Source organism: Microcebus murinus, chromosome 7 (assembly GCF_040939455.1).
Source record: "Microcebus murinus isolate Inina chromosome 7, M.murinus_Inina_mat1.0, whole genome shotgun sequence".
NCBI classification, from domain to species: Eukaryota; Metazoa; Chordata; class Mammalia; order Primates; family Cheirogaleidae; genus Microcebus; species Microcebus murinus.
In genome coordinates this window covers 102,435,446-102,579,624 of record NC_134110.1, presented here as the reverse complement: position 1 = coordinate 102,579,624, position 144,179 = coordinate 102,435,446, and the positions used below count along the sequence as shown (strand labels likewise).

Below are 144,179 nucleotides of genomic sequence, written 5' to 3'. Positions count from 1 at the left end.
TGAGACTATTTCCAGAAAAGAAGAGAATTTTTCATTTGTGTGAGGACAAATCTAGTTTTTTTTTGGAACAGAGTCTCAACTCTGTCACCTGGCTAGAGTGTAGTGGTGTCAGCCTAGCTCACAGCAACCTCAAACTTCTTGGGCTCAAGCAATCCTCTTGCCTCAGCCTCCTGAGTAGCTGGGGCTACAGGCATGCACCACCATGCCTGGCTAATATATATATACATATATATGTCCCGGCCCGTGGGACCTTCTGTTACTCGCGGGGGTCAAGGGGGACCTTGCCTGAAAGAGATGGGCGAGAGAAAGGAACGAGACCAAGCAAAGGGTTGTCAAGGTCTACTTTACTTAGATTCTTTGTAGGTTTTATAAGCATACAGAAACAAGGAAGTAGAAACAGAAAAATAGAGTGGGGTGACCATGAGTCTTGGGTTGGGCTAATCAGCCCCAATCAGCGTCTTATGGGTATCAAAGCTGTTTGTGACTGATTACCCAACCCTAACCTGGCAGGTGGTCGGGAACGATTGCAGTTAGCACTCCCTGGAGCATTTCACAGTCAGCACGTCATGGAACGCATTCTTTTCTTTTCGGAGCTATGAGGGTGGGGTGCTGTTTTTGTCCTAGGAATTTTCCAGGGCGAAGCCCGTGCATAGGACAAGTCATAGGGGTGTTGAGGGTCTTTGGGGGTCCTTGCCTCCAACATATATATATATATATATATACATATATATATATATATATATATTAGTTGTCTAGCTAATTTCTTTCTACTTTTTTAGTAGAGAAGGGGTCTCGTTCCTGAGCTCCAACGATCCACCTACCTTAGCCTCCCAGAGTGCTAGGATTACAGGCATGAGCCACCTAGCCACCTAGCCTGGCCAAATCCACTGTTTTTAATATTAATAGTATTTAATCCTATGACTGTTCTTGTTTTTTAATATTGTCCACAATTCTGATCCTCAGTTCATCTGGATATTATTTAGAGGTATTGATGGGACAATGAGCTAAGATGGTTTTTTTGTTGTTGTTGTTTCTTTTTCATTTTTTTTAGAAGCAATGCAGTTGTCTCCATTGCCTAAATATATAAGGTGGGTTTGATTTGGCTAAATTGGCTGCTGTCCTCTGGTGCTTTATGAAAGGGACTCAGTGGACTAGGGATCCCCTCTTCTGCCAGTGTTGCAGTCTTAAGTGATGGCTTTAGCCCCAGGGCAAGGGTGGCTGCCGGTGCTCCAGCAGAGAGGGTGGGGGTGGGGGTGGGGATGAGGGTGGGGGTGGGGGGGAGGGTAAGTCGGGGCTGGCTGCACTAAATGGGCTTCCTAGGAGCTACCAGGCAGACGGGAGGAGGGGCTGGTTTTAAAAATACAAAATATGGGGGGAAGGGCAATATATGTAATCTTAACATTTGTACCCCCATAATATGCTGAAATAAAAAAAGAGACTAGAAAAGAAATCCAAAATAAATCATCCTATGATTATCCTTCTACCATAAACAAATATGAAACTGCCCTACTCTTTTTCATGTGCATACCTCCTTAGGCTACATTATTTTATTTGAATTTCAAAAAAGTGAAAATCATTTATTCTAAACAGTGAATCTTTTCTAGGGATGTTGCAGCAAGGCACTCTTTTAAAGTGATCTTCCCCATTTTCTTTCTTGAATTCCTCTTTTTACCATATTTATACTTCGAGCACACAAGGACAAAGGAGTCTGTTGTCTGAAATTGCATTAGAATAGATGTAGGTTAGACACGAAACATCTCTCTAAAATAAAACAAACTTCCTTTGGGCACCTTTGCCAGCCACACCGTTCCTGCCTTTCTGGACCTTACAGTCTACCGTGACAGACACAGAGGCAGGCGGCTACATGCGAGGTGCACGTGCGAAGGCCACAGAGAGGAGAGAGGTGCAAGGCAGCTCCGGATTTATTAACTCCCTTAGAGAAGAGATCCGGTATGATGCTCAAACTGTTTGGAGGCTAAAGGGGAGGTAGTAGCCACTTTGGAACGAGAAGTGTCAGATTGAACCGGGGCGGAGGGTTGGGACCACGTCCTCTCGAGTGTCCGTCCCTCCGCTGTTCTGGGACCCCAGGCTGGCGCCAGACCACCCGCCGACGCGCGGGCCAGAGCCGGAGGCCGCAGTGTCCTAATCGAGGAGCGGCAGCCCGGGAGCGGGAGGGAGCCTCGGACCGCCTCGCAGGCAGCTTGCCTGGGCTGCTCAGGGCACTTTGGTGGCGACAGCGGTGCGACCGGCCGAGCAGTAGGTAAGTCCGGGGCGGGTGTAGACACCCCACTCCTGTGCTGGGTCGGGTCGAGGAGTCAGGAATCGCCGGCGTGGGGAGCCCATGGGCGCGGGGCCTGGAGCGCGGCAGGACTGGGGACCCCGGCGGGCGGGGCGACAGAGGAGAGGACCCGGCCCCGCAGGACTGGGGACCCCGGCGGGCGGGGCGACAGAGGAGAGGACCCGGCCCCGCAGGACTAGGGACCCCGGAGGGCGGGGCGACAGAGGCGAGGACCCGGCCCCGCAGGACTAGGGACCCCGGGGGGCGGGGCGACAGAGGAGAGGACCTGGCCCCGCAGGACTAGGGACCCCGGGGGGCGGGGCGACAGAGGCGAGGACCCGGCCCCGCAGGACTAGGGACCCCGGGGGGCGGGGCGACAGAGGAGAGGACCCGGCCCCGCAGGACTAGGGACCCCGGGGGGCGGGGCGACAGAGGCGAGGACCCGGCCCCGCAGGACTAGGGACCCCGGGGGGCGGGGCGACAGAGGAGAGGACCTGGCCCCGCAGGACTAGGGACCCCGGGGGGCGGGGCGACAGAGGAGAGGACCCGGCCCCGCAGGACTAGGGACCCCGGGGGGCGGGGCGACAGAGGCGAGGACCCGGCCCCGCAGGACTAGGGACCCCGGGGGGCGGGGCGACAGAGGAGAGGACCTGGCCCCGCAGGACTAGGGACCCCGGGGGGCGGGGCGACAGAGGCGAGGACCGGGCCCCGCAGGACTGGGGACCCCGGCGGGCGGGGCGACAGAGGAGAGGACCCGGCCCCGCAGGACTAGGGACCCCGGAGGGCGGGGCGACAGAGGCGAGGACCCGGCCCCGCAGGACTAGGGACCCCGGGGGGCGGGGCGACAGAGGCGAGGACCCGGCCCCGCAGGACTGGGGACCCCGGCGGGCAGGGTGACAGAGGAGAGGACCTGGCCCCGCAGGACTGGGGACCCCGGCGGGCGGGGCGACAGAGGCGAGGACCCGGCCCCGCGGGCGACAGGGGCGGGGACCCGGCCCCGGGGTGGCGGAGCGGGGAGCAGCCGTGGGACTGGGGGCCCGGGCGGGCGGAGCGACAGAGGCGGGGACCCGGCCCCGGGGGCGGCGGAGCGGGGAGCAGCCGCGGGACTGGGGGCCCGGGCGGGCGGGGAGCGCCGGCTGCGCTTCCCCTCAAAGCTCACGCTTCCGTCAACGACCTAGAAGTCACCTTTTACTGATTTCAGGAGGACGGTGCCGTCGCCCTCACGCAGACTCGGAGCAGCGGACCGGCGGGCCGGAGGAAGACCCCGTCCTGGTTGCACGGAGAGCGCTGCCGGGGAGGGGGGGGGAGCGAGCTTTTATGTCTAGATTGAAAAAGATGGCGAACTTGGGTCAATCCTTGAAATTCTAGGAAAGAAATAAGTGATCAAAATAATTTGGAGCTGAAACCCCGAACAACACAAATTAGAAGTGTCAAGAGAAACAAAAGGGACTCGAGCTTGGTAAGACTTCACTTGGGGGAAGCATGGATAGAAATAAATACAGCCATAGACACTTACGAAAGAATGAAGGATATGTATGGGTCTCAATGCGTTAGAGACAGACACCTGAAAGATTTTTTAAGTGTACAGCTAGCCTTACAGCTCTTGTCACAGCCCGTGACAGGAGGAGAACTGTCATTCTACAGCAGGCTCAGCACACCTACTGTTACAGCTCTCTTCCTGTCTTCCAACCTTCTGCCCCCTTCCTTGGTCTCCTCCTGCTTTTATACGCTTGGTAGGGCTCAAAAAGCATCCAATCAACATCAAGCTTTAACATCCAATCAAAAACAGAGGGATTCAAAAATTACCCAATCAGGGTCATGCAAGCAGCATGGGGGAAACAGGCAGGGGCAGGTGGGGGGGCCTTCCGACACCTGGGGCCCTGGCGACTCTCTGCCTCGCCTGGCCCCAGCAGTGTGCCCTTCCACTGGCCCGCACACGGCTGGCACGCAGAGATGCGGAGTGAAGGGGAGGCGGCAAGTGGCTGCATCCCAGTGCCCGACATTTTTTTCCGTGTCAAGTGTATAACTTCTACATAAATAGAAATAATAAAGAAGGGTAAAATTCTGCCAATATCAGTCAGGAGAATTAAATTCTAAAATAACAATATTTAAGGTAAATGTTTGGCCGGGCGCGGTGGCTCACGCCTGTAATCCTAGCACTCTGGGAGGCCACGGCGGGCAGATTGCTCCAGGTCAGGAGTTCGAAACCAGCCTGAGCAAGAGTGAGACCCCATCTCTACTATAAACAGAAAGAAATTAATTGGCCAACTAATATATATAGAAAAAATTAGCCGGGCATGGTGGCGCATGCCTGTAATCCCAGCTACTCGGGAGGCTGAGGCAGCAGGACTGCTTGAGCCCAGGAGTCTGAGGTTGCTGTGAGCTAGGCTGATACCACAGCACTCTAGCTGGGCAAGAGTGAGAGTCTGTCTCAAAAAATAAATAAATAAATAAATAAAAATAAAGTAAATGTTTTATAAAAATCATCAATATATTTTCTACAAGAGACACTTAAAACAAAAGGCAAGAAAAGATAAAAATGAAGAAATGAAAAAAGCTGTGTCAGGCAAATATAAATTGAAAGAAAGCAAAAGCAGCAATTAAAGGTAAGACAAAATATTTTTAAAGCTACAAGCATTACAAAAAAAAGTGGAATGTTGTATAGAGGTTAAAGTGAAAATATATCAAGAAGATATAATAATTATGAACATAGATCCACCAGACAATATAGTCTAAAAATACACAGAGCAACAGAATTGTAAGAATATATAAATCAACCATTGTAGTTATATTAAAAATTTAATGAGGTAACACACACACATAAAGTCTATGAATGTACCCAGGTAACCCTACTCTGATGAAAATATAGACTACATATAGCACCCAAGAAATTCCTGTCATGCCCCTTTCTACAAAATTGACATCTATCATCATAGTTCTTTTGTCTATTTTTGAGCTTCACATAAATGGAATTATTCTATATGTAATCTTTTACATCTATCATCTTTAACACATTATAATGTCTGTGATATTACCTTCATGTTGTTGTGTGTAACCATAATTTATTTATTTACTTATTTGTTTAGAGATGGGGTCTCACTATGTTGCCCAGGCTGGTCTTGAACGCCTGGGTTCAAAAGATCTTCTGCCTCAGTCTCCTAAGTAGCTGGGACTGCAGGTGCATCCCACTATACACAGCAATTAGCTCATTCTTCTAAACTGTTACATAATATTCCACTGTGAATACACCACAATTTACTTACCCATTCTTTTATTGAAAAGCATTTGGGTTGCTTGCAGTTTTTATCTACAAACATTATTTTACATGTTCATATCTTTCGGTGAACATATGTACTCATGACTCTTGACCTAACAGTGAGACTACCATGTCAGAGTGTAGGTTATGTTTAATTTCAAAATATATCATCACATTTTTCAAATTACTTCCCATCTGTAGCATATGAGAGTTCCAGTTTCCTCACATCTTTGCCAATGCTTATTATTGTTAGTCTTGAATTGTATGCATTTTATTGGGTGTGCAATGGTACCACTGTTTGGTTGTGATTTGTATTTCTTTAATGACTAACAATGCTGAGCACTTTATATATATATACAAAAATATTTATCATACATATATATTTTTTTGAGATGGGATCCTGCTATATTACCCAGGCTAGTCTAAAATTCCTTAACTCAAACTATCCTACCACCTCAGCCTTCCAGGTAGCTGGGATTACAAGCACATGCCACCATGCCTAGCTGAGCATTTTTTTTGAGACAGAGTCTCACTCTGTTACCCAGGCTAGAGTGAGTGCCAAGGCGGCAGCCTAGCTCACAGCAACCTCAAACTCCTGGGCTCAAGCGATCCTCCTGCCTCAGCCTTCCGAGTAGCTGGGACTACAGGCATGCACCTCCATGCCCGGCTAATTTTTTCTATATATATTAGTTGGCCAATTACTTTCTTTCTATTTATAGTAGAGACGGGGTCTCACTCTTGCTCAGGCTGGCTTCAAACTCCTGACCTCGAGCAATCCGCCCACCTCAGCCTCCCAGAGTGCTAGGCCCGGCCCTAGCTGAGCACTTTTTTAAAAAGTCATTAAAAATTGGTTATTTGGCTATCCTCTTTTAGGAAGAACCCATTCAACATCCAGTTTTGCCCATTTAAATAATTGGCTTGTCTTTTTCTTATTGATTTGTAAGAGTTCTTTATATATCCTGGACACTAATCTTTTGTTGAATCTACGTATTGCAAATATCTTCTCTGAGCCTGGGACCTGCCTTTTCACTCTTAGTGGGGTGTTTTTTTCTTGAGACAGAGTCTCACTGTTGCCCAGGCTAGAGTGCTGTGGTGTCAGCCTAGCTTATAGCAACCTCAAACTCCTGGGCTCAAATGATCCTCCTGCCTCAGCCTCCCAAGTAGCTGGGACTACAGGCATGTGCCACCATGGCCGGCTACATTTTTCTATATATTTTTGGTTGTCCAGCTAATTTCTATTTTTTTAGTAGAGATGGGAGTCTCACTGTTGCTCAGGCTGGTCTCAAACTCCTGAGCTCAATGGATCCACTAGCCTCGGCCTCCCAGAGTGCTAGGATTACAGGTGTGAGCCACCGCGCCCAGCCTCTTAGTGGGGTCTTTTAATGAACAGCAATTCTTAGTTTTCATCCAATGTATCAGTTTTTTCTATTATGTTTTTATTGTCCTGTTTAAGAATTTTTGTCTTCCCTAGGGAAAAGGAGATATTTTTCTATGTTTTCTTCCAAAAGTTTTATTGTTTTACTTTTTACACTTAGTTTTGTGATCCATTTCAAATACATTTTTACATGTTTCAAATAAAATTTGTGGATAGAATGCAGTCAAAGCCAAGTTTTATTTATTTTCCATTCAGTAGCTTTTATTAAGACCTTCCTAACCCTACTGAATTGCACTGGTGTCTTCACAGTAAACCAGGTGGCTGTATGTGCGGGTCTATTTCTGTACTCTGTTTTCTGCTTGACTTTGTGATCACAAACCAGGACTGTATTTGAAATGCTGGAGATAGTAATTTCCCAAAATGCTATTTTTAGACTGTGACATGAATGGTTTTGGCTTGATAGAGTTCTTTTGATTCTTTTCCCTGACTTACTTTCCATTCCTCAATAAGGACAAAGGCAACAGTGAGTGGCAGGACATGGACTGGCAGTGGCAACCCCAGACATTTTTTCCATAAATTTTATTATATCTATTTTTCAATTCAATGATGTAAACAGTTTAATAATATAAAATTTAGTATGTTCTTTAATCTATACCCAGAAAGGGAAATGAAATTACACAAGTACTAAGAAAGGTTTATTTTGCATTATTCACAATTCATTTTCTGTATTCCTAACAGTATATATGAACACCTACTAGAAATATTCTATAAATGTTTTGAGACAGAAATAACATATACTGCTACAATCTGAGATTTTAACTTTTCCTTTTCCTCTTTTCTTATTAGTAAAGAAAAATACTACATCACTTTATCTTTAATGTTAACTGTTCATTTAGTTATTATAGTTATTCATGCAATCTTTTTATGTGCAATATACAATATTTTAAATTATCTTTTAATTAGGAAAGTACATTTTTAGTTCTTGCTTGTGAATGAAAACATTAGCTAGAAGAATATTTATATACACTTTGGATGTGATATTTTAATGAACTGATTCTGTATATTCATAAACTGATAACTAAAAAAGATATCCTGATTTAAGTATTAATCAGTTTCCCTGGTACATCTCATAACTAGTATACCTAATCCTATCCTCTATAAGTACTTGGTCACTGAACACTTATGAACAACCCCTTATAAAGTTAATAAAAGGCCCTAAGTTGGGAACTGTGCCAGTGGCCTGAACTCTGCAAAGGTATAGTCATAGTTAAAATATGTATGTCTCCAGCTGTTGTTTCCTAGCTTGCTTTCCTATTATTTCTTGCTATTCAGGAGTCAGATAGCTGATGGTCATAAAGGTTCTTAGCTTTCTTCATTGCGCCCATAGATAACATTACCCTCGTGAAACCTAAGGCTACTTTTTGATATATCTTCCAAGGCCTGCATTCCAGTGGACCAGCTGACCCACTCAGACCAGTAGCTGATGCTGAGCAACCAACTCAACTGGTCTTGTGACACCCACCCAGGAACTGACTCAGCACAGAAAAACAATTCCTATACCCCTATGGTTCCACCCTGAACCCAGCCAATCAGGAGAGCCAATCCCCTAGTCCTTTGCCTGCCAAACTATCTTTAAGAATCCTTTCTCTCAAATTCTCAGGGAGATGCATTTGAGAAATTCCTCCTGTCTCCTGTGATACTAAACATCAGTGTATCAGCTGTCTCAGTGTATTGGCTTCTTCTTGAGCAGGGGGCAGTGAACTTGGGTGGGCTATAACATTTAATGCCTTCTGAAAATTTCTAAAGTCTATCTCAGAATGCACCTGGCTCCCACGGAGACAACTACAATAAGCAATATGTACAGCTTTAATTGTGAAATTATGGATTTCTCTTGTCTCTTCTCCCTAGATTCACTCTTGCTTCCTTGCAATGTAGACGAGGTCTTCTAAGGTCCCATCTAACAAACATTGATAAATGGCAGCTGATATTATAAAATGACAGCTATTTCAATCATTTAGCTGAGGAAGATCCTGTTAATAGAATAAACTTAGAATAATGAGTTGTTCAACAGAAAATTTGAGCCAATTATCGCTGTAGAAAATCTACAGTTTGTATCCATAATACATGCAAAGTAAAGACCAGAAAAGAACCACATTTTTTCCTGAGCTACTCCTTTGAAGACTGTAGTTTGTGAAGATGACCAAATAGAGCTAAAGGATAAAATGTGGAAGAAGTGATAATAGCTGATCATTTTCCTGGTTTGATTATTTTTGGAGTAGGGGTAGGGGCCAAGGAAAACTTCTCCTTTGCCCTCTGAAGGTTTGCTTAAAAATCAACTCACAAAAGGCAGATTAATGGGAGAAAAAGCATGCAAAATTTATTAATGTGCACAGACCGGAGACCCAGAGTGATTCCCCCACCCCCCAGTGAGGTTCAGAGCTTGTATACCACCTTGAGGTTACAGAAAGCATGGGGACTTGGATCTTGGCAAAACAGATTATGGGATGGGAGAAGAGGAGGCCTGGCTAGCAAAGGTGGTCTTTGTTATGTACATGAGCCTGACAGGTCGCAGCCCTCAGAGAAAATAGTAAATGTTTTTTTCAGACAGTTAAACGTGTCAGACTGTCAGTTTTTCTTTCCTAGATCCAGAAGAGGAAAGGCCTGTGGCTGCATGAATGATTTTTTACAGATATAAATTTTCACCACAAAAGACAGCTTTGCAGGGCTATTTCTGTTTGTGGGCTGACAGTCATCTCAAAATAAGTCAAAAAATATATTCTGGGGTAAAATATTTTGATTTCCTTCACATATAAACTGACTTAAGAAACATTTAGGGGGCACTTTTTTAACAGTCCAAAGAGGGCTCATTTAAATTTCAAGATGGTTAATGAACTTCTCTCATTTGGAAAGGAAACAATAAATTTGCACCTACATTTTAATGCTCTTACTGTTGTGAACTAAAATAAAATCTTAAGGCTCTCATCTACTGGCTGACTGAATGGACCCCCTCGTGGCCAAAGGAATATCCTAAAACTAAATTGCCTGCCAGGAGGAGGGAGGTCAGACATGCCTCATCATGCCCCCTTCCTTCTTGGCGACTTCCTTTGTAACCCATTAACAGGCCTAAGGCTGTGCAACACAAACCTGCAGGTCCCCAGTTTACACAACAAATATAAGTCTGGTGGCTTATCTCTGATTAAAAAACCTCTTTAACTTAAAACATTCCAAGCCTTTAGACAAAGCTTCATGTCTTTAACAAATTACAAATCAAAGAATCTTTAAACACACCTGTAACCTATAAGCGCCGCTCCCAAACCAATGTACATCTTCCATGTATTTATTTGTTAGGGACCGAGCTTCCACAGCCCCACCCGACAGAAAAGCAGAGACATCGAGGATGCAATCACGCAAGAGGAGGTTTATTTTCTGGCTAGCCAGGGTCCAAGCCCCAGAGCACCAACGCAGTGGTCACTCTCGCAGGCAAGGACCCCGACCGGAACAACGGCATGCCTTTTATCCCCACGGTGCACAAGCTGCGCACAAGCCGACTTCGCATGGATCATGCGTTGACCTTTAAAATGATTGGTTGCCCACTATCGCCTTTTGAAATAATTGGCGGGTTGGTTGCCCTCTATTGCCTGATGGGCCAGTCGCCCGTGCTTCAATGACCTCATCCCATAATTCCCCCTACAGCGGCGTAGCAAGCAAGCAATGACCAGAAGCAAAGGTTTGCGGTTAGCTCACTGCCCCACCCAAGTAAATTCCCGACAATTGCAAAAACTCCTCTGCCCTTCCTCTGTCCTACAAATTCCTCTGCCCTACATATTTACAACTTTACCTGTAACCCTTGTTTTCCTGAAATGTATAAAAAACAAACTGTAATCCAATCACAGTGAGTCTACTTGCTCAAGGTTTCTTGGGTATGGCTCTAGGTCATGGTTCTCAAATTTGGCTTAGAATAAATCTCTTTATTTTACAGAGTTTGGTTTCTTTTCCGTTGACAGTTCTCTAAAACTTTTTAATTCCTATGGGGGGAAATAGCTCTATATTTCATATATGTCATATTTTCCTTGAAAGTTATATTTAACTTCAGTAAAAAGCAAAATTGAATTTTGAAAATAAAAAGATTGTCTCTCATGAATGATTTAAATTAAAACAATGATGAAAATATTTAAAAGTATAAAATATTTGCTAAAATTATTTTGAAACAAAATATGGCTATTAAATAATCTTTAAATGCTGCTATATACTACGCTTAATTTTGGAATGGAAAGTAAAATATTTGTAAATGAGTGTTCATTTTTGAAAGATGAATACAATCTTTTTCTCAAGGAAAAACAGAGGGAAGAGAGCAGAGATGTATGTCTCTTTGTATCTTTAAATACATGAATGTTGGCCCGGCGCGGTGGCTCACACCTGTAATCCTAGCACTCTGGGAGGCCCAGGCGGGTGGATTGCTCCAGGTCAGGAGTTCGAAACCAGCCTGAGCAAGAGTGAGACCCCGTCTCTACTATTAAATAGAAAGAAACTAATTGGCTAACTAATATATATAGAAAAAATCAGCCGGGCATGGTGGTGCATGCCTGTAGTCCAAGCTACTGGGGAGGCTGAGGCAGGAAGATCGCTTGAGCCCAGGAGCCTGAGGTTGCTGTGAGCTAGGTTGACACCATGGCACTTACTCTAGCCTGGGCAACAAAACGAGACTCTGTCTCAAAATAAATAAATAAATACATGAGTGTCATCTGCCACATATGTCTGAGTGTGCTATGATTCAACTTTCGTGGGATATGGGCATGGGTTGAGATAGGGTGCCTTTTTTAAAAAAGAAACTAACAACAGTATTGATATAGAAGCCTAGGGAGACCACTCCGCAACTTCTAGTGTTTTGAAAGCCTGTAGAAGCTTTCTGATACCTTTTCTGGGGAGTGTAAATATTTGTATAGCTCTTTTCAATATGCAAAACATTTTCACTTTCTCTCATTGTGATCATCACAATCAACTAGGAGGTTTACTTCTTACAGATAAGGAAATTGAGGCTAAAAAAGCTACAAAGGTTAACTAGTAATTTCCTTTGGGATCAGTATTTGAACAGTTATAAACTAAAACCGGTTTGCCCCTCGTCAGAATGTTACATTGTATCATACCAATGATTCTAGGCAGCAGGAACTGTACAAAACATTGGAATTTTCCAGAGGAAACAAATTCTGAAAATGCTTAAAGACTTACTGAGAGGGAGGAGGAACTCCTCTTAGTGGCCTGCCAGCCTCCTCCAGCATGGAAATAAAGGAAAATCTTGAGTTGCTTCAGGGCAAGTTTTGGGCACCTAACTACGCTAGACCCTCCCAGCAAGCCCTAGTCACAAGTGTTTTGGTTCCCTATAGAAACTAAAAGATGGCATCTTAGTCATACCTTCTTGTTTTTCAGAAACTCCAACTGGATGGCAAATGCAGATAAAGGGGAACTGAGGAATTGAACTCTTGATTGTTCCAACAGGTGTGAACAACTCTTGGCCGAAGGCAAACATTTCCCCAGCGGGCTCGAAGAGGCATATCTGCCACCAAACTCTGAGCGCCCCTTCTTTGTTTTCTTTTAGTTTTATACCTTTTTGGGCGTTACAGTTAGCCAATGGCAAACTTTCACAAAAGTCACCTCATTTACATAGTAGTCAGCCAATCAGAAGTATGTCCCAAAAGTTACTTCATTTACATGGTAGTCAACCAATCAGAAGTATGATCCAAAATGACCTCATCAGCTGTGAGTATTAGTAGCTGCTCAATTTAGGAGCGGGATAAACGAAACTGGCGGGTTTTGGTGGACCGCCCTGACAGATAGCTGTTCTTCCTTCTAAATTTCACCTGAGGGGCCTGAAGAGAGTCGCAGCCATCTTAACATTTCTTTAGGCTAATTTAAGAATCTCTGAATCCAGCTATGACCTGCAGGCCCCTCTGCTTCAGGATAGTCTGCCTTTTTAGGCTAGGCCAATATATAACCTCTATAAAGGATAATGAAAATCTCAGGACCCCTCCCAGACCCCTTATGCAAAAGGAGTCAAGCCTGGAGGCTGAGTCATGCAACACCCCCTTCCAAATGCATAGCCACTACTAACCTTATGTGTTAGCCAGATCCCCAAGGAAAGGTAAAAGTCCTCAGGCATTTACAAGGATTGCCCCCCACAGATCATTCATGAGGAAATTTTTCCTTGGGCTCATCAAAACAAAGACATGCAAGTTGTAACTTTGGATCTGTAGGCAAAGTCTAGCTTCTAAAACTAAAGTCCGTTCAATTCCACACTGATAATGTTGATTACAAGTTTATCTTCTCAGGTGCATAACTGAGACAAGGTCAGTCATTCCTCTATCCACCCATGGTACAGCAAGTGTTACAGCGGCTGGTCAAGAGGACAAACCCAGCAGCACAGGAAGAGTCGGAGAAATCAACGAATCAGTTTATTCTGTTCGCTGCAGGCTCAGAGGAGCCTCACCACCAAGTTCGGAGCCCCCTTTACCCAATTTTTCCCACTTTTATTAAGTTGGGGTGGTCTGAGGGGTGGGGTACCAGGTGTAGGTTAGTTGATGTGTCAGGTAATAGGTTAGTATCATGTTGATGCACCAGGCAATAGGTTTAGTGCTGTGCTGATGCCGGGCAACAGACTAGTTGATGGGCCAGGAAATGGGTTAGTGTTATGCTGATGCGGGTCTTCTGTGAGGGGTGGGGTCTCTGGTGCCTAATGGGGGTTTCCCTTATCACCCAGAGACATCTGCATGATAGATTCTTCTGTCACCCTTTTTCTCTTCAAACATTCACCTTACTTACAATGTAAATTTCCTGGGTTTCACAGGAATGCAACCATTTGCCTCACTAACCATTTGCTTGTGTTTTTCCCTGGCCCATTTTCACACTTTGGCTTACTAAACCTCCATTGATTGGGATATTCGCCTCAGTTACTTACTTTGGGTTGCTACCTCCATGTATTGATTTTCAATTTTGCCTGCCTGAAATGCATCCCTACCTTTAAAAATCTGGCTTGTAAGCCACTGGGGAGTTTGGGTCTTAAGTATTAGCTGACCTTTCTCCTTGCATGGTGCCAGACAATAAAAATGCCTCTTTCTCCTTTTGCAACTCTTGGCCTCAGTGTCTGGCTTTGCTGTACTGGACCAGTGGATCCCAACTTGGTTTGGTAACATTTTATTAAATAAATAATGAAGGCTACTTTCAACCCAAGTATTTTTGAGGTTTGACTATGAACAGTGATGGTGTGGGGCTACTGCTAAACTTGGGTGAGGTGGAGTGTTGAAATCCTAACATAAGCAGAAGGTAGACTGCAAGGAGTGGACACAGGCAGCCTCAATGCGGCGGTCACAGGTGTATTTTCTAAGTACTGGGCTTCAGTATTGTCGTGGCCTCCTGGTTAAGCATTCCTTGGTTCATGGTGTTTGATCAGATTCAGAGCTTTTCTTTGAAGCAAAGGTGTATTTCTTTCAAGTACAAAGGCGAGATTTACACAGAATGACAAAGGTCAGCCTTGCAAACTTTTAGTTTCTTGAATGTTAGCTCCAAAAATGTGGACAGTTCATACTATCACAAGAGGCCCACTGCAGAAAAGTCAACATATTACTTGTCTATAAACCATTTATCCTTTCAAGGTATGGGTGGTTGTCTCTTGTTAATGTGTGGAACTTGCTCCAGGAAGGATTCATGGCAATCACCAGTTAACATCCAACTTTGTTACTACAATAATCTTGAAAAATGATCTCCTGAAAAGAGCTTATGAGAACATATCACGCAAAGTAATTTCAATGAATAGACACTGTACAATTATAGTCAACTTCCATTTTGCAATTGTGAGCATTTTGCTTTTGCCCTTCTAACCAAAATAAAACTTTTGGATTTCATTATTATGCGAGAACACAGATCATTTTGATGACAGGCATTATTTAATGGAAACTTTCGGAACCTCATTCTAATCATAAATTTTTAGTGACATGCTCTGTAACTAAAAGAATTAGAAATAATATTGTAGTCAGGCAATAGGCAGATATTTCAGTATGTCAAAAGTGTTGGAATTTTCAAGATTTATGTAAATAATTTGGGCAATTTCCAATTCCAGGCTGTTTTATTCTAACAAACACACACTACGAAGAATACACATGGAATCAAGCACCCCCTACTGCCTGAGTTAAATTAGAAAAGTTTAAAAAAAAAAATCCATTATCTGGAGAAACAGTCCAGGAGGGTGTGTGGCTGGAACTCTAAAACAATGAGCTGCCCAAGCACGACAACGACAACGTGGACTTGCCTGGAGTCTCAGGGAGACACGACTACAATACAATTATAATCTCAGACAAGCTAACACCTGAACAATCGAAAAACACAGTATGAACTGAATAGCAGTGAGAAGGGACCTAGACAAGGGAGCTGGGGGAAGGACGTGCCATGTGTGGGCAGCACTGAGAAGGCATGTCCCCATTGTAGGCGACCACAGCTGGACCACTACGGCCAATTTCCAGCTCTTCTGGCAACTTTTTGATCATTCTGCTGACAAAAACAAAGAATTCATTTATTAGCATACTTCTCTTGGCAACTATTACCACAAATGAGTATCTTTCTGGTTCCTAACAGTATCATACCCCTTCTGATAGAGCCTGCACTCAAGCAAAAACATGTAAAAACTTGTACTATTGATAAATTTTTTTGTTTGAGAGAGGGTCTCTCATTCCGTCACCCATGCTGGAATACAGTGGCATGATTACAGCTCATTTTAACCTCCAATTCCTAGGCTCAAATGATCCTCCTGCCTCAGCCTCCCAAGTAGCTAGGACTATATGCCTGTGCCATCACATCCAGTTTTTGTTTTTTTTTTTAAGATAGGGTCTTCCTATGTTGCCCAGGCTGGTCTCAAAGTCCTGGCCTCAAGCAATCCCCCCTGCCTTGGCCTCTTAAAGTGCTGGGATTACTGGAGTGAGCCACCATGCTTGGCCCATAATTTTTCTTTTGCTATTTTAGAAAACAGTTTGATTTTTTTTTTTTTACATCTCCCCTCTGCCTCCCTAGAAAAGTTTGAAGACATTCAAAAGATATAGCAGCACTGCTATACTTATAAAAGGAAAGAGATGAGTATTTGAATGACCACACACACACACACACACCTGTATACATACTTATATACACCCACACACAGGACAACCTGTTTTTTTTTTTTTTTTTTTTTGAGACAGAGTCTCGCTTTGTTGCCCAGGCTAGAGTGAGTGCCATGGCGTCAGCCTAGCTCACAGCAACCTCAAACTCCTGGGCTCGAGCCATCCTTCTGCCTCAGCCTCCCGGGTAGCTGGGACTACAGGCATGCGCCACCATGCCCAGCTAATTTTTTTTTATATATATATCAGTTGGCCAATTAATTTCTTTCTATTTATAGTAGAGACGGGGTCTCGCTCTTGCTCAGGCTGGTTTTGAACTCCTGACCTTGAGCAATCCGCCCGCCTCGGCCTCCCAAGAGCTAGGATTACAGGCGTGAGCCACAGCGCCCGGCCTAGGACAACCTGTTTTAAAGGTAGTATGTTGACATCTCCAGAAGTCATACTTCTCAAACAGGCTGAGATGTAGAGATGAGCCTGTTATATATGATTAAGACCAAAATTGCTGAGAGAGGGCAAGCATAGTCTATGTTTGTGAGACAGGCTCTACACATTTGGAGAAGTTTAAAAATTCATTCTTTAAGAAGCTAGGCAATTCATGTTAGAAGCCTGGGCTGGTTAAGGAGACATCCACTAGTAGAACAGAATTCCAAAGAGATTACAAGTGACACCTACATTATTCACTGAGTAATATTACTACTACAACAACTGGAAGAATTGATTGGTGGCATTTGAAAGTAGTCTAAGAAAGGGGTATTACAACAACCATTTGGAATTAGATTGTCAGAAGCATCTTTGCTATTAGGTTCCACAAAACTGGAGAGATCATTTTGAAGCCAAATATAACATTTGTAAAAATAGCTCTTGAGAGACACTGAGTGTTGCAAATTCCTGAACTGTCAACATTAAACTTTAGTGATAGTTTAGTACAGTTGGAGGGAGTCTTGTCTCTAGAAGGCCTAGCACCCTGCTGGAAAGGAAGAGGGTGACTGACACCTGTTTAAAATGGTTCAAGGGCATAGAACTTTAAAAGGGCATGGACACTGGGTGGAAGCAGCCCCTAGGTGCATTCTTGCATGACATGTGCACGATTATTACTTCGATTAGAGTACATGAAGAACGAATCTTGCATTCTGTTATCTTGAGGCTTGCTACTTGTTTCTACTAACATTAGAACTGGTATTGCTACTGAGCTTTATTCATTTTAAGGTAGGAATCAAACAGGTGGAACTCATCTAATGGTCTCCAAGACTGAGACACCTAAAAGTATGTAAACCAAATAGCTTACAGCTGACTGTTCATTCGCACTGCCACTATATTAAGAATTGTTTGAAAGAATTTCCATCTTTCCCGTAAGAATTGTAAATTATACAAAGTATTCTTAAAAATTGACCAAAGACAGCTTATGTCCTAAAGAGTATGACTAACATCAGAGCTATTATCAATTAGTGTACGTTAAGTTTTAACTGCTTCCCAGTTTTCACTAGTAAGTAAAATAGGAAAACTTATGAAAATTAAATTTTAAAGTAAACATTACCAAGTTTGGTTGCCTTTAGGCACCATTAAAAGGTACATGTTTAAAAAATAATCTCCAAATATATCTAAATCTTGAAAGGCATAGCTATTTTAGACTTAACTTTAAAAAGAAAAGTGGTGGTTTTAAAAAGATCACATTCTTTTTTCTTTTCTTTTCGGCTTTTCCCACACTTTGAATCTGGGTTGGCTCTGTGACTGACTTTGAGAATGTGGTAGAAGTAACACGGCTTTCAAGCCTCTCACTTTAGCCATCACTCCTTTTGGAATGCTGCCGCCACTGTTTAAGACACCCAGGGCACTTTGGTAGAGCCTACCAAGGGAACCAAAGCACCCCAAACTGAGCCCAGACACGTGAGAGAGAGCATTACAGACCATCCATAGTTGAGTGGATAGATGAATGCTGTCTCATGGGCAAATGGCTCTCATTTTAAGCCACTAAGTGTTGGACTGATCAGTTACACAATATACACCTGACACAGAAATTGGTACAAAAACTTAATAATATGTGATACTGCCTAACCAAGCATGGAAGAACAGTGAACAAACTGTTAACAGAAGCTGGAAAAGTGAAGAAACTATTAGTTGAATGCTGAAAAGATGGGGATTCGTGTCTTGTAACAGCAAAACAATTGGCAAAACTAATCAACTTCTGATTCTAAGGTGGTTTCCACTGGCTTATTTAAGCTGTGTATAATGAAGTATGGGAAGAGAGAGATGAAACAGAGAAGAGGCCAGGCGTGGTGGCTCACGATGCCTGTAATCCTAGCACTCTGGGAGGCCGAGGTAGGTTGATCGTTCAAGGTCAGGAGTTCGAAACCAGACTGAGCAAGAGTGAGACTCTGTCTCTACTAAAAATAGAAATTAATTGGCCAACTAAAAACATATAGAACAAATAAGCTGGGCATGGTGGTACATGCCTGTAGTCCCAGCTACTTGGGAGGCTGAGGCAGGAGGATCACTTGAGTCCAAGAGTTTGAGGTTGCTATGAGCTAGGCTGATGCCACGGCACTCTAGCCCTGGCAAAAGAGTGAGACTCTGACTCAAAAAATAAAATAAAATAAAATAAAATGAAATAGAGAAGAAATTGTTTAGTCTGCAAGAATTTAGCAAAAATACAGAAGACTGAGGAGCTGCTGGGTTGGAACCAATCCCTCTCCAGCAAGCTGAAAGATTCTCAAAGTAAGAAACAGTTTCAGGGTCATTATCAAATGAAGGCTGACTGTCATGCCTTTTGTTTAGACTTCAAGTTTAAGTCAGTGCCTAATATAGATCCTTTTAGCTCAACAATGTGGCTCCAAAGAATCTTGAGTGTTTTCACTCTGGCAGTCCAGGGAGAAGTCTATGTGAACTATGATTTTGCTTTTAAAGGGCATGTAGAGAATTTCAATTAGTTTTGTATGGAACCCAGTTTTTAAGGGAGTTGTACTTTGTTGAACAAGTATGCACGAGAACGTTTCAAAATGAAAAAGACCTCTAGGGCCCATCTTTTGCATGAATCTACTTCAGAGCTCATGAGGCAAATGCTAGTCTTAATTTCTAGCAAATGCATACCTTCTAGTCCCTTTTTCTTCTCTTGGGTTCATGCCTTAAAGTAACAACATTCACAAAACTCCTATACCACTGGAAGAGATTAAGCCATACACTCAGATCTTTTTCCCTAATGGGAAGATCATCGTATTAGAAGTCATGAGTGATCAGTTTGACTCCCAGCTAAGATCCTAATCCTGAGAAACTGGCCAAATCACTAAACTCTCAGAGTCTTATCTTTAAAAGGATTAGGCCAATAATGATGTCACAGAAAATGGGGATTAGGACTCTCAGAGAATTTGTCCCTCTACTTAAGTGCCCCATATAAAAGTCCTGAACAAAATACTAGCAGATTGAGTTCAGCAGTGTATTAAAAGGGTTATACACCATGACCAAGCAGGATCTATTCCCAGAATGTAAGAATGGTTCAACATATGAAAATCAATTCATAGAATACATTACAATAAAAATGAACAAAAAATCCCAGAAAATCATCTCAGTTGAGGCAGGAAAAGCATTTGACATAATTCAACACCTTTTCACGATAAAAAAAACATTCAAGAAACTAGGAATAGAAGAAAATTTCTTCAACATAAAGGCCATATGTGAAAAACCCACAGCTAAAATCATAATGCATGGTGAAAGACTGAAAACTTTTTCTGTAAGATCAGGAAAAGCCAAAGATGTTCATTTTCACCACATCCCTTTGACATAGTATCGAAGTTCTAGCCAAAGCAATTAGGTAAGAAAAAGAAATAAAAGGCATCAAACTGGAAAGGAAAAACTACAACTACAATTATCTGTTTGCAGATGACCAGAAAATCACAAAGAACACACATGCACATGTACACACACAGAGTAGAGCAAAGAATCTCAGCAAAAGTTTTCAGAGTACAAGATCAATATACAAAATCAGTTGTGTTTCTAAACACCAGCAATGAACAATCCAATAAGAAAACAATTCTATTTATAATAGCATCCAAAATAACAAAATACTTAGGAATAAATTTGACTAAGATGAAGGACTTAAAAATTGAAAACTATGAATTTTGCTGAAAAAATTAGACATAAATGGAAAAAATATCCTGTGTTTATGGATTGGTATGCTTAATTTTAAGAGGGCAACATTCTCCTAAAGTGATCTACAGAATCAACATAATCTCTATCAAAATCTCAATGGCTTTTTCCAAAATAGAAAAAAATGATCTTAAAATTCATATTGAATGTGATGAAACCCCTACCGCCAAAACAATTTTGGAAAAAAACAATATTGGAGAACTCATACTTCCAGATTTCAAAACTTACTACATGCATCTGTGACTGCTTAAAAAAAAAAAAAAGCTCCCCCCCTTTAAAACTTATTAAAAAGCTACACTAATCAAAACACTGGTTGTACTGTCATTCATTTGTTATATAAGAATAGTCTCTTCAAATGGTGCTGGAATTGCTGGATATTCCACATGCAAAAGGATGAAGTTGGATCCTTATGTCACACCACATAAAAAAAATTCACTCAAAATGGATCAACAACCTGAATATGAGAGAATACTATAAAACTCTGAGAAGAAAACACATGGGCAAATCTTCATGACCTTGGATTTGGCAATTGACTCTTAAGATACAAACAATATGAGCAAAAAAGAAAAAAAAAAAATAGGACACGTGGGCTTCATTGAAATAAACTTCTGTACATCAAAGCAGATGGTCAAGAAAATACAATCTAAAAATTAGAGAAAATATTTGTAAATCATGTGAGTTTGGAATGAAGAAAATATAAAGAACTTTCACCAAAAAAAAAAAAAAACCCTAAAAATGGGCAACAAGCTTTAATAAATATTTCTCCAATCAAGACACTGAAATCACCCACAAGCACATGAAACACCCACTAGGATGGATATAATTTTTAAAAAGGTGGAGGGGATATATTTTAAGTGTTAGGAGACATATAAAGAAATTTGAACCCTCATACATTGCTGGTGAGAGTCTAAAATGGTTCAATCACTGTTGAAAACAGGAACCCAAACAGACATAGGTACATACATGTTCACAGCAGCACTACTAACTATAGCCAAAGGTGGAAAAACTAAAATGCCTACCAACAGGTGAATGAATAAACAAATTAGGCATATTTAATAAATAAAATGGAATATTATCTAGCTATAAGGATGATATACTGACATTATTCACTTTTAAACGGTTACCTTTATGTGAATTTCACTTTAATATTAAAAATGAAACAAAAAAAGTAATAGTCTGGATAACTGCCAATACTTCATAGAAGTTTGTAATTCTATATTAATTCTTACCTATTTTCTGGATGTAGGGTGGAAGTATAGAGCTCACAATCACCTATTTAATGCCCTACTCTTGAATGTAAGGGGACAAGCAAGGATCATTAGACATTTGAGGATCACTTCCATCATGAAATAAAAAGATCAAAGTTAATTAATGAGGGGGGGAATAGGCCTTGGGAAACAATACAGGGGAGAGAAGAAAATGTTAGGGAAACATTAATTTGTATCTTTAGAAATTTGAAAAACAGTGGATCCACAGGATTCATGAAAAGGTGATTACTATTGAAAGTTAAAGCCACAATTGCCAATATAAAAATTAAATGGAATAGTTTAGAAAAAATCCTAAAATATTAATTAGATGGAAAATAGGAGATAATACATTAAGAAATTTTTAAAAAATCCCCTTAGTGCTGCAGGACATGCAAGTCTAGGTTAAAAGGGTTCACTGACTGCCTAGTAGTAAGAATGGTTGGAGTTGGGAATTCCAAGACATTATATCACACATTTTATAATACCAGGGCTAAAAACACCTCCTAAAAATTTCTGGAGGGTATGGGAGGTGTGTAGGACACAATACATAAACAAACACAGATGAAATGATCACATTTCTAAACAATAACCTGGATGATAGAAGACAATGAAAACAATGTCAGCAAAAAACTATTTCCAGCTAAACCATCCATCAAGTGTGAGGCTATTAATTTGCAGGGATTCAGAAAATTTCTCTAATTTTTTCCTAAGTTATCTGACCATAAACTTCAGTAAGAGAGAGAAGAAAGACCACGAAACAGTGGCTTTTTAACAAAAATGTCAAGTCCTAAAATATGAAAAGTATGCTTAGAGAGCAATCAGATGTTTGAAGCATAACTAATGGCTTCAAAGTGGAGGTCTCTGAGAAATGTGACTTAATATAGAGAGGCTGGGCGCGGTGGCTCACGCCTGTAATCCTAACACTCTGGGAGGCCGAGGCGGGAGGATCACTCAATGGGAGGAGTTCTACACCAGCCTGAGAAGAGCAACACCCCGTTTCTACTAAAAATAGAAAGAAATTAATTTGCCAACTACAAATATATAGGAAAAATGAGCTGGGCATGGTGGCGTACACCTGTAGTTCCAGCTACTCGGGAGGCTGAGGCAGGAGGATCACTTGAGCCCAGGAGTTTGAGGTTGCTGTGAGCTAGGCTGATGCCACGACAACTCTAGCCCAGGCAACAGAGTGAGACTCTAACTTCAAAAAAATAAAATAAAATATCAAGAAACATCTGAAAATATTAAAGCTATAATTATAAGATAATAGCACAAGAAAAAAAACCCCAAGATCTTCAAACAAAAATTCATGGGCTTTATAAGAAATGTAATCATAGTTCAGGACGCGTGGCTCAGGAGAAAATAATGAATTGTTATAATGCAAGTCCTAATGAGCACATTCGAAAGTAATACATTATGTAGAAAAGAGGGAAGTGGGGAATAAGTTTATGAAAGAAATAAATCTTCCTATCACATGAGAAAGTAATTAAAAATACAAATTGATTTATCAAGAATTATTAGTATAGTCATATAATTTAGCCATCTAAAAATGGCTAATAAAGTAGCTGCTTCTAGGTGGCAAAATTAGGAAATAGGACAGGGATCTTGAAGTATATTATTATTTTGAAACAATGTGCATGTCTTGCACCTTCATAATTTTTAAATCAATAAAAATGACAGTCTATATGATTTTTTGCTTATTTTGTTCTTAGTATATCGTTATCTTTTCCAAAACATATCTATATAACTCATGTGTATTTAAAGTTTATTTGCAGGATGGACACAGTGGCTTGTACCTATAATCTCAGCACTTTGGGAGGCCAGCCAGGCCAGAATTTCAAAACAAGCCCTAACAACATAGTAAAACCCTGCCTCTACCAAAAAAGAAAAAATCAGCTGGGCATGGTGGCATGTGCATACAGTCCTTGCTTTTCAGGAGGCTTAAGTGGGAGGATTACTTGAGCCCTCTCGAGTCTGAGGCTGCACTGATCTATGATCCTGCCACTGGATTCCATCTAGCCTGGGCAAAAGAGGGAGACCCTGTCTCTCCAAATAAAAGTTTACTTGCAGTAAAATGTGACTTAAATATTCATTCGTGTAATTAAAAAAAGCTGTATTTCTATTAGAGTCTGAATTGTGCCTTTAAAGTCAAATCCAGAACTGCAAGTCATTCTGATGCCAAAGCTCATGGTATATTATCTTTGATTATCCAAAGCAAAGAACTCATTTGATGAGTTTACATCTCCAAGTTTCATTTTTCTGCTTTTTAACTAAGAAAATTATTTGATTTTTTTGTTTTATAAACTTACATGTGACTCAGTACTGACAGCAGTATAAAAATAGGATATAAACAAAGCTACAAGCAACAACATACAAAAACAAAGCTACAAGCAACATTAATGAGATGATGGATATGATGTCAGGTATCAGAGCTCACTATAATTACAGAGCACAATGACCAAATAATAAATTTGAAGGGTACCAATGAAGTCAAAATGGGCTACCTGGCAAATTCATTTAGACCCAAGCAAGTCTGCTTAACAAAACAACTCTCTATATAAAGTAACTTATTGCTTTGGTACTCTTTGCATAAAGATGTCATGGAAGGACTGAATAGAAACATGTGAAATCATTTGTTCATTTATTCATTAATGTTGTCAAATTCAGTTTTCTATACACTATGATGTTTATTCCATTTTTTATACTATTAGATATACATATTTAAAAAAATATTTAACTTATTTTTATGAAGAAATTAAATATCTTCTGAAAAAGAATCATTTTATTATTGTTCTCTAGCAACAAATCTGAAACAAGTCTCATCCAACTTAACTAACTCATTTAAATACTTTTACTCTATGGCAACTTCTCTAAAGTTCTAGTTCACACAATTCTATTCTACATAACACTGTTTTACCCTGTTACATAGCATATAGTTAAAGAACATTTTTGTAATAAACATGTTTTTCTCTTTGATATGGTACAGAACAATTTTTTCACACTTCTCAGCAACCACTCAAATATATTAAAAATGTATCCTTCTTTAAAAGGCACACACATTTACAGGTTGTAATCTTTATTGTTTTAAAATTGTATAGGTCTTTTACAATACAATATTTTGTTACTTAAATGACCTCTAAATGGTTAATGTACAATGAATATCTTTTTTTCTGAAACTCAACCATGAATTATGATTTTATCAATATGATCATTCTAAAGAGTCATAAAGATGGTGGGAAGATTTGAGTGCTGTATTAGAAACAGTCAATGGCACAGACTCTTCCCTTTAGAACCCAGATGACCAAGCCATTGAAAGTGCTTTTGAAGACTGCTGATTATTTATGGCTGATGTTAAAATCAGCCAATCAAATTACAGTTCCTTTTTTTAAAATATCAAAGGGCATTTAAAAAAATAAATGAAACAATTTGCTCTAGTAATCTACTGAGGCAAACTCAAAATTATGATTATCTGCATGCAATAACACTCCTCTTTAAATAGTTTTGAAGAATTTATACATTTTTATAAAGAATGTGTTAAAGAGTGCAAGTATTCTGATATTGGTTTCACAAAAGGACAAATGCTGGTAATAATAACTAACATTTAACATCTAAGTTCAAGCTAATGTATATTTAACAGGCAATTAATATGGCTAATCATAGGCCACAATACACAAGGTATGCCCTTTGAGAAAACGAACTAGTTTGGTCCACATTTCTAAAGTTGTCTGGGTAAAAAAAACCAAAACCAAAACCATTTCAATTCGGCCAAGGGTTCTAATGAATTTATTATCCCTAAAATGTAGCCAGTTAAAAAATTAATGAAGTACACCAATGAAGTACATTGTCACACTGACTTGTGCATAAAAAGATGGCCTGCTGTTTTTGGAGTGATGAATGAGCAGTATAAGATCAATCAGAAAAATGTCATAAAACATTAATTTCTTGAGAAGTTATACTTTCTTATTCCATGACACGGCTTTCACTCTGTAAAACTTTGTCCCCAAAGGAACTTTAAATCTGTTTTGTGCCTAAGAGGAAAGAAAAAAGGGAATCATTTGAATGATTAAACCAAAATCACATAGATACCCTCCTACCATACTACTCATTGCTAGAATATCTGGGGTAGGGAGAGTTGGTGTGGTTTCGAAAGTCTTTATCAAACTACACAGGATCCAATCCTCACCACATGATAACACAGAGCAACTAATATTGATGGAAGACAAATTCGGTAGCCACTGCTAAAGAACATAATACAAAGCAGCCATAAGTATCAAGAAACCTCAATAATATACAGTTCAAGTTCTATTAGTATTTTGTATCCTGAGGCCCCAAATTATAGTAAGGAAGAATGCTCAGTAGATTTTATTGAATCTATAGCAATGACACTATTGATATTACAATCGTGTCCATTTTTAAGCCAAACATGTCATGCTATCTTTCTTCAATCAGTAGTATACAAAAAAGAAGAAAACATCAACTGTAACTACAAATAGAATTCACTTTTTGTCATCCGTCATGCAGGGTTCATTTTTTACACATAAATTACCCTGGTAACTTCACAGTTATAGAAGAGAAACTGGGTAGTACTTTTTCTATATAGGTTGATGGACTGCTGGCAAACTTCCCCTACTATTTAAAGACAACATAAATACTTAGAAGGCCAAAGACAAATATTTCTATATAAAGCACTATAAAAATCTTTCATAATTCATAGGCTCATATCACATGGTGTAGGTTTTACCTTTTTGGCTTGACAATATTCCTTTTCCATCACTTTTCCAAGTACCCAGGGTCTTCTAGTTGCACCTGAAGCTAATGAATCAAGCAGTTAATTTCTTTTTGAAAGTAAGGTTATAATTATTAATTATATTACAGTAATATAACATTATATTAATATCAATCATAACTGTCAGAATTAAAACAGACTAATGAAGTGCTCATGAGTGAAAGAATATGTAAAACTTTTAAAAACTGATTATCACTGAATTTCAACATATAAAATAACACTGAATTCATGTTACTTTCAACCAGTAATATGTAGGTGGCTTTTACTACTCATTAACTAAATATACATGGTATGTCAAATCAAAGAGCTAGCACAGTTCAGGAAATACTAATAATCTTAAGTACAAATCATGAACAAATAAATCTAGGAATTCTAGGCTAACTCAACAGTGCCATCTACTGAAAGAACTAACAAAGATGACCAATTTTATTTTTGAAAGCAGACAAAATGTATTTGTAGGGTTAAAAGCAAAGCAATGATTTTTGAGGGGCAGTGCTTTCAACATAAATCTTCAAGGGCAGCAACTGCACTTTCCCACATCTGTATGCCACAATGCCTGGCATGGCAGAGTTAAGAATCAAAGAAAGTCTAGGTCTAGAAGGGCAGTACTTGTGTGAAGGGAAGATGGAAAAGTAGGAGAAGATATGTGAGATGAGAAGGCCAGTCCTCCTAGAGCCAAAGTGTGACAGGCTAAAGGGGTAAATATTCATTTTCTTTTTAAATTCATCAGAAGAGAAGCTGCCATATTGACGTTGATTTCAAAAGTATTCACCCAGGCCAGGCGTGGTGGCTCATGCCTGTAATCCCAGCACTTTGAGAGGCCAAGGCGGAAGGATCGCTTGAAGCTGGGAATTCAAGACCAGGGTGTGCAACAAAGTGAGACTCTGTGTCTACAAAATTAAAAAAAAAAAAAAAAAAAATTCCGGGCATGGTGGCACACATCTTCAGTTCCAGCCAATTGGGAGGCTGATGTGGGAGGATTGCTCGAACAAATCACTGTAAGTCGGGGACCCTCTGTATCCTCTGAATCCTGAGATTCCCAACAGAAGACATACCTGATTTTATTCCATAAAAGTAATTTGGGAAGATATACATGAAAGATATCCTGAATAAATCATCAGAAATGAACCTTAAGGATACTGTCATATGACAGAAAGGAAAACCCAAAGAAAATGTCAAGTTCATTATTTTCAAGGTAAAAAAAAAATACTGAGTAAAAATAGCAAATTGTAAGGTTATTTTATTTTTCATGGTTATAGGATTGTATTATAGACATTAAATAGCCCACCAGAAACAGCCATGATGAAGTTGTCATGGGACACTGGCCTAGGTCAAGAATAGGTATTTCACTCTGTTCACAAATCATTCCATTAGGAATATCAATCTGAATAGAAATACTTTTATTTTTTCTTTTTAAATAATTCTACTTATGGTAAGTATACCACAATATCTATTTTGTTTTGAGTTCTTTAAAGATCAAATAGATAGACATTGTTACTTAGTATATATTAAGAAAGCTTACTGCCTTAACAACAACAAAAAAAAGTGTTGACCAGTATAATGAAAAATAAGATAGGAACACAGGATGACAAATAGGATAGAAAAAATATTTAATAATTTAAGAAAACTAATTTTTTGGCCAAAAAATGGTAATGCCTTTATAAACAAGTGTGTATTAAGTTTGAACAAGCTTCACATGAGATTTTTAATAGTATAATTTTGTAATTGCTAGGGTATGAGATGTCTGAAAAATCACATATTCTGATCAATTGATTCATTTTATAAGCTACTCTAATTTTGAAATGTCAACAGAACCCATGAAAATAATCTGGATAATGCAAATTTTATAAAAAAACAGATTAAGCAGGGCTCCCCCTTAGTGACTTAATTCTGATATAATTAGCAGGGAAAAAACATCTTTAATATACTTCCTCCACTCCAATTTTAATATTTTAGTTATAGAATGACACTTACCACCCTCACCTGGTTTGAGATCCAGGGCAGGCAAAGATTCTGAATGCAGAAAATATAAAGTAGGACTAACAGTAAATAAGACATAATTGTCGTGGCGTTCATCTAGGATGATGAGCACCAAATCTCCCACCTGAAAACTGAACAAAGAAATGTAATTTTACTGACCCAGAGAAAGTTACTATCATTCACCCTATTCTGAAAACTTAAGTATTTATTCTACAATGCTCAGCTACATATTAAAATATTAATGCAATATTAAATTTCACATTTACATGATACCCTTTTTGTACTTTGCCTAGCTCCTAATGAAACTGCTGGTCATACAAAAATGTGCAAAAGATAATGCCACCGTCAAAAACCTGAAGTTTCCTTAATAAAGCTTCTCCATTATCTAATGCTGACAAAAATAAATTTAAAAAATTGCTTGGATGAGGGGCAGAAAAACTACTCATTATAATTTATCCAGTCACAGGAAGACTTTTTCCTAATCTTTCATTTGACACCACAAAGCACAAATTCAGACAGTGTCAAAGAAAGAACTAGATCCTGTTGCTCCAGCTTCCAAGTGTAGTGCTCTTTGATTTAAAAGAAAAAGCAATTGAACTAGGTCCATAAGCCAGGTACTTAATTAGGTCTAAACAAGTCAATGGATGTCACTGGCTTAGGGTATAGGCCTGAAAGGAGGGAACAAGGAAAGAAAGAAGTAGGTGCAACTGCCCACATGTCTACGTTGTGTTTGTCTTTTTAAAGCCTTCTTAGAACTATTGTTCAAACATCAATAAGCCTTGAAAATTAGTCTCAGATTTCTTAGCTGTCAAGATCATTTAATTTACCAGGTTCTACACCTAATCATCAAAATCAGCTGGGGAGGCTTTTAAAGTACAACAGCCTTTTATGCATTAACTGATTATCCTACAAACGCTTACTTGCCTACCTAATAACAATGTGGCAGGCACTGTTTTGGCTCCAAGACCAAAAGCTAATACTGTAAAAGGGGGGGATGGGGCCTCTCTGAGGCAGTTTTTTTAACACTCATCTCTCTTTAATCTTCTAAAGGCCATAAATGAACTCCCCACTGATGTGACATACAGCTGGTAAAGACAGATACCACTCAGCCCTTTCAAATCACTGAGAGAAGATCAAATTTTAATGAGATGTGAAAGGTCAGAACCACAGATACCTGACAACCAAAAATTTGGTCAACAAATTTAGAAATAACATTAAAGGTCTTTAATTTCCAGAATCCTGTTAGGTATGAAAAACTGAAGACTATTCATGAGTTACTAACAATGCTTTTCTTTATAACTCCAGATCTCCTTTCAAATAACCCAAACCAAAGAAAAATTACTATGGAATAATCTGGTCTAGGAAAATTGACTATTAAACTATTCAACTGGTAAGTTTCATAGTGCATTATTTATTTGTAACATCCAATAAAATGAAATCTGAAAAATAAAAATGAAGAAATATTGCAACTTAAAAACAAATCAAGACTCTCCAATATAAAATGAAAAAGGCGAAGGAGATAAATGGTATTTAAAAGAGGAGGCAAACTGAAAATTAACTAGAGTAAAAGAGGCTTCAAGGACATTTATGTGAATTGTAAAGCTATAGTAGGAATGTTTTGAAATGCAATCCTAATACTTCCAAGATAACAATTTAGAAAAACCTTGTCCTCCAATAAAAACCTTTTACTACACTGCATATAAAACACTCAGCTCAGTAAACCGAGCCCTGAAGGATTACTGCCACTGAAATACACTATTAACAATACAATTCAGCAAATTTTTTTCACAGAAAAAAAGAAAAACCCAAATTAAAATACTTACTCTCTAATAGCTATCTTTTCAGAATGCCTTGAAGATACCGAAGACATGCTCTGAGACATCTTAAAAAAAAAACAAAAGAACAGTTTATGAACCTTTTACAATGTGAGCACCACATACATCTTACTAGGTACTTAACTGCAAAAATTTCTTTCAGTGTTACACTCACTCAAGCCTGTACCCTAGTTTTAAAAGGTCCAAACTAATATAGTATTTGTTCATTATTATAAATCCTTTACTTCAATAATTAATGTCATTAGACAGATTTACCTATATTTTAACTCATGTTATTTTATCAAATTTAGTTGGATTAAAAACTGATTTTAGAATCACATTTTATTGATATTACATATGTAATCTTAAAAATAAAATATCAGAGAGAAAAATTTGTCAAGAAGAATTTGAAATTTGGAAATTTTAGAGAAGAGTTTGAAAATTCTAGCACAATCTTTTTAAAATTTTTCCTTCTGGAACAACAAAATGAACCAAAAAAGACTCTTAAAAAAATTTTAGTCTAATATCTAAATAGAAAAAACAAAAAATATTACTCTGGATGAAATGGGGTCGTAAGAGCGTAACCTTCTGAGAGTTGAGAAGAAATCCCTCCTTTTTCATCTTCAAGGTAACTCCTGAGATGCCTCAGTTTACAAAACCCACTATTCTGATCACTAAACAAAGAAAGAAGTGATAGCCACCCACTTCCTCTCCTGATGCCAAGCACAATGGAATGGTACTTGCTCACTGATTTGCTGTTGCCCTTGCTAAGCTGGGACTGCTCCACTCTTCAAACAGGCTTCAATCTATGTTTCACAGCATCTCATAATACCTGGGGCCTGGGTTCCAAGGTTTGGGGCCTAAAAGAGTAGTAAGAATATCTATCCTTCCCAAGCAAAGTGAGCTCAATGCGTCAAACCAAGGACAAAGGTGGATTTCTTTTTGTTTTGTTTATTAGATCTAATTTTGATGCTCTGAATTTCCTCCATTTCCATCTGAACACTACCTGGGTACAATTGTGTTTAAGACAGGTGTTTACAAGAGAAGGAAAACAACAACAAATAATGACTAGAAAAAGGCCTAAAACTGTATAATAATTTATTAAAATCATCCAAATGAACTATATCTTGCAAGTGAAGATAAGACTGACCATCCACTTTAAGATATTTAATTTTATTTAGATTTATTAAAAGCTTAAGTTTTTCATATTTTTATTATAAATGAGGATTTAGACTGGAAGAAAATTTATGTGAATATAGTTGTAAATCTATGTGAAAGTGTGATTTATATTTAGACACTCCTCTGGATCTAAGTGTGGTGTTCTCTGGGTATGAAATGCAAAATTCATTTATTCATAAACGTTTGCCAGGCATCTATAGTATGTAAGTTACTATTGTACATGTTAGGAACATAGCAGTCACCAAAAAGATTAAAATCTCTGCCAAACAGAGTTTATATTCTATTGGGGACAATACATAAAACACATGTTGAGTGATGTCTGGGATAAGCAATTCTTCTGCTATGTCTTTCTCAAAAATTAACAATTAATTGAAAGTTTAATCATTACCCAATATGCAATTTTTGCTATTCAAGTTAAGGTATAAGAAAAAGCAGATGTTTCACTAAAAGATATTCTATTTTTAAAACACTCAATTCTCAAAAGTTTCTCAAGAGTACTGAACATAAGCCTTAATCTGTTTGTATTTCCTTGTAAACTATAATTATTGCAATTTGAAAATTGACATAATTGCTATTAAAACATAGATGATTGGCTGTAAAATGGGCTGCTTAAGTAATGTGTTAAATTCACAGGTTAGAGTAAAGCAAAGGTAATTTCAAAAACTACAGAGGGTCTCTTGCCTTTTAGACACCTTCACTTAAAGACAGAATTCACAACAGGATATAATGTACAAAATTATGCACACTTGTGATACATGTTAATCTGCAAAAGGCTTATGAGGTCTAGCTCTAATTATTAATGTGCTGACTGAATTAAGAATCATAACTGAGATTACAAAGACATGTAGGCCAGGTGCGGGTGCTCATGCCTGTAATTCTAGCGCTCTGGGAGGCCAGGGCGGGCAAATTGCTCGAGCTCGGGAGTTCAAAACCAGCCTGAGCAAGAGCGAGATCCGTCTCTACTAAAAATAGAAAGAAATTAATTGGCCAAATAATATATATAGAAAAAATTGGCCGGGCATGGTAGTGCCTGTAGTCCCAGCTACTCAGGAGGCTGAGGCAAGAGGATCGCTTGAGCCCAGGAGTTTGAGGTTGCTGTGAGCTAGGCTGACACCATGGCACTCACTCTAGCCTGGGCAACAAAGCGAGACTCTGTCTCAAAAAAAAAAAAAAAAAACGAAAACAAGGACATGTAATCATGGAACCCTAAGAAGTTAATAGTTTTATTAATAAGCAGAAAGTACTCCATTGATTTTGTTGATTTTTTTAAAAAAAGTATCTTAGTATGGTAATTCATTTGGTCATACCTATAGCCCTTTTTTTTGTGTGTGAAACAGGTCCTGTTTTGTTGCCCTAGGCTGGAATGCAGTGGCATGATCATAGCTCACTGCTGCCTGGTACTCTGGGCCTCAAACAACCCATCTACCTCTGCCTCTTGAGTAGCCAGGACTACAGGCTCACACCACTACATCTGGCAAATTTTTTTCATTTTTTGTAGGGATGGGGTCTTGTTATATTGTTCAGGCTAGTCTCAAACTCTCAGCTTCAAGCAATCCTTGACCTCCCAAAGGTGCTAACATTAGAAGTGTGAACCACCACACCTGGCCAGATCTACAGACTTAAGTCTGACAAAGATATACTTACTTTCTTGCTAAGAAAAAAAGCCTGACTCTACAGTCACAGGTGAAAACTCTGATCTCACTTCAGCACTCTGAGAATCAACAGTATACGATGACCAACATAGGTCAACAAAACTACTATAAATAAATCAAAGCATGCATCTTTCTGACACTCCATCTTCACAATGAAATATAAGGCAAATAATTTTAAAATAGTAAGATGAATTTATAAAGAAAAAAACCTTACCAGTCTTTGATTTAACCGTTTATTTTCTTCTTCTTTCAACTGCAATGTCTGCAAGTGGAAAAAAAGAGACCTGCAATTTATCCTTATACCTATACATCTAAACATAATGATTGTTAGAAAGGTCTCATTATCAAAGTATTGTACAGTTTTGGTAGTATGAAAGGTTAATGGGGATATTATTTTCTGTGAATCTATTCCAGCTTTTTCAATTATTTACTGGTTTAAATAAGAACCAGAACATATATTTACCTAAGCCTAGGGATGTTAAACTTTAATATGCATTAGAAACACCTGTGGATTTGTAAATGTGCAGTAAATATTAGAGACCTACCCTCAAACACTTTGTTAGTAGGTCTCACCTAAGAGAAGAAATCTGATTTATAACATATATCTCAGGTTACTGTGAGGTACGCAATCACATAACCCTTTAATAACAAAAGAACATATGCTATATTTGAACTAAGCTGTACAATGGTGATCCTGGATTTTTATCAATTAAGCTTTTAAGAGTAGAAGACATTTGTTGAAAATCTTAAAGGCCTAAAAAAGAAAAACTCATCTGTGAATGATGATTTGCCAAATGTGTATAAAACCTTAGAGTACAACTAGAGCAAAGACCCTATTGCCAATTTTTTCTTGTTCATTTCAATTAATCTTTATTAAAAATTTAACTCTTTTCTTCATTATTCTATTTGTGACTATTTATAAAAAATATTTAATACTGTGTTTTTGAAACAAATATATAAATTTCATATTTGTTTTATTTTGCTAAATTCTGAACTGTTATTAAAAAGCCATTATTTTATGAATTTATTTTATTAAAACTACCAACCTTTTCCTCTGATACAGACTTGATTCATTGGGAAGTTATGACAAATGAGAGGCCTGAAATACCACTGTTACTAGGGTCACAAAAAGACAGGACTTCTCAAAATATTAACCATAAAAATAAGTTAATCATGAAAGAAGGTTTAACTTATAAACAAGTAGAGACAGTCTTCTAAATGGTTTTGAGAATAAAGTTTATTTAACTGTATACCCAAAGTGAACATATTAAACATGGTACTTCAAGAAGAGAATTTACTTACTCGTTCTAACAGCATTATCCTCTGTTTTTCTTCTGACAGCATATGGATATTTTCTCTAAAAGTGACAGAGTGATTTATTTTAATTTCAGTCTTTTGAAATTCTAAACTTAACATTCTTCAATAAGTTTTTAGAAATTTAAATATTGATACAGGATGACTTTAATAATTTAAGAGTTTGTACTAAATTTTCAAAAGAAGCCTATTTAAGTAAGGACATAATTTTAATGTTGTATATTCTTTGTAGGAGACCTAGAACTATAAGCCTTCTAGAAATGATAAGCCAAATTTTGTATATGCACTTATCTAGGTATGTCTTTAGATTTCCTATTTTCCCCCATGTTATTAAGAACAACTTTTCTTTCTATGCATTAGTAAATCCATGTTACTGATAAAAGTTGTAGTTCTTGAGTGGCTTCATAAAGATTTCCACAGATATTTACTAAGTGGCTACAATGTACTTATTAGTACCTGTGCCAGATATGAATTTGCCTATCACACTAAAACCAAAAAATAATAAGAAAAAATGCTCTAAAATTAAAAAAGTAATAATGTATTGGTTTTTAAATTTTTCTACAGGTATAAACCCCCAATTTTGTACACATACACACACAAATTTTTTTTGGTAGAGACAGGGTTGTCCAGCCTGGTTCCCCAATCATATTTTAAGCAACCTGACCCATGACAAGAATTGTGTCTTCTTGTAAATGTTAATTCTTTGGGAAGAGGCTTTGCTCAATGTCAGATCATGAAGATACACTCCCATGAAGAGTTTTTTAAAGCTTTTATATTTAAGCTTATGATCTAGTTTAGGTTATCTTGTGTGAATGGTAAGCAAAGGGTCCAACTTAATTCTTTTGTTTGTGGATATCTGGCTATCTTATCCCAGCACCATTTATTGAAAAGGCTATTTCCCCCACCGAATTATCTCAGCACCCTTGACCATAATGCAAAGGTTCAATGACCATAAATAAAAGGGCTTCTTTCTTTCTTTTTTTTTTTGACACAGGGTCTTGCTTCGTCGGCCAGGTTGGAGTGCAGTGGCATCATCATAGCTCTCACTGCAACCTCAAACTCCTTGGCACAAGAGATCCTCCTGCCTCTGCCTCCAAAGTAGCTGGGACTACTAATGAATGTTGGTGTGCCCACCTTGACAAATTTTTATACACTGAGCTTGTATCCTGCAACCTTATTGAACTAGTTCTTTAGTTACAATAGTTCTTTAGTAGAATCCTTTGGACTTTCTATATATAAGATCATGTCATATATGCAAAGAGTTTCGTTTCTTCCTTTCCAATCAGGATGCCTTTAATTTCTTTTTCTTCCCTAACTGACCTTGCTAGAACCTCCAAGTATAATGTTGAATGCCAGTGGCAAAAGCTGGCCATCTCTGTTTTAATTTTAGGGGAAAAGGATTCAGTCTTTCACCACTGAGCATGATGTGAATTGTGGGTTTTCACAAATGGCTTTTACCAGGTCAAGGAAGTCCCTTCAATTCTCAATTTTTTGAGTGTTTTCTTCATGAAAGGCTGTTGGATTTTGTCAAATGCTTTCTGTTCATCTATTGAGATGATCATGGTTTTTTTTGTTCCTTTTACTCTATTGATATGGTACATTACAAAAATTGATTTTCAGATGTTAAACCAAACTTGCATTCTTAAAATTAAGCCAAATGGGATTTCTGTATGTTACTAGATTTAGTTTATGAGTATTTTGTTAAAACTTGTGTCCATAGTTAGGAAAGCTATATATTTTTCTCTGATGCACTTGTCTGATTTGGTATTAGCATATAATACTGGCCTCACAAAATGAGCAGGGAGAGCAAGGGCACGGTGGCTCACGCCTATAATCCTAGCACTCTGGGAGGCCGAGGCTAGTGGGTCCGTTGAGCTCAGGAGTTTGAGACCAGCCTGAGCAACAGTGAGACCCATCTCTACTAAAAAACAGAAAAAATTAGCCTAGCATGGTGGCACATGCCTGTAGTCCCAGCTACTTGGGAGGCTGAGGTAGGAGGATCACCTGAGCCCAGGAGTCTGAGGTTGCTGTGAGCTAGACTGACACCATGGTACTCTAACCCGGGCAACAGAGTGAGACTTTGTCTCAAAAAAAAAAAAGAGTTGGGAGTTCTCGTCTATTAATATTTTGCTATAGACTATGAAGAATTGGCATTAGTTATATCTTTTATTTGTTAAAAATATTAACCAGCAGTTTTTGCTGTCTATGGTGTATTAAAGTTTTAAATATTAGTGTAATATTTATTATTCTTTTCCAATTGTTTCCCTACCTTGATTTCAAAGTAATCTTGTATTTTCTTTAAAAGATTCTTTAAGTTAAAAAAAATTTAGTCTTTACTATATGTATCATTTATTTTTATGTATAATTATAAAATATGTGTTTACCTCCCACCAATAGATTACCAATTATTCATTCTCATGTTCCATTCTCAGGAGTCTATCCTATACCAAACTGATTTAAAATGCCATATATAGATTTCCATACATGCATGGATTTGTTTCATGATTACCAATTTTATTAATCTGACTGTGGCTGTATTAAGAATGTATTGAATTAAATATTTTATGTATACAGTTTTAAGACTAACATTTGGCAAGACAAATCTTCACTCTCTGATTTTTATTTGGAAATATTACCATCTACGTTTGTACATTTTTTTCTATATTAAGTTTAGCATAAAACATCAATTTTTACCTAACATAGTTTTTGTTAGGATTTTAATTGGATATAGATTAAGTAACTGAATAAATCAGAGAAGAAAAATAATCTCTTTATAATACTGTCCTTCTATCCATCTTTCAATGAATAACTTTCAGGTCTCTTCATATCCCTCATAAGATTTTACAGTTTTCTCCACGTCTGGCACATTTTGGTTACATTTATTACTAACAAATTATTCCTTTAAATTTTTATTTGGATCTTTTATACATATTCAAATCAGTTTTTGGTTGGTAAATACACAAACTACTTCTTTTTTGGATATGTCTGTTACCTACAATCCGATGTTCTCTACTAGTTCTAGTATTTCTTTAGGTGTTTGTGGTATGAACAGCATAATATCCTGAAATGATGGTAGTTCAGACTATCTTTTCCAGTTTTTATTGTTTTATTATTCCAGTTTTATTACTGTCTTGCTGAACAGCTATGGTGGCAGCTTGAATTCTTAGGTTCTTCCGAAATTTATGGAAACACTTCCAAATACTTCTAAATGTTTCAACATTAAACATAATGTTTGTTAAGTCCCTCATACTTACTACTCAAAGAGAAGCTCCCGTATATTCCTAGTTCACTAAAATTTTTAAAAATTCTATTGAGATGATAATATAATCCTTCTCAATAACCAGTGAATATGGTTATATTGAGAGATATATTCTACTATTTAGTTATTACTTTGGCATTCATGAAATACTCCATTGGGTTATGATGACTACATCTTAAAACATGGCATTTGATGTGCTAAAACTGTCTTTAGCATTCTTTGTATCTATAATTCACAAGTAAGATTAACTTATATTCTCTGTAATTCTTAAAACTGTATATGTGGTTATGTCTCTCTTTTCATTCCACATATTTATTTCTATCTTCTATTTATTTAAATATCTACTAAATAGCTTTACTTTCATTGTGGCTCATTTACTTTTACTTCATTTTTACATAAATGTACCTGAGGCTATAATAGTTCTCTCAGTACTATCTAGATTATATTTGTTTTTGATACTTTTATTTAGTTCTGAATAACTCAACTCCCATTTTTATATCAATTTATATCATTTTTATATTATTTATGATATCAATCACATGTGGAATCTAAAAAAGGTGAACTCATAGAAGTGGAGAGTCAAATAGTGGTTATCAGAGACTGGGGTGGGTAGGAGGAAGTGGGTGGGGATGAGGAGAGATTGGTCAACAGGTACATAGGAGTAAGTTCTGTTGTTCTATTGCACAGTAGGTTACTAACCACAATTAATGATAAAGTATTGTATATCTCAACACAGCTAGAAGAGAAGATTTTAAATATTTTCACCACAAAGAAATTATAAATGTTTTAGGTCAGGTGTCCTCAAACTACGGCCCACGGGCCACATGTGGGTATTTTCCCCCGTTTGTTTTTTTACTTCAAAATAAGATATACGCAGTGTGCAAAGGAATTTGTTCATAGTTTTTTTTAAACTATAGTCTGGCCCTCCAACGGTCTGAGGGACAGTGAACTGGCCCCTTGTTTAAAAAGTTGGAGGACCCCTATTTTAGGTGATGAGTTTGCTAACTATCCTGAGTTGATCACTACAATAATGTGGTACATATATCTACACACTACACTATATCCCATAAATATGTATAATTATGTGTCAATTAAAAAGAAAATAAAATTTTAAAAAGAAACCCTAATATAAGTATGTCTATTAGGTAGCAATACTTATACATTTATGTCTATGTACAAGTATTCACATTTCCAGATATATAGCCTCCTATTTTTGTTGTTAATATCATTATTTGGGATTTTGAGACTATCTTGGTAATTTGGTATATAGTTGATTTTCTTAACAATTCTATTAGATTACAGTTGCATTATTTTATTTCTCTCTTGCTTTATTTATTTTTACTTCGTTGTTTCCTGTGAGAGACAGGTGTCCTACTCTGTGGGTCTCAAAAGCTTTCATTCTGGTTTCAATCCATTTTTGAAGCATATATAGTTAATCAAAGTCATATTTTAAAGCACCTATCAGTTAACAACTCATCATTTTCTGGTGAACTGGGCCCTTTCTAAATATGAAATTTCCTCTAACTTTATAAAGATTTTGCTTTGAATTGCTTATAAATATTTTCCGTGACTTGCCTTATATATCTTTGTCAATGACATTATAATAAACTTTCTATATCATTTTGCTTTAGGTGCCTTCCACATACATAGAATGCACTTGGATATATTTTTTTGTTTTTTGTTTTCTGAGAGATTTTGTTTTGACAAGTTGGTTTACTTTTTCACGTATGTCTGGACCTATTTCTGGCATTTATGTTTTCTAATAACCATGAATCTTGGTATGTTTATACCTTGGGTTTTTGAATTATAGTTAATTTGGTCTACTTTCTTTATTTTTAATATATATTCTGAAAGCTTATACCTTTCCAGACTTAAAGTAATCAGTTTCCAGTATGTTCCTTTGAACTAGATAGAAACCTAAATACATTTTTCAATAAAGCTCCCTTGCCTTTCCCCACCAAACACACTCCCTCCCAAATGAATATACTCATTACTATAATAACTAGGCAATGGACTCCCAAACTTAAACATTTCTTATAAGTGTTGCTCAACATTACTGTGGTGATCCTTATCCTGACAGCCTAGGAAAATTTTGTTACAATTATTATGTGCAGTACAAAAACATCCCAAAAATGATTCATTTGGTAATGTTAAAATTATTTCTCACATTTACAGCTCAAAGAATTAAAAAGGCTCAACTTTCAGATATATGGGCTGTGGACAACCAATAATGTTAAAAATATTTCTGCTCTTCAGAGCTTTATAACTTACAGAACAGCACTAATAGCTTAAAAGCCTCAAATAACACAGTTGAAGACATATACTTACTGTACAGACATCATGCTTGTCTCCATTGCTGAATCTACTCTTCCCTCCTCTGCTGTTTCCATGGTTGATCTGTCTGTTTCACCTGGGAGTTCGGGTGCACAAGCTCCATAAAGTTCTGGAGCTGCAGCTACATAAGGTGAAGGAACAAAACTGCTACTTCGCAACTTACTGACTTCTTCTTCAAGCTTTTTCTTTTCCTCAAGCAAACGAGCTCGGTCTTCAGAAAGTGATTCTATCAAATCTGAAAGATCCCCAAATTGAAAAAAACATCATGTAATTAAAAAACATTTTGCAAGATTAAAAATAAAATGCAAAATATTATATTACAAAATGTTACTAACCTTTATCCCGTTCTTGTTGCTGCATTGTACTTTTCAACTTATCAGTAAGATCATTTATTATGTTTTCTTTTCTCATTTTCTCTCTTGTTAAAACAGTATTAAAATTGGTCTAGAACAACAGAATAATAATTTAAATTATGCGGCTGGGCGTGGTAGCTTACGCCTGTAATCCTATCACTCTGGGAGGCCGAGGAGGGCGGATCATTTGAGCTCAGGAGTTCGAGACCAGCCTGAGCAAGAGCGAGACCCAGTCTCTACTAAAAATAGAAAGAAAAATTAGCTGGACAACTAAAAATATAGAAAAAATCAGCCAGGCATGGGGCACATGCCAATAGTCCCAATTACTTGGGAGAAGGATTGCTTGAGCCCATGAGTTTGAGGTTGCTGTGAGCTACGCTGATGCCATGGCACTCACTCTAGCCTGGGCAACAAAGCGAGACTCTGTCACAAAATAATAAAAAAAATAAAAAAGTTAAATTATGTGTATATACTTACAAGGCAGAGCTAAGAAAATAAACTTTAAATATTCTATTCTGTGGTATATTTGTATATGGAGAAAATACAGTGTGATTTATGAACATTTTTAAATATGCTGTATACTGTGGTAAAGGCTGTATTTTTTAAGTTGCAACTTAATATTTCAAAAACAAATTTTATTTTCTCATTATGGTCCATATAGTTACTGTCAGAGATTCTGAAATTTCAAAGAAAGAATTAAAACAATCAACAATTTAAAGATTGCTGTTATACACTTGACTTTCTGAGTAATCATCTTGCTTCTGAAACCTTCTTTTTGTCTTTAGCCAAATTTCAACTACCACACAGCTGACATTTTAGATATGACTCTGTTCTGTTTTTACTTCTTATTTGGGTATTTGCAATGGCTACTGGAATTCTAATTTATATTGGCTAGACTTGTTATTCCCAACTTCTATAAATGTTCTTACTATAAACCTCATAAATCCAATTTCCTACATGGATCTCAGGGGACAATTTGGCAATTTTAACTAAACAAAGTTTCTTTTATAAACATTACTGAATTTTCTAAAATTTCACTTATAAAATTTCATTAAGAAGAGCTTCTTGCAATGTGAGCAAGAGAGGAAAGATGAAATGACCTAAATTGACTCTTCTCATCTGCACAGCATTTCTAATTCCAAAATTTTAAGAGTTCTATGGTCCTTGGATCAATGAATAATGCCAATAATGAGGAAAATAGGGAGATTTCACAGGAAAAGAATATGGCAATTTTCGATTAAAATTCAATAAATTCATTAAATACTGAATTAAATAATTTCTAGCCAGCAAGGCTAGAAATTATTTAATTCAGTATTTAATTCTGTATGGTTCTGTATGATGGATACAGGAAGATCCATCATAAAGAACCATTAATAATGTGGCTTTGTATTAAGCTGTTTCTATACATATTATTTATATATTGAAAATTAATAAATGTTTATAGAAACACATTAACCACTTTGTTTTCATGACCTTTGCTATTATCATAATTTAACATGGAATTTTTAGGAACATTATCACAATTTATAATAGATACATTAGAAAGGGCTAGTTAAGGCCAGGCATGGTGGCTCATGCCTGTAATACTAGCACTCTGGTACGCCGAGCTGGGAAGTTTGCTTGACATCAGGAGTTGAAGACCAATCAGCCTGAGTAAGAGCAAGACCCTGTCTCTACAAAAAATAGAAAAATTAGCCAGGCATGGTGGTGTGCACCTGTAGTCCAAGCTACTCAGAAGGCTGACGCAGGAGGGTGGCTTAAGCCTAGGCGTGTGTGGTTGCAGTGAACTATGATGGTGCCACTGCACTCTAACTGGGGTGACAAAGTGACACTCTGTCTCAAAAAAAAAAAAAACACAAAACAACAGCAAAAAGAAAACAAAACAAACAAATAAAAAAGAAAGAGCTAGTTAAGATAAGAACGAACTAGGCCCAACTCAGAAATCATGTACAAATCACACAAAATAAGCACAACCTAACATATACACTATTGAAAATTGGAAGGTACTTTAGAAATTATCTGTCTTAAGTCTCATTTTACAAATATTAAAAAGTTACTGGCTGGGCGCGGTGGCTCACGCCTGTAATCCTAGCACTCTGGGAGGCCGAGGCCAGAGGATCGCTCAAGGTCAGGAGTTCAAAACCAGCCTGAGCAAGAGAGAGACTCAGTCTCTACTATAAACAGAAAGAAATTAATTGGCCAACTAAAAATATATAGAAAAAATGAGCTCTGTATGGTGGCGCATGCCTGTAGTTCCAGCTACTTGGGAGGCTGAGGCAGAAGGATCACTGAAGCCCAGGAGTTTGAGGTTGCTGTGAGTTAGGATGACACCATGGCACTTTATCCTGGGCAACAGAGTGAGACTCTGTCTCAAAAAACAAAACAAAACAAAAAGTTACTAAAATGTGAAGAACTAAATTAGATATCTGTCAATTTTTTGTTTTGGTTTCAATCAGTTAATTATATCCCCTACTTCATTTTGGAAATCTGAAATTGTATATACGTGCTTATAAAGCACACAGACAAAGCAAGAGAAAAGATCAATTACATATAGAATAAATCATACAAAAGAACCTATAAATTAAGGTTCTTAAAAAGAGAGATGTTAAAACTCTTGGCTACTCTTTCTCCCTCAACACTTACTTTCTTGGCTTTGATAAGCCACACTCTTCTTTTTTTGGCTGCTCTAATTCGCCTCTTCTAGGCTCCCTCTTCTTTCTCTAGGCCTTAAAATCTAAAGTTCATAAGGGTTGTGAACTGTACTTTCTTATTTTCTTTCTGTTCCCTGATTTACATTTATTCAAATTCTAAAATGAAGCTAATTAATCAAAACACTTCAGAAAAAAGATACCACATAATATTCGATGTGTACAATCAAGGTAACATGCAGTATCAGAAATGTATCCACCCAAGTGAAACGGGTATGGTCATCATCCCTGGGCTGAATTACAGTAGCAGCCACCCACTGCTTCTGTCTGCCTTGCATACCTCCAATCTGTCTCCTGTTCCTGTGGGCAATCTTCATTGAGGGTAAATCCAATTATGTCATTCTTTTATTTTTTCTTTAGCTGTTTTCCAGCACTTTAGGTGAAGTACAAGCTCCCTAATAAGGTATCCTAGTCCTTGGTGATCTGACACCCCCTTACAAGCACCACCTCTTACAACTGAACAATAATGAATTAGTAATTAATGAAGTTCAACAGTATTCTATCTTAATCTACCAAAAGCCTAATATATGGGTAAAAATTATAGAAAGAGTGAGAAGTTTGTATTGGTCAGCATGTAAATTAGGATAACACAATTTAGAGAATTCTAGGGCTTAGGGAGAAAAAATTTAAATTTAAAAATCATCTATGTGGTAGTAATAAACACCAACATTTTATAGACAACTAATCTTAGTTTTTTGTTTTTTTTTTTTGAGACAGAGTCTCGCTTTGTTGTCCAGGCTAGAGTGAGTGCCGTGGCGTCAGCCTAGCTCACAGCAACCTCAAACTTCTGGGCTCGAGCAATCCTACTGCCTCAGCCTCCCGAGTAGCTGGGACTACAGGCATGCGCCACCATGCCCGGCTAATTTTTTTTTTTTTTATATACATATCAGTTGGCCAATTAATTTCTTTCTATTTTATAGTAGAGACGGGGTCTCACTCAGGCTGGTTTTGAACTCCTGACCTTGAGCAATCCGCCCGCCTCGGCCTCCCAGAGAGCTAGGATTACAGGCGTGAGCCACCGCGCCCGGCCAAATCTTAGTTTTAAAGAGGTTAAATGATCTACCCAAGATAACACAGGTAGTGAAGAAACCAGAAAGAAAATTCACATTTCCCAATTTCTTATTTCCGACTGTATCATTTTGAAGCACCTGATATTGTCAAATGATATAATTACTGTCAAAAATTTCTTTAAAGATACATGCTTTTATCATGAAGACATTTAATATTAATAGAATCAATGCAAGGAAAAGCATATCTAACATATAAGAAACCCTCAGTTATACAAAGAAATTATATTTGTTAATTTACATCTACCTTCCTCAGATCTCAAATGAAACAGGGAAAGAGGGACTTACTTGTTGTTCAGCAATCAAAGATGTTCGAACACTTTGCATTTCTTCATTCTTTCTTTTTTCTTGCTCTTCAAGTTGTTCTAGAAACTTAGCTTTTTCTTCCTGAAGCTTTTCTTGAAGTTCAGCAACTAAGCTTGAAGAATCTTCTCTGGCAGATTCAACAGCAGGACTTTAAAAATTAAATAAATATAGTATTAAATATTTTAAAAAATTATAGACACAATCACAAATGTGCTAAATATCACATTTAGGCTATTTGTCTTCCTTAAGTGTAGTACATGTGAAAGATATTGGTGTGAACCTTCTCTCTTTAGATTTAAAAGGGAAAAAAGTAAAAGGGAAAAGTTTAGGACAGATTATATGCTCTGTAACAATAACAAGGTTCAATGATTTTATCAGATATTCAAGATAATCTGCATCTATCAGCATATGTAAAAATCAATATACCTCCTAAGAGGTTAGTTTCAAATTACAGTTTTGCTATTTCTATAAATACAATTTATATGACAATTAAGAAAAAAACACATACCTGAAGATGACGTATGTTGAAGGCTTTTATTTTTTTGTTTTTGTTTTTTTTTTTTTTTGAGACAGAGTCTCGCTTGTTGCCCAGGCTAGAGTGAGTGCCGTGGCGTCAGCCTAGCTCACAGCAACCTCAAACTCCTGGGCTCAAGCAATCCTGCTGCCTCAGCCTCCCGAGTAGCTGGGACTACAGGCATGCGCCACCATGCCCGGCTAATTTTCTATATATATTAGTTGGCCAATTAATTTCTTTCTATTTATAGTAGAGACGGGGTCTCGCTCTTGCTCAGGCTGGTTTCGAACTCCTGACCTCGAGCAATCCGCCCGCCTCAGCCTCCCAGAGTGCTAGGATTACAGGCGTGAGCCACCGAGCCCGGCTATGTTGAAGGCTTTTAATTTCCACCAAATAGATTTGGTTCATTTTGCTAGCTAATGAATAAATATCATAAAGCTAAAACCCAAAAATGTTCACACAAAGCAAAATTACATATCCTTGAACAAATATTCACTTCCCTTGAAACTGGCTAACCTCTTGGGGGTTGCTGACAAAGCGCCAGAGATAAGGACAAGAAGAAGAAAAGAGTAAACACAGGCTATTGATTATTTTAACTTCTGGTATACTCTAATCATTAATCTTGTCTACTTTCAGCCTAATGATCCTTTGTATTAAAAAGTTTGTCCAAGAAGTAGATAACTAATCTCATGAAGTATTAAAATAGGCCAAGTCACAAGAAAGAAGCTGCTGTGTTATTAAAAATTCCCAAACTACTTTATCAGGTCAACTTACTTAATTGTACACCTACTTGATTTTCAATATTTTAGTGTTCTTGGAATCAAGATGCATTTTGCAATCAACATGGGTATGTATTTAAAATGTTTGTTCTCAGTATGCCTTATGTAATTTCCTCATCTAATTATGTGATAGGAATATATTAATACTATACCAATCAATCATGCGAACAACTGTTATTCTTTGATTCTTACTTCCAAATCTACTAATAAAATCTAATAGCTCAAATTTGCTGCTCAGATATACTTTCCTTCAAAAGGATAGCTTTAAATGGCAAAACACAGAATATGTAGTTTGTGACACAGTAATATTATGTCGCAGAATCTAGGATTTCTTTCTCAGTTTCCAGAAAGGCTGGAATAGGAATGCTCTATTACATAATAAATTAACTAAAAGGGCAAGATAAAGGATTTGTCTTCAAACTTTCTCCTTTGGGAGTAGAGAAGAGGAGGACATGCAAGTTAAAACTATAACATGGCTGGAAACCAACATGCTGAATAAATCCAAATCTTACTAAGACCTCTCAATAAGAAAGGGATTCAGACTACTGACAACACAGTGCTTAGCTTAGGATAAAACTAGTACAGGCAGTGCTTACTAACAATCCTGTTTGGCCAATGCTGCCCTTCCTTGAAGAACTACCCCTACAGTTACAAGGTAAACTGAAACTGAGTTAAGACAAGCCCAGGTTCCAGGCAGGAAATCAAGGGAGAGCACAGCATAGAACGAGGTCAAAGAAGCAGGAGGAAGGAAAATCATGTAAGGGTTCTGAATTTTATTTCAAGTACTGTTATTGAAAGGTTTGGTCAAGAGACTGATATAGTGTGAATTTAGGTTTTTAGAATGCTGTTGTGAGAAGGGATACTGGTAAGAAATTGCAGCATAGTAAACAAGGCAGAAAGAGGATTTGGTATGATAAAACATGGTAACAACGTATTACAAAGAATGAAAAAGCGTGGTTCAAATTGTATGTTAGTGGGAGGGAGGGCTACACGTAGGAGGGTAGCACTTAAAATATCTAGGTGTCTTGCATCTTTGGATTGCCTGGTGCGCTCTACTTCATGGTCAATGCTGTGCTGAGATGATGTAGATAGAAGAGATAGTTCCGGGCAACAAACATATACAACACCATTGTCTCTCTGGAACACCTGATCATCCCCCAACCCAGAATGAGTACACTGGATGATTAGCACAGGGTACAGTATATGCTGGCTCATAAGGCAAAAGACTTCTGACAGTAAAAGCAAAGGAAGATCAATAATTATCCTTTGCCAGAGACAGAGGTTTCTTGTGGCTGTAATAATGTGGCCAAAAGTTCACACTATACCATATTATTTGAAGCTCTCATTAGAAAATGTTCCAAGTGACTGTCAGACACATTCATTATTTTACATTACCCTAGGATCTGAAATCGCCCTGCACTCTGGGGAATTAACCTAGCAATGAAACAGTAACAGCTAAAATACGTTTTGTTTTTTTAACTAGCACCACGGCCTTGCTTTTTGCGGGGAGCAGGGACAAATACTAAGGGTAGGGGGGACACGATGAAAAAGTTATATCACACTTTAGTTAGAAAAATACAGTAGTGCCCCACCCCCTTATCTGCAGGGGTATATTCCAAGACCCCTGGTGGATAACTGAAACCACGGATAGTACTGAACCCAGTATTTCTTCCTGTATATTCACTGTGGCTGTAACTTTTGCAGTTTAAGGTATGACAATAAAAGTAACACAAATTTTTTCATTCTTCACAATTTCAAGAATAGAAAATCCATTCTTACTGTACATCTCACCAACCTCAGCATTTAATTTCACTTCTTATTAAGGCAAGAACGTTCACCTTTCTTCACTAAAAGGAGAACCTTACAGCTTCCTGGGCATATCAGAACTGCCAGTATCACTACTCCTATCCTTTGGGGCTATTATTAAGTAAAAGAAGGGTTACCTGCACACAAGCACGGCTATACAGCGACAGTCAATCTAGATCTGAAAAGCCAGATGGCTACTAAGTGACTCATGGGCATGGAGCATGTAGGGACATGCTGGAAAAGGGGAGGATTCACATCCCAGATAGGACAGAGCAAGATTTTACTATGCTACTCAAAACAGTGCCCAATTTAAAACTTACATATTATTTCTGGGAATCTTCTACTTAATATTTTCAGATCATAGGTAGGCTAAACCATGGAAAGCAAAACCTGTATTGGGAACTAATGAAACTACCACAGAAATCTAAGAAATTTATCAATAAGGGTTGCTCCCCACCCCAAAAGAAACATAATCCTCTTTGCATACCTGAATAGCCTAAGGAGGCCTGGATTTTAAAACTCAAGGAAGTAGACACATTTCTTATTAGTTGGGAAATCTAACACCCTTTCTCCCACCATTAATAAATTAGTTCTAACAAAGGATTCTATTATCATAGCCAAATTTTTCTAGCAACCAGAAAATCTGCATCGAATAGAAAGGAAACTGACTTTATGCTTGAATTCTTTAAACACTGACTATATTAAGTTGGGGCTAGTAAAAAACTGTTGTTTACTTTTTAAAAACTCTTGAGATTAAAATTACAAAATTAATGTTCCCACCCATACTCACCGAGACCCATTACTACTTGTTGGAAGCAAGTAGATGAATCGTGTAGTAGGTAGACTTCGAGACCCAAGCAAAACACACATACATTGTGCACTCATTTCTTTGCACATGGCTACATGAGAAAGCCCTTTCCCTTACATTTTCAAGAATATAAACTATTGATTTAATATTTCTCAATTAAATAGAAAAAAGATATTTTAATTTTGCATTTCTTTAATCCCAAGTAGACTGAACATCTAGTCACATACTGGCCATTTGTACTTCTTATTTGTTGGCTCAGACTGTCTCCCATTTTTCTAATGGATTGTGTCTTTTGTCTTTTTCTTATTGACTTATGGGAACTCTCTGACATTACAGATATAGCTAATGTACTTATTTATATTTTGCCAATGTTTTCCCCTGGAAATTGGCCTCTCAATGTTGCTTCTGGCATACGTACCACCAAGCAAGGGGTGGGAGGAAAATGTGCTGGATTCTGTGTCCTCACATAAGCAGCATTCCTCTTCAAAGGTTTCCTCTGTATGGCAGAGAAGCCGAGAACTACATTATCCAGAATCCCCTTCAAGGTTGGTTCTGGGTTAAAGCTTGCCAATGAAAATACCCACACATGAGCTGGAATGCTTTAGAGAAATGTCTCAAGAGGTGATTGTAGCCAGACATGTGGGCAATGTGAAATTCATGAGGTTTCCAAGGAAACTACCCGCTTTGGTTCCTCAGTAGATTACTGGTGAAAGTCTTCAAAGAATTATAGCAGACCTACCAGTTTTGGTGCTTCAAATGACTTTCCAGCCACAGTCTGATTTCCTGACCTTCAGCAGTGACCCTTATAGCACTCAATTTCTCAGTTCTCCCAACATTCATGTAAGCTCTAAAGCTAATATTGAAGCCTTTAATCCTGAAACACTTAACAATGGTTCTGTTTTCGAAGCTCAACCCAGTTACAAAAAATGACTTTAGAGGAATAAAAAAACACCTGGAAAACAGATTGATTCTCTAATCTGATCAGATCTGAAAGCAGTAACCTCACTGCCAGTGCAAAATCAAACACGGATTGACCAGGGCAATACATGGCAGTACTGATACCTGTAGTTTGAGATCAAGGGACTAAAGGCGGCAAGACTTTGGGACATGTCCTTCCAAATCCCACCAAGCATCTCTTACCATAAGCAACAGACTCTTCTTCCTTGTCTGAGGAAATTAGTGTCACTTCACCTGAAGTTATTCCCTTCTAAACAGATACTTTTCAACAAACTCTCCCGCTATTTAATTACTTCCACTCACTGATACTTTCAAATCCCTCCATCTTGAGACATAAAAATCTAACAAAAGAGGAATTGCAAAGCAACTGTAAGATTTTAAATTTATTTTTGCAAAAACACAGTTAATATTTACAAGAATGGGTCCAAAGAGAGTTAGAAGACAGAGGACAAATTTAATGAAGAATCAGGTCAAAATTATTTACATGGATGCAATGACCACAGATTCCAGATTCAATTTGGCTATTAAGACTTTGCTTAGTTGATTGCCCGAAACCTGAACCTAAAGGCCAACATTAAATGAAAATGATATGGAAAAATGAGATATCCTAGACCAAAGGTAGGCAAATCCAGCCTAACTGCTTATGTAATTAAAGTCTCATTAGAACACAGCCAAATCTATTCATTTTTATTGTCTCTCTGCTCTCTTGCTACAATGGTACAATTGAGTAGTTTAGCTAGCACACATCTGGCCCATTAACCTTAAAATATTTACTATCTGGCCCTCTACAGATAGTTTGTCAACCATTTTCTAGACCAGTGATTCTCAAAGTGTGTTTCATAGAAGCCTGGAGGTAACCAAGACACATTCAGGGCATGAATTAAGTCAAAACTGTTTCACACTAAGATGTTATTTCTCTTTTCACTTTGTTGACATTTGTACTGATAAAACTGTTGGCAAGACAAAACTCTAAAGTAGACTGAAACAGGATCCACACTTTTCACCCGTCTCAGGCATGCGTGCTTCCCATCCCTGGGGATAAGCAGCCAGAGGGAAGGATGACACATGGGACCCGAACTTTCCACCTCTCGCAAAGGCCAGCTCCAAAAAATTATTCATGAAAGGATGGTGAAAGGGGCCACCATTTGTAGTCATTGTATCCTTCACTGCAAGGTACTCACATTGGGGGTGGGGGTGGGTGAAGGGAGCAGTTCTAGAATATCCTTAATATAGTAAAAATTATTAACATCCTTAAATTTCAACCCTTGCGTACACATCTTTTTAACATTCTGTATGACCAAATGGGAAATACTCATAAAGCACTTCTGCCACTTAGCAAAGTATAATATTTGTTTATGGAAAAGCACTTGTCCAATTGTTTTAGAAGTGTGCTGACTAGCTATTTTTTAAAAATATCTCCATGTTCTGGAAGACCTGCATAACTCAGTGAGCTATGTTCTCCAAATGGCCAATTCATGGTGCCACAAAATCATGCATGAGTAAAAGATAACTTTCAAAAGTGAGAGAGAGGTCAATGGATAGTAACATAAAGACTATATAAGGAAATCCACTGATATAGTTTCAAATTCCATAATGAAACTAAAGTTTAAGAAATTACCACTTGTTGAATTCTGATTTGGTAACAAAGAAGAATATCCACAATTATCTGAAAATGCTATTTAAATATTTCTGTTTCCTGTTACATCTGTGTAAGGTCGAATATTTTTTCGTGTACTTCAATCAAAACATATTGCAACAGAGTGAATGTGAAAGCAGGTATGAGAATCAAACCAAACAAATGTGCAAATGTATACAATTCCACTCTTCCCACTAGTTTTCATTTTAGAAAAGTTTTCATGAAAAAAATCTTATTTATGGTAACATGTAATGAGGTTATTTAAAAATGACTATATTATCTTAAAGTTCTTGGTTTTAATTTTTAGTATAGAGAATATTAAGATATAATTCACGTAAACAAAAACAGTTTGGAGTCCTCAGTTTTTTCAGAGCGTAAAAGTGTACTGGGAGCAAACTTAGAGAACTACTGCTCTTGGCTTTACATATTTAAAGAATGGTAACACATTACATGCACATAGAGCATGTGACTAAGACTGCATGTGACCAGTAAATCTTAAAATGTATCTGACCCTTCAGAGAACAAGTTTTCTGACCCCCTTGTCTGTAAGGCATCCAAAGGGAGTATACGTATACTGGAAGGATTTATTATGTATACTCGGAGGAAGCACAAAGAATACTCCCTTTACCAAAGCTTTCTTCAGCTTCAAAGGCTCTGTAATGGTGCTCTGCAGGACAGGGACAGCACAGGGAGATGAAGCCAATTAAATTCAATGAATTTAATGGAAATGACAGCATTCTGTAGTGGCAGAGGCCAATTAGTGGCACTTCATCACCAGAGACATGATGTGGCTCTATTATAGGTCACAGAGGAAGACTAATCAGGTTTGACCCAGAAAAATCTTTGGCAGAGGTTGTCGTAAGCCCTAATAGAACTGGCCAATTAAAGGCTTATTAAAACTGTAAAAACAAAAAACTTCACATCCAGTATTCAGAGATCTAACTTAAATCAAGAGAATCATATCCCTCACCCAATTATGACACACAAGCCAGTAATCGACTACACTGCCAAAGGTATCTGCAGCCATTTTCCAGACTTTTGAGGGAATACTGAACACTGGTCTGCAAGAATCCTAACACAATGGTCCTCCAGGAAAATGCTGGTACTCAGGTGAGTCTAGGTCCAGTGCGTTCTCACTGTAGACAGATACAAGTTGAGTATCTCTTATTCAAAATGTTTGGGACCTGAAGTGTTGGGATTTGGGGATATTTGCATTATACTTACCAGATGAGTGTCCAAAATGTGAAAATCTGAAATGTTCCAATGAGCATTTCCTTGTGCATAATGCTCAAAAAGTTTTAAATTTTGGAGCATTTTGGATCTGGGATGCTCAACCTATATATCCTTAGATCCAAGATCTGTAGTGAAACAGACATAAAAGCAACTGGCAAAATCCCGTTGGTTCCCTTACTTGTGCAATGAGTACTATTATGGTGGAAAAAGCCAAGTAAACTTCCTAAAACTATCTCTCACTTCACATGACATAAGGGAAATTTCCATCACACTCTTATTCAAAGTAAATGTATCCTGTCCAGAAGACATGGAGACTGAGCAATGGATTACTAAAAATTAAATCAAGTGGTGACTCTAATTCAACTGTTGTTTCAAATATGACCTCTTTGCTGGATCTAATTGACAAGGCCTATGCCCCTACTACCTGACAAGTCAACAGACTTGGTGATTTTCCCCCCCTTCTATTCCTATTAGTAGAAACGGGGGTTGACCAACTTGCTGTAAAGGGAAAGATAGTAAAAATTTAGCCAGATGATCCAGATGATCTCCATCCAAAAGCAGTCAAAGTCATTATGTAGACGAATGGGCATGGCTGAATTCCAGTAAGGTTGTATTTATAAAGACAAGCAGCAGATTCCCACAAAATCTAGTATGTCAACCCTTGCTATACATCATAAGAAGCAGTTTGCTTTTACCTACACAGACAGCAGTACACTTTCACTGTCTTATCTTGGAATTATATCAACTTTTCAGTGCTGTTAAAATCTAGTTGGCAGGAATATATAAAAAATCTGCCATCAAATATGGGAGGCTGGCCATGTAGGACAGTTCTCTTAGCAAAGTAGACTTGGACAAAATACTTCACCCACGTGAACAGCTTCACTGTTTGTATTTGATAATCTTGGAGTAATATAACTAAGGTATTTTGACCTCCTAAAATAATTCTTCAGGGGAATAAAAAAAACCAGTTGGCAGGAATGTTGGTCTTGCTATTCCTTAGGACATCACATTAATCCAATATAATTGATGGCAGCACATTGGTAAGATCTAGGTAAAGAGGAAGTAGCAACTACCTGAACTCCTTGTGCAAGATGCAGACATACTAGGGAGTGGATAATAAAGCCCATGGAAATGCAAGGGCCTGTCATTAGAGATGTCTCCTCTAGAGTGAAGAGATAAGCAGCTGCTAGGTGAGCCTCTCTAAATTTTGGAGGAAACACATAGCACATTTGGGTATGCTGCTCTGAGCTGTTTATCAATAAACTTAAAAGGTTGTCTGTCTGTGCAAGGCCCAAGAGACTCTGTTGCTATAGGTTCAGATTAACATGCTCTAATACTTGAGCTTTATTTCCCAGCAGATGCTTAAGGTGTCAGTAGTAGAAATGGATGTTGTATGGAGCCTTTGGCAAGTCCTATAGGAGAATCACAAGTACAACCCCTAGGATTTCAGTAGGCAACTATCTTCCTTTTGCAAAATAGCTTACAGCTTGCTACTGGGTCTTTGCAGGGACTGAAAGACCTTGACTGAGAACTCCTAAGTTAGAACAAGACTTGATCTGGCCACCATAAAACAAGTCTAACCATTAAGTCATGAATTTGGGTTTATATAGCAGCATTCCTTCATCAGGTAGATGTGCCATATACAGGATCCAGACCAAGTTAAGTCTTGGAGGGACAAAGAAGGTACAAAAGCTGCAGGTTCTTGTACCTTCTTTTTCCATCTATAACTATGGCATTCACTATGAGGAAAAACAATTAGCATCCCTGGGTTCCTGATGATTCTGCACAGTATGTTGACACAAAAGCACAGTTTAAGCATTAGAACCCCATGGATGGGCAGTCCTGAAGAACAGTAGTGAAGGAAATCTTCCCAGTGGCAGTATGTCAAATGCATATGAAGTTACCTAGAAGGAAAAATGGCCAGGAGTGCAGATTTACAATGATTCATGGAGACTGGCTAAAAGGCTTAGTTGGAGTGTGAAAGACCTGCAAGGAACTGTATTAAAATTTGATGACAAGAGACTTGTGGAAGAGGAATATGGCTCTCTTAAAATGGGCACAAAATGTGAGGAACCTGCTAATAATCACATGAGCAAGTCACATAATTCAGTGGATATCAACGTCTTTCTCTAGTCACACCACTCCCTATTCAACAGACTCATAAAAAAAGTGCCCACGGAAACAGGAAATAAGGATATGCATGGGCTCAGCAACATGGATTTCCACACATCAAGTAACTAAGAGACCATGCTGCAGTGCTTTCTAGAGAATGAGAAAGCCACGACGAGTTGGTGGCAGGCAGATTACAGTGGTCCACATCCGAGAACAGTTATTTTCTGAATATATTTACCTTTCATGCCCACAATATTTCTACCAAAGCCACCATTCCGGGATGTGCAATATGCCTTATTCAGTGCTATGGTATTCCACTAGACTTGCTTCTAAACAAGGGAAATAATTTATAATGAAAGATGTGTAGCCATGGCCTCAAGGTCATGGAAATCACTGGTCTTACTGCATATGCCAAATCCTAAAGCAGCTGGTCTGGTACAACTGGGGAGACCAGTTTACTCAAGACTCAAGTCACCACAGTGGATGGGTGGCATTTCACACAGCTAGGGTAATATCCAATAACACATGCTCTGAATGAGAGACCACTCTGTGATAATAATTCTCTCAAAGTTAAAATGCTTAGGCTGGAGAAACAGGGATGAAAACTGGAATGACTACTGTATTATCCTGATGAGCTATAAGGATAACTTTTGCTACCTATGGCTAGAATCTTGGGTGGGCCATGCTGATTCAGAGTTGATTTAATTCCCTAAAAAAGAATTCCATTACAAGAGATACGGCCAAGATTCCACTGAACTGGAGGCTTGTGCTAACAATAGACCACTTAAGGCTCCTCATGCAGCTGAACCAACAGGCAAAAGAGGAGGCTGCTGTATGGACTGATATGACTGGACTTCATTATCAATGGGCAACAGGTTGCTTCTATATAAGAGGGGTAGAGAGAAATATTATTCGAACACAGGTGGACTTTCTGGGTGTCTCTTGGAAGTGCCATGCCCAGTGATGAAAAAAGTCAATGAAAAACAACAGTAACTGTATTACAGGAAGTATCATTAGTGGCAGTCTCTTTAGAAACAAAGATCTGAATCATGCCTATCAGGTAAAGAACTAAGATCAGCTGAAGAATTAGCTAAGGTAAAAAATGGAGTGGGTAACAGAAGCAAGCTGTAAATACCTAGTAGAGTCACGAGGCTGGTTACAGAAATAAAGACTCTAGGAATTAAGCCTGTGCATACTAATCATTTTTTATCATTATCTGCCCCCCTTCTCCAATCCCTCTGGTATATAAAATAAGGTTGTATTTCAGCATTTAACCTACAGAATATCAAAGAGAGACTGTGATGGAGCAGAAGGGAAAGAACATCAAAACGTTCATTTCTGGAGGACCAGAGTGACAAAACTTTGAGTCTTAACGTTTTAAGACAGAGTGAGACTATCTGAGGTAATATGAGGGATACAAGTTGCATCACGTCAGAGAGAAACATGATATGGTAAGTGTCTTTATTTGGAAGTCCAATATAAGCAAAAGAGATATATGTCTGACTGCTGAGTTAAAATGGGGCATACAGTGCTTGACTGTCCAGTGTCTTGTAGGCACTGCCCTCATCCCTCTTTTATGATCTCATCTACAATGCAATACAGAAATTCTACATTTCCCAGATCTCCTGTATAGCTTTAAGTTTGCCAATGAAAAGAACACCTGCAAGGTTTGGAAAGGAAGAAAAGAAGGCCAGGCTTATTTTCCAGAGGTGGTTGTAGCCAGATGCACTTTAACAGCAACTTCCTGGCAAGTAAGTGAGAACTAGCCATTTTGTGCTGCAGACTGAGCCAGACCACTGGTGCTTTGAAGAGATTCTTGAATGCGTTGCAGCAGCTTCCCAGTGAGCCACGTAGAACCATCAGATTTGGTGGGTACATCAGCGTCTATTTTCCTGAGATTTCACTCAGAGCTTGACAAAGACTCTCTCTGACTAAACTTTAGTTAGGTTCCTCTAGGCTTTGATCATGGCATCTGTTCTTGTTGGGGCTGCATTGCCCAGTTGTAGGAAGAATCGCAGTAAGTCACTTTAGAGAGAACCAATTCCTCAGCTCCACCCTCGGTATCTTAACACGGTGGTCTGCCTTAAGCAAGAATCCTATTAGGTCAATATAGCCAGAATCCCCCCTTACCCCTCATGTTTCCTGTTAGTAATTTTTCTATCCACAGACCCCTATATCCCAGGCTCCTTGGCTATAAATCTCAACATGTCCATGGTGTATTGTGAATTGAGCTCAGTTCTATATTGAAGTCTCTTGTTCCCTACTGCAATAGTTCCTCCATATAAACTGTTTTTATCAGTTTAACTACTGTCCAGCTCTGATTCTCTTCAACAAGCTTTCCTAGCCTTCAGGAGTGACTCCACTGACCTTCACTCCACTAGATCTGTAAACATTGATGCAACCCCTAATTCTTCTCTATTAAACCCTCTAATCCCCCCCCCCAGAATACATAAAGAGCTTCTATTTTCAAACCAGAAGGGGAGATTTAACTATACACCAATATATGAGTATTACACAGGAGACAATGACAAGAGATTGTTTGAAAGTGATTAATGCACAAAACAGAGGTTAAACTACAAAATATATATACACCTATACTCACTTGGAGAATTAATAGAACTAACCTACTATGTTCTAGAAACAGTTTATTGGATCACAAAACCCCTTCATAAATTTTTAAAAGGCAGAAATACTAAAAAACCATTAACAAAAGGCAGTAATAACAATAAAAATAATAAAAATGCAAAAACACCACCGCAACCACAGTATCAAACTTGAAACTTAAAAGTATCATCTTTCAAACACAGAAGAACTGAAATTGTAATATTAAGAAAATAACAATGAGGAATATACTACATATCTACATATTCCCAATCTATGATATAGCCTTTCCTAAACACTACTCAGAGAAAAATTTTACAGTCTTTAATACACACATCCTAAATTCATATGTACAAAAATAATTTCTTTTTCTTTTTTTGAGATAGTTTCCATCTGTTGCTCAGGCTGGAGTGCTGCGCTGTCAGCCTAGCTCACAGCAATCTCCATCTCCTGGGCTCAAACAATCCTCCTGCCTCAGCCTCCTGAGTAGCTGGGACTACAGGCACATGCCACGACACCCAGATAATAAGTTTTTCTATTTTTAGTAGAGCTGGGGTCTCACTCCTACTCAGGCTGGTCTTGAACTCCTGAGCTGAGGTGATCCACCCACCTCGGCCTCCCAGAGTGCTAGGATTACAGGTGTGAGCCATCACACCTGGCCCAGAAATAATTTTCAACTGAAGAATTTAGAAAAAAATGAAAATAAATCAAGAAAAAGAAATTTAGCAACTAAAAAAGAAAAAGAAGCTCTTTAAAACATTTCAAAATTTTGAAATCATTTCTCTGAAAATCCAAAATACTAATTCATTTCTAAAAAGCCTGTTATTTTTATGTTTGCAAGAAACACTAATTTAAAAGTAAAAGCTTTTATTCCTGAAAATATTCCAGTTGCTAGATTTATCTGAGGTAAATGAGTAACACAAGGGACCCTGATTATATACACACACACATACACACACACAATTGAATCATCAATATTTTAATTTTATAATTACATACTAAACTTAATTCTTACCTTTTTGCTATTTGATTCTCAAGATGTTTAACCTTTTCTAACAACTCTTTCTCAACAACTTCTCTCTCCAACTTAAATTCTTTTAGGGCAGTCTGAATCGCTTCATCTTTTTCACAATTAAGCTTCTGAATTAACTGTTGTCTGTCTTGTTCCTGGCTCATGACCAATTTCTCTTTGTCTTTCTCAAAGTTCTGGATAATAGCTTCATATTTCTCTTCTTGTTGGGTGATTCTTTCATCTTTTTGTTTTTCAAGAGCACTCAATTCTGAGTCCAATTTACTCTGCAGTTCAATTATTTGTTGTTTCAGGCTTTTTTCTATTTCAAATGCTTGGTGATGCAAAGATGTTACTTTATTTAATTCAGCTTTCAGTACATTAGATTCTTCTTCATGTCTACTAATTAACTCTGAAATGCACTGATCTTTTTCAATTGTCATTAAAGTTCTTAGCTCTGCTAATCCCACCTGATAGCTTTCATTATTATCCCGAATCTTTTGGTTGAGTTTACTTATTTCTGTTCTCAACTTCTCAGTCTCTTGTTCAAGAAGACATTTTAAGGTCTCCTTCTGCTGGGCTTTGCTTTCTTCCAGCAAAAGCTTTATTTCATCAGTTTCTGCTTCCTTCAATGCAAGTTCCACCTCTAGCTTGCATCTTAAGTCTGACAAATCTGAAACTTTAAGTTTTAATTCCTGTAGCTGTTCTTCTTTTTCCTGGATAACTGTTGCATGAGACTCTTGTATTTGATTAATTTTTTCTTGATTTTCCTTTTTTAATTCCTCCAAAGAAACTTTGTGATCTGTCTTAACTTTTTCAAACTCCTGTGTGTGCCTAAAGTGAAGTGTGTCCTCTAATTCCTTTAGATGACTTTGTTCTAAGGACTGAAGTTCTGCTTTCAATAACTGTAACTTCTCATCATTTTCTACATGGAGCTTTTTTAAGTCTTCTAACACTATCTCTCGTGACTGTTTCAGTTCTTTAATTTCACAGTTCTGAGTGTGCATTATATTTTCCATCTCTAACAACTTCTGATCCTTTTCATTCTGCAGGCAGATGACAGCTTCTTTTTCATGTTTAACCAAAGCAAATTCATTATCTTTATTTTGTAAAACCTCCTCAAGGCATACTAAATCTCCTTTCAATTTTTTAATTTTGTTTTCATTTTCATCACTTTCCTTTATTAGTGCATCTAGTTTACCTTCATATTCATTTTTTAAAGACTGTAGTTCTTTTTGATGTTTTTCTTTTAGTGTTATTTCCAGAGAATATTTTACTTTTTCAATAATGTTTCTTATTTCTACTGCTATACATTTTAAAGAATTTGAGAAATCACACTGTTCTTTTTGTACAAATGTTCTGAAGTGGCAAAGGTCTTCCTTGATGCTTTGTATACTGAAGTGAGAGTCTTGGACCACAGCTCTACATTTTTCCAATTGGATATTTAGAGAAGCATGATCTCCAAACTCCTCTTTACCACATATATTTGTATCCTGCATGCGTCTACTGTCTATTGCATTGATAACTGACGAATAAAGTGACTCTACCATCATTTCTGGACTTTGTGGATCACTTATAGGATTAGGAGATGATAAATTTTCTTCTATTACAAACTCATTCACAGCAGACATAAAATCTGATTCAGGACTTTCTGCTAATGAATCCAAGTCTAAAGAAACTTGGTGAATAGTTTGTTCTATGTTTGGATGGGGGATAGTTTCAAAATCAAATGTATGTGCATCAATGCTATCGGGAGATAATTCTTCTAAGGGACATACTGCAGGACATAATGGGTCCTGAACGGTGAGTGGAGGAGGAGTTCTCGGTGAGGTAGTAGTTGTAATTCCCGTTGCACTTTCTATCCTTGGTGAAGAGGCCAACTGGGGTGATGCCTGACTCACAGATGCCTGGAAAACAGAGAGAAAGGCTTAAGGAGTTGCAGTGGCACAAACATTTTACACTAATGAAGAGAACCATTTGAAAGAACTGAATTTGCCTTTTGTTCACTCAGTAGATCTGTAATGGTCTGAGACATTTCATCCAAACTTTGTGCTGCTTTTACCAAATTATGTAGAGCAAGTACATGCTGGTGTAGAGGTTCGAAGTCACAAAGTAAGGGAACCCTGAAACAAAATGCAATCACATTAGGCAGATTTCTGAGACTTCTGATTTCCTAATGAAAAGATAGGTAACTGCAACCAATTATTTTAACATGTCAAAAATAAGTGAAGTATTATCATCCCTTTTAAATGAATACCAGAAGTACTTTAAGAAATCTGAGTCATAATCAGCCAATTGATAAGTCAGAAATTTCCCAACAGCATGTAAAGTTAGAGTAACCAGTAGAAAAACATAAACTGAATACAAGGCATAAAATTTCTACTTTATCTTAATTGTTCTTTAGAGATGGAGTCTTGCTATGTTACCCAGGTTATCTTCATTTTCTGATCATTTCTGTATTCCCCAGAAATTTCCTAAAGCAGTCATAAAGAGAGCCAGTGTATCATAAAGCATACCTCTATACTGGCATTTCTAGTGATACTCTTCACAGCTCCAAAACAGAAAAACTATTTTTAAGGTTATAATGCAAGTTAAAAATACTAATGATATTTACCTGAGGAATGGTTGAACTTCCGAAGGACAAAATGATTGCAGAAATTGCAAATCTTTTAATGAAATATCTGGAAGTTCACAGTCAAACTTTCGAGGCTTCTGTGTCTGTACAAAGGAGGAAAAGAATTTTTTTTTGCCAAAATATACAAAGGATAAATTTATATATGGTTTCTTACTATAATTAAATTCACAATAAAAATTCTTCAAATGATCTAATCAAACTTAAGAAACAGATTAAGAAGTGACAATAAAAGATCATACAATGAAGACATGATATTTTATTTTTTTGAGCTTTCAGTAGACTAGGACATGAGCTGTTGGTGATCAAGTGATATGCTTTGCTCCTCCCCTTGTGTTTTTAGCATTTTATGGGAATTCTAGTATTCCCATCAACATTAAATAAAACCACCTGATTCACTAGCAAAAGGCTATTCCCAAATTTTTCTTTGACTTATAGCATGATCATATAGACATCTCAAGCCCTACATCTCTTACAGTTACCTTTAACATGCCTTGTTGGTTAATAACATCCAAAAATGTTTTCCATGTAACACTTCCTTCCTTGCACCTCTCCCCCTTGATCTTTCCATTATATTTTCCAAAATACAAATTCTTAATCAATTTTAGCTTCTTTAAAAAAACAGGCTGGGAGTGGTGGCTCGCGCCTGTAATCCTAGCACTCTGGGAGGCCGAAGCCAGAGGATCGCTCAAGGTCAGGAGTTCAAAACCAGCCTGAGCAAGAGTGAGACCTCGTCTCTACTAAAAATAGAAAGAAATTAATTGGCCAACTAAAAATATATAGAAAAAAATTAGCCAGGTATGGTGGCACATGCCTGCAGTCCCAGCTACTTGGGAGACTGAGGCAGAAGGATTGCTTAAGGCCAGGAATTTGAGGTTGCTGTGAGCTAGGCTGATGCCACAGCACTCTAGCCCGGGCAACAGAGTGAGACTCTCAAAAAAAAAAAAAAATTATCTCTATCATTTCTTTCTTTATAAAAGGACCAAAAATTGTGCCTTTTAACTTCAATTGTTTTAATTCATAACTCGAGCGGATCTGGAGATATCAAAATTCTCTTCATAAAAAAGTATTCCAGAATAAATAAGTATGAGAATTCCTTTCTACTACATCACTCATTCTTAGACATTAAAAAATATATATATTTAAAGCCCTGAGAAGTCCCCACAGTACAGAAACATGTTTAACACGTAAACAGACTATCTGAGAAGGGGGGGGAAATCCCAACAACTCCTAAACTGCTCTGATCATGGAAATGTTTACTCTCATCTAATAAAATTAATGGTCCCAGGCAATATTGGTTTAGAAATATATCAATCTAATGTTCCAGTGAAGACTTACTGAAATATTACCCTATCCTGATTTGTCAAAGCAGAAAGGGGAATTTGTGAAAAGGAGAGGAGGGGGGGAGGGGAGGGGGAGGGGAAGAGGAGGGGAGGGCAGGAGGAGGAGGAAGAAGGAAGGAGAGAGAATAGTAGGAAGAAAAAAGGAGGGTTAAGGAGAAGGAAGAAATATACGTACAAAGAAAGAACAAATGAATCTATTCCCATCAATCCTAACAATGTAGTATATAAGGTATCCTTCTGTGTTATAAAGATTCTTGATCAAAAATTATAAATACATCTTAAAGTTTTATACCAATTGGCTTTTTAAAACCCAACATTTTTATCTTGATTTTTTTAAAAACCACAACAATTTCTGTAAGTTTCTGATAAATGCCTCTATTTCTGGAAAAAGGTTTTAAAACATACGGAATTTAGTCATGGTTAGAAAATAAATACATACACAAAAGGAAGGGGGCCAGGAGTCCAGTCCCCTAAACAGACGATTTCTTAAAAAAGACTTTCCTGTATAAAGAAATTAACAATATGGTTATTTTAGAACTTTACTTAAGGCAAAAAATTATCTCTGGTTTTTGAAAAAGTAAATTAAAATTTGACAATGCTTCAAATTTAAAATTTAAGAATGGATTTGACTGTTTTTGTAGATTTCAGCGATAATTAATAGCATATACATGCATTATGCTATAGATAACTCAAGTCTACAACATAAAAACATTGTTTTCTTTAAATAAAGTTATTAACGAAGAATACTTACTAAATAACTTCCCAAAAGATTCCCTTTTTGATTTTTCTGCTTCATATAATCGCTTTCCATCTTTGACTAAAGCACCGGCCCACTAGAAGAGACAAGCTATGGTAAACAACGTACACCAGTTCATTAAAGTTCATATACAATTAAAATAGAATTCAACTTGCATACCTCCCTGTAGTGTTTTATGAACATTTTTCTCCTTACAACCTCAACAACAGCTAAGCAGTACATCTGAGGAACTGTACTAAGAGCTTCAACAATTTTTACTCTTTCTAACAGCTCTATTACGAGGCGGAGCAAAGCTTGTAATTTCTCTCCATCTTGATCAGCATGAAGCATTACGAAGCAACACCACCTACAGAATGAAACCCATTATTTTCAACATTCACAAAAGTTTGCTAAAAATAATTTCTTACTAGTTAAGCTAAGGAAATCAAGACACATAAGGCTCTATAATAGTATTATAATTCCAAACTTAATGAATCAATTATTTCAATACAATGGCATGTGAAAATTACCCATCCCTTGGGAGAAATAAATATATACAACTCTAAATAACCTAAAATAGATATAAAAAAATTACTTACTTCAGCCTGACATGTAGGTTATTTGCTAGTTCCTGTTTGGCAGTGGTACACTTCTGTTTAATATCTAATAGTTTTCTATGATTTTGCAACATAATCATTAACTGATTTGCATGACTCAGGCACAAATCAGGTAATACAGATGCATCCTTCAAGTTTTCAGCTCTCATCTGATTAGCTAAAAATCCCTTTGAGAAAAAATATTTTAAAGAACATTATTTTTGTTTCATGAATACATGAACATTCACTTAGGAGGAATATCTATGTTAAACACAAACTATTTTGTTTTCAAATAAGATTTTAATATCCTCTTTTTCTGGATGTAATAGATGCAATCACAGCACAAAAGACCCAGAATTTTTAAGAAACGCTCATCTAACTTTTTTTTCACTTTTCTAGCTAGAAAAAAATGAAGGCTGAGGACATAAAGTAACTTATCCAGGACACAATAGCTGAATTAGAACTAGAACCAATGTGTCTAGACTTTTACAAAACCACAGGTTAGTCTAAACATAAACAAAATATGGTCACTGAAAAACGGAAATGGATTTAATCTAGCCAACCTCATACAACACTATTATTATACATTTCCCCCAAATAAAATATAATCAACAGGTCTTCAAATTATTTATTGAAAAGTTATAGCCATTTCCAGTTATTTCTGAACTACATTTTATTCTAGTGATCTGTGCTCCTGTCTTTAAAACAATGACTAAATTGTGGGCTTTCGCAGTGTACTTTATTATTTAGTAGAAAAAAATTTTTCCAATTTTCTTAGTTACCCTTTCTTATTTATTTTTGCAGGTAAATATTGTATCATTTTGTCAAGCAGAGATTGTGCTTAGGTTACAAATTAATTCAGACAGATCTTGCCACAGTGTTCTTTCATCTCTCTCAAATATTTTTAGTTCTCTTTATTTAATGTCTAAAGATAACTTAATATGGTTATCACTATGCAGTTTATTGCTACAATGACGGTTTTATCCCTACTCTATATACTAGTTAAAATGTAATAGATGGTTTGGTTTTGCACATCCGACTGCTGCCTTGCTATTGTAAATCAATAATTATTCTTCTAGTAATTTAACCATATAACCAGCAAACGAAAAGTATGTTTTCCTATTTTCTGGTAGTTTTCTTTCCTGTTTCATGCTCTTCCAAATATCATAATGACATTTAAATTTAAATGGTGTGTACTGAAGTCAAACTGGTTCAATTTCTGAGAACAAGACAATTTCAACAATATTAAAGACATTTAGACTGGTCTTTATTTTATGAAATGTTGAGGCAATAAATCCCTTTCCATGATTTATTTTCCTCTTTTTAAAATAGGGAGTGGTTAGAAATTTTAATTACTATGTAACTAGAATGTACTACTTCAAGTTGTAAATGTGTATGGCAAGATGTAAAATCTACTAAAACTAATCTGAATTTATCTATTTTCACCAACTACATTCTGAAGAAAATACTGATAAAATAAATGCAATGAGGAAATATCATTAACAGCAACAGACATCTGTAAGTAATAAAATGTGAAATATTCCAGACCAGCAAGAGACTAAAGAGAAATTTAACATTTCTTAAACCCAAATTCTCATTGTACTAAGAATTAATGTGTTCCTCCTGTGTGTCATGAATGGCAGTAAGGCTTTGTGGATAGCGCAACAAGAGAGACTAGAGTCCTGCCTTCTTTGAGCTTATATTCTAAGAGAAGAGATTATATTAAAAACATGCACTAGAGTTTAATTACAATTGTGATACAGCATGCTAAGAGAAAATAAACCTGATGTGATGAAGACTTCTAGATCAGAAACCATAACTCTCTACATCCCTTGACAGCCAAACAGATGACAATATAGGTATAAAAAATTGTCTCACAGATCATATACCATCCATCTACAACAGCTTATCCCCTTTCTCTTATGAACTCACTGAAAATAATCTTATTAAACCTAATCTTGTTGCATCAAGATTCACTCAGGTATGCCCGCTGAACCCTGTCTACCTTGGGGCCTGCATTTCTATTTTAACATTTTGTTCCCAATATGTAACCAGGCAATCTAGATGACTTGGAAATACACTCATGAGTACTTAGGACTACCAAGATGTATTCACTTAAGAATACAAATAGTTAGAAAAGACATGGTTAGAAAAATTAAAAACGTCTAATTTTCATTAAATGTTCTAAAGGGTAAATTCCATGAACTGCTATAGTTCAAAACAACAGCAAAATATTGTGAATAAATTAAGCAGAAAGAAGATGTTTAAACCGGTCCTCTATGATAAGACAATTAAAATTAATTTTGTAATTTCCATGGGAACAGGGTAAGGAATTCACTTAATTTTATTTCAATTGGTATTCAGGAAGGTTAAATAGTCAAACTTAGATAATAAACATGAAAAGCTTAAATACATATATTTAAAAAGGCATTCTTCCATTATTTTGAGGAAAACAAAGTAATACCAATAATGCATTCATCATAGCAGCCATACTCCCAGAAAAATAAGACTTAATCTTATATGACAAAAACTCCATTTGTTGAATCCAATGTGGCTTTGAGGATAAACAATAAATTTCTTTTTATATTACCATCAAATATAAAACCATTTAATGTATCTGCCAGATTAACTATACAAGATTAAGATTAAATGATTTAAAGTGAAGACTTCAAATGATATAAAGTGGTAGAATTATCAGTATTTCAAAAAGTGAACAGAGATTCTGGGGAGCAAAGAAAGAGAGAGAAAATAAGAGATACTCTCTTATCTTAGAGTATCTAAGAAATGGTTATTAAAAAACTGAAGGATTTTAAAGGAATGATGGTTTCATAAAATTAAATATGAAAAAATATAGGAATAAATTTGACATCAAAATTTAAAATTTCTGCACTAAAATCAGTAAAAATAATCAACAAAGAGCAAGACACAATATTTGTATAACTTAAAGTATACAAAAAATTACCCAGATTATATGTGATAAATTCTCACAAAATCATTAAGATAAAGAACATTTGACAAATGAAAATTCAGAGGAAATACATGGCAAACATTGATTAAAGGGAAATTACTCTTATTATTATTTACTAGAAATGTTGACTAATTTTGCTTTTATGAAAGGCATTATAACATTATTAATATTTAAAATGCACAGAGATCTTAGTCTAGTGATTCCATTATCAGAGACTGTATCTAAAGAAATATTAGAACATGTAAGTAAAGATAAATATATTGTTGGGATATTCAAACAGTACTTGTAATAAGGAAAACTGAAACCAAATAATGACCAACAAATGAAGTATAGTTAAATACATTTTGTTTGATTAATCTTATGGAAGGTTAAAAAATAACAACACTGGAGAAGATGCAAAAAGATCAGGAGTACAGTTCTGTTTCTAGTGATGGTGGTCTTTAATGTGATGGTAATGCTGACCAAGCTCCCTGTGGCTTTAGGTATGGGATATCTAGGATAGCAGTGAAGGAGCCAGGCACAGTGAAGGTGCCAGGATCCATGAGAAGGAAACCAAGACATGGAAGTTAGGCAACTAGGAATGCTTTTCCTTAGAGACTTCTGATTCCTAAAGAGGAGACCAAAGCTAAAAATAGGTACTAAGCAGTCATGATATTTCTGTGGGACTAGGAAATAAAAAATTGAACACCAGAGCCAGCCAAAGGAACAGACAATGGAGCACACATACATTCAGATCCAGAAAAGTTATATTGTACAATTAAGGTTAAACCAAAAGTAGACTGGCCATCATAAGAACTGGAGGACACACTTCCAATCTTTTACATTTCTGAAGCTGGATTAAAGTAATTTGAGATTGTAACAGTCCCTAGCGCATGCCAAAAGCAAACAAATTCTTTGTAGACTGTTATCCTAGGCCCTATAATATTTCCTTGGTTTTTCTTATTAAAAAATCAAGCACATGAAAAGGCAAGATCGAGATCAAAGGACTAAAAACTATACTAAGCAACCCAAAATATAAACAGACCCACAGATACAGATAATGGAGTTAACAGGTAAAGACTTTTGAATTATTATGTGATCCAAGAGATGATAGATGGCTAAGACTGAATATTCTGGCTGAAAATTTAAAACTATATAAACAAAGAACCAAATTGAAATTGTGGAGCTGAAAAATAAACAAGAGAAATAAGAAATCAGAAAATGGTTAACTCCAGCTAGTCACTGCTAAAAAGAACTGATAGATAAATCAAAAGTAATTATCTATAATGAAGCAGAAAGATGAAAGGACAGAAAATATAGGAAACAAACATAAATATATGTGGTGAAAGGTCTAACACACTTGTAACTGGATCAGTGAAGGAGAAGGGTAAGCAAGGGAGGCAAAAACAAGATTTGGAGAGAAATTGGGAACTTCTCCAAATGATATAGTCATTAAGTCACAGATTCAAAAAGCACTACAAGCCCAATGCAGATAAAAGATTGCCAAATCTTGTCATCTGAGAGTAAAACTGCTAGAAACCAAACTAAAGGCAAAGAAAACACTAAAAGTTAGTAGCAAACACCCTAGAATTCTACATGTACCAAGCAAAAGTATCCTCTAGAAATCAAGATGATTTTAGTAAGAAAATGGAATTTATCACTAAAAGGAAAATACTAGATGACATTCTAATTTATCAACTTTAATGACAGCAAGGATGCATAGTTTACTTTTTTGAAAAGCAAAAAAGTTAACATGGGGCATATAATTATTCATATGTTCTACTAACAAAACAGCACATTTTAGAGGGAAAAGACAGGCAGAAAAAAGTTAAACTAGAAAAATGTGCATAAAAATCTAATTGTGAAATTCAACAGTTTGGCTCTGGGTGGTTTTGCCATAGTACCTGTCATAGATGGTGGAGACACTGGTTTGTGGGAAAATGTCCAGGGTTACCAACTGTTGCCATTCCACTGCCTTCATGTGGTTATAAACCTACTTTGACAGCAGAATTCTTGTAATATTGCATTAAATTAGACCTAAAATCTAATTATTAGTAAATTCTTCAAGATTTCATATTTCTGTCCTTTTAAAATCTTGTTTCTTATCCTTTTTCCTTTTTTGACAGAGCAGAAGGTACTTGAGTGTTTACTAGAAAGACTGCTTTTATCGTATGTTATTAACATATTTTAAAATGTTGATTATTTTTCCCAGCTGCAAGCAGAACTTTCATGGTTCATCTATAGTAGCTTGGACTCATTCACTATACTTTATGAACCCAAATACTAAGAACATGCCTTTCTTCTTATTACATGTAAACAATAATAATACATTAACTATATTTGAAGATGAAATGAAAACATAGTGCATACAAAGTTGATACTGCACATAAAACCCTTGTACAAACCACAAATTCTTTTTCCTGAGAGAAGTCTGATATAGAGACCTACCTGAGCGAGCTCTTTCTGTTCATTCACCAGCCGGCCACAGCTGGCAATCATCTGGTCTAGGGCATACAGCCGATCTTCAAGCCCTTTAATGGCCTTCATATTTTGATTATCAAGTTTGGCAATAGTTTGACGGCATTCTGCTATAAATGGTCGAATAATCCTTGGGTCAAGCTAAATGACGAGGAAACACATATGAATAAATTTTTCAGAAATTAGTTTTAAGATGTATTTCACACTATATTGCTACAAACCTTCAAAGAAAATAAAAGTGACAGAGAAAGATATAGAAAAACAAAAGCATGGGAAATCTAAGAGATACACTTTCATAAGGTCAAGAATAGGATAAATAACAACTGAATACTAAATATATTAGAATACATCATGAAGAATTCAGTTCCAGAAATCACACATTTCAATCAATACCATAATATAATCAATTCCCAATATTGCTCAGAAAATGTTATTTTCAAGGTCTTATAAAGTATAGAATAATGTCATTCTCCTATCAATCCAACTTCTCTCTAAAGCATATTAGCTTCTTCTGGCAAACTTACCTCTCTCTTAGAGGCAGAAGATAAAATTCCTTTATTCTCAGTCTTTAACTCCTCAAGGAATTTGGTCAATTATGATTTCTTACTCTTCCACCTCTCCCGTTCCCTAGCTTTAATTCTACAAATTTGCTGGAATTCACAGAACCTAAAAAAGCGTTTAACGCCATTCCCTTTCCTTCAAAAGAATATTTTACACTGGCTGCCTTTCCCACACGGACTACATGGCCAAAGATCACCAATGACCTTGCTTTACTTGAGGCTTCTGTACATTTGGCACAGCAGACAACCTTTCCTAAACATTATAGACTTTGGGACATTACTTCTGCTGATTACTTCATGGCATCCTTCTCCTTCTCTGGCTCCTTTTCCTCCATCTAGTCTTTAAATACATTAATAACTGAACAAGTAGAACTTTGTCTTCAGCCCATTTTTACTCTTCTCTATATGATTTCAACATTAAAGTATAACTTCTATGGAGGTAACTCCCAACCTATTTCAATCCTGATCTCTTGCAAATTTTCAGACCTTGTTTCTGACCACTTGATGACATCTACATGATGATATCAACCATGATATCTTCTATTACTGAAGATGGTTGCTTCTAATAAAACTCCCAAAGGGCTTCCTTCTCTCTGCAAATAATATCCATAACTGGTAAGTCTCTCCAGGCCTCTCATCTTTTCAAGCTGTATTGCCTATTACTACTGTCAAGAAAAACCATGTGTTTTCTATCTCTAATCTTTGTTCACATGCTTGTACTGCCTAGTCATTTACACTAATCTCTGCCCCTATTTAAAGGTCCTAGTCAAATACTACCTCTTTCAGAAGTCTTCTCTGACCTCTACAGTATAATGGTAGAGGTCACTATGTATTTTATGCATAGTGTCTTCTACACAAGAGAGCATACAAAAACAATTAAAACAAAACTATTGTTATAACCAAGAATACAGTGCAATTAATAAGAGGATGCATTTCTAATACCACCAAAAAAGTTAACAGAGCCATTATTTAAGTATAGGTAGTACTTTCTTTGCACAGTATCATCTTAAGTGAAACTGTTCATGTATGAACATTTTTTTACTTTCTTAATTGTCTGGTAACTGAGTCCAAAGTGAACACATTTCTATTCCAGAGTACTATGCAAATGCAAGTCTGCTTATCAGAGTGATCTGAAGAAGATGACTATCTTTGGTTCCAATTTTGAATGTGGGCAAAATTACAAATACACATAAACTTAACTGAGCAATGATAGAAGACAAAACAATAGGGGATGGACATGCTTGAAGCTCTTACTCGAGGGGCGAGGGGGTGCATGGGCAATATATGTAACCTTAACACTTGTACACCCATAGTACGCTAAAATAAAAAAATAAAAAATAAAAAAAGAAGACAAAACAAAAACCAACAACTGCTGAATATAATGTTTTTATATTTCATAATCAAGTGAAAGTATAACTGCACTGACAAACATGGAGGAGTATTTTAAGATTCACTGAATACAATTTATAACATGACTCCCTAAAATCTTATTACACTTATTAATATTTGATCACATTTGTTCACAGGTAATGAAAATTAAAATTTCCAAATAATGTCTTTGAAGAAATGTTTTAGATGATATTACTACATATTTAAACCACAGAATCATATTAATGATTATTTACCCAATTATTAATAGTTAACAGTGCTACACTTATTTTTACTCTTGGGCTCTTTCTTCAATATCTATAGAGACTAACATAATTGTTGTCTCTAAGAAGAAACTGGAAAAATAAAAGTTTTTCACACCCTCCATTCTTAACCACCCTACCTTCAAATGTGTCCCCAGTGCACAAAGCAAGCAAGAGCATTCCTTAAGATCATAAACTGCCTGAAAAAAATACTAAGGTTCAATAAATTATGCTGCCATTAATCTGGACAGCTTAGAAATGAGCTAAGTGCACACATTTCCAGTTATTAATTCTCAGAGTGTTCTGGTTCCAAAATGGCAGTGTAGAGACAAGCTGGCTTCTGTTCCCCAAGCCCCCACCCCCACCACAAAACAAAACAAAACAAAACAAAAATACAGCACTGACATCTTCTCCAGCAACAACCCAGAATTCAAGTATGAGAATGGGACAGTTCCCAGGGTCTCAGAGAAGTGGAAAAACAATGAGCAGACAGTAGAAGAACCAGACTTCCACATCCACAATCCCTCCCCCCATTCTGCCAGGCACAGCCATGCTAGAAATCTCCCCTCCATTCGTATGCTTCCTATACTGGAAGTGGTCCATCAGCTTTCCAATCTTCTTGGGCTCAACGGCAGGAGACTTATCCTTGCCTTAACCCACAGGTCGCATCTTGACTGCCTGAAGCGAGAAATAGCCTGGAGGACAGGCAAAGACAAAAGACGGGGGAGGAGGGGCTACCATCTCCAAACTGGAAACTTGCTCTGTATCTTGGCCAAAGGAGACACCACATTAAGAGTAGCTGTAGTACGTTCCCCAGGGCACGAACTGCCGGGTTATCCCACACTGTTGAGATGATCCTTTTGGGACCTCCCCCACCGGGAACAGGCAGTGCTCTGACCACTGACTAGTGCCAACGTGAACCTGGGCTTCAGGTGCAACCTAGAGCCCAAAAGGAGGCGGCGACCAAGCAGTGAAGATTCACTAAGCAAATATATTCAATAAAAACCCAAACAAGCTGGACAGAGAAGAGTGGAATAAATAATCCTTCAATGCAAAGACATAGACATACACCCACAAGAAATGGCAGAAAACAAGGAACCATGACGTCCCCAAAAGGGCAAAGCAAAAATCCAGTCACAGATCCTAACAAAATGGCGATTTGTGAGCTCTCTGACCAAGAATTCAAAATAGCAATTTTAAGGAAACTCAGTGATCTCCAAGATAACACAGGAAAGCAATTCAGAAATTTATCAGAGAGATTTAATAAAGGGATTGAAATAATTAAAATAAATCAAACGGAAATCTTGGACCTGAGAAGTATATTGGCTAAACTGAGAAACACTGTAGAGGCTCTAAACAGCAGAATGTACCAAGTAAAGGAAAGAATCAGTGAAGCCTGAAGACTGGCTATTTGAAAATACAGTCAGAAGAAAAAAAAAAAGGAACATAGACCACATACACACAGAAAATTACCTCATAAGATCAAATCTAAGAAACACTGGGTTCATGAGGGAACTGCAAGAATAAGAAGTAGAGAGCTTATTCAACAAAATAGTAACAGAAAACTTTCGAAACATCAGAAAGTTATCCCGGTACAGGAAAATCTTACAACATCAAACAGATTTAGCCCAAATAAGACTATTCCAAACTCTCAAGGCCAAGAAACAAAAGGAAGATCCTAAAAGCAGCAGGAGATAAGAAGCAAATAAAATATAATTTGTCTGCCAACAGACATCTCAACAAAAATACTACAGGCCAGAAGGGAGTGAAAGGACATTTTCAAATTGTGCAAAGGAAAGAAAAAAAAAACCTGTGATCCAAGAATATTGCATCCAGCAAAACTGTTGTTCGAATATGAAGGAGAAATGAAGTCTTTCACAAACAAAGCTGAGAGAATGCACCACCACCAGACCCGTCTTGCAAAAAAATGCTAAAGGGAGTTCTTTAGTCCAAAAGAAGAAGAAAAAAACTGTAATGTGCATAAGAAACTTTTCAAAGTATAAAAATCCACTGGTACATGGACAAACCCAGAATACTCTATTACTGCATTTTTGATATGCGATCCCCTCATAATTCTAGTACAAAGCCAAAAAGGCAAATCTATCAAAAACAATAATAGCTACTGCAACTTTTTAAGAGATAGGTAATTCAAAAATATGTAAACTGAGACAACTAAGAGTCAAAACGTGGAGAGGATGGAGTCAAAAGTGTAGATTTTTGTGTGTGTGTTTTTGCCTTTGTTTCTAAACATTTGTGTTCTAAGATAAGTTGTGATCTCTTTAAAATAACTTGTTATATCTATAAAATGTTTTCTGTAAGCCTCATGGTAACCACAGTACAAAAACCTACTATAGATTCACCAAAAATAAAAAGCAACAAACTAAATCTTACCACCAGAGATATTCACTTACCTACAAAGAAAGGTAGTAAGAAGGGAGGAGTCTTAAAACAACCAGAAAATAAGCAACAAAATGGCAGTAGTAAGTCCATCCTGACCAATAACAACACTGAATATAAATGGCCTTGATTCTCCAACTAAAAGGCAGAGTGGTTGAATGGAAAAAGAAACAAGACCCAACTATATGGTGAATTCAAGAAAGTCGCTTTACCTATAGAAATACCACAGATTGAAAGTGAAACATGGAAAAAGATAATTCCATGCAACTGGAAACCAAGAAAGAACAGGCGTATGTATTCTCACATCAGATTAAGATAAACTACAAAGACTACATAAAAAGACAAGGTTGGTCACTATATAACAATAATCAGCAAGCAGATATAACAATTATAAATATCAATGCACCTAACACCAAGCTCCCAAATGTATAAAGCAAACGTTAATACATCTCAACGGAGAGATAGACTATAACACAATAATAGTAGGGGAATTTAACACTCCATTTTCAGTGAGAGACAGATAGTCCAGACAGAAAACCAACAAAGAAACAGTAGAGTTAAAATGTACATTAGATATAATGGCTCTAATTTACATTTACAGAACATTTCACACCCAATTGCTATAGAATATATTCTTTTTGTCAGAAACACAAATCAGTGTGCCTTCTGCAGTATAATCTGAAATAGAACATCCAAGAGTCATTCTAACAAGAAGATACTAAAATCTAAGAAAACATGGGAGTCTACAAAAATGCAGCAAGAATTATGAAATTTTTCTGATAGATTAAAATTGGGGGAAGAACTAAATAGTTAACAGAACTAGCATCTATTAATCCACAAAATATAAAACTAGAGATTCAAAATTGTTAAGTGAGTTATAATGGATGATAGACATTAGAGAATCATTGCTTCTTTCTTCTTGTTATAAAAAGTGAGTAAAACTTATGACTGCTAGATTTCACATTAAACATGCAAATACAATGCCAATTTCAGGTTCTCCTTACAGTCTACAACCCTGTTCTGACTTCTGGCACAGCTCAATTAATTATAAAAAATGAGACTTCAATTATTCTGATCACAATCATGTGGGTGATAATCTACAATCATAAATAGAATTTTTAGGTTACTAAAATGTCAAGAGTTTAAGCAGGAACACCACCTTTCATTCATTTTTGTCAGTAATCTTTGCGTAATATATTACATACTTCCCTGTCCTGACCAACTGTTCTTTGAATAAAATGCCTACCCTATAGGATCTCATCAAGCAATTGGATACTGAGAGAATTTAAAAATGTAGGGTTTTTCCCCCTAAGTTTTCCATTGTACTACATTGTATAACTTTAACAAGAAAAGTATTGCATTGTTTTCCAGGCATCACAGACAATGTGCTTTCTGTAAACAATAAATCAAAGATTAATGCTCTTCCAACTAAGTGCCCCTTGAGAAAAGTTTAACTATTTTTAACCATTGTCTTTTGGCAACAGCAGCTTTCAAAACATTATTTCATATTTCTGCATCATTGAAACATGTGCCCTATCAACTTCCTTCCTGGCTTGAAAGATTTTTGTATCAGTTTATGTAATAGACATGGAAGGTATTTATTCCTCAGGTTTAAAAGTTTTTCAAATATATGTGAAGATCTTAATCCAAAATGCAAGCTCACTATTATTATTAAACACAACTACAAACACTATGTCTAAGTTTTGAATTTTGAAGATTTAAGGCAGGTGTAGTATTTAAAATTTCTTCATTAAAAAATATGAAAGAGGTTCCCTCCACAGAGATGGTGACTGGAAAGAGCCATAACAAAGGGACTTTTTGGGCAATGGAAATATTCAGTGTCTAACCATCAAGACCTGGGTAGTTAATTGTATGTAAATTAATTTTCACTCCACTAGAAATTTTACTTTCATGATCTCAAATAATCTTCACAAATTTACAGTCAATTCATAAATAAGGTTATGAATTAATTTGATTCAAACTAGGCTTGAAAGTTTCACTCTTGTGTTCATTTATTTCTACTCAAACATAATACCCATTCTCTCATTATATAAAATATTTAGTATAATATAAAGAAGTTAAATAAGATATGAAATATCAAATTAACATTACTTACCCTGCTCATAGAATCAAAGCATTTCCTGACCAAAGATTCCACATCATTAGGTCTATCTTGAACATTTATCCAGTCTAACAAAGAAACATTAAAAAAAGGCAGATCACCGTCTTTAGCATCTATCGAAGTTTCATCCTGCTGAACAGTACTTTGACAAGATTCCCTAATATCTTTGCCACTTTCAGCATCTGTGGTATCTGGGGCTACATGTTCCACTGACTTGTGAAATGAGGTTAACAAGGATTTATTAGTTGTTCTAGGCATATCAGGAGAGAGCACCAGTTCAGTGGATCTTTTCATCTCAGGTTTTTCTGAGTCTTCATTTTCAGGTAAAGAATCCAGTCTTCCCAAACATTCCCTGTAACTATGTCTGGTTAGGCACTCCAACAGTGGAATCTTGGCCATTACTGAAACTGCAGTTCCTAAACTTAAAATACAAAAGATCTGTCAGTAATGAGATTGCTCAAGTTAGGGATTAGCAGGTTTGAATGAAATCACATTTTATTATCTCTCACACATCTTACGACCTCTTTATTATATTATACATATACAAACTAGTCTATGAACTAGCTGTTCACTAAAAAAAGTCTAGATTAGTCTAGAAGTCTAGATTAACACATTAAATTATCACTCTAAAGTAAATCTAGCTAGACTATACTAAACAAGTAAACACTCAGCTTTTATGAAATCTTAAAATATAATAAATTCGAATTTAGAAAAAAAAAATCTACCGTAACAGTACCTTAAAGTACAACCTTTTGTCCTTAAGTCAATCAAATATGCATGATATATTGAAAGAACAGTATGAAATAATATAGATAAACATAACTTATATTCATTAAGCCTTAAATATTATTGAAAAGCATGGAAAAATGAAATTTTGATGATTTTAACTTCTATAAAACCATATGTAAACTGATGCAAGCTCCTACATTAAATTGACATAACTAATAGAACTCTCAAAAGAATTGTTACTTGAAAAGGTTATCACTTTCCAGTTGGGGCACATACAAAAAAATAAAAATAAATAAAAAAAATAAAAAGAAAAGGTTATCACAAAAACATTAAAAAGATCTTTCTAATCTTAATTAATCCTTCTCTTTCCTCCAAAGATTTCTTCCATTTTCAACTTAAGGCCAAAATCTATCCAACATTCATACCACAAAACAGAGAAACCTGAATTAAAGAAGCTACCAAATTTTTAAAAAAGAAGAAAAGAAATAAAGAAAACAAAAAAAAAAAAAAAAGAAAGGAGAAAAATAAAGAACTTGCTACTTGCTTCTAATTCAAGGTAATAATGATAATTTTAAAAAAACCACAGAACCCCCTCCCAAAAAAAACTGAATACAAAATATTAAAAGCACATGCACACAGACAGAATAAAGGTTATATTCCTATTGAATTATCACTATATTTTTACATTAATTACAGCCCTCTTAAAAATGAACCAGTATGTATTAGATGGGCTTCCATGCAAAGACCTAGAAAGCCATCTCAAATGAGAGTCAGAACACAATGGCTTTTTTTCACCTCATTAAACCTGTATCAGGATGGCAATATTTAAAAAGGACCTTAAAATTTTTCTCGATTGTCCAATGTTTGAAAATTTTTCCATTTCCATTGGTTATATTATTTTACATCTTGCCACTTCTATTTTGTACAAGAGATAGGCAAAGATGCTTGGTTTTGTAAATGACTTCAAAAATATTTTCAGCCTTTTCCATAAATAAAAGAAAAGAAACATTGGAGACTCCTAAAATACCTGTTAAATAAAACTGACTGTACTTTAAGATTATACAATCTATAAAAACTACAATCTGTAAAGCACTATCATAAAATGCTCAAAAAATAAACACATATATGTCCTATGAAAAACAAACTGACAGTGAAAAACTATGATAAATTTAAAAGGAATTTTAAACAAACATCTTATTATTCATTTTAATGGCAAACATACTGAGTAAGTTTTAACTTGATGTCTTCTATGGATTGCAGATAATTTGAATAAATACTTTCAAACTTGAAAAGTAGTTTTTGGTATGAATTTGAACAGTCCTCCAGATTGGCCATGATTGCAGCCCAGCCTTGGTGTTGAAGATGTTCGTCATGGACAAGACCTTCACAAAAAGAACAAAGTTTCTTGGCAACTTCATACATTTCCTATATTAAAAAAGAAAAGAAAAGAAAATAAAAGAAGGCAATGGTTTGTGTGCACATGTTTGCATGTGTACAAACATGTATATGTATGCATGAATGTGTTTGAAGCACATTTAAAAAAACTGTTTCTAAAGGACTGTTTGAGTTTATTTCATTGTTCATGCCTATAAGAAAGAATCTAAAAATAACATATGATAAGAATTCTGAGGGGTTTCTGAGCAGATATCCTAGGAGATGATTGCTAGAAGAATTCTATAAGAAGTTACTGCTAGAAAACAGAGGAGTCAGGATTCCAATGATTTGACTAATGACTAACATGTGCCATCCCAAATGTCATTGTCCTCTAATTTTCTCAGGCTGACATACTTATTAAAAGCAAATTTTGTGGAAGACAAAAACTAAAGATTAAAATACATTATCCACTTCTAGATTAAAATAACCGCAAAACATTTTTTAACTTAAGAAGATTCTAGAAAATACTTTAAGTAAATGGTGAAAAAGTAGTCCAGAGGAGAAAGTGAGAGAAAGAGATAGGAACAGATGACGAAAAGATCCAGAGAATACTAAGGTATGGAAGGAGCTGGTCTTTACTAATAAAACAAAGCCTCCTGAAGAATTCTTTAATGTGGAAGAACATGATCAAGCATATGCTTTAAGAAGACTGATAATATGGAAAAAGTTTTATAAGATGGAATGGGGAGTAGATACCTGAAAGAATGGATGAAAAGTGATTATTTTCAAGTTGTCACAGGCTAGTTGTATAAATGCAGCAACAGTTATCTAGTTATCAAAATAAATAAGAAATAAGACACTCCCTATGGGCTAGGGATATCAATAGGGTGCTTGTGTGTTATGTCATTAAAAAGTAAACTACCACACTGACTCTAAAATAGAGTGAATAAAACCCCGTAATTATGAAGCACGAAAAAGAAAAAAAGTTTTCATATTTTAAAAATGTGGAAGGTGGATGACAACACCCCTGAAAAGACCAGTAAAAACAAAAGTTATTAGGTACATTAAAGCAAGAGTTTCTTGCAGTATGTGCAGAAAATATAGGGAGAAGATTCATAAACACAAAAGAGAACATAAAAAAAAAATTCTAAACATTTAAATTTCTGGAACTGTGAAAAACTAACAAATATAAAATAATTAAAAATATACTGGAGATGAATGTAAACAACAGAAAACAAGGCAAAATATCCATAATGCAATTTATCAAAACACAACCCAACAGGACAAAGAATATGAGCAGGAGAATGCCCTAGATACATAGAAAATAAATGAAAAATGCTCAACTTGGGTCATAATCCAGAAAATAAAAAAACAGATGCCATCACCTTCATCTATCACAATGGCAAAATTTAAGACAGAAAAATGTCATCTTTAGGGTGGAGAAATGGACACTTTCAAATTGGCTGTAGGGCAGTTTGAGATCATCAAAATAAAATGTTTAATCTGACATAGAAATTCTGCTCTTAGAAATGTATCCTACAGAAACACTGGCACAGATACACACAAATATAAATACTCAAGTATGTTGACTGTGCCACTGTTTAAGAGCAAAAAGAAGATAAATCTAGTATTTTAAAAATGAAGTATCCTGCAATAATGAAAAAGGAATAATAATAGTATGCTTCCATTTATTTGGGGAGGCAGAGTAGAATTAGAACATGTATAACAACAGAGGTATGAGATAGAAACATCCCATGTGCCAGTATATAAAAGTCTGGAAAAATGCAAAACAAATGTTTGATCATCATTGGGATAGAGTGCAGAATGAATGAAAAAGGAAATTCACCTTTCCTCTATACATATTGCTAAAGTTTTATAAGCATGCAAAATCATCATTACCACTCTGTTTTAGAAAATAGTGTTATTAATGAACAAATTGAGCCCATAAGAATCTCTTTACAGATAAAATATGAATGTTGGCAAGATGATGTAAATGAAAAGAATACCAGCCTTGAAGAGAAGAGGCCCCTCTTCATTCTCACTGGCTATTTGGCCTTGAAGAAATTATTTAACCTCACCTGTTCTTGTTTCCATATGGGTTTAAGAAAGGGACAGCAGTGATTGTTTAACATGATGATATAAATATGTCTCTGCCCGCTTTTCTTTCCTGAAACCAACCATATACAAAAGGAAAACAAGAAACAAAGACAGCATCTTGATAAACTAGGAAACAACTACTACCACCCCCACCCATACAATACATGCAGCAAACCTGTGAAGAATATGAAAACTAGATCAAGCTGGGTCAGATAAAGAGGGTACCACTATTGCAGATTTTTAGCAAAACTAGGGAGAACTGAAACCACCTTGGAAGCCTGGATGGAATGCACAAACCACTCTGGGCCCTATATAAAATCCAAGCATAACAGAATAAATTATAAAACCTATCTATATGATATACTTGCTAACTGAGCAAAGAAGCCAGAGGAAAAACTGTGAGTAAAGGCAGCCCTCAAGCTGCTAAATGTTCTCTAAAGTGAAGGACAGAATAAGTCATTTTTGCTTCTCTCACACGTACATACTGATTCTCATGAGGGATCCATCCTGTATGACCCAGGGACACTTCCTGCTAGCCAGAAGGCTTTGTCTTACATCTTTTCCTACCCTGTCTTCTAGGAAGAATTCAACTCATTCAAAAGATGAGTAAAAACTTAAAACTATGAAATCTATATTACTGTGTATTTAAAAAAGGAATAAGAAAAAGACAAACCAAAGGCAGACCCCACCCTTCCCCAATCAAATGGGTATTATGATCAAATTCTTTCCTAAGAACTTAACCTAATTTTGTTTCTTAAAAAAGAGCTCAACGCAGAGATTCAGCTCAGGAACTAAACAGAAGAGGAACAAACAAATCACTTAATACTAGGCTACACTGGAAGAAGACACTGCTAAAAACACAGGGAAGTGTAAGTCAGCCTTTAGCAAGCAATACAAATGAAATAAACAGAATTACCAAGAAAATGTTGACTAAAAGGTGGTATCACTGAAGAATAAAATACACTGAAAAAATATTCCAAGACTCTGAGTATTTGAATCTGAAAATTAAAAGGAGATAATATCTGTAAAATATCAAATACAGATCATTCAATACCAGATCATAGCCTAGTAAAATAAATGAATTTCAAAGAGTTAGTGCCATGGACCACACACATACAAAAACCAATTAATTCACTATAGGCTAGTCAAAAGGGAGAAATCAAGCTGGCTACAGATTAGCACCTATTAATTTTAGATGCTAGAAAAGTCTTACAGATGACATAATACAGAGAGAAATTATATTTCAAAAACATGAGCCTATAAATATATTCAAACTTATAGTAAGTAATACAGTTCTTATGACCCCTTCCTGAAGTAACTACTACAGAACATCTTCACTGAGTTAAGAAATAAATGTAGATAATATATAGTAAAAACAAGCTGAAAACACTGAATCCATTTCAAGACAAAATTTGAAAGACCTATTGGCATTAAGTTAAAGAATGAAAAGATTTTCAGAAGTAAAAGGGGAGACAGATTAAACACAGTCTAAGTATACTGATTTCTTTATACTACAGCAGTCAAAAGATCTTTGAAGACAAAATAATCCAAACGCAAGTAAAGGTATAAATGGTGACCTCTAAAAGGACAAAAAATGAGATGACTGAATCAAATTGGGCAAGAGGTGGGGAGGGAAGTAGTAGGATACTAATTCTGCAATTGCTCAGAGTTAGCAAAAGATACTTTGCTAAGAGTTTCAATATATTAAATGAAGATATTGTTATAAAAGGAAACATTAGAAGAACTCAAAACAGACAACAAACCTTCCAAAATATCCAATGGAACATACATACGCATAAAGAAAGTAAACAGACAACAAGAAAAATTTCAAAAAGCAGCATTCAAAACATTATATATTCAGATGCCAGAAGTAAATATATTTGTACAATATTATGCAGCAATGAATTCAAACTATCAATACATGGAATGTTCTGAATGATTCTCAAGAACATAATGTTGAGTACAAGAGGCCAGACACAAAAGAACACAAACTGTACGAGTTCACTGACTTAAAGTTCAAAAAGAGGAAAATAATCTATGATTTACAAGTCAAGATATTGGTTAGCTTTAATGAAGAGAGAGTATGGGTACCGATAGGGAGAAAACATGAAGTAGGAGTTCTGGGGTGATACTATGTTTTTATCTTGTGTTCACTTTGTAAAAATTCACTAAGAACTAAGGTACCATACGGTTTGTGCATTTTCCAAAATGTATATGCCTCAATACACAAAAATCTATTCTTCATTGTACCAATGATATAACTGAGTGCAAGGTCACACCAGGAGTAAATGGGGTGACCAGATACAATCTCAGGTAATCTGACTTTAGAAACCTCACTCTTGACCAGTAAGTTATAGCATCTCTATTTCCTTCCATAATGAACTGATCTGACCCATGTCACTGTTTTGGTTATACCAGCTAGAGAATGTGTTTAAAATCTGTGATGTTTTTCCCTCCACCTTCCATTCTTCTTTCTCATTATTTTCTTGGCTATTCCTGGACACTGACCCTTACATATGACGTTAAGACCATTTTAGATCTAAAATAAAACAAAAACAAAAAGAAATCCAAAGCTCCTTCCACCCCCACAAAAATAAAATCATGGCATCATAATGGCAACTAACTGTAATCCATTAAGTTCACAATCATATTTATAAGATATATCTTCTCATTTGTTGTGTGGTTATGTTTCATGTCCTCAAGGTTCTTTCATTTTGTAGCATGTTATGAGACTTTCCTTCCTTTCTAAAGCTGAAAAATATTCCATCATAAGCACATACCATATTTTTTATTACTCATTTATCCACTGATAAACATTTAGGCTGATTCCACCTTTTGGCTATTGTTAATAATGCTACTATGGATGGTGGCATACACCATTGTTTTATTAAGTTATACTGAAAATTCTAATAATTGTTATGCTTTGTCTGGTGGTGGTAGGCAAATATATAATTTCACTTATCTTTTTCATAAACTAAACCTTTTATCATTACATTTCACTTTGTTCTGTTTAATGCTTTCAAGTCCACTTTGTTAAATATTAGTATTACCATTTTTATCTTTGTTTACATTACCTATTAGCTCTGCATATACCTATCTTTTCATACTTTAGCAACCTGTTTTAATTGTATTGCCTATAAATGATAAAGCTGTGGGCTATTTTGTTTTTTAGCTGTATAATACAATTTATCTTTTAATAAGACAATTGGCTAAGAAATCCCTAAGACTTTTACTAATCAAAGTAAATGTTTGTTTATTTTTACAAAAGGTAAATACTGTTATTTCCTTTGTTCTAAGACTTTACATTTTTTCATGTCTGGAAGCAAAATGTGGCTTACTACTGACAGCTTAATGAATTCCTATAATATTACAGTAAGGTAAACAGCGAGTTATTGGGAAAAACTAAATAACTGGGAAACAATCCGTGGGGACAGCAACTAGTAGTATAAGAGTATACACTGGATATACAGTATACTGGATAGAAATTTGACTGTCTTCCAGGAACTAACCATGGATATGGGAAAAAGAATTACATTTTTAGAGCTACTTAAGCTCTCTATGTCTACTCTAACACAGGTACTTTATTATTTTTTTTTATTTTTTTTTTTTTTGAGACAGAGTCTCACTTTATTGCCCAGGCTAGAGTGAGTGCCATGGCGTCAGCCTGGCTCACAGCAACCTCAATCTCCGGGGCTCAGCGATCCTTCTGCCTCAGCCTCCCGAGTAGCTGGGACTACAGGCATGTGCCACCATGCCCGGCTAATTTTTTTTTTTGTATATATATTTTTAGTTGGTCAATTAATTTCTTTCTATTTTTGGTAGAGACGGGGTCTCGCTCAGGCTGGTTTCGAACTCCTGACCTTGAGCAATCCGCCCGCCTCGGCCTCCCAAAGTGCTAGGATTACAGGCATGAGCCACCGCGCCCGGCCACACAGGTACTTTATTAATTAAAGAATATTCAAAAGTAATTATCTACAGATCGTCGTATAGAAGTTGACCCAATCCTGTTCTCAGATAGCTTTTCCACTCTAAAATACTGCAACTGTGAATGTAGAGTAACTAACAATGTATGAGCCTGAAATTTAAAAACTAGATATATTAACCACAAAATATATTTTTAGAATGGTTTATCATTTTTCATGGTTTTTTGCATGGTTCCTATGCAATTTAGACTACTTTATTTAGGTTTGAATGCTTTTAGGAAAATCAGTTATTTAAATAATTGTTTATATCTTACCACTGCAAGTTGTGTCCTGGAAGCAACAGTGTGAAAAACTGCAGGCATCATAAGAGATTCTTCAACTTTTATTTCCATGTCATTTTCGGTTGAAAAGGTAGTTTTAGGAATTGCAGGTGGACGATCACATAAGATCATTTCTTTGTTAAAAAGAAAAATTGGATTTGTGTCCTATATATAAAAAAGAAAAGCAGATATAACTGAAATTAAATGTTATTGAACATGCACATTGCCCTCAATATATGAAGTGAATAAACCTTACTTCTGAAAACTGAGTTATCAGCTCCCTATCTGATGTGAAAGTGGAGCATCCTTGTATGAAAGGACTCTTGGATACCTACCGTCCCAGCACTATAGGTACACACTCTTCTATCTGCAGCCATGCACTCTCCTCCATTGACCACCAGCACCTGGTGCTGAATAGCAATCTTATATTTGCTTTGAATGGCATGCTTAAGGTCTGCCACACTTAAAAAAATAAAAATAAAAAGAAAAGAAATCAGTTATTTGCATTTGTCTCCTACTTTTATTTTCAAATAAGTACTATATAAAAAAATGCTTAGATAGGCTAATGAATTTCACTCTAAAGCTTCCCCCCAAAATAATAGTAAAAAATTTAAGTGTTCTCTTTATAACATATAAACAGAATATGCTCAAATCAGTAGGAGTGCTAAAGTTCTGAGAATACAGGATTTGTGTTCAAGTTTCCACATCACTTTACAGAAAGTACATTAGTGTAAACCATGTGAAAATTCCTCCTTTTACCTACCTTTCAAACATTTCTACAGAGATAAAGCTGTGTTTAATGAAAATGAGTCCTCTAAAAAAACAAAATAATCGCATAATTCCACTTTAAAACAAAGATTATTGATTTTACAAAGTATTTATAATAATTTCAGTGTCAGATTTACTCTGAGCTCTCCATACTGCTCACAAATATCGAGGAGGACATTCATTAGGTAAATATTGGAAACTTCTGAAAACCTCAAGAATTATTAGACATCTGAGCCCCACTAATTTGGCTAAAAATATTAAATTTATTTTATTCTCATTAACAAACAAAACACATCTATTGACCATATTTAAAGGGTTAAAAACAAATGACCTAAAAACCATAGAAGTGATGTATATTGTTTTAAAAAGCTAGCAATAATTCCCTTAACAATGGCTTATGAAACTTAAAATATTAACAGCAATTGGCTATCGGTACTTATAACAATATAGCTTCAGTTTGAAATCAGATTGTTTGTGGGTCTCGTTAAATTTTGAATATCACATTCATGCAACAGAACAAACCACAACTTAAAGAATTTAACTAGCATTTCACAGAAAGATGACAATTACAAATGTAATATGTTGGGTAAAAGATTTAAGAATCACCATATGCTACACCTTTCTAACAGTGAAATAGTTTCCTCAAAATAAAATATTTCTTTAATTTTCTGCATGCAGAGAAAATGCAAAATTAAAGAGGATAAATGAAATACAACTCACGTTTGCACTGTAAGTTCAGTGTCAAATGCTAGAGTAGTTCCAGTGTTAACCAGAAATACATACAACTTCATGATGATTTCTCTGGATTCTGTGAGCTCACACCTCACCCTCTTGATACAGTTACTGGAAGAAACAAGAAATAAATTTTACAGACACAACTACAAGTGCAAATATCTTCATGCAGATGCAGCACAATTTTACTACATAAATAATAAAAAAATCAAAATAGGTTTTGATATCTAAGATGGCTAACTGGATGGTTAAAAAAAAAAGAGAGAGTAATGAAAAGCGTTAATAGTTCTACCATGGCAAAAAAGTTTGTTTTCAGAAAAAAGGGGCCAGCAGTTAGAATAAAAGTTGGTATGTTCATATTTCACACTTTTTTTACATTAAGATTAAAGCATCTGGTCAAACATCTTATCACTAAGAGTTCTTGCCCAACTTCTTCCTCAAAACAATAAACTAGACTAGTATTAAGGTTAAACTTACTAGAAGCAAGTAAGAGGCACTACTACTTGCAAATTAGGGGAAATGAGTCCCAAATCCTTTCACCAGCTGCCTCTTCATCAGTGTTCCACCTCCACAGTGGGCTAAAGGCACTCCATAAGACACTGTGGCCCTAACAGTTATAGCACCCTTGAGCAACAGTAGAAAAGTATTCCGGTCAGGAAATCAGAATATTTTAAACAACTCTGCCAGTAATGAGTCCAAGCTAAAACTAATCTATAAAATAAAGCTCTATATCAATAAACTGAGGAACAGATTTCATGATCTAGTATTTTATTTTTAACAAATGGGGGTAAAAATCTAAGATTAATTAAAGTGATGAAAGATAACTATAAACTCCCAGAAAGTAGTAGGTATCTTTATTTATGCTGTTTTCTCCATAAGCCTTAAAAATATCTTCTCTGAATTAACAGAGAAGAAAGAAAAAGCAAGTAAGGTTTTAAAATTAAAGTTTCCAAAATCATTATTTTAAATGCATTAGATCAAAAACTTACAAAGGTAGCAACTGTGACTTACCGTCAGGCACTGTGAATAGAACTACCACTTTCCTTAAGAAGCAGATTAAAACTGGCTTATGTTTCCTTTGCTTGAAATTGGCAACTGAATGGCATTACTGGTTAAACTCAGAGAACTGAAAAAGAAATTTTTCTAGATTATTAGAGAGAAAAACAATTCAATACGTAATAATAACATATAGTTGTTGTTCTCGTCTTTCTTTTAAAATCATCATCTATTAAGGGTAGTCTCTACTTAGGCCCTTTTCCTACCTGCATATTCACTGAAATCCCAACCAATGACCTTCAACCTACATCACTCCATTGAAAGACATCAAACAAGTGTCACCAATGAAGTCCCCCAAACTGCTGATTCTACAGCCTTTTCTCAGTCCTTAAAATGTAATAGTAAAGTGCCCAAGCAATGGAGTCACACAGCCTGGGTTTGGTCTTCTCCCCATTACTTGCAACCATATGATCTTGGAAACCATTTGAGTTTCCTTTCTTGTGCACAGGAATAAAAATGGCACCTGTAGCAGATAGCCTCTAAACCAATTATCTGGTCTACCTCCACCTCTTAGTATCCACACTCTAGTGAAATCCCCCCACTGCCCACATACAGGCAGGCCCTATGATATCTTTCTAACCAATAAAATATTCCAAAGGTAATGGGTTATTGTGTCCCTGATTGTTACTCAAGATTATAATTTGAATCATTCCAGCTGACTCTCTCTTTTGCAAGCTTTGACCAAGTTAGCTGCCATAGGGAGGGGCCCACCTAGTAAGAAAATGAAAGTAGTCTCTGGCCCACAGAGGGCCTTAGTCTGACAACCCTCAAAGAACTGAATCTTGACCATAACCAATGAACCCAGAAAATGATCAGCCTAGCCTCAGACAACACCTTGTTGTCTGGCCAGTGCTGGCCAACACCTTGATCGCAGTCTCATGAGAGAACCAGAAGCAGAAGACCTAGCCAAGCCATGCCTACAATCTATGAAATAATACATTTAGGTTGCTTCAAACAGCCAAGTTTATGGCAATTTCTTATTCAGCAATAGATAATTAATACAGCACAACCACATCACAGGGATATTAGGAGGATGTGAAAGAAAAACATATGGTACTTGGCAGGTAATAAGCCAACTCTCCAATGTTTGGGTGGGAGCTCAGGCCTCCTTACTCACCTTCGTACAATAGAGCTCGCCTACTCCCACGGCTGCAACTACTACCATTGCTGGCTGCTGACTCCTGAATCTTGCCCAAATTGCTCCTCAGCTGTCCATCCAAACCCTCTCAAACTCAACAAATCTAAACTGATTTTCTACAGTCATTTCTTCAATAGTTTCTAAAACTGGATAATCTTCTCTGCTCCCTAAACCTTCTTGCTTTTAGTTTATTTCTCTCTGTTGAGGAAATTTATTATACATTAACCCAATTTCTCACTATCTTAAACCTTTTGTCCTAAAAGACATATAAACATTAGCGAATCTGTCCTGCCAATTCTAACCTTTGTACATTTATTGGCACTGTATCCCTATTTCTGTTCTTTTACATCAGACCCTCACTGTGCCTCCTCTAAGATTTTTACAAAAGCTTCTTAATCTGTACCATTTCTCCTCAATCCCATGTCCACCATCCTCCACACTCCCTTCAAAGAGATCATTCTAAATTCTAGGATGATCTAGTTTATCTTTTCCTTAAAACTCACAATGATTCTGATTTTTACAGCAGCAGCTACCATTCTGTACTTTATCTTAGGAAACTACTCTGAATGCTTTATTAAATGAAATGTTTTCATATGATCCTCACAAGAATCCTTTGGAGTAGACACTACTGTCATCCTCATTTTGTAGAAAAGGAAACTAAGAATTAAAGGAGTGAAGTAATATCATAGGTTAGTGATTGAATGGCAGATTAACTCTGGCATTTTCATCATTTTTTTTTATCATTACAGTAACCCCCAAGTGAGTAAACCGACTATGGCCTCTTCCTCTCTGGTACAACATCTCACCCTCATCCTTCCACCAATCCCTCCACCACCTTTTTTTACTCCCAAATACCATATTGCTTAAACTCCCCGAACAAAATAAATTGTTAAAGTTTCTCTCTGAGCTTTCATGGGGCAGACCTCTCAGCTTAGAATTCTCCTTCCCCTACTTGCTATGATCACCCCTTCTACTTGCATAACCCTCACACACATTTTCTTTCACAGAATCAATCACTTCGTTCGCTGTGCTATACAATCTATATGTGCTTCCATGCTTGGATACATTATGTTTCTTTTTATATTTTTCACCTCTACTAAATAAGAGCCTCTTCAAAAATAAGGGCTATGCATTCCTGGAAACTAGCTCTAAAATAATTTCTAAATAAAATAAATAATTCAGCACTGGCAAGTATTATTCTACATCCTTACAAAGACCCTTAGAAAGCCACATGTTTAACATCTCCCCCAGGATTTCCTCAACTTGTTCTCTAAGAAAAATCCCTGGATTCTGCAATGTCATTATTTTCATCACAACAGTAAGACTCCAGTTCATCCATCACCAATGCACCCTTCCCACCATTATAATTTAAGAGTGATGTAGATACTCTAAAAAATGTAGCTCCCTTAGTTCAGCCCAATTAAACAGATACTAAAGTTCTACCTAACAAGTAGAGACTAAAATATATTTCCTGTTATTAATATACTACAGATTAGCACCAAATCTTTGAATTAATATGGGAACATGACTAGGAATCCAATAGATTAAAGTGATAAGTAGCTGATACAGAACCTCCAATTACGACAGCTAGGATCCTGAATAACACGAGCAAGGTGCTCTTCCAACTCCTGTTGGGCATTACATGCAGGGGAGAGGAAAATGTGTTAAATTGCTAAAATTTTGAGGATTTCATACAATAGGATTACTAAGGCTATCTTGATTCATATAATTACTTTTCCTTCATGTAATAAAAGTTTTTCCATATTACAAATGCTTCATAGTAACCAATACCAATGGTTAAAAAGCATTCCAACTTGTGAATTCACCATAATTTACTTACTACCTCCTAGGTTTGTTCGTTGAATCCCACAAACATAACTTTTAAGATAGATTCCTAGAAGTAAAATTGTCGGGCCAAAACGTTCAAACATTTTAAGGCTGTTAAAGTATGCTACAAAATTGCTTCTTTTACCAAGTTATGCTCCTCAGGCTATGTACCAAGTCAACAAGGACAATAATATATCCTTGCAGGTACTACATGTTCAAATGTTTTCCAATAATATTTTACATATACATGTCATCTTTATTAGTGAGTTTGAATGTCATTTATTCACAGATTGCCTAATTTGTACCAGATATTATGCTAGACACAGAATGTAGCAGGGAACAAGATAAACACAGTATAGGTCCTGGACTACTATGAACCTCAGTTACTAGAAAAAAAGGCTAGCTCCATCTTATAGCATTAGCTCAAAGATTAAGCAAGACAACATGTGTGTATATATATGTGTATATATACTCACTTATAAAACATGCAATGCAATGCCTAAGATAAACACTCAGTAAATGTACTCAACAAATTTTGTACACATACATTTAAGGCATTGAAAATTTTTAAAATGATGAAAAAAAGCACAATACCTGTAGCCAGGCAAAGTAAGCATAATTGTCATAAATGCGATACTTTCTAATATGCAGACAGTGACGGGGAAATATAAAGAGCTCTTAACACATCTACAAGAAGATAGGCCAGAAGGTGCAGACCTAGAAAAGGCATGCAGATCTGAGAGATGTTAATGAGAGGAAGCTAGAGATAAGCAAGGAATCAAATGACTGTATTGAACAAAGATATGCTGAATGTTAAAAGGAATAATTTTGTTTTCTGAAGGACTGGGTAGCTAAAGTATGGTAACTAGAATGGAAGGAATATTCATTAATTTATTCATTCATCCAAATCCAACAAATACTTAATCATTTTCTGTGCCAGGACTGAGTACTGTGTTAAAAAACTAGACATCATCTTTGCACTCATGGAATTTACACTCTTGAAGGAGAGACAGACATAAAACAAGAACAAAGTAAACATAAGTTGTGGCAAATGAACACACACAAAAAGAATAAGTAGGAAGAAGGACCTATTTCAGATTTAGGTGATTAAAGGAGGCCTCTATGTGGGTTACATTTAAATGGGTTCTTTGCGATAAGAAAAGGCAGGTACTGACATGGCAGGGGTATAGCAGTATAAGACGACACATCATTTTTGTGAGATTAAACATAAAATCTTAATAATCACTGTATTATATTTTTGCTTATCTCTTTTTCCTTGTGAATATCATTTATCTTTTTGTTTTGATATAATTTCACACTTAGAGAAAAGTTATAAGAATATTACTAAGAACTACCCTTGTCCCATTTACCTAGATTCACCAACAGTGAACACTGTGTGTGCTCCATTTGCTATAACCTTTGTGCCAGTGCACAGTCTTGTGCAAGTACATGCTTGTGTGCTCACTCGCTCGCTCTCCCTCTCTCTCTCTATATATATATGCACAGACACAGAGACATTTTTCCCAAAGTACTTGAGATTAATTTGCAGAATGTCCCTTTATTCATAATTCTTCAGAATGTGTACTCCCTAACAGTAAGGATTTTCTCCTAAATAACCAAGGAACATTTATCAGATCATGAAATTTAACACTGATGCACTATTATCTAATCCACAGGCCATATTCAAATTACTGTCCTAATGATATCCTTCAGTAGCTCCCCCCTTCCAGATCCAGGATCCATTTCAGGGTCACATGTTGTATTTAGAACTCTAACATCTAATCTCTTCAATCTGGGGACAGTTAAAAATCTTTCTTTTTCTTTTCATGATCTATGGCCAATATTGCTCTCAATCTATCAGAGGCTTTAGAAATCATTAAAGAGTAAAGATGACCTTGTTCCCAGTCACTTCATGCCTTTAAACAAACACCAATCTCTTCATATGACATTCATACTAAGAAACACTTCAACCTAAGAAACCACAATCATTAACAATGCTAATCAAAAAAAGGTGACGGACCTAAACTTCTTAGAGAAATAGTTTATCTACACACTTCATGAACAATTTAAATGATTTTTCAGCTAGTTTTGATTGCAGTGGCTCTAGAACCTACATTAAAATCTGACTCCATTATTATATAAGGTACACATGATATTACTATTTGTCATTTAGTACATTTCAAACAGCTTCTAGTGATGTTAAAGACAATATCATTTTCCCAGGTTTTCATCCATTGTTTATACAACTATAAGACTGGCAGCGTTAATCAGAAGCCCCTTCTGGATCTGAATCTTCACTCTTTACAGCTTCATTAACTACCAGCTATCACCAAAGATCTATGTAAGAATACAGAGAAAAATCTAACTAGTACAACCAGGCATCATTTCCCCATGGTCTACTGTGCTGACAGTCTGTGAGTGAATGTCAGGATCATGGCTTTCATGGCCACAAATGCTCTTTATTTTTTCCACATGGCCTAAGTACATGGCACACAAAATAATCATTGCTAACACTTATTAGAGTGATTCATTATATACCAGTCATTATACTAAGTAATTTTATATACATCACACCTCATCTACGTAACATGTAAGACATTCATGTTATTATTGTTTCCATTTGCAAATGCAGGAAAAGAGTCGGAAGTTACTCAACTTGGCTAAAGGAAGAAACTTAGTAAACAAAAGATACAGGGGCTTGAACACAGGTCCGTTCGCTATGTTTATTCAATAAAGATATCACCTAATGATAATCTATTCTCAGGCATTTTCTATACAATAGAAAATAATTGCCTGATCTTGTGGAGCGTAACATTCTAGTGGGCAACCTTTAAGTTTTGTATTTATGTACAAGCTCCATGACACCTACTTCAGGAAGAAAAAAAAATTACAAAAAATGCATTTTTTTTAAGTAAAAACAAAAACTACATTTCAAAATACATACTTCCACTTTACTGTGTTTTATTCTTCAGAGATAATAATAGTATTGGAATAGCAATACCTACTATTGATTGGAACAAGTATGGACTATACCAAGTACACAATATTCTCACAAATCCTACTGTGACAAAAGTTAGTATTACCAACATTACTGAAATGACAAAACTATGGCTCAAAGAAGTTCATCTTTTACTAAAATACTAAGATCCCTTACATTTAATCACATGTAGAAAGCTGATTCTATGACTTGGCATTTTACTGTTCCTTTAGAAATCCCAACAATTTTTTTTGCCTCGTAATTTTCCCCTCCATGTGATCATTTTCAAATATTCACTTTTCTAAAACCAATACCAGGCCGGGTGCAGTGGCTCACGCCTGTAATCCTAGCACTCTGGGAGGCCGAGGTGGGCGGATTGCTCAAGGTCAGGAGTTCGAAACCAGCCTGAGCAAGAGTGAGACCCCGTCTCTACTATAAATAGAAATAAATTAATTGGCCAACTAACATATATATAGAAAAAATTATCCAGGCATGGTGCCGCATGCCTGTAGTCCCAGCTACTCAGGAGGCTGAGGCAGCAGGATTGCTTGAGCCCAGGAGTTTGAGGTTGCTGTGAGCTAGGCTGATGCCATGGCACTCACTCTAGCCTGGCCAACAAACTGAGACTCTGTCTCAAAAAAAAAACAACAACAAAAAAAACCCTTTCCTTATTAGGTTAGAAAAATGGGATGGCAAAACACTTAGAAATGTGACAAGGTAAAGTTTTCGACTAAAGGAAAGTCACCATCCAAGAAATGGCATGGACCCAGATCCTGGGAAAACAAGATTTTTTTGGTTCATAAATGAAAAGGTGACTCTTGGCATGTAGCAGGGACTAGAAATTCTTCCTGGTCATCTTGGCAGTCTGAAATTCTAGGCTTTCAGGAAGAAGCGAAGCATGATTCAGTATCTATTCTCTGGGCAGAAAATAAAATGGTGTTGGCCTCCACTCCAAGGCTGCCAGGCCCATCCCCCTCAGGTGGTCCCTAAGGATCCAGAGTAAGTCTCAAACTCATGACAACTGGGCGCAAAGCATGCCCACCATACCCTGGGTGGCCCACACCAGAAATGTGGGACAGGGCAGGCATTTTCTCTCTTGCTATATAAGCATCTACATAATAGCCTTGATTTTGCCTCTTGGACAGCAAAGACTAAGATACTTAACTATCTGGTCTTTGCAGAGAAAGTATGTGACTCCTTTAAAGCTTGAGCAACTGTAGCCACTTCAGTGACAGCTGCACATACCTCAGTTACTACCAGGCATCTAGTAGCCAAGGACTGAAGCCCCCTGGTAAACCCAGGCCATTCACAACATTACCACGAAATGGAAATGAACCCAACAACAGCAAAGTCCCCTACAAGAGAGCCCAATTTCCCAGTTTTCTTTCTAGCAGAGAACAGACTAGGGACTGATCACAAAAATGACTGATTCTCTCTCTGGCTTATGTGGGAAAGGGTAGGAAAATAAAAATTAAAAAAAAAAAGGAGTTGTTTTCCATTACCTGCCTCCCATCACTTAATTTGCAAAGATGTGACTTTCCTTTCTCCTTAAAACTGGTGAGGAATGACAATATTATAACAACTAACGGTTATTATTTGCTGTTAAAAAAGCGTTCCTAAGAATTATTTAAAAATCACAAAGACCCACAATACACAAAGAGGCAAAGAGCATGAGCAGGTAATTCAAATGGTTAACAAATGTAGAAATATTTGAAACTTCTTCAGTAATCAAAGCAATACAAATCTAAAAGGAAGACATTATTTTTCACCTATCAAACAAGCAAGATTTTTAATCTAAGATTCCAAGATTTTCAACCCAAAGGAAATAAAATGTATAAAAAAGTAAAAACTACTTTAGAAATTAGTATAAGCAAGAAATTTTTCCCTTTCATAAATTATTAATATATATTTCACAGTTCCACTGAAAAAGAGCCAGTGACAACCTGCCTTAAATACAGCCTTCAATACCCATGGCACTCCAAGTAGTGAAGAATTATCTTTATCCAAAGAAGGTCTGGCCTTTGCCCTCTGCTATTGGGAGGTGATCTCAAGGCCCTTGGAAATGTCTTGAAAGACAGGATTGTCTCTGTCTGTCTGGGAGCTTTAGCCATGGACAATGATAGGGGCTTCTGGACACATGTATCAGTTCAGTTCCTATTTCCAGAGGAACTGGAGACCGGAACAGATTAGTCTGACCTCCAGGAAAGTCAGCCATAAAACCAATGTGTGATCAAGCCCCACCATAAATATGAAAAATGAAATGTTTACTTGAATTGGATTTTCTTGGACCTGTCCTAGATGACACCCAAGATACCTAGGTACTCAAGTTTCTCTCGTTACCTCTCATACATAAGGTAAATTGTATATATAAGGCTCTCAAGCCAGCTATTTAGGGAAACAGACAAACCTGGTCTTTCTTGAAGGGCTGTACAGTCTTAACAATATGTGAAAGGCCAGATCTGTAATACTAACAGTAAATGGGTAAAGAGTTGCATTACTCTCTCACATAATGAGCACTCTGTCCCAGTCAAACAAGATATCATCTCATTTTTATACACAGTCACTTTTCTATCACCTAAATCTCTTCATAAAGCTGCCTCTTTACCTTAATTCCTATACCACTAAAATCTTCTTTTTAAAAAAGTTCTATTTCTATCTTAAGCTGCTATTCCAATTCTGGATTACTGATTTTTAGAGGGTCATGTAATATTTAGGGTCATGTAATAGTTTCACAGCAAGGTAAATGTGTTTGGTACAGGAAAGATTTTATTTCATTTTTTTCACATTTCACAGACTGGACACAGTAAGGGAATGGAAATATGAATTTTTGTGTAAGCAAAATAAAAGATTATCAGATTTTAATTAAAAAGTATAGTTTATAAATTAATTGAATACTCTGGACAACAGGCTGAATGAAATACATACATTCACACTAATGCTGCAAATTCTCTTATTAAAAGAAATGCCATAAGGTATATAAAGACAAATTTTGTGTAATCTAAGTCAACGTTATAAAATTTTATTGAACTGCACCTTCCTCAGCTGATCCATGAGCCACACGGCTTTATTATCAAGGAAAAAATATAAATTACAATTAAAAACTCTTCCTCATCAGTACACATGTGTAAATTTCCATTCCCCTATCTGTAAATGGGGATGTTAATAATACCCACCTCATATGGCTGAAGTAGAAAATGAGAGCTTATTTAGCACAATGCCAACTTCACAGTAAAAAATCCAAAAATGTGATCTAGGGACAAGAACTAACTCTGTGACCTAACACAAAACACTCAAAAGCACCTGTTGATTGAACAGAGTTTCACAAGCAAATGTATAAATACTTTTAGGATGCTACTAGCAGTACTCTATGAAAGTGAGAAAGCAGAGTTCTAATAGTAACAGAGAGATAACTGTTATTCAAGTAGCTAACTCTTGGCAGCCTCTTTAACCAACGTACTCCAAGGCTCTTATATTTAAAAAAAAAAAAACAAAAACACGTAATAATCTTGGTTGAATTTAACATCCTATGGTAATAAGTACTCCCTGCTTCTACATGAACAACTACTAAGTCTCTGTATCCTCTCTTCCACTTTATTTCCATTAAGCAATCTAATTCAGTGCTTACTGCTACACACCTAGGCTCTGACAATTACCTGAGCTCTTCCTTTGTGCAGATTCCATCTAAAATTCATCTTGGAAGATAACAACAACTCAACAATCTTTGGTCTTCTTTTTTTTTTCTTTTTGAGATGAGGGCTCACTCTGTCATTGTCGTCCAGGCCGGAGTGCAGTGAGTGGCACAATCATAGCTCACTGCAGCCTCAAAGTCCTGGCCTCAAGCAATCCTCCCACCGTAGCCTCACACGTTGTGAGGATTACAGGTGTGCACCACCACACTCGGCTCCCCCCTCCCCAAGTATCACAGAGATATAAATGTTTCTGGATTGTTTTTGTAATGCTAGAGTCGGGGTAAGAGTGTGCCACTCACCCAGATAGTGTTCATTGTACCCGTTAGGTAGGTTTTCACTCACCCATTCCTCCCCCTTGATTTTCCATTGAGTTTTACTTCCCTATATGCACATGTGTACTTATCAATTAGTCCCAATATAATAGTATATGTGGTATTTGTTTTTCCATTCTTTAGATAGTTCGCTTAACATAATGGTCTCCAGTTCCATTCAAATTCTTGCAAAAGCAATTAATTCATCCTTCTTCATGGCTGAGTAGTATTCCATGGTATACATATACCACATTTTGTTAATCCACTCATGAATTGATGGGCACTTGGGTTTATGTCACATCTTTGCAATTGTGAATTGTGCTGCAATAAACATTCGAGTGCAGGTGCCTTTTTGATAAAATCACTTCCTTTCTGAGTAGCACCTAAGTGGACACATAGGTGCTACAGTAATAGGGTATTGGGCAGGTGGGAGGGGGGCGGGTATATACATACATAGTGAGTGAGATGTGCACCATCTGGGGGATGGTCATGATGGAGACTCAGACTTTTGGGGGGAGGGGGGGAAATGGGCATTTATTGAAACCTTAAAATCTGTACCCCCATAATATGCCAAAATAAAAAAAAATAATTAAAAAAAAAAAATCACTTCCTTTTCTTTGGGTAAATAGTCAGAAGTGGTATTGCTGGATCAAATGGTAGGTCAACTTTTTAGTTCTTTGAAGAATGTCTATATTGTTTTCCATAGAGGTTGTACTAATTTTCAGTCCCATTAACAGTGTACAATCATTCCTTTCTCTCTGAATCCATGCTAGCATCTATTGTTTTTGGACTTTTTAATAAAGCCATTCTGACTGGGGTACGGTGATATATCATTGTGGTTTTAACTTGCATTTCCCTGATAATTAGTGACAATGAGCATTTTTTCATATGTTTGTTGGCCATTAGTGTATCTTCTTTTGAGAAGCTTCTGTTCATGTCTTTTGCCCACTTTTTCATGGGGTTAATTTTTTTTCTTGCTGATTTGAGTTCTTTGTAGATTCTGGTTATTAGAATTAGTCCTTTATTGTATGTACAGCTTATGAATATTTTCTCCTCATTTCTAACTTTTTTTAGTGACAGGGTCATGGCTGTGTTGAGCAGGCTGCTCTTGAACTCTAAGTGATTCTATCACTTTAGCCTCCCAAATTGCTAGGATTACAGGAATGAGCCACCATGCCTAGCCTGTTAAGTCCTCTTTTAATGTTACTTTACTTCTCCAACTAAAAATGCTTCCTAACATCCACTCGATTAAGCTCCTTAGACTGACACTCCACTGTTTCCCTTGTTTTACTAAAGTACATAATGCTTCAAATCATTTAAACTGATCTCTTGATATGAACAATGAGCCTTGGTTTTTTGTGCCTCTAATTCATCTCATTCCATAGCTTCCATTTTATAACCAAGAACTCACAAATATTCTGTCATAAAGTCTTTTCCAATGTACTGGCTGTCAATGATCTGTTCCTGAAGCATTTACTGCTCAGACTTCAAATTCCAACTAATCACATAACAGTGTTTCTATTCAAAACATAAATAAATACCCTGCTACACTTTTTTTTTTGACACTTGCCAAATACCTTACATTGCCTCAACTGTATTTTAAACAGCTAAAGAAAACTTGGACCTATCTTATGCCTCTCCTTGAAACACCACAATACTTAACATATAACATAATACCTAGAGACAGTGGACAGCCAATAAATGTTTGAGGTCAAAACTATGGAAAAGACTACAATGAGAACCAAAACTGAAATCAAAAAGACAGTGACTCAAAGAGGAACACTGCCTCCACTTATTTACCACAATATATAGTCTATGTACATATTCCCATATGCTTGATATCAAAATAAGATGATTCAACAAAGCTGAATTCTCTGCTTTGTATGTAATAATCATTTAAAACATTAAGCAAGAAGGGTACATACTTGGGCAGAAGAAAGAAATCTGGGTTTTAGGACTAAACTAGCTTCACACCTTTAGTCCTGTGACCTTAAGTTATCCAATTTTTCCAAATCTCAGTCTCCTCATCTGAAAAAAAGGGGTACACTAGATGATTCTTTCAACCTTCTATAAAATTACACACAGTCAAATTATGCATCAAACCCAATTCTAACATACATCCATTGGAACAAATATTAATTTTAAAAACTTAATTTGTGGGCCAGTGTCCAAAGAGATAAACATATATGTTATCTGCCTTCTAAAAGCTCAATCACATAAAATGCACATTACAATATTAAATAAGAAGAGGTATGCAAAAGTTATACTGAGAAGGAATGGATACAAACTCATTCCCCTCCACTCCTCCCCCCCCAAAAAGGCTATGTAAAATCAAGTTCCAACTCAAATTTACCTGCAATGATCACACATTACTAAAAAACTTAAGAGGACAAACATAGTAAACCACTAATTTCTTTTAAGGAAATGATCATTTTAAAAAGCCAATCCTCTTGTCAATGTGGAACTCTGGGCTTGCTCATTATGTACATTTTCCCTTAACTTACGTAAAATCCATTAATTCCACTAATGAGTTGAATCTTCATGATCTAGAAGTAGTTATTGTATGTAATTGTAAGGTACAAGCATAGGAATTAACTGTTATTGAAGGAATAAGAATTTTTTTCCTTGCTTTATGTGTTTAAAAAAATTAGCTTTATTAGTCTTATAAAAGCCTAGTACTATTACTTTTTACCAAATAGGATTTCTAAAATTTGACATGATGCTCATTTTATATAAATCTTATCTTTTATAAACCAAACCATATTTAATATTACACAAGTTAACACAAAACAATTTTTAAAAGTAACAGGTTAGTAATTCAACAATTGACACAAGATTTTCTTAAAATCATTTGACCCTGTGCTTAAACAAGGGCTTTAGTTTCTGCCCACTGAGACAATAACTACTACGTGCCTACAATATATATTGAGACATGGTAGAAAAGAACTGTTAAAACATATCAAACATAGTGTCATGTTCTCTGGGCAGAAAAGAAGTAAAAAAAAAAAAAAACATATCAAACAAACTCATAGTAGTTAACACTGTGGGACTGTGGTGCATTAATAAACAGATAAGGTATGAAACAGAACAGATCCAAATATATCTTTATATATGCACACACAGATATACCATAATGGCAGAATTTCAAATTGGGGGAAGGGATAAACTTTTCAAGCAATGGTATTAGTATTACGACTAATGGTTCTCCATAGTATATACTGTCTGGAGGAACATATTATTTACTAAAAAATGAGAACTAAAAAAAAAAAAAAACAAGTTTTTTACCCTTCAGATAGCTACTAATGATTAAAATGAGTACTAAGTATTGACAAGATAACAGTGTGCCCACTGGAAAACTTCTGACAAAAATATAAATTGGTATAATCTTTAAGAAGATTTCATCTGGCAATGTGCCAAAATTTAAAATCTGCAAACCTGCAAGTCTACTTCTGGGAATGTATTCAAAGTAAAAAATGAGACAAAAATACAAAGGTATACATCCAGTGTTTTTTGTTTGTTTGTTTTGAGCCAGAATCTCACTGTGTTGTCTGGGCTAGAGTGCCGTGGTGTCAGCCTAGCTCACAGCAACCTCAAACTCCTGGGCTCAAACAATCCTCCTGCCTCAGCCTCCCGAGTAGCTGGGACTACAGGCATGCGCCACCATGCTGGCTAATTTTATATATAATTATATATGTGTGTGTATATATATATATATATATATATACACACACACACACACACTTTGACAACTATCATTCTCCTACTATCCCAAACTCTATCCCAAACTTCAGTTATGTCTGTCCAAATCCTACTATTTTTTTCTTTGATAATAATCCAACTCCTCATTTTCCAATGACATAATCCTTAAAGCTTGCAAAATCTTCCATCTTTAAATTTCTATCCTGCTCCAACCCTTCCTGAACAATGCCTACCAGTTAGTTACAACCACTGTAGCCAGCCAGGCTGCTTCCCTCCTAAAATATCTTCCGCAGCACCTTACTACTGCTTATAGGACACAAACCAATGCTCTAACATGCTCTGTTGTTTTACAGTTATCACTCTCCTGTGACCTCTGGTTCAGTGCCCACATGGTTTCATTTAATTGCATTATCAGCCCGCCTCTCTAAGCATGTGATCTGCCAACTGTTACATGGGCTAGATTAACAAAAAAAATGGCAGACTTTGGAACAAAATTTACTTGTATTAATATCTGAATCCCATCTATCCCAGTGGGGCTCAGACAACCTCTATGCATCAGTTTACAATCTATAAACTGATAAGATACCTTTTACAGAGTAGGTGAGATGGACAGCAATAATGTACTTCATGCTGAAAGAAGTGGGGTTTAAAAAAAAAAAAATAATGTACTTCAGACTTCTTTATGATGCTAGGAGTAAAGCTTTAAAAATAGTGGCAATTATGACTTTAAATCCCAGCATTCAAGAACTTCATAATCAACCCCAGTTTATTTTATAGAAGTATCACCAGCTACTCCCTTATATGAAGCCTATACTCTCACTTTACGTATTACTGCCAGGTAAAATTCCAACCATCTTTTCTTATCTGAATTTTACTCATCCTTAAAAGTCCAAGTATGGTTATATTACCACTTCAGAGAAGTGGTTCCTTATGACAGGTGACCCACAGTATTCTTTTCTCTTCCCCTGAATTTACAGAACTCTTAACTAGTGATATAAGGTAGCAAGAATTATTTTACATGGGGGAGGGGGGACATCTCATGTCATGAAAGAAAATCTGTTCCTCCTAGACCCTTCTGGTCGACAGTCAGGTATAAGTGAGGGGGAGAAGCAAGGTGTATTTTAAAAAATACTGACCCTACTGCATTTAATTTCAGATATATAAGGATAACAACTGAACCCATATCAGGAAGCTGAAGCGGTAGGATCACTTGAGGTCAGGACCAGCCTGAACAAGAGTGAGACCCTGTCTCTACTAAAAATAGAAAAAATTAGCTGGGCAACTAAAAAGAAAAAAATTAGCTGGGCATGGTGGTGTGTGCCTGTACCAGCTACTGGGGAAGCTGAGGCAGGAGGACTGCTTGAGCCCAGAAGTCTGAGGTTACTGTGAGCTAAGCTGACAACAAGATACTCTAGCCTAGGCAAGAGAATGAGACTCTATCTCAAACAAACAAACAAACAAAAACAACTGAACCCATATATAAGGAAAAGAACCAGACAACATCGTGCATATTCACGAAAAACCAGCTATCCAACTTATCAACTGGAGATCAGCTTACAATTTCCTCTGGAGATGTTACCATCACAATGATTAGTTCCGTCATTCCAGTCTTACTGTCAACTATTCTAATATAGTCAAACCTTAGAATTAGCTTCGTTATATGGGAAGGGGAAGGCATGACATCCCAGATGACAATTTCTGACCTCCAAAACTGAAGACATTCATTCACTAATCACCCAATATATTATGGCGGCATCTAACATAAGCCAAACACTATGCTAGGTGCCTGGCCTGGAATACAAGTTACTTTCAAGTAGAACACATGAGATTTGGACAGACCTAATAAAGCAGACTAAAAGTTTCATTAAGAAAAGGCAACTGGGAATCATTTTGCCTGATTCTGAATTTTATAAATTGCAATTCTTAGCAATTCTACCTCATTGAAGGGTTACTGGCTACTTCATCAATTTGAATAATGTCCACTACAAATGGAGTGTTCTAGGTTGCCCAGGACTGAAAACTGGGCATCATTCTCTCCAAATCAGATGTATTCATTCTCATCTGATCCTGCCCTTTCTCTTCCAGAGGAAAAGAAGGAAAGATGAGCAGATCAGGCATCTGCCTCACGTTCCCTGAAAGAAAATCTTCATAAAAGTCCAGGGTCTCCTGAAATGGCACGCCTACAACTAGATAAGCAACTTCATGTAAGACCGCCACCAAAAGAATGGTGACAGCATTTAGGAAGCAAGTGCCCCAAAGACAGCAAATAAGGACATAAAAATAACAGAACAGGAATTTTTTTTTTTTTTTTTGAGACAGAGTCTCACTCTCTTGCCTGGTCTAGAGTGTCATGGCATCAGCCTAGCTCATAGCAACCTCAAACTCCTGGGCTCAAGTGATCCTCCTGCCTCAGCCTCCCAGGTAGCTGTGACTACCTGGCACACGCCAGGGCACAAGCCACTATATCCAGATAATTTTTTCTATTTTTAGTTGTTTTGGCTAATTTCTTTCTATGTACAGTAGAGACAGGGTCTCACTGTTGCTCAGGCTGGTTTCGAACTCCTGATCTCAAGCAATCCTCCTGCCTTGGCCTCCCAGAGTGCTAGAATTGATTACAGGCATGAGCCACTGCACCCAGCCTGGAATACTTTTTTTAAAATAGGAAACCTCATATTTTTAAAATTTCAAAACATTAAGCAGGTACAAATGTTTTCATTACATGGATAGCTTTTATGATGCTTAAATCAGGGCCATTAGTGTGCCCATCACACAAATACTGTTCATTGTACCTGATAGGTAGGTTTTTAACCCTCCCCCTCCTCCCTTCTTGATTTCCAATGGCTTTTACTTCTCTCAGGAATACTTTCAAAGCAAAAATGAAAAATAGTTTGGAGTAGACTTTTTTCCCCTAGGTATACAGGAAGTATATGTATGTGTGTGTGTGTGTGTGTGTGTATACACACACACACACACACACACACACATATATATATACAGGCAATCTGATTTTACAAAAATGAGATATCACCATGCATAACTACTATGTACTCTGCTTGAACTGCATATTATAACATACGAGTCTTTCCATACACATTTTGGTGTCCTACCATTCATCAAAACTATATAAAAATATATGATTTTAGTGAAAATTTTCTAGTTGTGTGTTTTATTTATAATGAATACTAACAAGAAATAAAACCATAATTATCTATATAGCAAATACTGAACTAGCATGGTTGAATAAAACCAAGACCATCTGTAAACATACAGCAATATCAAAAAGCCTACACAAATCTGACATTTACAGTAAAATAATTACCAAAAGCCATGAAAGTATTAACAGTATGATACTGAATTGATATTTCAACAGATATATTGGACAGTTTTTGAGGAATGATTATCATGGAATATAAATGGAAAAAATGATGTGGATAGTCTCAAATAAGTAACAACAACAAAAAAAGAAAATGGATCACAATATTTTCATCTCTTAGCATAATTACAACCCAATAAAACATGAGAATTCAAAATAGCAAAACCATGGGGGGGAACTATTATTCTACAATCCTCACACCACTAGCTAAACAGTTGTGAAAGTAGAAACAAACTAACCAAGTAAAGAAAGGGTGCTTGGAGACAGTCAATTACTGCACTTACAAAAAGTAATTAATCAGAACCTAAACTTTACAGAGGGATAGAAAGAAATGTCATCCTCTCAGGGCCCTGAACGAGGGTAGTTTACAGGAAAATAAAGTTTATTAGGTCTATAATAACACAAGACTCAGAGAAATGTGGTAAATAATTGCTACATCCTTTTATCTACAGGAGTTAGATGGACTCTAACTCTTTAGCCCTCCACAATCTGCTTGTCTCCCCTTATATCTGTTCTGCCACTTCAAAGCAGTCCACATTTGTCATTTACCTTCTTTAAAATTCCCATTCACCGTTTCAAATAAATAAATAAATAAAGTCTCTCTTGTTCACTGTTACACTGCTGAAGCTAATAGAGTGTGCCACAGGGATTCAATTAACATTCTAGTAATAAGTGACTGAATCTGGCTCCAAAAGCTTTCCAGCCTTGCTGAGTTTACTGGAACTCACCTCTATCTCTGCCTTTGTACATATAGGGACAGAGTACACTACAGTTTCCTTACTATGACCTACAACGCCCGAATACCTGTAGAACTCCCCAATTTCCTACTTCCTTCCCACTCACTCCTACCAATCCAGCTCAGTAATCTTTTCATTTTTCATTGTATATGCCATGCTTCTCAGAGCCCTAGCATTTACTGTTTCGTCTGCCAAAAAATGTCATTTTGCACTATAGTCGTGTGTGACTATAGCTCCCTTACTTCTCTTGGATCTTCACTCAAAAGTCAATCATAGGAAGGAGCTATAAAATGGGGACCATCAGTGGTTACAAAAATATAGTTAGTTACATAGAATGAACAATATCTGATAGCATAACAAAGTGACTATAATCAACAATAAATCAGGGTATATTTTAAAATAACTAAAAGAGTGAAACTGGAATGTTCTTAACAAAGAAATGATAAATGCCTGAGGTGATGGATACCTCAATTACCCTGATTCGATTAATTCATATTAGATGAATGTATCAAAACATCATATGTACCCTATGAAGATATACAACTATTATGTACCCATAACAATTAAAAAGGAAAAAAAAGTTAATCAGTGGTGTTCCTTGGCCACCATATCTGAAGTTTCAACCTCCAACCATGACAGTCCATATCCTCCCTTATCTGCTTTATTTTTTTCCTTAGAAATTATCACTTTCTTACTCCATTTTTTTTTAATGAAGATAGAGATTTTTGTTTGCTTTGTTCACTGCTGAATCCCCAGTACTTCTAGAGTAGTGCCTGGAACACATTAGGATCACAATAAATACCTGTCAAAATTCTGTGAGGTGGCTAGCACATTTTTAAAGAGAGGTGAAGTGTTTTATCTGTGTCTTCTCCTGCTTTTACTTCTCCCTAAAATATTCCCCTACACCCTATGAAACCTCAAATCTTTTCAAACCAATTTGCAACAATACCCCATATTATAATTGTTTTTATGGAGACCACCAACATTGTTTCCTAAGAACAATTTCTTAAGCAATCTTATATTCCTTGTAGTAACTGGTTCAATGATCCCACTGTGGCAAATATATATATAAAAAAGGATAGTGAATGTGCGTGGAAAGGGATTGCTACATTTTCACTTGAGCTTCCCAGGCCAGTATTATTGAAAAGAAATGTGTAATTGGTCTTAGAAAATACCATTACCTGAATGAGAACATTTTCCTAGCCATTCTTTTTTAAAAAAATTCATAAATCATACACATCTGCAAAGTAAAGCATATAGATGCTCAAATATTTGCTGAATGTATGAATACAAATTTAAGGATAATCTCAAAATCAGAGGCCACATAAAAGGCTTACATTATTGAAATCTAGGTTCAAAATTGTGTCCTCTGCCCTTTTGAACTTTATGAATTTGAACTGCTAAAAGTCAATCTGCCATGCATTCTGACCTTGTGTTTGTTGGCAAGGGCCACAAAACTCTCTCTCAGGGACAAGAGAACGGCTTCTTTTGCCTTCCCTGTCATGTAATAACAAACATATAAAGAATTAGGCCCATAAATAACAATTTGATTAACATAAAGATTCAAAATAAATAAATACCTGTAAAATGTGGCCTGAGTCCAAACCCATTCCCATTAACAGAGCTATATCAACGTAAACATTATCTGCCTAAAGCATCCCTGACAGAAAACTCTATCTAGGTTTTGACAAAACCGTGAACACTAAAATAAAAACCTGACAGGCACGTTACTGAGAAAATATTCAGGCTATATTTTGTTACAAGATTAAATACGAAAAACAAAAATATTTTCCCACCCCTAGTAATGATCCGCTTACAGATCCAATAATCAAAAAAATAAATCAGCCACTTCCCTCATCTGGTCAGAAGTGAAAGGATATTCTCTTTGTCGTCTATTGAACTATAATAATAATGTTCTTGGTTAAACACACGTTTAAGTCTATTTAATTAGAAGTCTCCTTAACCGACAACTTTCCAAACCTTCAGATATATGGTAAAAGCTCCATCAACACACAAAAACTTAAACAATAAAATGGTTAGCAAATAGGCACACTTGGAGTGTTTATTAGCAGACTTGAGAACATTCCCATCTAGCTGAATGTCTAGTAGTAACGTCACTCTTTATCAACAGTGAGCACATTAGTCTTCTTTGGCAGCCAGGTATATACCACTTCATGGTATGACCACACTTTTAAGAGTCATGATGGGAAAGACTAGATTATGAAACCATAAACAATAAACACAGCCCATCCACCTGGCAGTGGAATAAAGTATAGAGGTATTCCACTCAGAAGCTGCCATTTCTGCTTGCTGTTAATGTATTTTTGTTTCTACCAAGTAAGTTGTGAAATCCGCGTGCACAACCCATCCCAAATCAGTGGGGCGGGCGGAGGCTGAGTCATTCCTAGGAGTAACTTTACACCGATCCTAGCACTCTAGGGTCGGGACAAAGACATCATCTCCCCGTTCCTCCCACTCTGCGTTTCGTTCGGCCTCGGCCCAACTCCACTCTCCGGTTTCTCGAGTCCACAGGGGTTGAGCGCTGACAGCGGTGACCACGACTAAGGCTGCGTCCGGGTGGGTTCGAGCGTCTCTCACCCTGAGCCACTCCCGTAACTGGGCGGGGAGCTGCCCCGAGGAGCGCACAGGGAGGGACCCAGGGTCGCGGCCAAGGAAGCCGCAGGCAGCCCCTCGCCAAGGGAGCCCGACCCACACCTCCCGCAGCCCGGTGGGGCATCAACTCGAACCGCTTTTGTTTCCAGGGCTGTAGTGCCGGGAAGGCAGCCACTGGGCAACACCTGCCGGAGCCGAACGAACCCGAGCCCGCAGGCGCACACACCTGCGCGCGGGCCGGGACTGGGCCGGCCGAGACGCCGCGCCCCCGGCCCACTGTGCAGGGCCGGCCGCGCGACCGCTGCGCCCAGATGGGGGAAGGGGATCGGTGCGGCGGCAGCACTTACCCGGCAGCGTCTCCTCCTTCGCCGGCGGCAGCAGAGGAGCCGGCGACCCCCGGCACCATCTTCCGCCGCCGCCTAGTCGTCGGCGGCGGCTACCAACTGCCCATTCGGCACCGCCAACCGACACAACCGCCGGCGTCCCAGACGCCTGCCCGCCCGCCCGCCCGCCCGCGAACTCCAGGCGGGAGGGAGAGGTCGGGGCGGAGAGGGGTGCAGTCAGGCCCCTCGGCTCTGGGTCTGGGGCCGGTGGACAGGGGGCCGCGGCCGGTCAGAGCCGAGGGGCCCAGGCGACTTGGGGACCCCGAGGCAGCGCCGAGAGCTCGGCTGGGCCACGGACACTGCCGCGGCTGGGTTTGTTATTGTCGACTCCGTCTCTTCCTCCGCGGAGCATGCCGGGAAACGACCGGCCGGGGGGAGGGGCGCCCTAAACGGCGCAGAGAGGCGTCCGCGCAGGTCCGGAAGTCGGTGGGCTGCTGGGAAGGGGGCGGCTCCGCCTCCGGACGCTCTCGGCCGGTCGGGCGAGTTGGCTGTCCTGCCCTGACCCTGGGAGGTTTTGCTGGACTGCCTGTTGTGGTGCTAGCCGCCGTCCCGGCGCAGTCTTTGCCAAGGTGAGCCTGACCTTCCTTGCTACAACGAGTAGGTCTGGGCGAAGGCTAAATTTCGGATCAGCCCCACATGAAAGAGCTCGTCCTCCTCAGCCCGTCGCGGAGGAGCGGGGCCAACAGAGAGTCTGGTTTCCTCGCCGCCTGTCCCAGTGGCAGCCCACGGACCAGGCCATGGTCTGTGACAGAATAACTACCGAAGGACTGTGCCCGGTCCAGGCAGTCCTGCCACAACCGCCGCACATACCCTGACCGCCGGGACTGCAGGTAGCTGGCAAGTAACTCTGTAGTAATTCTGCAAGGGCGAGGCGGCACAATTTTTCTCAAACTAGGTAGCATCCAAGAAAGAAGAGAGCTAGGGCTAAACAGATTGGAATGAAATGTAAATGCAACGACCACGTTTTCAGCTTTATAAATATTGAATTCTCTAGTGGGCCTAGTGGGTTAGCGGTTAACATGAGCACTCTAATGGATGGTAGGCAACGTCAGGGGAATCTTGCGTTTCTGAACATCAGTCACAGGCAATAACTTTAAGTCTCAAGGCTTGAGTATTAAAATCTAATGAATAGATGATACATGTATCATAATTGCATACTACTTTTCAAATTCCTGTTATATGCAGAAATGTCTGGGTAAAAGCTTGTAAGTGCTACCTCTAAGTCATCCAGGACTTTTGAGTTACGTTTGCAAAAATGAGCGGCACAAGAGGACACCAAACTTGTCAGTGTTTACAGCTGTTCATTTGTTAGCTGAAGACTGATAAACACTGACTGGTAAGCAGGAGCAATTTTAAGTTTCCAGCTACCCTTCCTCCCTTAATAAATAAAAATAAGAACAAAAATGTCCTGCAACATCACTTTTCTACCAAGCTTCCTTATAGGAAGTCCTCAGTCCACAGTCTACTGTACTTTTCTCATTGAAACTGCAAACAGATTAACAAGGTCCTCCAAATTATTATGTTAAATGGATGATGCTGAGACTTTATTTGAACTTTCTAAAGCATTTGCTACGTTAAAGTTTCTCAGTCTTTAAATCTCCCCCTTCTCTTTTGTGTTGTCTCCCTTCTGGCACTCCTAAATCTCTGTCCATTCTTTGGTCTTCTTTCAAATTTTCAAATAATTTTAGAAGTGTGGAGGGATTATACAGGATCTGTGGATAAAACACCATTAAGTACTTCAAATCAGTTCAAAAATTTTAAATCCTATTTTTTCTTCAGTTCTCAACTTCAATGTCACTTTCTCAGGAGTCCTTTCCTGACATGAGTGTAATTTGCCAGTATTCTCACACTGTATCTTTCAGTATGTATGTAACCTGCTGACTGTAAGCTCCCTTTTAAAAGATGAACTGTTTCTCCAGTACTTATGTGCACTTAATATACACTTGACGGTGTCCCACAACTTGTTCAGGCCCTCAATTTATCCCTGGACTAACCTACTAGTCTCCATTATTTACTCCATCCAAGACCAGTCTCATTATGTCTCTCCGCTAACAGCCTTCATTGATTTTGTTTTGTATACCAGATGCAGTTTAAACTTCGTAACATGCATTAAAATCTGTTAATGATTAGGTACCAACCCATTTCTCCAGATCTCCTAGTACTCTTCCTTTTTATATATGTCCTATATGAGTTTCCTCATCCAGGACTGTTCTTCCCCATTTGTTCACCTTTCAAAAGTCATTCTTTAAAACACACCTTGGGCATCAGTAGCTTCAACTTCTAGATAGTCTGGTGACCGTTCACCCTTCTACTAGTTCTGCTCTATCTCACACAACTATAAATTTTTGTCTCCTTTCTAAGTCTATGAAACTCTTAAGGATTAGGAACTATATGCATTATTAATTTTTAAATTCTGAGAACTTTATGGAGAGTTGGATACAGTCAGTAAGCAAATATTTATTGAATATAATAAGTTCTGCAAATATTTATTTATTTATTATTTTTTTTTTTTTATATTTTTTTTTTGAGACAGAGTCTCACTTTGTTGTCCAGGCTAGAGTGAGTGCCGTGGCGTCAGCCTAGCTCACAGCAACCTCAAACTCCTGGGCTTGAGTGATCCTTCTGCCTCAGCCTCCCGAGTAGCTGGGACTACAGGCATGCGCCACCATGCCCGGCTAATTTTTTATATATATATCAGTTGGCCAATTAATTTCTTTCTATTTATAGTAGAGACGGGGTCTCGCTCTTGCTCAGGCTGGTTTTGAACTCCTGACCTTGAGCAATCCGCCCGCCTCGGCCTCCCAAGAGCTAGGATTACAGGCGTGAGCCACAGCGCCCGGCCTGCAAATATTTATATTGAAGGCAAACTAGATAAATAGCTGTGGAAAATTCCTGCCCTCAAATATGTCAAAGGCTAGTACAGAGGGCCATTCAAAATAATTGCAGTGGCACAATTATATGACATTAATCCTTTACCAAAATACGTTCTGGATATTGGGAAGATTATGGTATACATCTTAGTTTTGTCAATTCTGCCTCACTTGGGAGTTCATTCAGCACATGCATTAGATATTTCTCAAACAACTTAGGGTCATTACCATAATTTTTTTTAGGTGATGTTCAAACACCCAGAAACCTTGATTCTCATAATACGGCTTTAAGATCATAACTAATATGCTGTATATAATGATGTCATGCACTGTTTGGAGGCTGCTGCACTATGATTATTAAGTTAATGTTTTCAGTACTATTTACAGACTTTAAAGCTGCCACACTCAGTTGGTCTGTTGGTTCTCACACATATTATTATTGATGATGATAGTTAACGTATGAATGACTATCTTCAAAGCTAGTGGTGAGCTTGATGAGTTCATGAGCAACACTGTTTTTAAGGCTGCAACAATACATTCAGGAAAGTTTTAAACCAGTAGATTGAGACAAAACACTTGTAGTCATTTTTCAGATGGAAATAGGTGACATCTCTTTAGCATCACATTTTATTAGGTTTTTCTCTTTTATTATTTTGAAAAACTACTTAGCAAAATATCCAAAAGTAGACTGACACTATTCTGGAATATCTTAAAGCAGAAATTAGTCATATAGATACAGATGAAGAAGAATTGACTCAAACATCAAGTAGTAGATGGACTTCAGGTGGTGGATTTCTAACTTCTTGGATTAAGAAATACAATTTAACATTGTGCCTGGGGTATACACATATAGGAAAAAAATACTTGCTGCCTGTGATGCATTCTGATATTTTCTATATTTTTCTCCATGCTAGCCTTCACCCACCGAATTGATTTTACCATCATTTAATGGTTTGAAAGACATTAGATTCAATGATGTAGGCCCCAGACACTGAGATTCTTTGATTCTGATTTTTCTACTAGTGCCTTCCTATTTTGATTACATAACTCAGTAGTGAACTTTGTGATTGTGTTTATTTTTAAAAATAACTGAAGCTCATGAAATACTTGTGTGTGTCTCTTAGATGCTAGATGTAGGTTTTACATTTATCAACCTATTTAGTTGTCTCAATAGCCCTATCCAATTTCTATACATTTTCTCCAATTTTACAGATGGGAAATGAGGCAGGGAGAGGTTGTTATTAATTCAATGTACTTCCTTCTGGTTAGTGTTCTTCAACTAGTTAACTATCAGGGCCAAGATTTGAACCCAGGTAATCCAGTTCTACAGGCTTTATCTTTAAACAGCTCCATTATGCTGCCCCTTTTTTTGCTATCAATCCTACTGGGAATGGGAAGTGAAAACTTAAATGTCTAGCAGTAGACATCAGAGTTTCTCAATCTCGGGGCTACTGTCATATGCATATGACAGTAATTCTTTGTTGTAAGGATTTTAGGATGTTTAACAATATCCCTGGCTGCTTCTATCCTCTAGATGCAAGTGGCACCCCAATTATGACAACCAAAAATGTCTCTGGACATATTGTAATGTTCCCAGAGAGACAGAATCAGCCCCTTGTCCAGAATAGGGCTAAAGTCTGGTACACAGCTATATAATGAAATATTATGCAACTATTAAAATTATATTTTTAAAAAAATTTAAAGACAGAGAAATATCCTGAATTAAAGAGCTATTTTTCTGTATTTTAACATCTCTGAAATCATTGTACATTTAACAGTGGATGGGAGTCCTACAGTCTTATCGACCAATTGGCATTCATTTTCTGTGTATGCATAATATCAGTAACACCAGCATGGGGGGAAAATCCTAAAGATAATGGTGAACGATTCCTTTAAACCCAAGGTGCCAAGTTTGTGGAGCAAGGTGGGAGAAGTGATGAATCAGACATATTGTACAACATTCCCAAAGACAGCTTAGGGACCCAGCACCTTGGTTTTAGTTCCTTTATGGCTTCTTTAAAGAAATGCTTATTGCCAGTGCTTTCAGTGGTGCAAAGGATATACTGTATGGAAAAACCCAGACAACTTCTGAGTCAAAAGTCACTCAGAAGAGTTATATTTTTTAAATAATGAAATTTTAGAAATACATTTGCCAGTGTATTTTGTTCAAATTTTCCTTTAAGTGTATTATATAAGGGCAATATGATAAAAAATGTCTAATAATGAAGTCTAAGAAAGCTTTTAAAATAAGTACAAAATAAAATTCTAAGTGATTTTTTCCTTTCTGTGTGTTTTTCTGTGTTACAAACTACATATCTTGAAAAATGTATCCTTAGTCTTTTGTAACTTAAAATGATTCTGTTTATCATATAAAATGAAAGATTTTTTTTCCAGTTTGCCGAAGTCCCTTTGTTTTAGTAAGGTCATTTGGTTTTTTGCTTATTTCGTCAAATGATTCCTTTATTTCAATCAACCCTACCTGCTGTCTGTGCATGCAAAACAGTTCCCAATAATCATTCCTTTTCAGTATGATTTATTAAAAGGAGCACTGAACTGAATGTCTGGAAATCTGGATTTCAATGCTACCTCAGCATTCTGTTATGTTTCTCTAGTACTCTGCTGTATTCTCCCTACTCTCCATCAAATTGTCTGCACTATTCTTAAATCTCTAATCCCCACCCCTTCCCAATTCTTCTCTCCTTGGTAAATAATTTCACCTCCTACATCATTGAGGAAATAGAAGCCATGAGAAAAGAACTTCCTCACTCTTCTGCTGTGAAATCTGCTAGGCTATTTGTATCCACACTTTCCCCACCAGTCACTATTCTGTCCATTCTATTTAAGGTAGTCGTGGGCTTTTGACTCCATCCCATTTTACCATCTCATTCTGTCATTCTGTGGAGCCACTTGGTAAGTGCAAAATTTAGTTCATGTGAAATATTTTACAGAATTTAAATGTCTTTAAAAATGAAATTTGTCCTGTTTCATTGCTTATTCATTTAAAATTAAAAATAAATCAAGAAATAAAACATTCTATAATCAGTTTGATTAGTGAATACTTAAGATATCTTTTGCAGATGTTTATTTTATCGAAATTCACTTATTGCTGGAAATTATTCATGTAAAATGACTTGTTAACAAAGGGTCAAAGTTAAAACTCATAGACATAAAAACTATTGAATAGTTCAGCTTTTTTATCTTTTAGCTTTTAAATTTCACTGCCTTGTTTATATGAAGTTTCAATAAAAAAATTTTTACTGTCTTTTTTCCTTGTCTGACCATTATTATTTTGTTGCTATTATAACTATAGAGGAATGGGAGTGTTAAAAAATTATCCACTTTGAGTGTCATGTACACTAAGTACACCAAGAGCTCAGGACTCTTCATTTTTTCATAAGCTCTACGAGGAATTCTAATGTCAGTCATGGCCTTGAGAAACAGAAGACTAAATTTCTAAAGATGCTCGCAATCCTAAGTCTTCCTTCTATCAATAAATGTCACTGCCTCAGATAAATCTTAATCTACTCCCAGAGCTTTCTCTGTCTTTGTAATTTGAACTCATTTCTCATTCTCAAGCGTGTCTTAATTTTTAAAAATATGTGTATGTATTTTATACACAAATAGATCATAAAGTTGTTGCATTTTAGGAGTTGGAAAATCTGGGATCTCATATGGATTTAGACAGTCACTTAACATCTAGAAATTCAAGTTCCTTGTTTAAAATGATGTTGATAATACCTACTTTGGCTACCTCACATAGCTTTGTAGGTTAGTATGAAAAATTACTTGTACAATACACTGTAGCTCTGGCATTTTTCTGGTCCCCAAACAAATTATACAATGGTTACTCAACACTGTTTTTGATAAATGCAACTCCAGTGGTTTTTAAATTTATAGTGTTATGTATGTATTTTAGTACAAACAGCTACTTACATTTAAAATATTTTTTTAAAGAATTATCTTAAAATATTTAATTTTACATATCTTTCTTACCATTTACATTCTTATGTTACAGGCTTTTTGCTTCCTCCCCTTCTTTCATTCCTTTATACCCCTAGAGTTCTGGAAGCTGATCAAAGAGATGTTTGTATGAAATGCTTATCTTTTTCCCTCCCATATTTAAGGCTTCCAAGAACAATTTTATACTCCTGTTTTAAGATTATCTTTTTGAAAATATCCAACATCACCAAGAAATAAGCTGACAATCACAGGTTTTCTAAAAGGAAGTTCAGCCAGCCTTTGTTAAGAAGTTTTACTATGTATGGTCTTCAACACAGTGGGTAGTACAGATTTAAAAGTGTTAACATCCACATTAAGTGAGTAAAAAAATTATCCTTTTTCTATTTCATGTAACTGCTTCGAAGTGTTAAGTTTTTACTTAAAAACATCTTATTGTATTTCTATGCAATATCAATGAGCAATTAAAATGCAGTTGAGGCCAGGTGTGGTGGCTCATGCCTGTAATCTTAGTACTCTGGGAGTGCTGAGGCGGGAGAATCATTGGAGCTCAGGAGTTGGAGACCAGCCTGAGCAAGAGTGAGACCCTGTCTCTACTAAAAAAATAGAAAGAAATTAGCTGGACAACTAAAAATATGTTAGCTTGGCATGGTGGCAATGCCTGTAGACCCAGCTGCTGGGAGGCTGAGACAGAAGAATTGATTGAGTCCAGGAGTTTGAGGTGAGCTAGGCTGACGCCATGGCACTCTAGCCAGGGCAACAGAGTGAGACTCTGTACACTAAGAACTGTGCAAAATTGTTGAAAGAAATTAAAGATTCCCTTTTTAGGATCAGAAGACTGATCCAAAAAATACTTTCCAAATTGATCTACAGAGTCAAACAAAGCCCTACCAAAATCCCAGGTGGCTTTTTAGCGGACAGGCATGCTCATCCTAAAATTCATATGAGAATAGAAGGGACCCAGTATAGCCAAAATCTTAAAAAAGAACATCTGTGCAATGTTCACATTTCCCAATTTCAAACTTACTACAAATCTACAATAATCACAATAGTGTGGTACTAGCATAAGATTAGACAGATGGGATAGAATTAAGAGTCCAGATATAAACTTAATTTAAGGTCAATTATTTTTCAACAAGGGCACCAAGATATTTTAATGGAGGAAGAATGGTGTTGGGAAAATTGGATATCCACATGCAAAAGAATGAAGTGGCTCTCTTACCTCATACCATATGCAAAAATTAACTCAAACTGGCTCAAAAACATTTATAGCTAAAACTACACAATTAATAGAAGAAAACACAGGAGTAAATCTTTGAGATTTTGGATTACACAATATGACACCAAAAGCACAGTCAACAAACACAAAATTAGATAAATTAGATCTCATCAAAATTAAAAGCTTCTGCTTCAAGGGACACTATCAAGAAAGTGAACAGGCCAGGCATGGTGGCTCACACCTGTAATCTTACCACTCTGAGAGGCCAAGGTAGGTGGATCGTTTGAGCTGAGGAGTTTGAGACCAGCCTGAGCAAGAGCAAGACCCCATCTCTACTAAAAATAGAAAGAAATTAATTGGCCAACTAAAAATATATAGAAAAAGTTAGCTGGGCATGGTGGCACATGCCTGTAGTCCCAGCTACTCGGGAGGCTGAGGCAGAAGAAATGCTTGAGCCCAGGAGTTTAAGGTTGCTGTGAGCTTACGCCACGACACTCTAGCCTGGGCAACAGTGAGACTCTATCTCAAAAACAAACAAACAAACAAAAAACAGTGAACAGACAAAACATAGAATGTGAGAAAATACTTGCAGATCAAAAGTATCCAGTACCTATAAAGAACTCTTACAACTCAACAATAAAAAGACAACCCAATTTTTAAATGACCTAACAATTTGAATAGACATTTCTACAGAGAAATACAGATAGCCAATAAGTACATGAAAAAATGTTCAATTTCATTAGTCATTAGGGAAGTGCAAATCAAAATCACAATGAGATACCACTGCATATCCACTAGGGTGGCTAAAATAAAAGAGACAATAGCAAGTGTTGACAAAGATGGAGAAAATGGGGCCCTAATATATTGTTGGTGGGATCGTAAAATGTTGTAGTCACTTTGGAAAAGAGTTTGGCCATTTCTCAAAAGGTTAAATACAGAATTGCTACATGGCCCAGCATTTCTACTCCTAGAGAAATGAAAACATATGTCACCAAAACACTTATACACAAATATTCATACAGCATTATTTATAACAGCTAAACAATCCAAATGTCCTTCAGTTAATGAAAGAATAACCAAAATGTATATCCAAACAATAAAGTATATGTGATAAAAGAATTTCAGTTTCTGAAACATTAAACAGTTACTAGGTGATCCAGCAATTCCCTCCTAGATACATACCCAAGGAATTAAAAAACAATGTCCACACAAAAATGTGGGCAAAAGTGTTCAGAGAAGCAGTCTTAGTAGCCAAAGTGGAAGCAACCCAAATATCAACTGATGAAAGGATAAACCAAATGTGGTCTATCCATACAGGGGAATATTACCTAGCAATAAAAAGAAGCCAAGTACTGTTACATGCTACAACATGGATGATCCATGCAAAAGCCAGTTACAGAGGCCACATAGGTTATGTTTACTCTTACATAAAATGTCCAGAATAGGCAAATTCACAGACAGAAAATAGATTCGTGGTTGTCAGGGATTGGAAGAAGGAAGGGCAAATAGGATATGACTGCCAATGGGCATGAGGTTTCTTTTGAGGATGATGAAAATGTTCTTAAATTAGATAGTGGTGATGGTTTCACAACCTTATGAATATACTGAAAACCACTGAATTGTACACTTTAAAATGCTGAATTTTTGGTATGCATATTTCAATAAAGCTGTTATTTAAAATTTTTAAATTATGTTTTCAAAAATGAGAAAACCAGGAAATGAACCAAGAGAATAGCCACATCAATCACCTGTTGCTAAGCTCTGGTTCATTTAACACTGAAGTGGCAGTCCTTTAGAAGGAGAAATCTAGTGGAGTAATGAATGACAGCCAAATGGGGTGGGCTGTGGGCGTAGTTACCCCTGGCTGTGGGCAATTAGAAGGTATAATGTCTATATTTTTATCCTTTAACAAACACTAATAGAAACAATATACAACCAGTCTGCTTTTATTATCACCATGTGCCATTAATCCTAAACAATGTCATTGAAAAATTACTCCTCTTCCTCCCCAAGATCTTGTTAGTCCAAGTCAGGGAGTCTCTTATTTATTTATTTAGATGAGGTCTTACTATTCCCGAGCTCAAGTGATCCTCACGCCTCAGCCTTGCAAATAGCTGGGACTACAGATGTAGGCCACCATGCCCAGCCAGAGTTTCTCTTTCTATTGTCACCTTCAGCCAAGCAATTTGTTCTTGTGGGAAGCTAGCTGTCCTGTGCATCTTAGGATATTTAGCTGCATTTCTTGCTTCTATACACAAGGTTTCAATAGCACTCCTTTGCCCCCAACTGTATCAACCAAAACTATCTCCAGACATTGCCAAATGTCCCCTAAGAGGCAAAATTGCCAAGGTTAAGAAGTACTGATTTAAGCTCTAACTAAATAAATGCTGTGTTTTTCTACTGAATTTTAATAACATGTGAAAGCCTCAAATTAGCACATTTTTGTTATTTACCTTTCAATAAACATTGTATTCCATGAGAAAGTTAATTCGACGGAACTCTCGGTCAGCCCCCAACACACAAGGACTAAGCTTTACATGTTCTGGTGTTCAGAGTACCTTCTTAACAGTTCTAAATTGTTCCGGCTTGTTTTGTGCAGCTTATGCCTCCAATGCCTGTGATACTATAAATTTCGGCTGTAAACAACAGATCCAAAATATGCTATAATAGCACCATGATTGTTAAAGTTGTCAAAACAGAAATTGAACGACTTCGATTCTATCATTCTATGTGCAGATCACTCTCTGAACTTTACAGGCTTCTTCCTAAGCATTTCCTCATGTCCCTTCCCCACTTTTTTTCAATAAACACACTAATGTAATTTAAAATATTAACATATCACTTGTTCCCGTTTTTGTCCTATAATATTTAATTTAAATTTTCATTTGATAAAGTTTTAATGGTATAATTATATAAATGAAGACCAATAAAATACTTTTCAATATCTTCATTTCCTTCTGGTCTACATTATTTTTCATTTCATCTCATGAGTATTAAAAATAATTTTTTCCCTTAGAGGGTGAAGGTGCTAAAAATAATCTGTACCAAGTGTCAAATGTGCTAGGCATGCCACTGATTCAGAGAAAGAGAAGATAAAGTACACAAAGATGAAAAAGAATAAAAGGATGAGGCAGGCAGAATGATAGGGGTCCAGGAATTTAAGGTGAGAAACAGAAATGAGAGGGTGAGACCAGAAGGCAAACTTGATGACTTCTGAAATGAGTAGATTAATGAATTGCATTTTTTTATGTTTTGATTTTATTTCTTTGTGTTTTTGGACAGTAGGCTAAGATTTATAAATTATCATCTGTTCTTACCACACATTTGAAAGATAAGTTGCAAATAAATGACCACTCTTAGTTCTTCAACTGCTCTGTAGCTTTAGCTGTGCCTTGGCCTGATCTACATACTCGCAGAGGCCCAAAATTATTCTTAAGGTTGCTACAGAGGATTCGGGGGTTGGCAAAGTAGGGAGCTAACATAATTGAGTATGGATGATGTATTAGGCTAGGCGCTTTACATACCTTCTTTATCACAACAAAGTGCCATTTTACATCAGGAAACTAAAGCTCAAGCTCAATTAATCTCAATTAATTGGGATTTCCCCTTTAAATTCTATTTAAAATTATCAATAGCATGTATAACTTTTTGGCAGATTTTTTTGCTATGTCAGTCCTGAGCTGATTTTTGTACTTTCAAAAACCAAACGATAATAGGACTGCAAATTAGTACATCCCCTGTGGAAAGTAATTTGGAGATACCTAAAAGAGCTAAAAATAGAAATACCATTTGATCCAGCAATCCCACTATTAGGCATCTACCCAAAGGAAAAAAAAGACATTCTATAACAAAGACACCTGCACTAGAATGTTTATAGCAGCACAATTCACAATTGCAAAGATGTGGAAACAAGCCAAGTGCCCATCAATACATGAGTGGATTAATAAAATGTGGTGTATAGAATTCTACTCAGCCACAAAAAACAATGGTGATCTAGCACCTCTTGTATTATCCTGGATAGAGATTGACCCCATCCTTTGAAGTGAGGTAGCACAAGGATGGAAAAACATGCACCACATATACTCACCATCAAATTAGTACTAACTGATTAACATGAAGGTGTTCACACGGTAGTAATACTCACTGAGTGCCAGTCAGGTGAGGGTGGGGGGATAAAGCCACAACTAATGGAAGTGGAGCACACTGTTATGGGGGAAGGGCATGCTTGAAGCCTGGGCTTGGACGAGGCAAACGCATTACATGTAACCAAAATGTTCACCACCCCCCCCATAATATCCTTGAGTAAAAAAACAACAACAACAAAAAAAAACAATATAATGACATATTATTTACATACTGTGACAAGTGACTTTATAAAGTTGTACACTTCTGATAGCTCTTACATGAATTCCTTTTTCAAACATCAGTATACTTCATGGCAAGACTACTGTTTTAAATTATGAAACAATCATTACATGTATATAGTTTAAGAGTAATCTTTTTAGATATAAGTACTTGCACCTATCCAGTAGATGCCTAGTCTTTGTGCTATGCATTCAGAGCATGTAATTAACCCTTGTTGAATGCATAATGTATTAAATTTGTAGCTTACTTAGTCAACATGAAGTTGGTGCCAAGAAAAATTGTCCAAAAATGGCTTTCTCCATGAAATCTTTGGTGCAGAACTTTAATTTACAAGACACGTAAATAATAAGAGGAAATTGAATCATTAAAATAAAGTCTAATCTAAAACATGAGGTAGGAGAAAAATAAAACTGACATCTATGAAAATACAAAATGTTCTTTCATATCTATGATTATAAAAGTTTTGGAGTGAATTCCATTCCTATGTTAGAAAGGTAAATGCCAGAGGAAGTATGTGTGCCATTTTGCCTTGGATTTTCTAAGAATGGTCTCAATAAAATCAACAACATTAAGTGCTCTTTCCCCTCAGCCACAAAATGCATCATTACCCAAATATTAAGTAATGTCCCATGCCAAAACATGCCACCCGTGGATAGTTGATATTATGCAGTTTTTACATGTAAGTTGCTATGACAACCAACTGGGGAATCAGAATACAGTATATAACTTGAACTTGAGCTTTAAATAATTGGTAGGTTATTTTAACAACAAAGCAAGGTTTATTCTTAACTCAGTGTAAATATAGACAGGGTGTGGTGGCCATTAGCAAGCCGGGAGTTTCTCTGCAATTCAAAAGATGACTAATGTACTGTTTACATTTATAAGTAGAAAAATTAGACTGGACATGCAGTTTCCTTGACTTACTAAATGACTGACACTATTTATTAAAGTTATGAAAACCAAAAAAGTGGCCAGAGTTTAAAAGCAGTAAGATGCTATTCTTCCCAAACTAATCCATTTACCTAGGGTCTTGATCTGACAGCCCAGGACTGGGGTTGGATTTACCAGGTATTCAAGAACTTTGTTTTCCCTTAGACACTGCAATTAGTAGTGAGAAATATCAATTACAGTTACATCTGTCATGGACCATGCACTCTGACAAGGTGCTTTGTCCATTCTCCCCATATTGCCCCCCAGTTTGTTTGTATATGTGCAGTGTAGCTCTCTCCCCTCAGAGCCACCTGACCCTTTCTGTTTGTCCCAAGCACTGTATATCTCTGGAACAGAGAACATGTCTTGTTCATCTCTATATACCAGGGCTTGACACAGAGTTCTTAAAACGGAATTGCGTTTAAAGCGAATGTCCAAGCAGGACACCCACACACAGTGTCAAAGATGAACCTAATTTTCCATCAGTAGGTGTGTGAGTAAGTAAATTTACATAGTTAATAGTACCCGGTAATTAAAAATGCATGAACTAGAGCTACATGTATTTATATGGGTCTAAAAAACATTTAAGTAAAACTTTGGCACATTGAATAGTATGCAGTATTAAAAGGGGTTTAAGAAAATGGGCACTTATTTATTTGTGGGAGTATAGATTACCACAACCTCAAGAGAGGGCAACTGGTTACAATTTGTATTATAATTAGTAAACTGTCAATTCTAATTTGTTCTATAGATATACCTGCAAGTGTGGAAAATTACATATGAACAAGTATAAATGCTACTATCGCTTCTTTGCCTTTTGGCTAAGATCAAGTGTGGTATCTGTTCTGTTCTTACAAGTCTGATAAATACTACAATATTGTTTGTAATAGTAAAAGATGGATTGTCCATTAATAGAGGACACATTAAATAAGTTATGGCCCATACATCCCGTGCATCTAGGATAAAATAATAAGTAATCTCTTTATACATACATTCTATGTAATTATCTCTAAGATACTTCTGGAAGAATACCGAGGGACAAGAAGCACTGGTTACGTTCAGGAAGAGACACTAAATGTTTTCAGCACATGTGCGTAAAAGAAACTTTCCACTGCATACTCTTGAATCATTTGAGTTTCGAACCATATGAATTATCTGTTCACAAAAAGAAAAGGCAATTAAAAGCCAGGTGTGGCAGTATGTGCGGGTAACATGGGAGGCTGAGGCAGAAGGACAGCCTGAGCCCAGGAGTTCAAGACCAGTCTAGGCAACATAGCAAAACACCCATCTCTAAAATGTTAAGAAAAATAAAGTAAGGCAATTGGACAATTTTTAAGGATGGTCGCAGCTGGGGGGAAAGCAGAGCACCTCAACTCACCAGGAGAGGTGGCTCCTCTTCTACGTGGAGGGAGAGAGGCATGAAGAATTGTGGCCTCCCACAGAGCTAGACTTTAGAGCTATACAGTAGATGATGAAAGCTTCATTTTTCTCATGACTTCTCATCTGGATCAAATAATGCCTTGCTACCTACTCTGCCTGAAAGTGTCCTTGGGTAGCCATTTAGGCCATTCAAACTGTGCTCCCAACCTACACGAGGCAAGAGACAAAAGGCTCAACTGGCCATGGATCCTGCCAATGCCTCTTACCTGCAGGGTGATCTTGAGCAAAGACCTCAACTTTTCTTTGCCTCAGTTTCTTTATCTCTAAAATGAAAACCATACTGCCTACTTGTAAGCGTATTGTGAAATCATATTTGCAAAGAGCTGAAAACAATGCCTGGCAAGTACTAAGTACTCAACAAATACTGTCTGCTATTATTAGTTCTAGAAATACTCTTCCCCTTTCTAGTTCTGTACCTTTACTCAGACATACTTTTCCTGGAATTTTTCCTCTCACCTTCCTGCCAAAGGACTATCAATTTTGGAAAATTTTTCTGGTCTACCCAACTGGCTGTGATTCTTTGTCCTCTGAACCTTCATAGAACTACAAACCTTTCCTGTGGTCCTTCTGGTCTGCCTTTCTGAAGTTATTTGGGTATCTGTCTTTTTCTCCATTGTTAAATTGTCAATGCCAAGGCATCTTTATTCTCAGAGATGTCTTTCATGGTTAATTACACATGGCAATAATGAAACAGTTTCTAAAAACAATCATCTTTACAAGAATGACAATCTTGATGTTATTCTTGAAATAATATTTATCATAACAAAGATCTTGTTAAAAATAAAAAGGAAATTATATAAAAGAATCAAATTCTTTTCTTACCTGTCCCAAATTATTCCCATGAGAGGGAGTCACTGATATATACTCTTCCAGATGTTTTTTAAAGCTTATAAATATGTATGATGTCAGTAGACATAGATTTTATTATATTTCTTTTAATGCCTTTGTAGTATTCCATTATATAGAACATAAGTCTATCCACATGGATGTCATACCATTTACCTGGTTTATTATTGATATTTAGGGTTTTTCAGGTTTGCTTCTACAGTTTACACTTATCCAACTGTTGTAAGAAAATCTGTTTTTTCTTTCCTTCCCTCCACATTAAATAAATCATGAGTAGCTTCGCATACATATTCACAGGGCTCTCATACAAGGAAAGGCCTTAGGTAGTGAGAAAACACTCCTGTGGTTTCCATCTCTGGGAAACTGAGGCCTTGGAATGCAGTTTAGAGCCCACAAGTGCTTTTCGCTCTTTCTGCTGAGGGGACCTCGGTGTTTGGCCACATCTGGTCTCCCCAGATTTGCTGCTTTGGTCTCTCCAACTCAGCACCCTAAATTCTCTCCCCTTTGTTGTTTCTGATGGAATACTTTTCACAGGCCAAGCTTTTAGTAAAATTATGTAACAGAAAGTAGTTTTTATGGTCCCCAGTGTTGGTTTCTATTTTTTCCCCCTTCTCTTTCCCTTCTCACCCATCTTTCAATTTGGGGCTCTTAAAGGAAATAAGCACAATTACAGATTTTAGTAAAAATATTTGTATTTTACACTATCATTTTTTTTTTTTTTTTGAGACAGAGTCTCACTTTGTTGCCCAGGCTAGAGTGAGTGCCCTGGCGTCAGCCTAGCTCACAGCAACCTCAAACTCCTGGGCTGGAGCGATCCTTCTGCCTCAGCCTCCCGAGTAGCTGGGACTACAGGCATGTGCCACCATGCCCGGCTAATTTTTTTTATATATATATATCAGTTGGCCAATTAATTTCTTTCTATTTATAGTAGAGACAGGGTCTCGCTCTTGCTCAGGCTGGTTTTGAACTCCTGACCTTGAGCAATCTGCCCGCCTCGGCCTCCCAAGAGCTAGGATTACAGGCATGAGCCACCACACCCGGCCAACACCATCATTTTTATTTTAATAAGAATCCTATGTTCTCCTACAGGATTTTCAGGAATCATCTGAGCAACTAGAGAAACATTTAGGGCTGGGGAGCATTATTATAATCCTAATTTAACAGTCATTAGACCTACTTGCTTGTTTTCCATTATTGCTAGGCCACCAGTTTTTGTTTTTAAATATCAAATTGATTTAATGCATTCCAAATATGGGCTCATTTTCTATTTGTGTTTCAACCATGGATTTATGTCCATTCCATTAACAAGTAAGTAAATACATCAGATTAGGCCAATTAGAAATCAAATATAATTAACATCTAATTACATAAAATGTTTCCATTACCATTAAACACAGAATGGTAGCCATCAGAAAGCAAATAATCTCACAATAATTCCACTATGATCAGAAGAGTCAGAGCTGAATATAATTGTTCTAGCACCCTATAATTAGAAAAGGGAAAGCATTTTACTTAAGAACATGGATTCCAACTATTATATACCATTTCAGAAGTTCCCTAACAAACTCCCATGCTTGATTTTTACTAATCATAAAAGGAGATGGCTTCTGTAACATTACCCACATCAATTGTTAATCTTTCCTAAGACCAGACCCCATTACTAAAACATCATCATTAATGGAGATAACATCTCCATTAATGGAGATAACATTTCACATCAGGGTGTTATACCTAAGTTTCATTTTGGCTTTACTGTCATTTTTCTGAGCTCTTACAGTTTTATGACATTCCTCAAGCAGGTTAATCAAAATGTTGCATCCTTCAGTGTGCAGATGTGGAGATACCGTGTTTCCCTGAAAATAAGACCTACCCATAAAATAAGCCCTAGCACGATTTCTAAGCATTTGCGCAATAGAAGCCCTACCCTGAAAATAAGACCTAGTGATGGGCGTGGCTACGCAGCATATCTGCACAACCCGTGCATTTCGTCACGGAGCAGTAAAGAAGACCAGCAGCCCTTCTCATCTGCCCCGTGACAGCTCTGTTGCTGGACATGAGAGATTGGAGCCAAGGGTTCTAAAGGAAATAGAGTCGCAAGAAATTCAGGATGGAATTCGGGGTTTGGAGAGTTATGATGATGTTCCAGAAGAAGATGATTTAAGTATATTTGAATAAATGTAGATTGTTGTACTGTACTTAAAACACACACACACACACATCCTCTGAAAATAAGCCCTAGGGTGTCTTCTTGAGGAAAAATAAATATAAGACCCTGTATTATTTTCAGGGAAACATGGTAAGTCATGATGCATCTTTAGAAGGTGATGGATCCACAGCAGTGCATTCTGACGCACTTTTGGGCACACCTACGCAGACACCTGCCACCCACGAGCGCGGCAGCTCAGGCTGCAACACCCTGGGGTGCCCTCCATGGCCCACCCAGGCGCACAAGTTTTAATGTGCATATTACCACTGCTAGGATTGTCCAAGGACACATGCTGCTTTCATGGTGGCAATACTTTGCAGTTATACACAACTTTAGTTTCCATGTACACAGTCTCACTACTAGGCTTGTTGATGGCAAAGCCTGATTAGAAAGAAGAAATTCAAGCTTGGAGTGCTACCCCCATCCACCTGATTCTGCAGGTGTTGGGCAGGAAATATAGATGTTAGATTATACATTCAACATAGTTTTAATCAGTCAGCTTTATACAGCTTTAACTTTTTTTTTTCTTTTTTTGAGACAGAGTCTCGCTTTGTTGCCCAGGCTAGAGTGAGTGCCGTGGCGTCAGCCTCGCTCACAGCAACCTCAAACTCCTGGGCTCGAGCGATCCTTCTGTCCCAGCCTCCCGAGTAGCTGGGACTACAGGCATGCGCCACCATGCCCGGCTAATTTTTTATATATATATATATCAGTTGGCCAATTAGTTTCTTTCTATTTATAGTAGAGACGGAGTCTCGCTCTTGCTCAGGCTGGTTTTGAACTCCTGACCTTGAGCAATCCGCCCGCCTCGGCCTCCCAGAGAGCTAGGATTACAGGCGTGAGCCACCGCGCCCGGCCTAGCTTTAACTTTTTAAAATTTTTTTATTTTATTTTATTTTTTTGAGACAGAGTCTGGTTCTGTTGGCCAGACTAAAGTGCAGTGGCATCATAACAGCTCGCTGCAACCTCCAACTCCTGGGCACCAGCAATCCTCCTACCTCAGCCTCCCAAGCAGCTGGGATTGCAGGCATGTGCCACCATGCTCAGCTAATTTTCTTAAAAAAATTTTTTGTAGAGATGGAAGTCTCGCTAAGTTGCTCAGGCTGGTCTTGGACTCCTGGCCTTCAGCAATCCTCTTTCCTCAACTTCCCAGAGTGCTAGGATTACAGGTGTGCGCCACTTTGCCTGGCTATTTTAATCTTATGAAATTGCCATTGTCTGAAGGCCAGTTCACCTGTTGAACTGAATATATGCTAGGCATTGTGCCAGGCTGAGCAGTTTGGGTGGTGAGCAAGACTCTAACAACAAACTCTCTAGAAGCATTAATTCATCTAAGACATAACGTTTTCTGTTTTCTTCCTTTCTATCTCCTTCACTCTACTCCCTTCCTTTCTTTCTATTTTTTCTCTTTCTCCTTCTTCTCTCCTCTCTTTTTCATCCCTCCACATTCCATGAAGGATCTGAGGTGAAAATTTTATTCTTAATACAACAGCATATCCAGAGTGAAATGTCCTGGTATACAGTATGAGTTACTTACATCTGTCTAATACAATTATACAGACCAGTGATTTCTTAAATTTGTTACTCATGAGGGAACACATAATTCCACATAATTGTGGATTTTAAAACACTTGAAAAATATATTTTATATCTCTTTTTGTGTAATGCCATCGACCACCTGAGGCTATAGATAAGTTTTAACTCCTATAATTGCTTTTATTTTTCACATAAATTGGCCGGGCATGGTGGTTCATGCCTGTAATCCTAGCACTCTGGGAGGCCTAGGCGGGCGGATCGCTCAAAGTCAGGAGTTCAAAACCAGCCTGAGCAAGAGCGAGACCCTATCTCTACTATAAATACAAAGAAATTAATTGGCCAACTTATGTAGAAAAAATTAGCTGGGGGGGAAATGGGCATTTATTGAAACCTTAAAATCTGTACCCCCATAATATGCCAAAATAATAAAAAAAAAATAACAACAAACCCCCCCCCCCAAAAAAAAAAAATTAGCTGGGCATGGTGGCGCATGCCTGTAGTCCCAGCTACTCGGGAGGCTGAGGCAGTAGGACTGCTTGAGCCCAGGAGTTTGAGGTTGCTGTGAGCTAGGCTAATGCCACGGCACTCACTCTGGCCTGGGCAACAAAGTGAGACTCTGTCTAAAAAAAAAAAAAAAGATTTGATAAAATTGAGTTTCATCAATTCACAAACTATTTCTTTTGTTAATTTTTTAATAGCATGTACAGGTATTGCCTAATACAATGTTGCTCTTTTGTATGTTTAGTCATTTTGGAGAAATTTGCTATTTTCCCAAGGACCACTGGGAATGGACTGTTTTATATAGAGTTGACCTAGTCCTGCCAGGAGCTATTTCAATAGATAGTTTTAAAGATTAGAGATAGGAATAACATTCTGCATGTCTTTCAACATAACACCAGGGGGCGCTGTAAGCTAGAAACCTGCAACCATGTCAGAAATGCTAACGTAAGTCACAATATTTTTATTTGAATACTTGCTTATTGGTAAGATCATGTTTCTAAACCCCTGGTTTTTAATAGCCCACATTACATTTAATTATCTTTAAACCATCCAATTTTAATTCAACTAAAAAGAAAGTAAAAATTCTTTGTTTAGGATTTTTGGAAGCACTGCCACAGATAAGCAATGACAAAGTACTATAGGGATGTTGGGGACCCTTGTTTCCAGCACAATTAGAAACGATATCATAGTTCAGTGGCTAAAGGCAAACTTGAAATCAGGAAAGATGAATTCTTGAATTTGCTGCCTGTGGTATAATCTTTCTGCCTATATTTCCAACTGTTAGGAAGAGGCTAGTTTTCTAAGATCCTATATAGCTCATAGTTTAGTGATCATACAATTAAACAAACTTGAACTATCTACTGCTTTTCAGGTATCTAATACTATACAGAAGGCCATGGAGCCTTTTCCTCAAGTTCCTGAGGGGCCATTTTGTTCATCTAGTTCAGACTTCCCCCAAGGATGGGCCTTGGGGGAAGTCTGAACTAGATCTAGGGCCATTAGAGAGATAAATCCACTTAATAAGAGACCTGGGGTTCCTGACCACAAAGAATGAACCTAAATTCTTTCCTTGAAAGGAGCCAAATTTCCAGACAACCTAGACTTACGCCTTCTCCCTCAGGCCATACTGATCACAGGTTCTGAAGTCTCAACTTAATTCCATACACTGGGACTCTTCCCTACCCAGCAGGAGGCTAGCTGCACTCTCCACACTCCCTCTGGCACACCCAGGCCAGCCACAGAAACCAATGAAACACTTCTCAAGGCCTTTCAAGGACTTCCTCAGATTTCTTCTGGCCTTATCCTCATGCTCGTCCAACCTTAATTATTTGCTCAGGCCAGTTCCACTCCCCAAGACCTTCACCTTCCAAAAATCAATAAATCACCTTCATTTCACTTCACTGCTAAAGTGCCAATCCCTGCAGGAAGCCTGTGCTCCTAACCTCAGCACCCATGGCATTCATGTGTTCTGTGAAAGCTCACAGAACTTAATGAGTCACTAACTCATTCTCTGTTCTCCCCCCCTTCCCACTGTTGCATTCATTTTCTTTTTTTTTTTTTTTTTTTTTTTTGAGACAGAGTCTCACTTTGTTGCCCGGGCTAGAGTGAGTGCCGTGGCGTCAGCCTAGCTCACAGCAACCTCAAACTCCTGGGCTCGAGTGATCCTTCTGCCTCAGCCTCCCGGGTAGCTGGGACTACAGGCATGTGCCACCATGCCCGGCTAATTTTTTTTTATATATATATCAGTTGGCCAATTAATTTCTTTCTATTTATAGTAGAGACGGGGTCTCGCTCAGGCTGGTTTTGAACTCCTGACCTTGAGCAATCCGCCCGCCTCGGCCTCCCAAGAGCTAGGATTACAGGCGTGAGCCACAGCGCCCGGCCTGCATTCATTTTCTTGAACATAACAGTAATCTAGTTATTATATATAAGTATATTGGCATCTCCAGTAAAATTTTAAGCTCACATGTGTGAACTAAAATGCTCACCCCTCCACACACACACACACACACACACACACACCAGCTGACTGAATGGACCCCCTCGTGGCCAAAGGAATATTCTAGGGCAAAGTTGCCTGCCAGGAGGAGGGAGCTCAGACATGCCTTATCACGCCCCCCCTTCCCTTCTTGGAGACTTTTTTTGTAACCCATTAACAGGCCTAAGGGTGTGCAAGGCAAACCTGCAGGCCCTCAATTTATGCAACAAATGGTGGCTTATCTCTGGCAAACAGTTTATGTTAAAACATTCCAGGTCTTTAGACAAAGCTTCATGTCTTTAGCCAATTACAATCTAAAGAATCTTTAAACCCACCTATAACCTATAAGCCCCCCCCCCCACTTCGAGACGGACCTCCTTTTCAGGCCAAACCAATGTATGCCTCCCACATTGATTGATGGCTTTACCCGGAACCCTTGTCTCTAAAATGTATAAAAACCAAACTGTAACCCAGCCACAAGGCGTCCACTTGCCCAAGGCCTCTTGGCAGTGGCTCCAGGTCACGGTCCTCAAATTTAGCTCAGAATAAATCTCTTTAAAATTATTTTGCAGGCTTTGGCTTTTTTTCCATTGACACATGAAAAGGCACCAGATCACACACCCCATCCTAGACCCTTCATCAACAGCCTAGCATCCTACAACTTTCAATGGATCAGTAACTCAATCTGGAGGACAGAATAAAACATTCTTTACTGTGATCTCACAGCATCCTTTTACAGCCTCGTGGATTACTAATTCTATCAATGACAGAATTTTGTATGTATTTCCACATCTGATCTACTTTGATGTTACTTAAGTTATATGCTTCTTTGCTGTTAGACCTCATAAACTCTGAACAGTTCCAATTATTCAAACACATAATGACTCATTAATGGAACAAAAAGTCCATGCCTGGCAACACATTAGTTTATATATAACTGTTTAACAGTAGATGAGAATCACTATCAATCTTATAATGCGGATTTCTTCTTATTCTTAAAAAACAGTGTGGGAGTAGGGAGGTAAGGGCTGTTTTAACAAATAGTCCTTAGGAGGATCTTGATTTAGTTTGGATGTCTGCAAATCATAGGGACACATACATGTGGTCTCATTCCAACTAGAGAAACAATTACTTTTCTTCATCTCTTTCAATTAGTTAGTTTTTTTTTCTTTTTTTGAGACAGAGTCTCACTGTGTTGCCTGGGCTAGAGTGCGGTGGTGTCAGCCTAGCTCACAGCAACCTCAAACTCCTGGGCTCAAGCAATCCTCCTGCCTCAGCCTCCCGAGTAGCTGGGACTACAGACATGCGCCACCATGCTGGGAATTATATATATTTTTAGTTGGCCAATTAATTTCTTTCTATTTTTAGTAGAGACGGGGTCTCACTCTTGCTCAGGGTGGTTTTGAACTCCTGACCTTGAGTAATTCGCCCGCCTCAGCCTTCCAGAGTGCTAGGATTACAGGCGTGAGCCACCGCACCCGGCCCAATGAGTTAGTATTTATCTTATCAAGTAACAACCGGTGATTTTATGGTGCCCAGCCTTGAACACTTAAAAAAAACAACACTACTCTCCTCCTTATAAAAAAAAAAAAAGAAAAAAGAAAAACAACCTTGCTACTTTCTTTAAGTGTTCAAGGCCGGGCACCATAAAATCACCGGTTGTTACTCCATAGATACTAACTCATTGAAAGTAGAGATGAAGAGAAGAAATTGTTTCTCTAGTATAAAAGGTTACTATGTCATAGGAGTTTTGTGACTGTTTAAATTTTTAGAGTGTGGAGGAGGTTCCTCCCCTCATCCTTCTCCAGGCCAAGGTGACCCACGAAATAACTAACCTACTGGTCCGATTTGAGCTGGTGACGGGGTGGGGACTTCTGTGCTCAATATTTTGAGCGACCTGTCATTGAACACTTACACCAAGTTCCAACATCAACAGCAAAGCATTTGTTGAAACCAGACCTGCTCACGCCGCCGCAGACTCGTCCCTGGCCTAGCGCTAGGCCAGGCCGCCCCCCCCCCCCGGGGCGCGCTAGGCCAGGCCGGTCCCCGGGGCGCGCTAGGCCAGGCCGGTCCCCGGGGCGCGCTAGGCCAGGCCGGCCCCGCCGGGCGCGTTAGGCCAGGCCGGCCCCCCCGGGCGCGCTAGGCCAGGCCGGTCCCCGGGGCGCGCTAGGCCAGGCCGGTCCCCCAGGGCGCGTCTCCGCGGGCCCCGCACCCGGCTCTGGGGGGCGCAGCGGCTGCGGCTCCGCGGGGCTGGGGGTGTGGGCTCCGGGCAGAGAGGAGCTCGGCGGTGGCAGCGCCGGCCGCCCGTGTCCTCCGCCCTTGGCCTCCCCGAGCCGGGCCTCCATCGCCGCGTCCTGCGCCCGCAGCTCCGGGCGGACGAAGAGCGACGAGCAACGGGCGCTGGGAAGCAGCGCAGCCCCTACCACACCTCCAACCGGCAGCAGCCACAGCCACTGGCCGAATTCTTAGTTTCTAAGTCCAGAAATGCTTTGGCACATTTCCACCGCTCCCCTCTAAGAAGAAACATCTAAGTTCGCCCTACTTCCAGGTTTGTACAAAGACTATGCAGTTAGCTTTATTTTGAAAATGTTTTTGGTTTGAGTCTGCTTTGAGCAAAGGATTAGTCAGGTACTTTCCACATCTAAAGAAATAGTTATATTTGAAAATTATCTAATTCATAGTTAAATAATCTACAATGAAAAATATTTTCAAACACAATTTGTTAAACTCCTTTGATGTAATATCAAACAAACGCTGACACAGCAACTGGTAAAAATATCACAATTACATTGTAAAAGTCTAGTTCCTACTTACCTTTTCTTGGTGGATGTTAAGAGGCAGAAGAAAATAAATGCCATAGAAACGAGTTCGCTCTAAAATCAGAAGGAACATTTAAGAACTATCTTCTTTTCATTCTCTTTAGAGTGTTTATGCATGTACTTCACACGTGGCCATATAATTTAGCTTTAAAAGAAGACAAAAGAGACATTCGGTCTTTGGGCCGGAGTCACTCCTATGCCTGAGATGGGACACGGGCCAACCCACGGAAAACTGTGAAGGGTTTCCTCAGGTTCTGCGCTAGAACAGTTGAGATTGAGTCGTTGACTCAGCAAACAGGTGTTGGTCCCTCCCGTGTTCCAGGCAGTACTAGGCATAAGAAATGTAGGGGGGAAAAAACTGTCAACCAAGTCTTGTCCTCAGAGAACTTAGTCTTGTGAAGGGGAGTGCTAAGCAGAGGGCGCAGCGGCTGCCACACAGGAGGGGAGCGCTGCAACTGCAGCAGCGCTGGGCAGCCACACCTTGTAGCAGGAGAGACACCCTCCTATTTGAGGCAAAACAAAGAGTAGGGAGGGGCTGGGCGAGGTGGCTCACGCCTGTAATCCTAGCACTCTGGGAGGCCGAGGTGGGAGGATTGCTCAAAATCTGGAGTTGGAAACCAGCCTGAGCAAGAGTGAGACATGGTCTCCACTAAAAATAGAAATAAAGTAATTGGCCAACTATATATAAAAAATTAGCCGGTCATGGTGGCACATGCCTATAGTCCCAGCTACTTGGGAGGCTGAGGCAGGAGGATGGCTTGAGCCCAGGAGTTTGAGGTTGCTGTGAGCCAGGTTGACGCCATGGCACTCTAGTCCGGGCAACAAAGACTCTGTCTCAAAAAAAAATGAGTAGGGAGGTGGGAGGTGGAGAAGGGGTCTGGAAAGGGATACTGCAGGAGCCTTCTAGATAAGCTGAAGGATCAGCCAGAGAACTGGCCTGGGTGGAAGAAAAGCCCTTGCCCTTCTCCACTGCCCCACCCTGCCTCGCCCTGCCCCAAGGACCAGTGTTGACAAAAACCCAAGGCTGGAAAGGGAAAAGAACAAGGTATCTACAACAGGAAGGAAAGTGGATAAAAAGAAAAGAAAAAAAGAACAAGGTATCATTGGAGTTGAGAGTTTTGAGCCTACAGGGTGTAGCATCCATGATATGATATAAAGGAGAAGAGGTAAATTGAGGCAAGATTGTGAAGGTAGTTATGACAAGCTAAATGGCTCAGGGAGAGCCATAGAAGGTTTTTAAACTGGCTTATGACATCATCAGATTAGTACCTTAGGAAGTTCACACCTGCTCATACTCAGTGCTTAGGTTTGGGAGGAGGCCAAGACGCTGATTACTGTGTTGATAATAATGAAAACCACATGACCAGATGAGAACATTAGAGAAGTTATAGATAGGAAAGAGGAGCAGGACAAGCACCAAGTTTTTCCTATTCTCCGTTACCATTCATTTAATATTTCACTTCTGACACCAGACATGTGGGTTTCCACCCCCCACCAAGCAATTCTCCAGCAGACACCAATTAATTAATTGAATTAATTAAATTAAGTTTGGACATTATCTACATGGAGATAGTGTCAGATCCCACAAGACTGCTCCCCACTTTAGATGCCAATTGCAAGTTCCAGGTTGTAACTTGCATTTCTGACCAACCAGCTATAAATTGGGGTTCCCATGACCTCCACTTCCTGTTTGACTAATTTGCTAGAGTGGCTCACAGAATTCTGGGGAAAATGTTACTTATGCTAACCCATGTATCATAAAGGACATTACAAAGGACACAGGTGAGCAGCCAGGTGGAAGAGATGCACTGGGCGAGGCATGGGAGGGGTGGGAACTTCCACACTCTCTCTGGAAGTGCTGCTCCCAGGAAACTCCACGTGCTTAGCCATCTGGAAGCTCATCCGGACCTTGTCCTTTGGGCTTTATGGAGACTGCATCACATAGGCGTTGGTTGTCTGCATTGTTGACCATTTGTGATGGGCTCAAATTTCAGCTCTTCTACACTCCCTGGAGGTTGGGAGGTGGGGCTGAAAGTTTCAACCCTCCGAGCACAGTTGGTTTCCCTAGCAACCAGCCCCTCTCCCAAGACTATCCAGGATCCCACCAAGAGTCCCCTCATTAGAGCACAAGGTGGTCCTATTGCCCAGGAAATTCCAAAGGATTTGGAAGCGCTGTGTCGGACACTCATACCACTCAGAAAGTACAGAGGTCTTAGAAGCTTTGTGTCAGGAACTGGTGTCAAAGACCAAATATCAGAACAAAAGATTCTCCTAATGTCCCCGTCTACAAGTGTTTTAGGAGCTCTGTGCCAGGAACTGGGGAGCAGAGTCCAACTATATATTTCATAGTATATTGTAATATCACAACCCCAAATCTTAGAGACTTAAAACAATAGAATTTGATTTCTCACACATGCTGCACATCAACTGCCCCGCTGAGGCACGTGTCAGGCTCTAGGCCTTGTTGCGAGTAAGAGATCCAGGCTGACTGAACAGCCACCATCTTCAATACTGTCAGCTGTCACCAGAGAGAGATGGGGAGTTCTGGAGTGACACACATCAGTTTTGCTCTTATTGGCTGGAACAAATCACTCCAAGAAGCCAGGAAGTCTGAACCTTCCATAGCACAGAGGAAGTAGAGGTGGAAATATCCTGCAAACATGTGTTTGACTAACACAAAGGCTTCATTAATGATGCTCATCCATTGCTTCATTTCTTTTAATTGAAGACTGGCAAAGTCATCTGCTCTGAATAAAAGGGAGTGATGCAGGAGGGAGTGGAGGCTTGAAGAGGAAGGATTAGGTAGGATATTGTTGTTTTTCTGAGTGTTAAAATAAATATTATAATACTAGGGAAAAGTAATTGCTGAGTGCCCATTTGGATTTATAGTTATAAATGTAATGTAACATCCATCAGTACAATCACGTGTTGATCTCCATGAACCGTTAGCTGCTCAGTTGAAGATTGTGAGAAGGTGGATATGTTGAGGTTGTACTATGGCAAGTTTGATGAAGGGTGAGTGGAACCAGGGAGTTAAAATTGCTTGCAAAGGAGGGATTATAAATGATGACGGACCATGGTTCAAACAGATCATCAAGTGGCCTTAAGTAGTAAGTTTTTTCTTTGTAAAATAAAGAATTGTCCTATAAGTTAATGCCATTCATCTAATTTGTCAGTTATGGAGGACATTTGTTTGATTGTCTACCCAACATGTCTTCTACACCTTGGGATAGTCAGATTGCACTCCCACTTCTACCTTAGGCCGTATGGTCCAAATGGGAGCACTATCTTCTACACATTGTCATTTATGATTGGGTAGACCTCTCACCTGAGCTAAGTCAGTCTCAATTCCTCACCTCCTGGCCATAGTGATCAGTCCAGCAAGGGCAGGATGACCCCAACCAGGCTATCAAAGTCCCTCCCTGGGGTCTTTTTAACTGGATGTCGGATTGGAGGGTCTCTTTTCTCAGTAGGAATGAGACCATCAGGAAGTAAGTCCGGAGCTACCCGCTGGCCAGCTCCTTCCTTTGAGGATCTGAGAAAACTGACCGATAGGTGTGAGATGAGGGGCTAAGAGATTCTCACCCTTACTAGTCTCCACATCCTACTCAGCCATTGTCTCCTCTGCCCTTTTCATGTTCTACTTATGCAAACCTTTTTTTTCTTATCCTGCTTTGAGTTGCATTTATCTCACTTATAATCAAAGAGTCTAATATGATTGGTAAATAAGTTTGGAATTTTTTTTAATTTTAGGTTTTACAAAGTGTGATATATTGTAATTCTAAGTAAGTGAAAAGCATCCATTAAGAACCTCTGCTCTGTGTCAGCTCTGCTAGGGATAGAGGAAGAAGGAAGCTTGGCAGGAGAAAATGTTTCCTGTTTTTTAAATTTCCCTAAAAAATTTTTACAGCTGGGGGAAAACTTCCACAATTTAAACAATAGAAATAAGATATTTATAAAGATAAAGGTGGTACATAAAAGCAAAAGGAGTTGCTTCTCAAAATCATAAAAATGGGAAATAAAATTATTCTCTGAGTTCCCATAATATAATTATGTTTACATAATTTACATAGGGATCATAGCAGAACCATTGAAAGTCATCCTAAATAACAGAGAGAGGCTCTCTAAGAGAAAATGGCACTTATTTGGAATAGAGCATTATAATGGGAATAGGCATGCAGTAGTAAACAATGTGCATATTTAGGGAGGTAAAGGAAGATAAAAGTTTTTTAAAGGAAATGTGAGAATTACATATTTGTTTTGAAATGATTATCCTTGGCTACAAAGATCAATAACAAGGGTAACTCAGGTTGGACAGGCAATTGCTGGGCAGATGTCCTCACAGAAGTATTTTTTTGTGTGTTAAGGTTGTGATGGCCTTTGTACAGGTTGTGTTTTTTTTCTGAGTCTTTTGTGCTAGTTTTTGTTATAAGGTATTTGTGCATGAGAACCTTCCTTTCATGGGCTTCCCTGGCTCTATTTGTCAGCATTTTTCCTTTTTTTTTTTTAAGCACAAGTGACTCCATTTTGATTGACAACTTTCACATTTCCACTTTTTGATCAAGATCTTTCTCCAAAAGCATCACTGATCAATTCACCTTATAGTTAGGTTTTGATTCTCCCTACTGATAGGATGAACCTGTCCCAGGTTGCTGGTCTAATCCCACATTGGAAGAAGTGATTGGTAGCTAAGAGTCAGTGTCAAAACCCTTTTTATAAACATTTGAGCAATAAGGGAGGTTTGAAGGGAGTGGATCTCAAGCTAAGTCTACCTGGAGTCCATTATAAGCTCAATTTTGTTTGTTCTGTAGTCTTTTGCTATCATCTTAAAGTGCTGGGTCAACATTTTCTGTTATGGCCGGTACGATGGCTCACACCTGTAATCCTACCACTCTGAGAGGCCAAGGTAGGTGGATCGTTTGAGCTCAGGAGTTCGAGACCAGCCTGAGCAAGAGCAAGACCCCATCTCTACTAAAAATAGAAAGAAATTAATTGGACAACTAAAAATATATATATAAAAAAATAGCCGGACATGGTGGCACATGCCTGTAGTCCCAGCTACTTGGGAGGCTGAGGCAGGAGGATTGCTTGAGCCCGGGAGTTTGAGGTTGCTGTGAGCTAGGCTGTGACACCACGGCACTCTAGCCTGGGTAACAGAGTGAGACTCTATCTCAAAAAAGGAAAAAAAAAATTCTGTTATGAGTTGTACTTCTGCAAAAATTTAACAAATAACAGATACAAAGTTTTAAAGGGGAAAATACAAAATAAAATTAATAGTAATATGACAATCCCAGTTTGCATAACAGTTTTAACCTGTGAATCTAGGCTTAAGGGCAACCAATTGAATGAATCAAATGATCATAATCCTATCAAGTGAAAAGTGTAGGCATTAAGAGTGGTAAGAATCTCATCGTGATATAGAATCTTATTCTAATATGTTGGGAAAGGTGGTCTGCGGCATGAAAATACCATCTTCTCATCCTGGTTTGCAGTTTGAATGGTTAACTGGTTATGGCACTGAGTGTTCTGGTAAACTTTATGTGTGGTCCATATATCAGACACAGGGCATATTCCTTAAAATTCATCTCCTTTCAGCTTATAGGGCTCTAGGAACAGAACAGTTCCCATTTTTAATAATTCTGGGCTGTATTTTTAGGCTGGGTTTATAGTTTTATAATTTTTGTGCCAAAGCCTGACAACTTAAAACATCTAACAGAGACAAATATAAAACTGTCTTACCAGTAAAATCAGGCAAAAATGTATGCTGACAATTTTGAAGATATTTCTATTGTTTTTACTAACAATTTTAAAACCAGCTTATTTATCAAAGATTTACTTAGGTCACATGAACTAAAAAGCATTTGGATTAATTACTATGTATTTTACACAAATGCTCATTTATCTAAGCCAATCTGATTAGACTTTCTTAAGGGATTTCTGGCTGACTAGGCCAGATTTTACCATATAGACACAATATACAACATAATACATGTACATATGCATAAACACACCTACACATACATACACACACAAAGATCTTATAGCTTTAATTTTAAAATTTTAGTTCTGAGACAGTAGCACATACAAACTTTTTGGTTTATGAAAGATAGTTGGATACAAATTATATATCTGACAAAATGGAACCTGTTCGCATTACTAAAACTTTATTTCTCCTGATAGGTAATCTATTAAAGGTTATGGACCAGAATTTGGGGTAAAGCAGTTTGGTTTAAAAATCTTCTTTTCATACTTTTTTTTTAGCTAGGACTGGCTGAATTATATAAGGAAAACAAAATCTCCAAGTAGCCTTAAATTTGTAGTAATAAATCTACCTTTTGTTTGCTGGTCTGGTTTGCTAGATTAGTCAATGTGGGCAGGGAAGCACTGTAGCAGATTTTTTTTTCTTTTTCTTTTTTTTATCTTGACTGGCATGCCATAAGTAGTGAATTTTATATCTTATTATTATTATTATTATTATTATTATTTGAGACAGAGTCTCACTCTGTCGACCAGGCTAGAGTGCTGTGGCATCAGCCTAGCTCACACCAACCTCAAACTCCTGGACTCAAGTGATACTCCTGCCTCAACCTCCAGAGTAGCTGGGACAACAGGCATGGGCCACCAAGCCCGGCTAATTTTTTCCATTTTTAGTAGAGATGAGTCTCGCACTTGCTCATGCTGGTCTTGAACTCCCACCTCAACCTCCTAGAATGCTAGGATGACAGATGTGAGCCACCACACCCAGCCAAATTTTATCTCAACATCAGCAGAAAAGTTAACAGATTCAAAGTAGGCAGAAACAGGTGGGGCCCAGTGGCTCATGCCTGTAATCCTAGCACTCTGGGAGGCTGAGGCAGGCGGATTGTTTGAGCTCAAGAGTTCAAGACCAGTCTGAGCAAGAGTGAGACCATGACTCTACTAAAAAAAATAGAAAGAAATTAGCTGGACAACTAAAAATATATATAAATATTAGCCGGGCATGGTGGTGCATGCCTGTAGTCCCAGCTACTCAGTAGGCTGAGGCAATAAAATTGCTTGAGCCCAGGAGTTTGAGGGTGCTGTGAGCTAGGCTGATGCCATGTCACTGTAGCCCGGGCAATAGAGTGAGACTCTCTCTCAAAAAGAAAAAAAAAGTAGGCAGAAATAGCTTGACATAGTAGCTCATGCTTATAAACCCAGCTACTCAGGAGACTGAGACAGGAGGATTGTCACTTGAGACCAGGAGTTTGAGGCTGCATTGAGTTATGATTGTGCCACTGCACTTCAGCCTGGGCAACAAAGACTGCATCTCCAAGAAAAGTCCCAAACACCAAAAACCAAAACAGACAGAAAAAAATAGAGATATAGACAGGAACTTAGAAGGCCCTGAATGTTAAGTTGCAATTGTTTTTGAGAGTTTGAATAATAACCATCTATACTCTGAATATTCCTTGATGTAATTTGCCCACTAGGAAAGGGCTTGTTATGTTTGAGATATGGAGAGGGGCTCAGAATGGCCAGAGCTTACTGAAATGGGACGCTGGTGAGAGAAGAGATCAGTGAAGGGGATGGGCAGCATCTGCCCCCAAGGGCCCTGTGGGCTTGGGAAAGAATTTGGATTTTGTTGTAAGGGAAATAGAAATTTGTTAAAGAGATGTGAACTGGAGGAATGGCAGCATATGATTTATATTTCTGAAAGATTAGCAGTTATAAGGAGAAGGGGCAGACAGGAGTATGAGTGGGGAAAGCAGCTCAGTTGAAGGCTGCTACGTTTTTCCAGAGGTGAGACGTGGGGGCAGGAGGTGAGCTCAGGGTGTGCTTTGGAGGTAGGAGAAGCAGGACTTGCTGAGAGTTTGATGTGGAATGCTGCTGCTCAAAGTCACCAGTCTGAGGCAGAGCCAGGATTTGAACTCAGGCTGCACCTCCCAGTACTACAGTGAGGATTCAGGAGGTGCACATGGAGCCAGATAACTTGGGTTTGAGTCCTGCGTCTGCTGCTAACATTTTCTCCTCCATAAAATGACATAATAACAGAACCTACCTCATGAGATTGGAGGTAGGAGTGTATCAGTTGGTATATGATCTTTCAAAGTGAACCGATATATTTAGAATTAATATAATTGGTGATGGGTTTATGAGTACTAACTTTTTCAAGCAGAGGAGTGACATCATATGCAAATGGTTTTTCAGAAAGCAGACCCTTACACATGACAGAATACTCTCACACCAAGTCACCACCATACTTATTTATTTATAATGGTTTTTTAAATGAAGCCAGAAAAATTTATTTCTGGTGGTAAGTTTATGGGAAAATATTAATCTTAGATGAAAACTTTTCAGACAGTTGTCTTAAAAATGTCAATACAGAAGGTGGATGACTAGGGGTATCTGGTACTTACCTCTTCCACAAAGAAGAACCAGAATAGTGAGTAGATATTCACACTTCAAATAGAGCATATAAGAGAGAACAGTGGAATTCAACAGAGAAGTAGCAAGAGACCCAAAGGCAAGGAAGGAGTGGGCAGAGAGGCAGCCTGCTTGCCAGGACTGGCCGGGAGGCCAGAGCAGCTCTCCAATGCAGGGCAAGTGTAGGTGAGAAACTCCCAGAAGTCCACATTCCTCCTGCTGCTTTCCACCATCTCAGCCACAGGAGAGCTTCTAAGCCCTTGTGGGTTCTGCGCCTAGCATAGGGAGCTCAGTTACTCAGATTGCCTTGGTTTTGGCCTCTGACCCTTTGTACTTCCAGGATCGCACACTACATGTAGTCATCGTGTCTTCTTAGGCTCCTCTTGGCTCTGACAGTTTCGCAGACTTTCCTTGTTTCTGCTGACCTTGACAGTTGGAGGAGTACTGGTCAGGTATTTTGCAGAATATACTTTGCTTGGGATTTTCATTTGTTATTCTTTTGATTACACTGTCATTCTGTGTTTTGGGAGAAAAAATCACAGAGGTAAAGTACCGTTTTTATCAAATGACATCAAGGATGCGCATCAATGTAACTTGTCGCTGTCAGTGTTGGCCTTGATCAGAGGCTGATGTGGTGGTAGTTGTCAGGCTTCTCCACTATGAAGTTACTTCCCCCACCCCATTACTTTATTCTTTGGAAGTTACTGTGCACAGCCAGCACTTAACGAGTGGGGATTTACATTTCACTCCTTGAGGGCGGAGTATCTACATAAATTATTTGGAATTCTTATGCACAGAAGATTTTCTATTCACCCCTATTTTCAAAATTCATTCAGTCATTTATTTATAGCTCCATGGATTCATGAATATTTGTTTGTTTGTTTGTTTGTTTTTTTGCTTTGAGTTACAATCCAATATTACTTCATTTGCCTGTTCAAATTGTTCCACCTTCGGCCACTGGAAGCTCTTTCAGTTGGTTCCTGTGTCACTTTGACAGACTCCCATAATTGTGTACGTGTTTTAAGCACTCTCTTTCTGCCACAAGATAATCCTGTCTGTCTTTTTTTCCCCTGTCTTAGCTTGAATCAATCTTTCTTTCTTTCTTTCTTTCTTTCTTTCTTTCTTTCTTTTTTTCTTTCTTTCTTTCTTTCTTTCTTTCCTTCCTTCCTTCCTTCCTTCCTTCCTTCCTTCCTTCCTTCCTTCCTTCCTTCCTTCCTTCCTTCCTTTCTTCCTTCCTTCCTTCTTTTTTCCCTTTTTTTTTCTTTCTGAGACAGGGTCTTTCTCTGTCACCTAAGGCTACAGTGCTGTGGCATTATCCTAGCTCTTTGCAACCTCAAACTCCTGGGCTCAAGCAATTCTCCAGTCTCAGCTTCCTGAGTAGCTGGGACTACAGGCACCACAATGCCCAGCTAATTTTTCTATTTTTTGTAGAGATGCATATTGTTATTTCTCAGGCTGGTCTTGACCTCCTGACCTCAAGCAATCCTCCTGCCTCTACCTCCCAGAGTGCTAGGATTATAGGGGTGAGCCACCAAGCTTGGCCTTATCCTGAATATTTCTTTGTTTTTTTTTTTTTTTTTTGAGACAGAGTCTCACTCTGTTGCCCGGGCTAGAGTGAATGCTGTGGCATCAGCCTAGCTCACAGCAACCTCAAACTCCTGAGCTCAAGCAATCCTTCTGCCTCAGCCTCCTGAGTAGCTGAGACTACAGGCATGCACCACCATGCCCGGCTAATTTTATATATATATATTTTTTTTAGCGGCCAATTAATTTATTTCTATTTTTAGTATAGATGGGGTTTCACCTTTGCTCCAGCTGGTTTCGAACTCCTGAGCAATCCACCCACCTTGGCCTCCTGGAGTGCTAGGATTACAGTCATGAGCCACTGCACCCAGTCTATCCTGAATATTTCTTGCCCCAGCTCTGGAATCAGCCATTTCTCCAAGAAGCTCGATCTCATTTTATTGGTGAATAGTGTTAGAAACCAAGACCTGGTTGCTGGGTGTGCTTGTTGCTGCTGGGGTGTTGTTGTTTCTAGGCCCTTTCAGCTGACAGGTGAAGGCAAGGTGTGTGTGTACTAACCTGGGCACATGCATATATCTGTAAGTATTTCTATATGCAACCATCTGTAACTATGTTAAACTAAACATGAGATCACAATGATGTCTTCAACACAATTCATTCTAGCCTCCTCCCCTGCTCGTCTGTAACCTCCCGTGCCCACAGTGAGAAGCTAGCTCCCACCACCCACTGTCCACCATGCACCATCCACCCATCCACCAGTTATTTAATTAATTGCTCAACTCCAGTATAAATGAATAGCACTATGTTACTCTGTACCTCAAGATCTCAGATTTTGAAGCAGAAAACCATTTCCCTTTGGTGATTCCACAATCGCTGATTTTGTATCTGCCCCCACTGGGATGAGAAAGGGCAAATGCCTAGAGGCTGGACTGGGGTAGAGCAGCCCTTGGCTGTAGCAGGGAAATACCTGGGTTGTGAAATGTCAGGCCATTTTATCAAGAAGGGTTGACAAGCAGTGAGCAGATGCAGAGGGGCATGACCCTCCACAAGAAAGGAGAGCAGGCGTGAGTGTGGGAGGGTGGGTGGGCCTGAAGTGTTGAACCATCACAAAAGGGCATTTGAAGGAAAGCCCCAGCGGCGGCAGGGTGTTGGCCTTGTAAGACTGCACAGGGGTCGCCCGATGCCCGCTAGGCTCGCCAAGCTTCCCGCCAGGCTTGCCCAGACGGCCGGAACAGAATGCTCCCAGGCAAAAATAAACTGCTGGAGGCACATGCTCAAGTGATGATGCATGCCTAGACGCCAGAGCACAGTGTTTCCTCCAGTCTGTCCCACCTGGGTGTGGCCCTGAGGGGCACAGCGGGTATTCCAGCAAGGGGCTCGCAGGGGGCCAAGGGGCCTGGGCCAAGGGCACACAGTTGCTTCAGTGGAGAGACACAGTGACAAGTGCCTCTGGCCATAGCTGTGCCCCAGGGTAGCCTGATGGATGGCTATGGGCTCTCCAGTGTTTCTTTGGGGCTGAATGGTGTCACCCCTGGGTGGCTGAATTGACCTTCTGAATATCGAGTCTTTCCATTCCTGTGTGCCACACAAATGCTCTACTTTTTTTTTTTTTTTTGAGACAGAGTCTCACTTTGTTGTCCAGGCTAGAGTGAGTGCCGTGGCGTCAGCCTAGCTCACAGCAACCTCAAACTCCTGGGCTCGAGCAATCCTTCTGCCTCAGCCTCCCGAGTAGCTGGGGCTACAGGCAGGTGCCACCATGCCCGGCTAATTTTTTATATATATATCAGTTGGCCAATTAATTTCTTTCTATTTATAGTAGAGACGGGGTCTTGCTCTTGCTCAGGCTGGTTTTGAACTCCTGACCTTGAGCAATCCGCCCGCCTCGGCCTCCCAAGAGCTGGGATTACAGGCGTGAGCCACCGCGCCCGGCCTAAATGCTCTACTTTTTTAACTGCTTAATATATCTCATGTGTAACTAACTTATTTACTATTTATGCTTAACCCATCTGATGAATTTTATGCGTATCATTTTTTGTGCGTGTTTTCATTGGCAGAATTGAATATTCTTCGAAATACAGTATTATGTAGACACATTACATATTACATACACATCACACAGGCCAAAAAGCCCTGTAGTTAGATTAGAAGACAAAAGCGCAACGAAGTCCCCTCCCCCCACCGCCCCCTTTCCGGGAATGGGAGAGCAAGTGGTATTGCCTAGACAGATGGATTGGGAAGTGGAAAATGTCGAAAATGTCCGAGGTGCTTCCAAATGAGGGTGTGGCATTTGATCCAGGAGCTATGTGTTGATCAGTTTACTCTGAGGAGCTGAAAGTTTATCCAGCATAATCTTCTATTTTTCATTTTGGATTGCACAAAAGCCTTCACCAGGCTGTAGGAGAGAGTCCTGCGGGAGAGAGGTGCTGGGCCAGCTGCCTGTCGCTAAGGGGTCTGGAATATTTTACCACCTGTCTCTTTAAGAGAAGCAGTCTCACGGGTGCAACTGTCCTCGTCCTAACCATATTCCTGTCAACCTTAGAACCCATTTGGCATCTTATGACATTTGTGAGGCAAAAAATGCCAAGTTCTTACGTGGCCAGAGTTACGGGAGCCGCAGGGAGCCTTGGCAGTCCTGCCCTGGCAGGCGCGGGCGGGCGGAGCTGGTGTGGGGGTCCCGCCAGCGCCAGGCCCTGAAAGAGGCAGCAGCGTTTTGACAGAGACACATGGAGGATGACGTGCTAAGAAAGGGATAGCCGAACACAAGAGGGAAAGCCCGGCGAGCGTGGG

The 144,179-nt window shown here is 37.8% G+C and overlaps 1 protein-coding gene and 1 pseudogene across 2 annotated transcripts; one reads left to right on the top strand and one right to left on the bottom strand.

Moving 5' to 3' along the window:
- Nucleotides 1–24,483: 24,483 nt before the first annotated feature.
- RB1CC1 (RB1 inducible coiled-coil 1) lies at nt 24,484–107,185 on the bottom strand. 2 transcript variants are annotated; one of them, XM_012790058.3, is made up of 24 exons: nt 106,784–107,185; nt 86,028–86,142; nt 85,005–85,127; nt 83,852–83,978; nt 83,511–83,681; nt 77,025–77,227; nt 75,068–75,494; nt 68,334–68,504; nt 62,942–63,126; nt 62,523–62,709; nt 62,358–62,439; nt 62,046–62,107; nt 60,246–60,349; nt 59,628–59,754; nt 57,638–59,538; nt 44,159–44,324; nt 40,078–40,186; nt 39,737–39,977; nt 34,138–34,192; nt 33,050–33,097; nt 30,014–30,072; nt 28,185–28,321; nt 26,166–26,236; nt 24,484–25,452 (listed from the first exon to the last, which is right to left on the bottom strand). In XM_012790058.3, the coding sequence occupies exons 3-24, from the start codon at nt 85,073–85,075 to the stop codon at nt 25,375–25,377; spliced, it is 4,782 nt and encodes a 1,593-aa protein (XP_012645512.1). In that variant the 5' UTR covers nt 85,076–85,127; nt 86,028–86,142; nt 106,784–107,185; the 3' UTR covers nt 24,484–25,374. The 2 variants fall into 2 exon arrangements, with proteins under 2 accessions (XP_012645512.1, XP_012645514.1); XM_012790060.3 differs by having other exon boundaries at nt 28,194–28,321.
- A 13,776-nt stretch (nt 107,186–120,961) lies between these two features.
- Nucleotides 120,962–121,110, top strand: LOC142871986 (uncharacterized; annotated as a pseudogene).
- Nucleotides 121,111–144,179: the final 23,069 nt, after the last annotated feature.

Bases quoted from the DNA above. Each gene is read 5' to 3' on its own strand.
- RB1CC1 (XM_012790058.3), bottom strand. From the start codon at position 85,075: ATGAAGTTGTATGTATTTCTGGTTAACACTGGAACTACTCTAGCATTT. The intron at 59,755-60,245 runs GTAAATATCATT...ATTTTGTTTCAG, and splicing joins GAAGTTCAACCATTCCTCAG to GGTTCCCTTACTTTGTGACT. The intron at 34,193-39,736 runs GTAAGTATATGT...TGTCACTTTTAG, and splicing joins ACAAGCATGATGTCTGTACA to AGAAAATATCCATATGCTGT.